The sequence below is a fragment of the Phasianus colchicus genome, chromosome 2, assembly GCF_987193195.1.
Source record: "Phasianus colchicus chromosome 2, bPhaCol1.hap1.1, whole genome shotgun sequence".
Classification (NCBI taxonomy): domain Eukaryota; kingdom Metazoa; phylum Chordata; class Aves; order Galliformes; family Phasianidae; genus Phasianus; species Phasianus colchicus.
In genome coordinates, this window is record NC_143437.1 from 110631956 (window position 1) to 110776134 (window position 144179).

The 144179-nt window shown below is 44.1% G+C and overlaps 1 protein-coding gene, 1 long non-coding RNA gene and 1 pseudogene across 6 annotated transcripts in view; all 3 read right to left on the reverse strand.

The window, feature by feature from the left end:
• Positions 1-4817: 4817 nt before the first annotated feature.
• LOC149919281 (uncharacterized) lies at positions 4818-8692 on the reverse strand (annotated as a pseudogene). The gene is made up of 2 exons (XR_016464598.1): positions 8413-8692; positions 4818-8257 (listed from the first exon to the last, which is right to left on the reverse strand). The product of XR_016464598.1 is annotated as an uncharacterized LOC149919281 (transcript).
• Positions 8693-46503: 37811 nt separating this feature from the next.
• On the reverse strand, positions 46504-112284 carry EVA1A (eva-1 homolog A, regulator of programmed cell death). 4 transcript variants are annotated; one of them, XM_090136672.1, is made up of 4 exons: positions 111757-112284; positions 61946-62110; positions 57927-58100; positions 46507-48928 (listed from the first exon to the last, which is right to left on the reverse strand). In XM_090136672.1, the coding sequence occupies exons 3-4, from the start codon at positions 57997-57999 to the stop codon at positions 48564-48566; spliced, it is 438 nt and encodes a 145-aa protein (XP_089992798.1). In that variant the 5' UTR covers positions 58000-58100; positions 61946-62110; positions 111757-112284; the 3' UTR covers positions 46507-48563. The 4 variants fall into 4 exon arrangements, with proteins under 4 accessions (XP_031460775.1, XP_089992798.1, XP_089992799.1 ...); XM_090136673.1 differs by having other exon boundaries at positions 57927-58097; positions 112007-112281; XM_031604916.2 differs by having other exon boundaries at positions 57927-58097; positions 111757-112281.
• A 31657-nt stretch (positions 112285-143941) lies between these two features.
• LOC116236322 (uncharacterized) overlaps positions 143942-144179 on the reverse strand; it is a 6361-nt gene continuing 6123 nt past the window's right edge. The window contains exon 3 of the long non-coding RNA XR_004168523.2: positions 143942-144179. This exon is cut by the window's right edge and continues 733 nt beyond it. This is a non-coding gene — a long non-coding RNA (uncharacterized LOC116236322).

A 144179-nucleotide genomic window follows, 5' to 3' on the forward strand; every position in this document is an offset into this window, starting at 1 on the left:
GACTCAGCCTGAAATAAACAAACATTGTAATAGCCTCTTCTCCTCTGAGTAGTCGCAATCCAAAGCTTGTCTGAATGAAAAGAACTCTTCATCTCTATTGTCTGTCTCAATTGGAGCTGGTGGCTTTTCTGCAGTGTTTGCGTCTAAGTTCCACAATGCTACTTCCGGAAGCAGGGGATGTTTCTAGGCTGATAGACATAGAAGAAATATCTCTATATAGCAATTATATATGGGTATACCTTTAGTATTTTACAGGTCTCCATGACTTCCATTACAAAGCATTAAAGCAACACATTGACTTAATATTAGCAGGGAGCACCCAGCTTCAGGATTGCCATAGGATTTTGGAACAGCCAAAGAATTCCTTCACTTCCCTGAAAGGTTATTACAAGATGCTTTTTACATAGGCTTCTGCAAGAAATGATGTTTAACGTGAAATACGTTGCACTTTTTTTTAACACTTATTTCACCTGTCTGCTTGTTCTGTGTTCATTCCAAGATATTATGCATATCAAACCTACTTTTAAAATAAACTCTTCTGTTTGTGATTACTGTGCACAGATTCTTGAAGGACGTTTTAAGTATATAGTAACTGGTGCCTCTGGGGTTGGTTTAGTACTTAATTTTTAAAGTGCTGTGTTATTGAGCCATAAATATTCCTGTAACAGAAACTATGAGTTCTGAAAGGTTTCCTGTGGGACGCTTGCAGGTTTTTCCCAATGAAGGTAATGAATAAGGTAAGTAATAGTCTAAATATGGTAAGTAATAATCAGGAGGAGAATGCGTTCAAGTGGAAGGAGTGCACTGACCGCTCCCCCAGTCACTGCAAAGCTCCATTAGATGTTACACTCACAGCTCCAGGTACAAATGTGACCCCTCCCAGCATGGCCATCTCCTTTTTGCTTTAGCATCTGACCAAAGACACCAAGATGGGCTTCAGAGAAACAAAATGAATGCCTTGGAAAGAAGGGGTGTCTGGATTCCTATGGCCAGCAAGGCTGATTTTTCTATGGCCAATATACCAGTGTCCTTGAGGGCCCTGCAAGTGAATAAGGACACAGCTGGTGACACCCAGTGCTGTAAAGGCCGTAAGAGAGCAGGTCCAATATTCTAAATCAGGCCTGCAACTGTTGCATCCAAAGGCACAACTGTCAGTGTGAATGCAGGATATTTCTGTTTAAAAGAAGTTGGCTGCTGCCACAGATTGGGAAACCCCCCCATGCTGTCACTCTGCCAGGTCCCCATTTTGTTCACATCCAATTCCCCGCACCATATGAAATACAAATGAAAGTTTTGCTGCAAATCAAACAAAAAGTTTTTAACAAATCTCATCCAATCTATGCAGTTTTTTTTTCAGTTTATTAAACTTTTCACATTAAAACTCCCACTAATTTCTTACAATTCCTGTGGTTTTGTCAGCAACAAACCCAAATACTGCAATTCCAATTTCCAGATCTGATTTGACCTCTACAGGAGGAGCAAAGTTCCAAAGAAAGAATTTATTGCTTGCAGCAAGTAATAATGGATCAGAACTGTAATATATCACAATATCTATTTTTAAATCTTTAAACCTTCAATTTGCCTTTTTTTTTTTTTTCTTTTTCTTTTTCCCCTTTCAAAAGGATTATTTAACTCACAGGATTGAGTACTTAGGAACACAGGTGTGCTATTGCTTCTAAGGCTGTTCAGTGTACTTCCTGGCCATTCAACTTGTGATGAGCAATCAAAAATAGAGGCTAGGAGCCAGGTAACAAGCCTGTTCACTGTGGAGAACAGCTGGAACTCCCCCATTTCAGTGCATGGGGTTGGCATTTTCCACTCACTTCATTTTAGATGTTTCTTCACAAGTCTTTCCACTTGCCTGTTTCTTGGCGTTTGCTGGCAGCTTTGCTGGAACATATCAGCAGAAGCAGGTGAGGTTTCTGAGGAAAGGTAAGAGACAAAATAACACTTGTATGAGCAATGACAACCTCTCATATTTGCTTGTTGAATGTATTTTTTAAGATGTTGAATGTATTTTTTAAGATGTTGGTGTATCTTCCTCAAACGGTGAGTTTCAAGAAAATTAGGTATAATAGGAATGAGATTTAGAATAGAGTGTTATTGCCATCAGTTGAAGTGAAAACCTTACAAAAGGCTGACTTGATAAATAGCATTAAGACACAAGCAGACGTGCTCTTCTACTTCCCAAGTCTGTTACACACTGTAGCATAGAATCACAGAATCACAAGGTTGGAAAGGACCTGCAAGATCATCCAGTCCAACTGTCCTCCTCTCACCATTACTACCCACTAAGCTACTAAACCGTATCTCAAAGAAACACGTTCCAAGTTATTTAAGCTCAATGAAATCTGTCCAGAAGTGTGGGTTTTGTCCTCATCCTCTGCATTAGAGAGGTGCTACAAGGCACGAGCAGAGGTAGTGTGCATGTACAGAGTATGAAACTGTCTGAACTTCAAAGAGCTGCAATGCATTAAGCAATGGCAAGCAAATGAGGGGATATAAACCTTGGTTGACTTTGACATCTCCATAGTGGTAATCTGTCCAAGTTAAAGCCTCTAATCCAGGCACATGAAATTCCCCTCTGGATGCTTCAAAGTTGTTGTCCCCTGTTTATAACAATATAAGAACACGTATGTGTTTGAGCGAGTTATTTCACAGCAAATCCTGCATATTCTTCCTCCCCAGCCACCTAAGCCCTTAATGAAGCCATAATTTATGTAAATTAATTTGATCTCAGTTCTAATGGGAATGGCAACCAGACAATAAAACTCATTTCTATTGAGTTGAAAAATAAAAGATTGTTTTGTTTATTAGAAAATTGTCTCCTTTTTAGCTTGTCAGACCTAAGGAGCTTCTTCTACAACAGAAATGTTTTGGTTCTGTTTAAGACTCATAGGCAAAATATAGTGGGGGAATCTTTTGCAATCACAGCCTTTAGTGCATCAGACCTTTCACTCAAACAGTAGACTGCTATCTTCATACCTTCAGTTTAGCCCTTGTGAGCAATATTAACTTCACTTCTGAATCAGCAAAGAAAAAGATAATCGAATTTATATGAAAATAAGAACTGTTGTTACCTTAGCTAATGTTGGCGCCTGCCGTGGACACAGAATTCCACTGAATTGTTAAATATAATTGATAGATATAAGATTAGAACAATTACCTTATACTGGATCTGTTAGGTCAGCAATGTCACTACTTACTGTCTTAATATCTTAATTTAAGTCTCAGCAGCACAGATTTCATACTTCTGGCTTCAGCATGGAGCACATTCGTTCTGTTCCAGAAATTCAAGGAAAGACATTTGGTTTCCTAGGTCAGCAGATAAGGTCAGCGAGTTGGGCTACGTACTTACTGGATTATCAATTCCACAAAATCATTTTAAGAAATGCCGAGACTTCTACTCTCTTATTTGGCTCAGTGCCTTATTATCCATAAAAACTGAATTCATGAGCCTTTCATTTAAAGGCTTTAACTTCCAGTCTAAATCTGAAGTCTGTTCTGAGAGCCACACACTTATTTCTAGCATCTCTTCTTGAACTTGCTTTAAAATCTTCAAAGTCAGTTCCATCTAGACAAGCAACCTCCTTCCATTTCAGTTTCTGAAAATAACAGATGCAGTGTCTAGAATGGGTTTCTCTTGCATGTGTATGGAAATCACTTCAGAGTTTGCTGAACTGTCCTATGCTAAGCAATGTCCCCATTCACCACAGATCTCTTACCTTTTAACATCATCATGTAGGATTTTTTTTATCAATCATGAGTCCATTCAGGATGATAACTGTTGTCAGATAGGACTTACACATGAGTCAGAACTGAACTTCAGGAGAGTGAAAAGGGTAAAGTTATGGTAGGTGACAAGGGCAAGTTAGGAGGGGGATTCAAAGAGAAGTTCTGGCTGACCAGGTCAACATGGAAAACACTTTCCAGAGATGCCCATCTCCCTCAGTCTTTAAAAAGCTTATATACCTTGTATACATTAGATGTCTGCTTTTGGACATCTAAATTCATCAGGAAATATCCCCACCCATAATGAAAGCTAATAACTTTTAATATCAAAGACTCAGAAATAAGAGAGATTGATCATGTGTTCAACCACATTTAGCAACAGACTGAAAAACTGCTTTAAATGTGATAAAAGTTGGCCAGGAAGAAGATAAATAAAATCTTAACACCTAGTATTTAGCACTTTTCATCAAGGACAGTATTTAAAGTTTGCGTGAGATAATTAGTATTGCTGGAAGTTGTAAAAGAGAAGAAAACAAGGCTTTCTTGATCAATCCATCAATTCCTCAACTAGTCAGATCAGTGAGTCTGGAGAAGATTGGAATTTATCCACTCTAATGCAACAATTTGGAATAGAAAAGATTACGATGCAGTTCCTCAGCTCTAGATCTGAGGTGTTAAGATGAATGTAAAGCACAGATGATTATAGCCAAACTTTCTTGCCTCAGAATTCACTCTGAGTGACTGTTTGAGTCAGGATATTGGCTTTGGACAAGCTGTGAACAATTCTCGTGGTCTGTGCTTCAAAACAATAATAGATGCTGAGCTGCACATCATCATTTTTTGACTTCAAAGTCTTTAAACAGCACAGTCTACATTTGTTCTACTTGCAGTCAGTAAAAAAGGTCTTGTGTTCTGTTGGAGAAGGATGGGGACCATTATTTGACCAAATTACTCTGGAAATTAAGCCAAATCTTTTCACTAGTTTTGAAGTAAATGCTACTGAGCCTCAGAGAACTTAAGGCTCTTATCAGACAAGACCATCGAGATTACTGTTGGGTTTTAGAAGGTAATTTGACCACTGGATGTAGGCACACCTGAAAAAGTTGGTAAAGTTTTTGCTGGAGGAAAAAGAAAGATGGACAAATTTTACCTTGAAATTGGACATCACTTCCCAGTACAGACAGTGATGAGACATTGGATCATATTGCCAGAGAAGGTCATGCCTTTACCAGTCTTTGTCTTACCCAGTGCAGACACTGAAATGAGAAACTTCAGAAGGAAACAGTTTTCTTCAGCACCATGTCAGTGGGGACATAGAAGTAGTTCCAGAGAGTAAACCACACTTGAATTAGGCTGAACCATATTCTAAAGTGCTTTTCCTCCTCACTGATCATATGTAGAGCCCATGTCTGAGGTCATGAAGCAGTGCTGAGTAAAGACAGCCACACCACTAATTGAGAGGTCTCACTTAAATTGCAGAGTTTGGGTGGGAAAAGTACAATGCATTGCATCATAGAGCACCAGCCCGGGTTTTCAGAGCATCTCCTCTTCAGAGTTGTTGTGGAGTCTCCCTTGTTTGAGATCTTTTAGCACTCTCTGGACCTGATCCTGAGCAACCAGCTCTGGGTAGCCACGACTGAGCAATGGCGTTGGATCAGATGGACACAGAAGTCATTTTCAACCTTAGTCATCATGTGATTCTCCTAATGACTCTGCAAGAGCCTTCAGTACAATGTTTCCTGCTTAGAGAAGGTTGTTCCCTTTAATTCCAATATACTTCAGCTTGTATTTGCTCTAGGGAGATTTTAGACAGGAGCAAGGGCTTGCAAGAGACAAGCAAGTTTCAACAGTTTACCTGCAGAGAAAGAAAGCTGTGCTCATCTCACATGAATCAAAGGTTAGCTAATTTGGGTGTTAGCTTTATCTTCAGAGTCCTGTTCACAGTCCTTAGCCTTGTGCACGTGGATGGGTAGTAATCTGTATTAATATGCAATAATAACATATGAGAGAAGACATATAATCATTTCTTCTGCATTGAAATAGTGATAACCTCCATCAAAGCAAATAGCAGCTCCAAAAGGGACCATTTATTAACATGTCAGGAGTGCACAGAAGAAAGATGGAATTAGTTCACATTCACAGCCTGTTTCTGCAAACTCAAGCTATATGCATGCAGATCGTAAAAACTCACTTATCCTGTTTGTAACCTCAGTTTGCTTTCCTTCTGATTGTTTGTCTCCTTCTGAACTCTCTGCCTCATATTTCCCATTTTATAGGACATTTCCCAGCATACTCTTCTGGCATGTAACCAGAGGTCAGTTATGAAATAGAATCATAGAATCATAGAATGTTTTGAGTTGGAACGGACCCTTAAAGGTCATCTAGATCAACTTCCCTACAGTCAACAGGGACATAATTGTTTTGAATGAGATTCCCATTTACTTTCACTGGACTCAAATACCTAACTTAAATACCTGAATAGTCTTAGCAAGTACCCTCTATTTGAGAAGCCAGTAACAAGAACTAGCTCATATCTTTACCTTCGACAACATTAATAACCCCTGTGCCAGTGCTTTCCTCTTTCTATCATCTAGATGGAAACAGCTGACTTTTAGATAGTTGAAGCTGAGTTAGATTAATCCAAATGTTTTGATACTTGAAGCTTTATAAAACTTTCTGTACAGCCTATACATGTGACAGTCTGCATCTTTTTGCAAGCAGAGTGAGATTAGTCAGCTTTGAACTCAGCATGGCCAATGAAGATGGCCAATGAAGTCCTTATGGTCCCACCAAACCTCTACCAAGAAAACTTGGCCACTAGGAGTGAATGCATATTTTATATTGACTTAAATGCAGCTAGACTTGTCTTCCTGCTGAACGTGAGGAGGACACTTCCTAAGCTTCTTCCTGAAATGGAAATGCTCTCCTTGTGTCCCCACGGACAGTATTCCCTCTGGAAAACGCTCAGGACACACAGGTGGTGAGCAGGTTGTGCAGTAAATCAAGGAGAAAAGGAAGTTAATTGCTCGGACTTTATCTGGACAATCCATGCAAAATATATAGATTCCAGCTGTGGAAATTGGAGAGATAGAAGCAGACGTCCAAATGCAATCTTTATGCTGTATATACAACGCAGATGGGGGAAACAGCATAGGATGGGACAAATACACATCACTTCAACATCTGCACTGCTATTCTTGTGTTGTATCGTGCTCCTAAGTGCTGTGATAACGAACAAATGCCAACACACACAAGCATAACCCTCCGTGAAGCAGCAGGGTAGGGCATCTGCACTGTGACTGCTAGGAGAAGCCCACGCGTGTTTCGTTGGTGCTGTCACGAGTGCCAGTTTAGGGCCGTGGAAACAAAGCAGCGGTTCTACAGCTGCCACGGGACCAGAAGGGGAGAAAGCGGCACGGGTAGGGCCGGCAGCGCCGGCAGCCTCGTCAAGAACGCGGAGCCTTTTCTTTTCGTTTGACGTGCTTTTATTGTCTCTCCCAGCAGCAGGCCGGGAGGCAGATGTCGGCCTCCAGCAGCGGAGGCTGCTCTGCTGGCAGCGGGTGCCGGCCTAGCGCCGCCGTCGGGGCCGCCTCTTGCGGGGCGGGGGCGAATCCTGGGGGCCGCTGAGGGTCTTCCTCTTCGGGGCGCGCCGGGGCCCCCACACGAGCGCTCTCCGCTCCGGGCGGAAGGGCCCGCTGCCGCCGCCCGCCCCGGCTCTTCCCGCGGCTCCTCCGCCGCGGCGGCGGCGCCGGGGTGCCCGGGTCCCCCGGCGGAGCTGCCGAGCGGCTCCTCGGCGCCGGAGGCGGGAGGGTCCCGGCGGGAGGCGCCGACGCTGGGGCCGGCTGCAGGGTCCCGCCGGTCCGGCTGGCGGCGGATCCGGGGGCCGTACAGGGCTGCGGCGACGCCGACGAGGCGCCGTACGAAGGGCGTCGCGTCGCCGTCGGTGATGGGCTGCAGCTCCCGCACCAAGGCCGCCCGGTCGAGCCCGTGCTGGCAGAGGAGGCTCACGGTGGCCCACAGCCCCGCCTGCACTTCCCACCAGTCGTCGCTCGACATTTCCCGGATCTCTTGCTGCAGCCAGTGCAGCAGGGGTGCGAGGTCCTCGGGATGCCGGTCGAAAAACGCGGCCCAGACCTCGGCTGGGAAGTCGTGCTCGGCTGCGATGAGCACCGGCTCTGCAGGCCCCTGCTCGTCCTGCGGGCCGCCGTCTGAGTGTCCCGCGGGCTGCGGGACGGAGCACTCGAGATAATCGTCGTCCGCCCGCACCGAGTAGCGGATGCCGATGATTTTGTGCCCGCACACGGCACAGCTCGGCTTCTTCTCGGCCCACCAGACGGCGCAGCCGTAGCAGAGCCGGTGTTGGCAGGGGGTCACGTAGGCCACGTCCTCCCGAGCTTGCCCGCAGACGGGGCAGGTCCAGTCGGATGGCACGTCCATGGCCCCGGGCTCTGCGGTGGGCTGGGGAGAGCTGAGGTCGGGAAGCTGCTCCCCTCACTGGTGCTGCGGCAGCAGAAGGTGTCCCAAACTGCAAAAGAGAAAGAGAGGCCACGGTCGCTTGCTGCCCCAGGGGCAGGCAGCAGTGATGCCCCGGTCCCTCGGCAAGAAACCCCCGGGCATAGGCCGACCTGTGGAGGGTTCCTCAAGAAGCACCCCCAGCTGGCAGCGGGAGGCATTGCCTACCTGCACTGCTGCACGCGGCTCTGCGGAATGTCCCGTCTGCCTGCTCCCAGCAGGGTCCGGGTAAAGCACAAGTGGCTCTGAGACGGCCGCTGAGAGCTGCGCTAGCAGCACCCAGAGCACGTGCCAGCTCCAAACTCGCCCTGTCCACACTCCAGTCCTCGCACACACGCTCGGTCGGAGGCCAGGCACGAACTGATCGGCTGGGCTGCCGCTCCCGCGTTAAAGCAGGCTGGGCTGGGCAGTCACAATTTATCACACAGACATGTCACAAATGAGGGCTTGGCCGTGGTGCCGGTCCTCACCTTCCCTCAGGGTCATCACCACGGTGATGCCGCCATCCACTGCTTGGTCATCACAATGAGCTGGCCTCGCCTGCTGCGCGTGTGCCAGCAGCACTCAAGCCCAGCACGCGTCTCTGGGCTTTCCCCAGCACCTCTGCTTGTTCCGTTCCTCCCCACATCTCACGTGCTTGGAACCAGTGTTTCACACCAACCACCGGCCCTGGGACATGTCTTCTCATGGGCCCCATCGGGTTGCTCAGGCCATGGCACGCAGCCCCAGGCATGTTCATCATGTGATGAAATAAAAGCCTAACGTGCTTAATTTGTAACTTCTGATCTTTTGCTGTTCAGCTGATATTGCCACGTCCCCACTAAGTGGACGAGGTGGTGAAGACTTTCAAGTATATCATCCCTTTTTCAATTAACGGGATAGAATGGGGAAAAGAAGAAAAAAAGATTGTTCCTCTTCAAAGCCACATGTGTTTTAAATTTTAAGACGTGCATTTTTAAGCAGGTTATATTTAAGTGTAAGTTTATTGTAATTTATTGTACTCTTGTGTGTTTTGTTTGTAAGGCATTGCTTTAATACGTTAATGCCTTGGTGTCTTAACAAGCTTAAAAAATTAGCAGGCTCCATGGCCTAGTTCCATTTACAGGATGTAATGCTGCAATTCTAAAGCAGGAATTGTCACAGAAGATTTCCCAGTTTTCAGTGAGCAAATAAGTATTCTAAGAGGAAGATCAGAGACGTACAGTATGAGATAGGTGATTGGTAGAAGTAACTGAAACCAAGGGGTGAAATCTGAAAGGCTCTTCAGAAGCACTGGCATGTTACTTCAAAGTTTCTAGTCCCCAAAGCGGATGAAGAGCTGGACAAAAACACACAAGTCCAGACTGACATTGCTAGACAGCTGCAGCAACTGAAACTGTGCTCTTGAACATCATGGGTGCTTTAAAACAAACCACTGCTTTGGCAGATCTTTCACTGAGGGATCCCTCCATGAATTCTCGAATAAAGATAAACTGATACGAAGATTTGGGCATGGACACATGGATTTGGACACATATTATTCCTTCTTACTGAAGTGTAGAGAGAATTTGAGCATTTGATGGCCAGCTAGAAATAAACAGAGCAAATCAGGAAGTCCTCTTGTTTCTAAGAGGATATTAGAAGAAAGCGGTTAAAATTCAAATACATGCATTACAGAGAGAGACAAATGTTGAACTGTCTGTGCTCATGGCTCTGAACAAGTCAGGGGCTCATTAAGAGGAAGGACAAGGCAATTAAGACTTGTGTATGACTGGGACTTGCACAGCTCATATTTTTTCTCCCAGTCTGGTTCTTCTTAAGGCAAGGAAGGAAGGCTTCTGTATGCGGATTTGGCATCACTGAAATTGCATATCCTAGAGAAAGCACCAGCTCAAAGAGTGCTTGAGACTTCCTTTATATTTTAGGGGAAGCTGAAACAAATCCTTCAGGCACCTTGGGTGAAGGGCAAATGGCCACACTCATTAGAAGTCGCTGGAGTTTCCTCAGGCCCGCAGTCTTTTGGATCCCCTTATCTTGATCGTACTTGGCAGCACCAGACACCTTCAGGTTTCTCAGAGAGCCTCCAGACATCCTGCAGTGATCCTGACCATGGTGCTCAGGCAATGGAGAAGCACACAAAATAGCTTTCTGTGCAGACTGCTGCCTCTGTGGGCTACCTCATTTCACATGCTCAGGAACCTCAAGAATGTTCATGCATTTTTTTCAGTACTATTAAACACAACAAAGAGCATGGAGCAAAACCTGGGATCCCATCATGATTTCGTCCCTCTGCAGCCATACATATTTTGGGGGTACTGGGGGGGGAGGAGTTCTCTTCCTGCATATGAAGGTGTTAAGAGCTTGTTTGGGCACATCTGTGGGGAAGATTTAACTGTGGGCAAATCAGCAAAGAGCGTATCAGACTCCTTGATAGACCCTATCACTGTAAAACCTTAGGAGTCTGACAGAGAACAAATGGTATCTATTTGCATCTAAGGGTAAACAGGAGGTTCTGTTTGTATGCATTGTTAACTTTATCACACTTAAGAAACCTTTCATCCTTTATCACTGTTGTTTGGGAGAAGCTAGGCCAATTAACTGATTAAAGGGACAGGAATTCCTGGCTTGTGAGTGAATGGGATATAAGATGTATGCTGAACACAATAAAGCAGAACTATTCAGAGAACTATTCTAATGCTACAAGAAACTGTGAGAGCTCTCTAACTCGACGGAGCGCCAACACACATCTGCTGCAAAAATGAGTTTTGTTGAGCCTGATGATCTTCAGGCAGAAAGAAGCTCACATACTCCATCAGTATATGTGTGTATGTGTATATATATATATATACACAGTAACCATGGTTCTTAATAAAAGGCTTTATTTTGACTATTCAAATAGAAAGAGAGAGTCAGCTGTCTGTACCCAAAAGTAGAATTCAGGTGTCCAAATCTAAATATTTTATAGATATCTAAATCTGAGAAAGAATGGGCATCTAAAAGTTGCTATTCTCTTCAATAGTGCCTGCTAAAAACCTCTTCTATCAATGTCCCAGCTGTTGTATACAGACTGAAGTGCATGTATGTTACTTTCCACTATACAGGGAATTGAAGTACGTAAATACAGTGGCAGTAGGCCTCCAAACTTAGTGATGCTCTTTCTTCATTTGGCTTTCACATTGCTATGAGCAAAACTCCCACATTCCCTTGATGGTCCAATGTGCATACTGTGTTACAGGGAAGGAAATACCTGGGCTTACTGAAGCATCTCAAAGAAAAATAAAGTGTTGTAACGGAAACAATAGCATGGGGGAGGGAAATGATAGTGAAAACACTTTTTCAATTATGATTGAAAGTATGTGATGGAAGACAGTATCTAATTGTATTATGTTTGGTGACATCAGGACTGTTCAGGACTCAAGCATAAAGTAGATACAGCATCCATTCTCTTCCCTAATACACTGATTACCCGACTCCGGGTGAGTTCACCAGGGGAAATATCCTCGAAATGCTTCATGCTTTTATTTGACCCTTCTAAGAATTTACTACATATCCCTGCAAGAGACAAGATATGCCTGTATCATGCTTGGATTAGCACAGGCCAGGGACTATTCCTGACCATGGCCACCGGGGAGTCAGAAGCATTAGCCATGTGAGTGCAATAGGAGGTCTCCAGATCACTCACAAGGTATGTCCGTAGCTATAGGTATTTGACTTGTCCCAGAATGGTCATTCTTATATTCTAAACTTGTACAAGTCCACAGAACCATGCAAAATAGGGGTGAAGTGGTTTCTTATGTGTTACCTACTTCATATTTGTTCTAAGGCAAGATCAGTAGCACCTTTACCACCCTACAGTTGAGCATCTAACCTGTCATTACTACTCAGTAGTACAATAGACAGTATTTCTGCTATTTGTCTATCTTAAGCTTGGTATGCAAGACGAATGGCACTTGAAAGGAATTCTGCAGTGGTGCTGAACTGCTTTTTTAATTGCTTCTTTCAATCTGCTCGCCTGTGGGCAATCTCATCCATGCTCTCATATGCATGTTTTTTTGTAGGTTTTTTTTCACATGAAGAAGTTTTGAAAGTACAAGGAATAGGGAGACAATGGCTTGCTGGACTTGGATTCAAGATCACAGTTGATGTAAAAGTAGAAAAGAATCCTACTAAACTGAGAAGTACTCCAGTTAAACCAATCTTGTAGCAATATACTTGGAAAAATAAGGCCCTTTCAAGTTACAACATCTGCTGCAGCTACCTTTACTTGCAGTAAGATGCAATGTATGGGCACAGTTTTGAAACCTGCCTTGTTTCATTCCAGTGCTGTTGTGTTAGACCAGCAGTGATTTGTTCTTGCAGACCTTGTAACATGTATCTACTTTCTAGCAAGCACTTTTCAAGACAGCTTCATTTTCAGGATGAAAATCGCCTTCAGATCTCCCTCTTCCCTCTGCTATCAACGAAAAAAAAGTAATCCCAATTTCTGCTCATTAATCCTTTAAAAATCGCTTTTTTCTTTTAATTCTAGTCTTCCTAGAAATGTAAACAGGTGCTATTGTTAAAATGTAGAACTTAACTACTAAATGTAGTCTATTTAGAAAACATTCGTTTTGAAATTAACCCCCAAAAGTGCAAAGGGCTCCATTCTGAGAATGCTGAGCTGGAACTGAGAACACGGGCTTCGATATGCTTGTATTTATTTATTGATTATAGAAAGGAATTCAATTGACGTGTTCCTATAGAAGATTTATGTTAATGGACCTGCATGTTGTCATTAAAAGGAAATGTCAGCAGTAGTCCTGAGCACACAGTTAAGTCCACCATCTCAAAATAAAGCAATATATAAGATTATTTGTAAATCATTTCCTCACCCAGACAGACGTCATAGATTAGCACTATTTTCAGCATTAAACTTTTACAATATCCTTTACCAACTTGTGCTTCGGCTTCGCTGTCTTCATTTAGCACATACAGTGCAGTGGGACCAAGCTAGCCAAGAATTCCTTGTGCTGTGTTGCAAAGTGCTGTGCAATACATATTCAGAAGACATTCATTTGCCTGTCTCAGCAGGATTATAGGAGAAGGAAACCAAAACAAATGAATATAGCAATAGGATTAATTTACTCATAATTCTCTCTCTACTATTTACCCTACCATTGACTAGCGCATGAAGAAAGATGTGACCATACACATCAGCTCAGCCATACTGCTGTGGTTTTCAGCAGTTTTCTCCAACCAGTCTGTCATCCACTGAAGTCTTTTTTAAAATGAGCTGCAGCCTCCCGTGTCTTTCTGAATTTCATCCTTGCTTTTCAAGCGAGAAATGCTAGAGCAGGGGAAGGTTCGGTCCAGCGCCAGTGCTGCACCACGCTGAGACCAACATCTGAAGAGAGAGCATGCCATCGTGTGGCGGTACGACCTCACCACAGCAGTGAGATTTTTCACCACTATATATGATGTAACCAGAATTGCACAGTGAGGGAAGAGCCTCCAGATCCCTCTAATTTCCCTCCTTCTGTAATCTGCTTAAGGACATCTCAAGCCAATTTATGTGTCTCTGGTATTACTTCATTTTAGCCAGAAATTTTGGAGTCCTCTACTGCAAAAAGAGCATATGAAATTAGAAGCTCTGGTGCTACCACACAGATGTGACTTTGCCTCCAGGGATGCAGAAAGGTCCCCCAGGATGACTGCCTCTGCATCATCACAACTATTCTCCAGCCTCCTCACCCTTCTATGATGGGGACAGTTTCTCCATTACACCAGCATGGCCGGCACTAGGGAGCACAAATCTATTCAGATGCAGAGCCTGGTGGCTTTCTTATCGCCTCTGCAACCACATAGTTGGGGTGGTGCAGAGCGATGGGGCAGGCACAGCACCCTGCCCCCCACACCAGCCCTTTGTGATGTCTCTCGGCCCTCACAGAAATGGCAAATGGCAACTTCACCAGCACAGTCTTACTGAGGAGCTCCTGGCAAAGTGAATTCTGCCACATGAAGGTCTGTTTTGGTCATGGGTGGGCTATAGCACCCTGAGCTTCCCCACACGTGACTCCATGCTACATGAGCTGTGCCTCTCCTGATGTCCGTGCTGAGCACTTTCTGAATGGCCATGGCAGAGCAGGGACATTCCTGCAGGGAAAGGGCTGCATGCAGATCCAACGTGGTGTGCTCAGCCATTCATAGCAGCGTAGGTGTGCAGCAACCAAACAGAGCAGGGCCATGAGGATGACTGATGTCACAGCCTGCTATCAGAAGGATAACTCAGTAACAATCTTTCTGCTGAGATGTACTAACTCTGAGAAGCAGCTAGCTTCAGAAGAACATTATTCATATGGAAACTAGACACAGCCAGAAGATATCAGCTGATGTAAATAATGTTATTGGCTTCCATACTCTAGAATTCCTAACACCATATTTCTTCTATAGTTGAGAGAATTCAATCAAACTTCTGAAGAGCTTTGGAGAAAGTGTAAACTTTTTTCCTAACCTCGAGAGAACATGTGACAGAAAAAGGGTCAAAGCAGGGTTTGGGAATCACAGGCGAGGGAGGCGGAAAGGGTTGCTGGAGGAGATCATTTGTCTTTCAGTCTTTGGGGATGGAAGAGCTAGTAAAAAAGAGAGACATTCCAAAGTTAACATGTCCTTATGGCATGGTTGTACAACACTTTGGCTTGCCTGGGCCACATTGAATGAACAGAAGTTGCCTTGGTTTGCATATAAAAGATATAATAAATTTGATGCATTTAAGTAACAAAGCTTATTTTTTAATGTATTTTTTTGTTAAAATGTAAAAAGCAGAGAGCAACATAAAACTAGTGGGGTGATTGTCCTTGTATTTCTGAAGCCAATGCATCACTCTTGTTCGATGGCAGTGGCTGCCATTCTTAGTGAGTTCTCAAGGTGTTTGTCAGAGATTTTTGATGAAATATTACTCCTCCTGTAAAACATCCTTGACAATAATTGTTCACAAATGTACATACTGCCAAAAAGTGGTGATGTGAATAAGGTGTGGCTGTGGACAGCGGGATATTTTTCTCTGGTAAGAGAGGGCTTATAAAAGTCTGGTAAAGAAACATGACCACATTTTTCTTTGAGTTGAGTCCCTCTATGCATTCCATGTGAAAATTTGCAAGCAATGTGTTTATGCTGACTGAAAATAGAGTCAAAAATACACAAAAATATTGATTAGTTTTATAAGGAATCTTGAAACCTATTCTCAAATTTATTTGTGAAAATGGAAAGTAGAGCTGCATATTTTTCACTGTTCACAGGGCCATGTTTAACCAATGTATCAAAATGCAGGAAATCATTTGCCATAACATGATCTTGCGATAGCTTAGGTTTCATTTTAAACACTGTTACTGTCAGAAACATAGCACAGATAGGGTGATTTTCACTTTGAAGACTCATGTTTGAATTGTCAAATCCATCAAAAATGCTAAATCTGAGAGTCATTTTTAATCTTCATATTCTGGCACATATTTTCCTTTTGATTCCAGAAAGGACTTGATGTCACTGCAAATCGTAGCCTTTTGGCATTTTACCTCAACTTATTCACTTTCCTTCAGAAAAGTGAACGATGACCCCATAATCAGCATCCGTACTTATAAGGAACTCCTAGAATTGGTGATGATTCAGACCCTTGGACCTTACGAAATTCACAGATTTTGTGATGATTTGCATGCTATTACCCATTTTTTAAGCTTTTGCACATAAATTTTATTGCTGTCTGATGTGGTGATATTTCTTCAAACTTGAGTTACCAGTGGTCACTGCATCATCTTCTATTCATTTTGGAAGTTTCTCTTTTTTTACCAACCATCGCCTGGGCACCATCAGTAGTTGTACTAGATATGTTGATGAAGGTTAAAGAAAATCACTTTAATGTAATTTTTAACGGCTTCATACAAATCAAGAGATTTAGTTGTGTCTTTCAATGGCACCAAAGAAGCCATTTCTTCAGTGACATTATATTCATTATCAATACCTCTAATGATAATGGCAAGTGGAGCCATATCTGTAGCATCAGTACTTTCATCTATTGCCAAAGGATAAAATTTGAAATTAGCAGCTTTACTCTCCAAATTCATTTCAACAGATGTTCCTGTTCCTTCAGTTCACCTGCCTAGTCTGGTGAGACAAACTAATTTTAGAAAAATCCATTTTTTTAAATCAGGAAACATTATATTGGCCGTGCTTTCCATACATTGCTTAACGAACTCACCATCAGGAAATGGTTTTGATTTTTTTGCATCAGTTTAGCAACCATGTAACTAGCTTTTATAACAGAGTCTGAGTTTTAACTTTTTAACAAATATTTTGTTGATGTGACAGACTTTTTTCAGTTCCACTGTTTTGTATTTACAAAGTATCAGGATCAGAGGAGCACCTCCTCTATGGGGACAGGTTGAGGGAGCTGGGGCTCTTCTGCCTGGAGAAGAGAAGGCTCTGGGGGGACCTTATGGTGTCAGTACCTGAAAGGGCCTACAGGAAAGCTGGGAAGGGACTGTTTATAAGGGCAGGTAGCTACAGGACAAGGGGATATGGCTTTAATCTGGAAGAAGGCAGATTTAGACTAGATATCAGGAAGAAGTTCTTCACTGTGAGGGTGGTGAGACCTGGCACAGGTTGCCCAGTGAGGCTGTGGAAGCACTCCAGGCCAGGCTGGATGGGGCTGTGAGCAGCCTGGGCTACAGGGAGGTGTCCCTGCCTACAGCAGGGGGTTGGAACGCGGTGACCTTCAAGGCTCCTTCCAACCCAAACTGTTCTATGACTCCTTGACATGCATCGAATTTGGTAGCATGTTTCTGCATACAATGTCTTTTCAAACTGTAATCTTTGAAAACTGATAGGATTTCCTTGCAAATTAAGCTCAGCACCACACTGTTTGTCAGCACTGCACTGTGCCCACCCTGTGCCGCAGGCCAGGCCTGGTGCTTGGCGGGGCATGGCTGCCACGGGCAGTGAGGGGTGCAGGCTGCAGTCAAGTGCTGGGCCGGGGGTGGATGTCTGCCTTAAAGGGTGACCTTCCTGAATACTTTCTTGCTTATTTCCATAATCTCCAGACAGATTATTTTAAATCTAATCCTTTAAATGCTAAGCATTTGATTGCAGGCAGCATCCAAGAAAGTAATTGGATCTATCTCATCCCTCAATCTTCTCTCCCCTAATTTTAACTCAACATGCACCTCTTCTGATTTTCCGCTTGTCCATTTCCACAACCATCCCATACCCACCTGTGATGGCACCCCTCATGGGAGAAGAAACCTGAAAGCTACACTATTTCCTTCCTCCCTCTAGATGGTGCCACGGGCTTTCCCTGGATGGACTGACCAAAAATCAAGGATCTGATGTGGAGGGATTCACACAGAGAGCAGAGCTCAGTGATTCCACCCAACAGAGGCTGCATTGACTGATGGCTGAAGGAGGATATGGATGACAGGGTGCCCTTTTCTTTGTAAGATCACTGATCTCCTTTTTTCATTGTGTTTTGATTTCTCACCATCATTTCTTTATTGTCCAAGGTAGCTCCTCTCGATGAAATATAAAACTATTTATGGGAGTGTGTTATACTGAACTTCGAGACCCAAGGAGCGGGGTTAATTCATTCATAACAGTATTTGACCCAATCAAGGAATTTTTACAGTCAGCAGAAGGAAACAGAAGTAGTTCATAGAATCATAGAATCAGTTGTAGTAGTTCAGTAGTTCCCTGAGGCCTAAAGTGGATTTCTGAAATTGGACAACAGAGAATCAAGGATGAGTTTTGCAATCAGTCCCACTAAGGGGTGCAACTTGCCACTGCATTTTTCTCTCACCCTTTCTTCTGTAGGTGCCATGGGACCATAAAAATTAATACATCTTTCCAAGACAGGATTTGAAAGTGTGGCATTTCAGTGACAACCTGCATTTGGTTCTGAGTGGGAGTCTTCCCTGCACTTTTCCTGGGAATTGCATGAACCAATATTGTCTGTCATTCTGAAGCAAAATCATTTGTAATGTTTCTCTGCTTGCTGTTTTTCAGGAAATGCATGAGTTATTGTTTCCTATATCTTTCTGAAGAACATTTGCAATGCTTTTATAAATGGGGGAGTTTGAGGAAATTGCTTCTCAACCAGTGGTGATATGACACTTTTATTTACATGGGAAAGCAATAAAATTGATTGTTTCTGAACTGAGCAAAAGTCGCTTGGCTGGAATTCAAGATAAAAAGCTACATGGGCTGCATTGCCCTCCAACCCACGTGGGAGGGGACTGCCAGGCACTAGTCTTCTCTCTGCCTCGAACAGGACATTTACTCAATGCATTTTATTTTATCCACATGAAATCAGGGGCTTAGTACTAATTGTTTTCATAGAAATCTTGTAACACTTAATTAGACATTCCTGTAAAACTCAAGAGTGCTCTGAATTATAGAGTGGAGATATCTTCACCTGACGGGCAAGTGCTGGAGTAGAGGCACCAGGAGACTGCAAAGACAGCCCTGCACACAGCCTGGCACAACTTGATATTAAAACCAGGCTGAAAAAGAAATAGCGGCAAGAACAGAATAGAGTCAGACATTCAAAGGCTAGGAAAAACACCTTCCACTGAGAAGCCCTTTAAATTATATTTTGTGTTTAGTGTTGGAGAACATCTGAGAGTGCAAATGCACTTATGAAAAAAGCAGGAATCACCAATAGGCTTTTGGAGTTCTTAAGAAATGCATAATAAGGACCAGCATATGGGAACTAAAGCTGAAAATTACAGATTAGCAGCTGGCATGCCTGCTGGCAATGAGCAGCCCTTGGGACCTGGTGCCTTGGCACAAGTCTTAGGCTTGCTCTGGGCTCACCACTGGCCTGACATGCTAAAATGTATAGGTTGGGAATAGCAGAGATCAGATTAACTGAGCTAAAGATCATTGCTAGCCTCTAAAACCCCCACTTCTGCATCTAGATTAGGCTAAGAAAGTGCAGTTTTAAAAGAAAGTAAGAGATGCTGAACTCTCCTTGAGAAGTACCTTCTGCTGTAAGAAGCAATGGGACAGAAACCCAGGTTATCCAGTGACTGTCCTCAGTGCAAGACAGCTCTCATTTAACTATTATCATGTAGAGGGGAAGCTGGTGGAAATCAGAAAGCCTGATCACACAATCCTGGCTCCAGCAATCCACCAAAAAGTTGGGAAATTGAGTGTAGCCATAGCAGGAATGTTCAGTGCTGTGATTTTTGAGTAAAGCAAGGCTTGTGGAGAGAGTTAATGTATTTTATTAGATCATTTGGTATAGCTGTAAAAAAGTAGCCAGGTGTTCAAGTAGAGAGTCACTCCTTCAGAGCTCAGCACGGAGTCTGTCTCTTTTTACCAGCCTTAGCACCCTGTCAGCTGAAAAATATTCTCTCTCCCCACAGTCTCTGTCCCTGTTGCATCGTTAGACCATGATGACTACAACAGCTCTAACCTTGGAGACCCTGAAGGCCATTTTCACTTCATTCTGTTTCTTTATCTTCCCAGATAGTCATTTATTTATTCAAATTCCTCAGAAATGACAATAATTTTTTTTCCCATTGATGTATGAAATCCTTAATACATTTTCTTGACTTAACCTTGACCCAGCAGATGCCACACCACTCCCATCAGCTGTATCCACCGTGTGCATCTCCAGAGTAGCCAGCTTCACTGCCCAAAAGAGACCCCTGGAGAACTGCTTTGCAGGCAGTCCCCATTTTGTGAAGTACCTCCCAAATAGTGTGGGGACTTAGGGATGGAAAGTGGCCGTGTGCAAATCCATGTTTCTCAGCATATTGCCAGTCACTAGGAAAGCAAGCTCAAGTACACAGACCCCACGTCAGCATCCCCTCTACCGAACCTGGTGGAAGACACCAGATTCTTTATGACTTTTGTCCTTTTTCCCTCTCCAGCTTGCCTAAAACTCTGCCTGAAAATGCGTCTTACTGCAGCTACATTCCCCTCTGTTTCCATCGGGAGAAAGATGCTCTGAGCACACCGCTTTATCACCAGAGCATTCACATCTGTCACTGGTTGTCTGACAAATAGACATACTAGTAAAATATACACCTGAATGCAGCTACTGTGTTTGCCGAGGGACTGTTTCTTTCTGCAGAACCCACAGAATGTGTACTGCAGCTGTAGCAGACCTCCTTAGAGATGAATGGCATCCAAAAATGTACCTCGATGCAACAGCACTGCCGGGAAAGCAAGTTCAAAGGCAACCAGCTCTCTCCGGAGGATACAGCTATGTCAGACCCTACCAGAGAGATGACTAGGTACCTGTTTTAGCACCAAAGTATTACAAAGAGCTTTTTCTGCCTCAAGGCAGTAATTTGCTGCAGCACACAAGGCACATTTCCCATTGGCAGGATGAAAAGAAAACTTTCACCCCATTTTTTTTTAAACACTACATTATGTCATCTCTGAAAAGAGCTCAGTTGTACATGTGGGCTGTGGCAAATACAGATGGGAGAGAAGTGAAATAACAGCTTGTAGTGCTTGTGTAAGCACACATTAACCCTGCATGTCCAGGGTTCTGCTGAGCCTCCTAGCTCACACCAGAAGCTGCCAGCTGCAGTCAGCAGCACTGAGCAGCCCACTTGCTGAGCTGTTAGCCTGCTGGAGTGCTTCATCCATTTCTGTCTGCTTCATAGCAAGACTGGGAGATGGGGAAAAAGTCTTTATTTTCATCTCCCAGATAGATGGAGCACCTCCCCCTATGAAGACAGGCTGAGTGAGCTGGGCTTGTTCACCCTGGAGAAAAGAAGGCTGTGGGGTGACCTCATTGCAGCCTTCAGTACCTAAAGGGAGCCTACAAACAGAGGAGAGTCAACTCTTTGAAAAGGTAGATAATAGCAGAACGAGGGGAAATGGTTTTAAGTTGAGGGAGTGCAGATTTCAGTTGGATGTCAGGGGGAAGTTGTTTGCTGTGAGAGTGGTGAGGTGCTGGAACAGCTGCCCAGAGAGGCTGTGGATGCCCCGTCCATCCCTGGAGGTGTTCAAGGCCAGGTTGGATGGGGCCCTGAGCAGCCTGGGCTGCTGTGAAATGTGGAGGTTGGTGGCCCTGCCTGTGCTGGGGGGTTGGAGCTTCACGATCCTTGAGGTCCCTTCCAACCCAGCCATTCTGTGATTCTGTGATTCTGTAATTCTGAGAAGATGTGCTGTGCCAGTTTCCCATTTGAATACACTGAGAAATATTTTAAATCTAGATTTCAACTTGGAAAAATACAGAGTAAAATGTAAATTAGATTTTATCCAGTCTAATTCTTCTCTCATTTCCTCCAGTTTTACACCAGTGACATTAACATAGTTAGCTTTCGATTTGTATTGTTACAAGGGAGAGAAAAATGGGCCCTTGAAGAGCTGGCTTTAATTCAAAACAGTTGAGCAAAAAAAAAGGTGAACTGGGAAAATCTTATTTTCCTGGGAAATGAGAGCTCACAGAGCTATTAGCTCTCCCTAAATTCCATTTGAATGCACTGCTCAAGGAATGTAGTTGGTAACTCCTGCTGAATCTACAATCCACTGTGAGTTACTGACTTAAGTTGGTGTTAGCAAGAAGCCCATGTCTAGCTGCAAGACTACAGTGCACATTTTTGTCCTTACCCACTTTTCAGTGCTCAGTTTAGATGATCAGACAGGGGATTTGTTTTAAGATACTGAGCTGTACAAACTCACAATTTAGCAATTAAAATCATGGAGATTATTCTACATTAGCTAGGAAAAGGTTTTTCACACATTCTGCCAAAGTTACAGCCTTTGCAATCTGCTAACTTGCTGAAAATTGCTGTTAGCTTCTAACAAGACCTGAGGGAACTGAATAATTTCTGTGTTGATGAACATGCATTAAGTAGAGGGGCAATAATTCTCTCATAACAGAAGCTGTGATTTAGCAGATAAGAGCACATCTAGGAGGTGTATGGGTCTATTTCAGTCTGCACATCAGTTTTATATCCTCATTTTTCATGATCACTTTGGATTCTCATTACCTTTTAGAGTCAGATCACATTTATTCTGATGCCTGCATATGTCTCTGTGCCTGCCTTTAAGCACTGGATTTTGATATTTTCTAATATTTTCTAATCTGCTTGTCATCACTTCAGTGCAGCAGTGGTTTCCACACTCTGAACCTCTGGGTGCCCAGCACGGTTTCTGGGGATGTTGCTGTGATGCACAGCATGGAGCAGCAGCTCTTTATTCCCCCAGGACTCCGGATAATCCAGGCTTTTCTCTGGAGCAGCTGCTATCGTGGGAGCTGGTCAGGAGCCATCTATTACATGCTCAGCCCAAATGACTTCCAGGGCTTTGCTAGCAGCAACAGGCAAAAAAAGAAGAGAATGAAGTGCTCCCTGAAGCCCTGATGTTTCCACTGCAATATCATAGAATCACAGAATCACAGAATGGTCTGGGTTGAGAATGACCACAGTGCTCATCTCATTCCAACCCTCATTCCAACCTCCAACCACCAGACCAGGCTGCCCAGAGCCACATCCAGCCTGCAATCTCCTATGCCACAGCTGTGAAGCCACTGGAAGATGGATGGCACTTCCTTGAGAGAGGCAGGAGAGTCTGGAGAAGCAGAACCCTGCGATCATTACAGAACATCAGTTTAGCAACCAGGGATCAGGCTCTGCCCAATGAATTTCCCATTGCACTTTGTTTCTTTGGCCATGAGCAAACAATGTGCCACAGGCTCGCTCCTGTGGAAGTAAGCAAGGTGAGCCCCAGTCACGAGTTCTATTAGCCAAAGAACTTTTAGTGAATTTGCAAAGCTGTGCTACCCACAACTTCTCCAGGGCTTGCACAACATATTGGACCTGCGTAGGTAGCTTTTCACACACTGATAGAGAATATTAATGGCCTTGCCCCAGCAACCAACAGGCTGCCAGAGGAGCCTGGTTAGATATGACTACTGCATGTGGCATGCATTAGCAAATGTGGTCTGGAATCAACTAGAACCCCTGTGGCTTTTTAATGTTGAATTTGCTGTAGTGAGACGAAAAGGCACAGATGGTTTTACTCATCACGCAGTCTGTGTTCTGCAGTAGACCTTTTAACAGCTCAGGCAGAAATGCTGGGACTTTCATGCACCTGTGGGGACTGTCAAATCCCAGCTCCAGCCCTTATCAGTCACCCTGCTCACTTCCTATGTGCTATAGCCCATTAACATCACTCCTCTCCAGCCCTCAGCACATTCAGCTCTGTAGTGGCAATGAACTACACAGCCAAGCCCAACACATTCTCTTACTGCACCATCATCTGTCAGATGCCTCACCTAGAAGATTACATAATTCAGCAGCCAAAAATAACTCATTCTGTTCTTTAAGGTTTTATGGTTGGCTGATCCTGAGCAAAGGCTGAAACTGAGGGATGGAGTGCAGATTAAACTGAATTTAGGCAACAATTTTTCTCTTCCCTACAGAAGAGCAATACAGAACTTAAATTTTCTCTGGTATTTTCTCACCTTTGTCTGATTTGCATTCTCCTTCCAAGGGAAAAAGGAAGGCATATCTGTGCCTTAGCAGAAGCAACTTGTTATTTTTTTCATTTAAATCACAACTCTTACAACCCTGGAGTGAATGAGCTGCTACAAGAGGGCTCAGAGATCCACAGAGCCATGTGTTTTTAGCTGCTTGGCCAAACGTCTTCTTGCTCTTCAAACATTTGCAATTATCCACAGAGTGAGAGAAAAGATTGTTGAATATACATATATGTATTTGCAAGGCATGAATCTCCAATTTGTAGTATCCACAGAACTCTTTAAAGCAGCTTTCAAACATTAAAGAGGCAGGAACAGCCTCCAAGGAAATACTTTATGAGGGATATTCTATAGAAAAACCCTCCTTCAGAAGTGAACTGAACTCTCAGAAGAATATAGCTTGATAAGACACCATTTTCCTTTAGCAAAATCTCAGTCAGTTTACTTTTTTTTTTTCCCCCCATCTCTTCTAAAGTGAAAATACAGTATTTTCAATTTGTGTAATTTCAAAATTACACAAGCTGCTTTCCTTTGAACAGCACTGAAGCTAGTATTCATACATTTTACACCAGTAACATAGTAGCATTTCACATGGGGTTCTGTTTTCTTTATTCCTCACTTCGCTGGCATCCAACCACCACTTTTTCGTTCAGGAAAATATGAAGAACTCTAGCAGGAAAATAGAACCAAAAACTCCAAATCAAACACACCAGGAATAATTCAAAATAAAGGCATAATGATAATAGTAATTAATAAATAAATAAACCTAGCTGGATTTAAGGCCATTCTTCCAAACATGATTGTATTATTTCTTTTTCATATTGGTAATCCTTCCTACAGTTTTGGGAAGATTTAATAGGAAATTACCTTCCCAAAGATTCGTATGACATGTAGAACAGTCCCTTGTATTAAATATCCGTCTGAGAACTTCCAGCACGTTTAGTTTATTTAAGGGCATCTGAATTCAACTATGTGAAAGATGTGTATCCAGTAGAATTGTATAAGGGATTTCGCCTCTGGTAGAATTTTGCTAAGATTTACTATGACTTTGCTCCATTTAGTTCCTTAGAAGCTGAAAATCATGCACGAGACACACAACACCACAGATGTCCTCAAACCCTGAAGGTAAGATAGACAACCTTCTGTGTAGCACATGGTTTTGCATTCCCCAAAACTGCCCATACATGGTTGCATGCATGTTAGTTGTCTGCTAACAAGAATTGTTAGCTAGAAACTAGAATAACAGCCACAAAAATACAGCATGAAAAAGCCTTCACTAGAATACATAAAGAAAAAGATCCACCAGCTTTGGAAAGCCAAAGCTTGCTGCCACTCTCATCATCACAGACAGGAGGTCTTGTGGCCTGCAATAAGGCTTAGAAGCCTCTGTGTGCTTCTGTTCAATCTGGTGGGGCCTGGTAGCTTTGTATGGCTGTTTCAGGTCTGCAGAGCCCTGAAGAACTGTGCTTGCATAGCAGTAGAGGACCATAGGACCCCAAACTCTGTCCATCTGCAGACTGTAGCCCTACTGCTTTATAATTGCACAGTGCAAATCAGCAGCTCCACGCTTGTATGTGACCTGGAGATAACCGGGAGCAACATGTCCTGAAGGGTAACAATACAAAAGATACACTTATGTTGTTACGTTGGGTTACTTCTTTACAAAAGAAGACTCGAGGCTGCCCTCAGTTCTTGACTCCTACGTTGCCCTCTCTGCCAATGGCATGGCTCAAGGTCAGGATCCAGCATGACATACACTGACTGTGCACAGAAACACAGCCATTGAAGGAAACTACTCTGAGCTTGAACCCAAACCCTCATCAGGGCCATGGCTTACATAGCCAGTATTACATCACCTGGGAAGCTGTCTGGAGTCTTCACATTGCACTTAGCACCTCTTTCTCTGCACCTAGCGTTATGCCCATGTTCTCTGAACAGTAAAAACAGCAACATTCAGCACAGGACACTTGGCACCCACTCAATAAACCCCTGTGATTATCCCATTTATAGTCTGAATTTATAGTCAGAATAACAAGTTAGGCCAAAATTTTTTCTGCCTCTTCACTCTCAAGCACCATTTTGAAAAGTCTACCAAGTTAATTCTACTAGTTGGAGGTTTTAAAAAGTAAGTGAAGTAAAATGGGGAGCTGAATTACTTCAGTAAGGAAGGACATCCCAAGTGCAACGCGCACATCCTCCTGTTTGCCTGAGACCATTTCTACTTTTATGTTTATTTCTTTTCTGAACACTTTGTCCTCATAGACAGCCAAGAGACCAGGTCTTCCCCAGGGCTTTCATCCACACCAGAGCCTGGCAGGTCTGCTCCTCCTCACCAGCAGCCTGACTCATGATGTCTTGAGAAACAGCTGCTCTTTCACAGAGTAGCTCGTGTCATGACCCTTCCCAAATACACTTGTGATCTTTACTAAAAATACCACACTCCATTCCAGCTTGCATGCCTTCCCAGAGGGAGAAGCACCAGCCCCAGTGCTATAGCAGAGGATACCACAGTTGCCAGGACCAAAAAGAACACAGAGCATGCTTCAGAGGCCAGCAGCTCAGGGATGATATAGGAGAAAGGCAGGTCTCCACTTTTTCCCATCACACTAGTGTGTTGTTTTTATCCTCTCCTCCCAGCCTTATTTGTAACCACAATATCATGACCTGGGAGTTTTTCTCCAGTATTTCTTACATTGCCAGTCCCCCTCCCTGAAGAGCACTAGAAGTTCACTGAATGACAATCCCTGCTCTTGCAGCTGGGCAGCTCTGTGTTTTCCATGCACATTTGCTAACTTCCAACAATAGAAGACTTTCAAACAAGCCTACAGCTGCCAAAAGGACAGGGTTGCTACCTCTTCTCTCCTCATTCAGCCTCTCTTCCTGTTGGGTCTGTGGCACCTTTCTGTTTCTGTAAGACCTAATATAGGTGATGAGGCTTCCAATATAAGGTCTGGAAAGGGTGAGAGCTTCAAAAGAATATCCAGTGAGTCTACAAGCTGGATGTGGATCAACAGGAATTAATCATAAGAGATGCTAAGCCTCTCCAGAGAGCTTCAACACCAGCCTGTGCTAGTGGGAAGAGAAGTATCATCTACCTGAAACTGATAGCTCTGTGTACAGGGGCTGGAAGCATTTCACCTCCCTGCTTCTCACTAAGGTCTCCTGCCACAGCAGATCACAGAATGTCTTCACCTGGATGACCTTAAGATCATCTAGTTTCAGATGCAGCTCTGCTGTCTGTTCCTTTGTTATGGCTGCATCTGTCATGGTCTTCCCTTCAAGAACTGTCCCAACAGACAGAAAAATAATTAATGGAGAAGGAAAGTATCCCATGAGCTGGATAACTTTACTAGAACAATCAGGGATATCTCCTTTGTTGCTCCTAGAGGTGGAGATAAGTTCGTGCTCTGGGTGTAATGTGTTTGGTTGATCAACAAGACTGTGAATTTATTTAGGTTTTAGGATGAAGGATGGGATTTTCTCAGGTTTCATTGTTGGGTATTGTTGTTTGGAAAGCAGTTGGCTACAGGAGCACTGACTCCCAGAGTGCTTCCCAAACATCTGCAAAAATAAGGAACATCAAAGATCATGTGTGGAGGTGGTGACGACACGTCCACCCCTTGGAAAAGGAAGTGCAGCCAAGATGACCTGGCCTCAGTAGCTTAAAGAGCAGATCGGCTGCTTACAGGAACAGAGAGAGTTAGGAAAGCTTCTGGGAGAGAAAAGCAATAAACTTCAGTGAAGCAGGCCAAGTTGGAGGCTTTTTAAAGAGTAGAGGTAAGACTCCATGCTACAAAGAAATCCTAAGCAGAGGTGCTGAGTGATTGCTTTATTGTTTCTTACAAACCTTGCTGTGAAATCCCTGTAAATATGTTTATGAGCTTGTTGGGTTGGCTTCCCCACTGCTGACTGTACTGTAAATAAACATGCATGTCTTTGATTCACGGAAATTCGTCTTCTGGACTGCATTATAGTTGCTGGCTCTGCTTCCAGCTCAGCCTTGGGGCCCCTCCTGCTCTAGCTCACGAGGAGCATGATTTTTCTGCTCTCCAGTGAATAAACTGGAAGAAGCAGTGCACATGTTTAGGTTTATACATCCCATATGGCAGCCCCACTTGCCTCCGCTTCTCTTCTGCTTCCTCCAAGAAGAGCTGTGTGAACCTCACCAGCTCTGAAAAAGCAGCTCATAGTGAGGCCACCAGATCTGGAGACAGATTGAATGCACTGTCCTCCTTCCCCCCAACAGCGTGGACATTTGGGCATGACCCCCTGAGTTTGGATCAGCAACAAGATCCTGCAAGCTCTGAGGGATACATCCATGGCAGATGTCTGCATACACATAATGCATATAGTGTTGAGGGTAGTCTCAAGAGATCATGTATTTTGACCTTCATTGTGCAGTTTCTCTTGGAACTATCCATGCCAAAGCTGTATGACCAAAGCGAGCTGACACAGCTGCTACCCCAAGCTGTCTGCCATGTCCCTCTGAACAGCCAAGCTGCCTTTGTATCATCACAGCCTTGCATTTAAAGCAAGATGGGTTTGGAGCTATTTTATACTAAAAGACGAGATTTTGTGTTGTCGAGAATGTTCTGGCATTGCCAAATGAGTGGCCAAGAATGACATGAGAGGGGGTCTTAACAGAGGCAGGGACAAATCCTTTCAAGCCATCCCAGTGCTCACAGAGAAGCATCACAACCCTGTCTACAGATAATTTATAGATACTTCTAAGTTTCAAGGTTTCAATGTAAATAAATGGTTCCAGCACACTGGATATACCCATGAACTACATTAAAATCCCAACTCAGAGATCCACCATTCTCTAATCAAACCAGCACCCAACCCAGGTAGCAAATGATGAGGGTGTTTGTCCCCATTGCTAAAGCTGGATTCCTAACCATAATATTGAAAAAAGGGGGAAGGAAGGGAAGGGGAGGGGAGAGAAATAGAAAAAAAAGAAAAAGAAAATCTGAATAAAGTATCTCAGAAATGCAACAGCAACAAAGTGAGATTTTATCAGCTTCTCTGCTTCCACCCACTCTCTCATTACTGAGTTCGAATGTGAGGTTGGTCCAGGAAGCAACATACATCAAAATAAAACCAGGATATTTGTCCATCAATATAAACCAAATGAGAGACATTCCAAACATCGCAAAGAATTCCAAAAGCAAGGAAATATCTTGTGCATGCAGAAGGAGAAAAGCTCCTATTTTGTGCAGTGCCCCACAACCCTACTGTGATCTGAAGTGTATGCACCGTAACTTAATAAATTGCCATAGCTATAAACAGGAGACCAGAGATATATTTCTTAGCTGACTTGTGAAATAAAACAGAATTGGTGCTGCAGGAAGGCAGCTCCAGAGGACCAAACACTGAACAAAAAGATTTTGAGACAGAAAAAAAACCACAGGAACTTCAGGATGCTTAGTAGTGTAAGAAGCCATGTGGTGTTGAAAGACTTAATCATAGAATCATGGAATTATTTGAGTTGGAAGGGACCCTTAAAGACCACCTGGTCTAAGTCCCCTGCAGTGAACAGGGACACCCACAGCTCAGTTGGGTGCTCAGAGGCCTTTTAGCCTGGCCATGAAATTCCCCATGGATGGGGCTTCCACCACCTCTCAGGGCAACCTGTGCCAGCGCCCCACCACCCTTCTTGGTCCGAGGCACCAAATCCCATCAATGCCAGTGGGGAATCAAGTATGTATTTTCAGTGGGGAATCTTTACCTCTCCAAATTATTTGAATCTATGTAATTTGGTTGTCAGTCTCCTTTTCCTATCTATAGGACAGTAATAATTGTCATGCAGTTCTCCTGCCTGCCTTGGCTACATAGATTTCAGATTTCATTGGCTAAAGATTGCTTTCTGCTGTAGGGTTTTGTTCAGACCATGTGGAATAGGAGATGCGCCGAGGGCCCAGGAGTATTGTGGTAACCATACCATAACTGGCAGATCCGTTTTTTACATAGGCAGGAAGAAAACTCATGAAGATACCAGTCTGGAACCAGCAGCAGATGGAGCCCGGATGCCATTTGTACCATCTACACATTGCAAGGATACAAGGAAAGAAGAAAACAACCAACATGTCCGTTTATTTGCTGTCTCTGGAAAGAGAAAAAGGCTATATTCTGCCTCCTGAATACTAAGTGTAATTAAGAAAGATCATTGATAGACAGGAGAGGTCTGGCTCTGGATACTTACTTGAATGGTTTGGCCCTGGGGTGTCAGACCACTAGCCACAACACAGAAGGTTCCCCTTACTTCCCAGTTGTCAGCAGTGATCTTCAGGAAAAAAGAGAACAGGAGAGGAAAACACATGGAAAATGGAAAACGGACAGAGCATTTCTAAGATATGTTTGCAGGAATATCCTGGGAAACCACCAGGGTTTGTCCAGTCTGGCCCTTTGCAGTGCTAATGAACATTTCTCCAAAGAATAAATCTGAATTCTGTTCCTGGTATGTTCTCTCTGGCTCAGCCTGCCTGCAAACATTCCCATTGTTTGTAGAGACTAAGGAACAACTCAGAACTCTCTGGCATGGCCCCATCTCTAATTTTAGCATCTAGTCATCTGGACTATACAAATGTAGGGAAAGAAAAATGAAGAGGATTTCCCTCTCCCTGCACATAGCTACCCATTGATTTCAGAAAAAAATCAGATTTACTGCTCCTATTTGATGGCTCTTGGGAAAGGGATTGGCTCCACAGCAGCAAGTCAGAGATGGGAAGCGGCAGTTCCCTGAGCGATGTGATCAATGGCCACAGAGAGAAAAATTTTCCTTGCTGTTCTGCAGGCCTGTTACTATTTCTTAAACTTTAAGCAGATGCATGGTGACTGACCTTTGGAAGCTCATCTGAAACCTTGCCTTTCAGGTTTTTTCTATTTCTTTTTCTATTTTCACACAAGCAAATATTTCTTTTTTTCCTTCCTCCCTTTGCTCTGGCTTAGCCAAGCCCTGAGGACACAAGACAGCAATTGTTCAGCATAATTCTACACCCTGCATTATGCTGGTAGTCAAGTGAATGATGTAATGATCCTTTCTGGCTTGAAAATCTCTTCAGGTGAAATCCATAATGGTAATGCTCATGTAGACATTTTGCAGATGCTCATTTCAGGATATGCATGCTTGCAGTTTACTTCACTTGGTCTAGGAATAATTAATTCAGTTCCCAAAACAGCACTGACAACCACATTCATTAATTTATTGTCAATCGCTTCATACTTATTTTGTTTTAATATAAATTACTTATTCAAGAAAAAAAAAAAAAAAAAAAAGCTTTCAACAAGCTGGCTGTATTACTTCCTTGCATGACTGAGCATTGGCTTATTCTTTTTTAAATAGGATGGTTAAAGTCAATTAGCTAGTAAGGAAATGTTCAGTCCACCTCTAGCCTACAGGATTCTATTGTCAAGAGAAGCCAAACCTGTACTTCTAACTGGTATGAAATTCACCTCAAAAAGCAGTAAATCTGATAGTTCTTTCAACTGTGGGATACACTTTGTCACGATATTACACTCTTGCAAGTTTTATATCTGCTGTAGAAAATGGTTATTCAGAATCAGACCTAAAAATCTGTTTTTCATGCCCATTTTCAGCTCTGATCATAAAAATGAAGCTTGAATTAGGTTATGAATTTATGTGATTCACAGCATTCTTGAGTGGAGGTGATAGATTCCCTCCTCTGTCAGAAACACCTTCACAGGGCCAGTGCCCAGGCCTTACACACAGCTGGACACCAAAGATACCCCAAAAAAGAGAGAGTGTGGAAAAGGGAGACCAGAGATAAATGTCAGGTTAATCCAAACACTGGTTTATCCCTCAATCCAGATGCTTAGGAGATTTAAGGGGGAGGAGAGCTACCATATAGCCAGTGTGTTTGTACTGCAGAATGGTTAATGTGCCCGAGAGTCTGATAATCTGAATAAAAATGGATTTGAGAAATTGATTTGGATTAACTCGATCTGTGTTTCAGCAAAAAGATTTGGAATCCTAAACAAGCAGCTTAGCCACCATTAACTTATTTAAATACTTTCACAGCTAAATGTACTACCAATGCCCCGAGCTGTTGGAGTTTTTCACTTCGGGGATTACACTGAAGGTTATCTGGGGTTCCTCCTGCCCTTCTCCACATCTGTCTGTCTGCAGACATCTCCTCGTCATATCCCCTATGTCCTTCCTTTCACTGCAAGCGACTGACAAAAGGAAGAGATGGGAAATTCTACCTATCCATTCCCACTGGGTGAATTCCTCCCCCACCATCTGGCCATCGAGGAGCCCAGCAGCAGAAACAGCCTTGCAGATGCGACTCAGGCAGATCTGGAAGGACTTCAAGGGGAGTGGGGGGATCCCACATCTCTGCTGGGACAATATCCAGTAATAATCACAGGGCTCGAAGGTACCCCTAGAGATCATCAATCCAACCCCCCTGCAAAGCAGGCTCCCTAGACCAGGTTGCACAGGTGGGCATTCAGGCGGGTCTTAAACCAGAGTCTCCATAGAAGGAGAGTCCACAACCTCCCTGTGCAGCTTGTTCCAGTGCTCTGTCATTCTTACCGTGAAGAAATCTGTGCAGAACTTCCTATGTTTCAGATTGTGGCCATTTCCCCTTGTCCTGTCACCATGCACCACTAAAAAGAGTCTGACCTTTTGCCTCCAGCACCTTAGATATTTATGCACATTGATCAGATCTCCTCTCAGTTTTCTTTTCTCAAGGCTGAACAGATCCAGGTCACCCAGCCTTTCCTCATACAGGAGATGCTCCAGGCCCTTTATCAACTTCATGGCTCTCCGCTGGACTCTCCCCAGGAGATCTCTGTCTTTTTTTTGTTGTGGGGAGCCTAGAACTGGCTGCTTCACTTCAGGTGAGACCTCACCAAGGCAGAGCAGAGGGGGAGGATCACCTCCCTCAACCTGCTGGCCACACTCATTTTAATGCACGCCGGGATCTCACTGGCCTTCTGTGCCAGCAAGGCACACTGCTGGCTCATGGCCAACCTGTTGGCAACCAGAACACCCAGGTCCTTCTCTGCAGAGCTCCTCTCCAGCAGGTCATCCCTGAACCCAGTTACTGATACATGCAATTATTCCTCCCCACGTGCAAAACTCTACACTTGCTCTTGTTAAACCTCATCAGGTTCCTCTCTGCCCAACTCTCCAGTCTGTCCAGGTCAAAGAATTAGTCTTTGAATTATTTGCGAGCAGCCTGAGCAGTTCTGCTGATGTGTTCTTGCCTCTGGACCTGGCAGAACTCATTGTCTATGCACACACCAGCAACCTAAACAACAGGAGGGCATGGGGACAAAACATGTCAAGTAATCCTCCGTGCTGTGTCATTATTTGCATCCCCCTTGGCTCTGTGCAGACCTAGGCCAACTTTAACTGCATGGGCACAGCTCACAGGTCAGCACAAGGCCCAGCTGGCAATTTGGGTGCAACCATCCTGGTCTGAGATTACAGAGATTAATATAAACATAAATTGCACAAAGCTTCAAAACCAAAGAAGACTCCACAGCCATTTTATTTGCTAATATGGATGGAGCTGCTAATAGCAAACCTGGAGTAAAAAAATGCCACTTTAGGAGTTCCTTGAGGCACAGAGATGCTGGGGAAGGCTCAGAGATGTTGCTGGAAGGTGGGAAAAGCTGCCGAATGCTCGTGTGAGGTGCTTCACCTCCCTGTTTACTATAAAGAGAGAATCTGTTGGGAAAGGAAAAAAAACACCTCATTTCACACCATAGGTTGCAATGCACGCTTATTGTGCTGGGATAAGGAAAAAGGCACTCACCAGTAGTTCTGAAGGAATTAACACTGAGAGCCAAGAAGTTCTCTGCCAAAACTGAAATATTTTCTGTCCATTAGATTAAAAGTGCTATAATTCCCAGTGCCAGAGCTCATCAGAAATAGCTGGTTTTCCTCCTAACGCTTTTTTTTAATGAAAGACTATCTTGTTTAATCTCTACAGGAATGTGCTGGGCTTTGTTTTGTCTTGTTTTGTTTCTTTTCCAAAGGAGAGGAAAGATCTGTTTTTTGGACTAAAAGCACCTGGAAATAACATGTATGATTTAAACAAGACCTTCCAGTACTGATGCTTTGACTCTCCTTTTCTAGAGGCCTGCTGGTGTCACCTGGCATGTTCAATGCAGCCATGGCCCATTACAAGGCAGTTATTAAGCCTTACGCTTCTCCTCAGTGCAGACACACGGTCTGTGCTTTTTCATTTGGACACTTGTGTTTTAATTATTTTCTTTTGCTTTATTGCTTTCATTTTTAGTGTTTTTTACCATTTTTTAATTTAAGAATATATCTTTTTTTTTTTTAATAAATCAAAATCAGAAAAGAAGCAAAGCAAAGTCTTGAGAAGAGAGCATAATCTGAACCTCTCCTGCAGGATCCAGCAAAGTCAAGCTCCAAAAGCTGTCACAAGATGAAGTATAGAGAAGACCAAATCTAATCAGAAATGTAGGTTCTTTTGCTCCAAATAAATTGTATGACTTATGCAGAAACTCCAGCTACTACACCAGCCACATGATTCAATTCAACAGTTATAAAGCTTTTTCCTCTTACTTTTTTACTAAAACATTAATATAAATGTCACATCTCCCAAAGGCGCAGGATTTACTCCTCTCTAGGGTAACAGCCTACAAAATATCATGTCAATGAGGTCTACAGCTGTAGCAAGAATGAAGGTCCTGACCGGAACATTGAACTCTGCTGCAGCCATCAGGATCCACCAGGGCTGTTACTGAACACCCACAGCTGCCCTAAACAAAACCACTGAGACACTGCACTGCCTTCCAGCAGCTGCATCAGGGGCAAAACAGACCTTGAATGCTTGGAAGTTCATGTGTCCAACAGAGACATTCCCTTGATGCTGCTGTGAAACATGGCAGACCACATTGCTCCAGATGTGAGCCCGTGAGATCCCACAGACCAAAGGGCTGAGGTACTGGGTTAAACGAGTGGGAAAAGGTATGAGCATCCTCTGACAACTGGTACTAATGTATCGGGCACACATATGCACATGGAGAAGTAACCGCAGCTGCTAACTTCAGGGCCTTGATAGTTGGTTCCCAGTCTGCCCGAACACAGGGCAGGTAATTATCCAGTCTTCAGGTGTGTTTTCATCAGGTGGAGTCCTGCAGCAAGCAGGAGATGAGGAGGCAGTGCTGCAGCTGGGTGTTGTATTAGAGGCCTGGTCTTCTACTCAGGACTGTGAATTTACCTACACTATACATTAGCTAAGATTTAGGCATTGCAATACCCAAAGCATTTCATGGGCACTTCTTCTAGATCTTCCACAAGAGGAGAGCTGGAAAAAGAATGAAAACTTTCCAATGCTCTGCTCCAAGCAGAAGCTTAATCGTGACATACGCTGTCCGGTTATGTAACATTCAGAACAAACTTGAAATTATTTTCCCTGCACTTACTCAATTTCAAGGTTATTATTCAGAGCACTTCATTTCTTTCAGCATAAACAAAAGCACTGATGTCTTTAATGGTGTCTATGTTTCCCTAGTTCTGTTTTTGCGCTTCTGCCTTTAATTTTTTTCCCCCAAAGTTCAAGATGATTATACATTGCCTGCTCCACACAAGGAAATGAGCACTAAGTTGTATGCATGGCTTCTCCTTTTGAAGGGCTGGAACAGAGTTCAGGAGAAAATTCCCAGGAAGCCAGCCTACGTAATGCTAGCCATGCCATGTTTTTCTGTCTATAATTATCACAGGAAAGCTGACATTTCTTAGCTCAAATGGTGTTTTCAGCATAGATCTGGGAAGGATCCAAAGCCTCTTTTTGTTGATTTGTCAGAGTGGATTAATTTTTCAGCAGCCCATTACTGGAATGTAGCCTGCTCAGCTTCAAGCTTCATTGTAAAAAGCCAGTGATACTGAGCTGACAACAGTCATAGGCAGACAGAGCGCAGATGTGGTACAGAGCAGCAGGAATGTAGTGATGACATCTGGAGATCAGCTTCCTCCTCCAGAGTAAGACTTGGAGGATGTATTTCACCCACTTCCACGACCCAGCAATCCCTTCCCAAACAAGTTGATCCACTTAGAATCACAACTGCTGAGTCTTGGATATCATCTATCCTCATCTGGTATCTTTAATGGTACACCACAAATGAGAGCATACAGCATAAATGCAGTTTCAAGCACTGTATACTAACCTGGGAATATTCCACTAAACAGTCTTGTTCATCACTGGCTCTGTCTCTTAACATCAGATCTGGTGAGGATTGTGTCCCAGGATCCAGAGTTGACCAAGGAGAAGCTTGAACTGAATCCAAGGTTTGTATTGTTGAGATAGAGAGGGGTAAAGTTTGTTAGGTTTACATGACAAGGTTTTGGTAGCATGAAGCTTCAGGGCTGGGTGCCCTCTGTGAGCAGAGCCCCACACTGCCCCATGTCAGATCACAGCCAGCTCCAGCTGCTCCTAAGCGACTGCCAATGGCCAGAGCTGAGCCCTGAGCAATGCTGGGTGTGCTCTGGGAGAGCAGACTGAGTAGAGGGAAAAGCTGCTGTGCAACAGCAGCTGGGAGAGAGGATGAGAAATGGGAGAGAAGCAGCCCTGCAACCCTCAAGGTCAGTGCAGAAGGAGGACAGAAGGGGCTCCAGGTGCAGAGCAGAAGTTCCCTGCAGCCCAGGAGCACCCCCTGCTCTTTCATTCCATGTTCTGAACCAGCCAGCTCTGTCCCAGAATGCAGAACTATATCACAACATCTAATTGCTGTCTCTACATGACTCTGCAGCTCACAGACAGCTAAGAACTGAACCAAAAGGCATGGTAAGCATGTCTTTGAGGCCTGGTGACATGCATTCTTGAGTCCTGAAGGAACTGACTGATGTAGCTGCCAAGCTACCCTCCATCATATTTGGAAAATCATAGCTGTCAGGAGAAGTCTGAGAGACTGGAAAAAGGGAAGCATCTCTCTTATTTTTAAGAAAAGGAGAAAGGAAAACCCACGGAGCTACAGGCTTGTGAGCCACATATCTGTGCCTGAGAAGATCATGGAGTAGATATTTCTGTAAGCTGTATTAAGGCACACACAAGAAGAGGATGTTATCCAAGACATCTAGCATCACTTCGCCAAGGGCAGATCAGGCCCAATCAATCTAGTGGCTTCTATGATAGAGCAATGCCATCAGTAGACAAAGGAAGAGTGATTGATGTAATATACTTCTGCAAGGCCTTTGATATGGTCCTACACCTACGTTCTTATACATAACTGGAGAGATATGGGTATAAGCGGATAAGAAATTGGTTGGAAGGTTACAGCCAGAGAACTGTGGTCAGTGCCTCTATGTCCAGGTGGAAGCAGTGACAAGTGATGCCTCACGGGGTCTGTTTTTGGACCAGTATTCTTAAACATCTTTACCAGTGACATAGATGATGGAATCAAGTGCACCCTCAGCAAGTTTGCAGATGACACCAAACTGAATGGTGCAGTTGACAGAACAGAAGGAAAGGATGCCATCAAGAGGGACTTCAAGAAGTGGGCCCATGTGAAACTAATGGGGTTCAATAAGGCCAATGCAAGGCAGTGCACAGGGGTTAGGGCAATCCCAGATACATGTGCAAACTTGGAAAAGAATTCAGTGAGAGCAACCCTGCTAAGAAGGACTTGGGGGTCCCAGTAGATGAAAAACTTAACATGAGCCATCAGTGTTTTCTTGCAGCCCAGAATGCCAACAGTATCCTAGAAGGATGTGGAGCTGTCGTAACAGATCCAGAGGAGGGCCACGAGGATGGTCAGAGGCTGGAGCACCTCTTCCGTGAAGAAAGAGTGAGGGAGTTGTGCTTCTTCAGTTTGGAGAAGAGAAGGCTGTGGGGAGACCTCACTGCAGCCTTCCGCTACCTGAAGAGAGCCTAAAACAGGAGGGGGAGAGACTTTTTACACAGTCTGATAATGATAGAACAACGGGGAATGGTTTAAAACGAAAAGATATTAGATATTAGGAAGATAGACGTTATTCAGAGGGTGTGAGGCCCTGGCACTTCTGCCCAGAGAACCATGGATGTTCCACCCCTAAAGGTTCTCAAGGCCAAGTTGGATGAGGCCCTAGGCAGCATGATCTCGTGGAGAACAACCAGCCTGCAGCAGGAGTTTGGATTGAATGGGCTCTAAGGTCCCTTCCAACCCAAGCCATTCTATGATTCTAATTGCCTTTCAAACAGTGCTGATGTATCTCCAGCTTCCCAAAGATCAGTGTAGTTGGAGACCACCATCCTCTTTCTGTACATTAGCAGAGTGTTAGTGAAGTCCCAGTTTTCTCCCTCTTGTCTGCAAAGCCACAGATATGTCTAATAGGCCCATAATTTTACTCATGAGACTTACATATACATGAGATATCTGTGAGAAGGCTGGGTCTGCTTCAGACATGAATGTGGGTTTCTATATAGCAGAACCAAGCTATACTTTTCAGTCCTGCAGATTCATTAATTGCAAGGAAGCTTTAGCTGATTTCATTGATGCATTTGTGAACTACCTTCTCTCCAGTACAACATCAATTAGCATGAAATATCAACCGCTAAAAATAATGTAACATAAAAAAGCAGTATAAAGTGCACCAGTGCATTAGTATGCTAGTCAGAAGGGTTAGGCATGAAATTTATGAGCAAACAGCAATTACAAATCAGTGATCAATGACAAAAGAGCAATTTAGAACACTGCAATGCTAAAAGTGATTAGATGGCTCACAGAGATCAACAGTCAAGCAGTTGGGATATTTTTTCTATAAACACAGAATCACATTCTCAAAATCTGAAGCTTTCTGTGGCCACTTACTGCTCCTCACAAACCTCATCAGTCCTTATGAGAGGAGAGGTGTTGTTCAAGCAGGATGGTGACACACAGTCCTGCCCAACAGAGTCTCCTCATTGGAAATAAATGGATGTCTTGAGCTTCCTTAACTTCGTACCTTTCCAACACTGAATACAAAATTCCTAAGTTTATATAAAAACACACAAAAAACCCACAGATTCTTTGAGGTGCATCTCACAAAGTAAAATTAAGATGTTATTTCAGTTAGATATACAATGGCCATTTTCCAAGGAAGGGCCTAAGAACGAAAACATAGGAGGTCTGTGTTCATTTATGTGTATCTTCATCTACTTCCATTTTTCTGGCTCAAGTTCTCCTTTCTATATGGGAAACCAAGCACTGTCTGGGACAAACCACAGGTGATCTTGAAAATGTTTTGCCATTTTGTGAATTAAAAACTCGAATAGCTACAGCAAGAGCTGAGGTGTGCTCTTCAGACCTCCACAACTCAATTTAATAGATCACCTTACACCTCATTCAGAAAAGGAAGGACTGTCAGGCTACGGGCTCTGAAAAAAGCCAGTCTGCATTTAAAGTTTTGAGGACTTCAGTGTAAGGAAGACTCAAGCAAAAAGATAGAAGGAGTAACTCCTAAGAGGTGATCAACCTGAGGACTTCAGAGATTCAAGGCAATGCAAACGTCCTGAACTCTCAGAGGGATCTTGCTAGCATAAGTCAGAAGATCACTTGTACTGTGCAAAATGGTAGATGCCCATTAGCTCAAGGCACAGTACTCAGTTGCAATCTACACTGTGTCATGTTTATAAGGCATGTCTGCCAGAGACCCAATGCCTGCTCAAAGCACACACCACCAGTAAGTCACTTTGCCTCTGCAGTCATAAGGCAAGAAAGGACGATGTGCCCTTTGAAAGAAAACGAATACGGGGATAGGTCAATAAGGAAATGTTTTATTGCTACTGCCATGCCATGAATAAACCAAAAGATAACATAGAATCACAGAATGGCCCGGGTTGAAAAGGACCATAATGATCATCTAGTTTCAAGCCCCCTGCTATGTGCACGGTCAGCAATCACTAGACATGACTTTATACTCAGAAGGTACATGGAACAGAAGCTGAAGGATGATAAATTTCACAACCAGGACAATCTCGTCTTCTGAAGTTTGCAGTTACAAATCCTGTTAAAAAGATGCCTCTCTCCAAAGAGATACTTGTTCTTGAGATTAATGACTTTAAAGGAATATTTAGTGCCCTGAGTTGAGCTAATCAATGCAAGTTCTTTCCCATACTATCAGTTCATCAATATTTCATGCATACAAATGGATGCTCCATTAGCATTTTAAGCTGTTTTGCCCTGAGTAGTTTTACTTCACATAGAAGTGCACCTTCACTTCTGTCTTCCCCAACAGATTCAGATCTCTGCACAGAAACCAAAAACATCACTCTTCCACACCACCAAAACCTCCAGGAAACAGCTCACACTTACTGTTAAGGCACTTCAGTTTTTCCTTGAAATTGCTCCAGATTTCTTCCTACCTGAGTTTATACAATCCTTTCCCACACAAATAAAACTTGAAGAAATACTTCCTTCATCTATCAGTGTCAGAGGGGCTTAACTTCAGGAGCTTTATCTCTGAAGCTGCATTCTCAGCAGTCAAGAACCAGTGCAGATTTCACACTTTTCATAAATATTTTTAGGCTTTTCTTGTCTGCTGGCTTTGGTTTTCCCCCAGCTCCTACATGTGCATTCTCACACACACATGCTGAATGTAATCTCTGCAAAGCAACCTGACCTTCCATGAACCTGCAAAGGTGACGAGGAGCCACTGCAGACCATGCTGGAGTTTCACAAGGATTTGGCACTCAAAGCCAATGAAAGGAGCAGTAGCTGCAAAGAAGTACCACAACCCATTCTACTTATGAAACTGGAGCACATAACCATGTTATTAATGATGACACTGTTCTCAGAAGAACCTAGTGGTGGCTGCTTTCATTCTGGCTTTTCCTTGAGGTTTGTGTGTCAGAACCCCTGCAGGGGTTTTGCAGAGGCTGAAAGTGGAGTATAGCCTGCAGGGGAGGTCTCAGTGTCATGGGGTATGTGGGTGGCAAGAGCCATTCTGACCATCTCACGTTACTTCTGTATCACATATGTTGATGCTTTCCCTGAATTTCCATCTAACTTGGAATTTAGAATGTCATTTAGAAGTCATCTATCCCAATTACAATTTTCCCCATCACAAAGAATCCACCACTTGCTAAGGTTTTCCAATCTCAAATTATTGCCCTTATTAAAAGAGTTCACTCTATGTCTACTTTTAGCTTCAGCCCCATTGGCTCTTGTGAGTAGAAGTGGCTGAGAGCTTTTCATCAAAACATTTGTTTATAAAAAAAGCAGACAGCAGAAAAGAGTTATTCGTAATAAGATTTCTCAACTCATCCTGCTTGGGCAATTTTTAGTTGAAATTTTCCAGGTCAGAAGACAAAAGATACGATTTGTCCTCCTGCTGTATATAAAACAGAAATAGTCCAAAGTAAAATGACACAGCTAGAAATTATTTACTCCTTCCTTCTTTCCCTAGAAGTCTGTGTGGGTTTATACCTGAGACATAAACATTGACTGCTGTCACTGCTGCTTCTGCTTTTGAATGGCACTTTACCATACAGAAGTAAACAGAATTATTTTACATTCCAATGGCAATTTTTCATCCTGAAAACAGTGTAGTTTATGGAAAGTGCACATGCAATGGAAAGCACAGCAATGAGAGCACAGTAGCAAAGTCCCAGGCTGCAGCAAGTGAGGAGAATATGCTTACAAGCAGCAGCTGTGGACACAGAAACAAAAGAAAGAAGCTGCTCACCCTTGAAAGGCCTCAGGGACATAGAAAACTCCAGTAAGGTCCCCTTATTTCCACTGCCAGCCCTTAAATGAGGGCTGGGAAGGGGTAGATCCTGGTTTCACCCCTTCCAGTCATTCAGGTACATTGCTTGCACTTGAGCTCCCCGGGGCTGGCCCTGCCTTCCCACCAGGTGCTGCATCACTGCTTCAACCCAGAACAGCTTTTCTGCTACGCCAGGAAGTGCAACCTTTGGAGGTTCTGCTCTGTGAGCACCAAAGCACACGAGTTCCTTGGACTTCAAGCAGTACCTTTAATGGATGTTTTTTTTCCTGTTTTTTTTTGTTGATCAGTTCTCAGAGGTTGATTTGGCCATTCCCAAATCCCAAATTGTGCACTGGGTTTAGATGCAAAGTTCCCCATTCTGACTCACTGTGGTTTACCTGAACCCTCTTGAACATTTTCTCTTAAATTGTCTTTTAGAAGATGCTATAAATGCACAGACTCCTTGTTAGTACCAAATTGTACTGAGCATTCAGATACCTTGAAGAACTTTTGGGCTGGAACAGCAGTATGCACAGCTACTGCTGGGCTGGGTGCTTTGAAGCAGGATAGTGTGATTTCCAGAAAAAAAAGAAATTCATCAAAGTACAGCTTAGAAAAAGTTTAGGATGCCTCTGAGCTATAGGTGGATGGTCTGAAGGCAGAATCACAGGAGATGGATGAAGGAAAATCATCTCTGTTATTTCTAAATAACTCCTTCATTTAAATAAATGTCCCACATAAAAAGCAGAATGAGGAGGAGGGTTTAAAGACCTTTGCAAAAAGGAGATGTACAAATCACTGCCTTTTTAAAAGCCAGAGGATGTTTTCCCAGCATGGCACTGCACCTACAGAGCAGTGCTGCAGGGATCTTACATTTTACACCCCATACAAAGTAACGTCAGACTCCAAACATTACCAGAAAATTAACAAGCTGAGTCACTGCTCCACCAGAAACTAAAAAAATGCTTTGTCATTCAGATATCCTGTGTAAGATGCTTTTTTTAATACCAGTTGATATCACATCATTTCTTCATATAGTTGTAACAGAAAGGGAAAGGTGTTTTCTGACAGCTCAGACACACAAACTGACTTTGCTCCTCTCTGCTATCACTGTTTGTGTTCAGAAAGTGTGTGCTCCAAGACAAAAGCTTATTACAAAGGAGAAAAGCTTGTAGCTCTCAGGAGGTGCCAAAGAGGCAATGATTGCACTTGGCAAGGGATGGAAGGCCTTGGCAGAAATAGTTCCCCCTTAGAACTGAGTGTACTCTGAGCTCAGCCATAGCCTGAGGTTTGGTTTGCTGTGCAGCCACTCAGCTTTGCTCAGAACAATGTACATCAACAGGAAAAAATATACAGAACTGGATCTTGATTTCTCTTTTCCACTCCACAGCTATTTGTTGTTCAGTAGGAAAATGGGAGAAGTAGTGAAAGCCAAAATCCTCTCCAGTGTCATGAACAATGTGACTTTTCCTCAGCAAAAAAGAAAGGGTAGCACAGATCCCCATCTCAAGCACTGTGTTCAGTTTTGGGACCCTCACTACAAGAAAGACATGGAAGCCCTGGAGTGTGTCCAGAGAAGGGTAACAAAGCTGTGAAGTGTCTGGAGCACAAGTCCTATAAGGAGCAGCTGATGGAGCTGAGATCATTTAGTCTGGAGAAGGGGAGGCTCAGGGGTGCAACATTTAAATGTCGTACTGAGGGAAATGGTTTGGTGGGAAATGTTGGTAGAAGGCGCACAGTTGGACTGGATGGTCTTGGAGGTCTTTTCCAACCTTGGTGATTCTGTGATTCTATATACATGGGCAACTTCCAGCCAGTATATCCCCACAGCTCAAACCAGTTTCTCCAGCACTAATAAGCTATATTGCCCCTTGGAGGCTTATCCAAGAAGAGCATACTTACAAATCTTGCCACATTTGACTGGTTGTATTAATAGTGATGGAGATCTGACCATGTCCACGGCCATGCTCTTCTACTGTCACAGCCTCTTGCCATCAGCATGTGGCTGTGCTCTCCAGCTTCTTGAGGAAGCTACAGCATCTGAATTGGTGAAGATAAACCTGGCAGCAGGCTTGTGTCCTCCAACACCTATCTGACAAGGACACCGCTCGGAGGTTCAGTGTGAAGCACATTAGTCCAGGATTCTCTCCATCTGGGGCTATTTCTGAGAAGCCCACTCATGTGCAGAGGGAAAAGAGAATCAGTGATGACATCCATCAGATCTGTCTCTGCTGTGGTGCTGGCCACATTTTCAGGCACTGGATTATGGAGTCTATCATGTATCTCCCCTCAGCCAGCAGACACTTCTCAAGGGAAACTGTGGGTCAGTTGCAAAATTCTAGCTTTGAGAAGGATAAAACTGTGTCTGCTTTCCTTTCTGTCCTTCAGTTTGCTTCTGAAGAGGACCACAAGGGAGCCGGTAGGCATCTATGGCACACACATCTCAGAACAACTTTCAGGTGGTCCTGTTTCTTCCAACACACAACTCACTGCAACGCTGTACCAGGGGTACTTTATGCAACAATCCAAATAGTGGCAATGGCACTGCCATTGCTGGCACACGTCCAGACAGTGATGGGCAATCCAAAATCCAAAAAGCAACTGACTGACTTAAATTCTGCCATGTCGATCCAGAGCAAGCTGTACTGATTTTAATGAGTGGACAAGGAAAGGCAATATTTTGACAAGTCAGCCACCTTCCCTAGGTAACAGCGACAGGACAAGAGATATAGGTTGCACCAGAGGAGGTTCAGGTTAGATATTAGGAAAAATATCATCTCAGAAACAGTGGTGAGGTGTTGGAACAGGCTGCCCAGGGATGTGGTGCAATCACTATCCCTCGAGGTTTACAAGAGGAGGGTAGATGTGGCACTGAGTGACATGGTTTAGCAATACAGTAGTAATAAGATGATGGTTGGACCAGATAATCTTAAAGGTCTTTTCCAACCTTAATGATTCTGTGATTCTGTGATACCAGAATCTCAAATCACCTTATTAAAACTTCACTACGATTGAGACCTCAGTAATGACTATGAGCAGAGAGATTTCTGGGCCAGCCTAAGATGATTAATTGCATGTGATGCCTCGAGAAACTTGGGAGAGTCCATGCAGCATGAGGAGAAATTTGTATTCTCCACTGCACCACGAGTGTATGCTGTCTTGGCAGCACAGCAGCTGAGACAATCTGCTTTATTTGTGCAGCCCTTGGGGTGCTGGCAACAGCAGCAGGCAAGGGGTTAAGTGCTGGTACCAAGCAATCTGGAAGGGAACACATGCCTTATTAACTGGTTGGAATGTCTGGAGGATGTGAGCAGCACCATGGACATGGGAAAGGCAATCAACACCACATTAGTGAGATTGTCAGGGAACAGTGAGCGCAGGTCTGCAGGAGAGGTCAATGGAGCAAGAGCTGAAAATGGCCCTAAGAAGCCAGAGGCCAATGCAGAGAGAGCTGCAGAGGCAGTGGTGATATAACTGGGACAACTGACCTTTTCAGACACTCGTGGGATGAAGAATATGGATTCAATTCCATTCTGCAGTGAATCCAGCTCCTCTGTGCACCAGCTGTGTGGTGTTGCTTCACAGGTTTATAGAGTTAAATGCAAGCCGCCAACTCCTGCCCTGTTAAGCTTGATTGTGTTTTTTCCCTAGAACTATTCAATAGTTTTGGATCAAATCCAAAAATAGCTAAAGAATGACTTAAAGTATTTTATTTAAGGCAGCTCAAAGGATTGTATTTTTCTTTTTCTTGAATCAAAGCCTCATTAGAAATGCATGGCCCTGAGACCAAAGGAGCTGTAAGTACACAGCAGTACTGCATGCACTGTGAAGATGGTGATCCCGCTGCTACACACTGATACCCATGGAAGGCTGAGCTGAAAGCGGTGTGCACAGCCTGCTGCTTTGCCTTGCAAGCTTCAGCTGGAAGATTTACGGCAGTGCTCACAGTGCCCAGGGTACATCCTTCGTCAGTTTCTATCATGGGCTTACTTGTGATTTACAGTTGAATCCCTTGGTTGTATCTGACATACACTCAGGGTTACTGCACTTGCTCTTTCCTCTGGACAAAAGAATTCATTTGGAAAAGTTTTATACATAAATCTATTCATTTATATCATTTTTAAAACCAGTTTTGCAATCTCTCTTTCAGGACACAGCACTCCAAATCCAAATCTTTGCCATTCCTTAATCACCAAAGTTGAAGGAATGTATTTGTTACAGCGGAAAAGACACAGCCAGCAAAACTGATCTCCCTGGCCTCATCCTGTCACTTTGCTCCTCTCAGCACAACACAACACATTGGAAATTCCAGCTAAATCACAGCACCTGGTGACTCACCCAGGGTTCAGGACTTGCCTCCTGCTTTATTTCTAAATATCAGCTGTAAAATTACATCCCATGTCAATACTGAATAATGCCATATGATACTGCACAGGCTCAGGAACAGGAATCACTCTGCAGAAGCCAGCCCCACTCCCCAGTCCTTAGTAATCCTGTGGACAGGTCCACTCACCTCCATCTCCCCACGAGGCTGTGGAAAAGCTCTGGGCGTTCAGAGCTTTTGGTCACTGCCACAATTCTGCATACTTAGGATACAAGTATGAGGAGCACATCCCAAAGCCACGTGGGCTAAAGCAGTCTTGTGCAGACCTGGAAAACACTAAGTCTTATTACTCATCCCATCACAGAATCACTGAATCACAGAATCACCAAGGCAGGAAAAGCCTACAAGATCACTCAGTCCAACCATCCACCCATCACCAACAGTTCTCACTAATCCATGTCCCTCAACACAACATCCAAACGTTCCTTGAACACCTCCGGGATCGGTGACTCCACCACCTCCCTGTGCAGCCCATTCCAGTGCCTGCCCACTCCTTCAGAGCAGTAGTATTTCCTAATGTCCAGCCTGAATCTCCCCTGGCGAAGCTTGAAACCATTCCCTCTAGTCCTATCACCAGTTATACGAGAGAAGAGGCTGACCCCCAGCTCACTACAACCTCCCTTCAGGTAGTTATAGAGAGCAATAAGGTCTCCCCTGAGCCTCCTCTTCTCCAGGCTGAACAATCCCAGCTCCCTCAGCCGCTCCTTGTAAGACCTGTGCTCCAGACCCCTCACCAGCTTTGTTGCCCTTCTCTGAACCACTCCAGGGCCTCAATGTCTTTCTCGCAGTGAGGGGCCCAAAACTGGACACAGGACTTGAGATGCGGCCTCACCAGAGCTGAGTACAGGGGGACAATCACTTCCCTGTTCCTGCTGGCAACACCGTTCCTGATGCAAGCCAGGATGCCATTGGCCTTCTTGGCCACCTGGGCACACTGCTGGCTCATGTTCAGCCGAGCATCAACCAACACCCCCAGGTCCATTTCCTCTACACAGTCTTCCAGCCACTCCACCCCAAGCCTGTAGCACTGCCTGGGGTTGTTGTGGCCAAAGTGCAGGACCCGGCATTTGGTTTTGTTGAATCTCATCCCATTGGCTTCAGCCCAGGGATCCAGCCTGTCCAGATCCCTCTGTAGGGCCTCACTATCCCCAGGCAGACCCACACTTCAAGCCAGTTTGGTGTCATCTGCAAACTTACTGAGGGTGCACTCAATGCCCTCATCCAGGTCATCAATAAAGATATTGAAGAGGACAGGCCCCAGCACCGACCCTGGGGAACTCCACTCATGACAGGTCACTGGCTGGATTTAGCTCCATTCACCAGCACTCTCTGGGCCCGGTGGAATGTGCCAGTAACCCACTGAAAACTCCAAGGACAACTGGAAGAGCACTTTCACCTTTTTTTTTTTTTCCCATTTATTATTTTGTTTCAGTAACATTTGCTTCTGGCTCAGGTACGATTTGGGACTGGTGTACAGGCTGAAAGCATCATGAAATTACTGGTACTCTTTCCCTTAGTGCAGGTAGACTTTGGGATGGCTGCTGGGAAGCAATGCATTGCTCAGCTGCTCCTGTTTGTGTGCACTGTAGAAGCAGGCTGATGGGTTGAGGCCAAATAAAAGTGCCTCTGGGCTCCTGCATGCAAGGCATGTCAGCCTGGATTGCCTGCAGAGGTGTGTTACTCTTCCAAACCATTTTCCTTGAGCAACGAAAGTATCAAAAGTGAGGATGCAAATTCAAATGTACTGAAGCAAACTAGAATTTATTTAGCGTTTATTACCCATTCTGTTGTTATACGTGGCTTCTTTTGTCTCAATTTTCTTCTAGTAAACATAGACCTTTTCCTTTTTCATTTTTATTAATAAAATATATAAAACATTGTGCATTGCTATCCATAGGAAAACCTCAGTTTAACAACAAAAAAAAAGAATAAGGCACACTCCTGTGCAGCATCTTCAAATATATATATATATATTTAAAACAAAACAAACAAAATGAAAAGCCTTTTCAACCTCTTTGAGGTTGTTAACATCTCACCAATCACTGACACATCTTCTATACTACCATAATTTCACTGTTGGAGGTGAGTTGGGTTGTATTTGACAGGGAACAGTGGGGAGAACAGACTCAAAAAAAAAAAAAAAAAAAAGGATTTTATCCCTGAGGTGTTGGTTAAAAAAACAATGTTCCCATTGAAAAGGAATATGAAAAGACAGCCATAAATAACTGAATACACTATGGCAAACATCCAAGCACCAAGATGATTTCATTATGGAAGAACACTCCCCCTACCCCCCAGTTCTTCACAAGTCATATTTGCCATTGGTTTTTAATTGGGTTTATCTCATGGCTTCTGAAGTCACAAGACGGTCAATCAGGATGTAGCCCCCTGCCCTCCCCAGTCATCTTTCCAGAGCTGTAGCTTTGTTCACAGTTCTCCCAGAGTCCACAGGAAAGGAAATCCCAACACTCCTAAATGAAGACCAAAACCTGGATGACTTCTCTCCCCAGCCAAGTGGGCAATACTCACACCATGGTGTGCCAAGCTCTGTGCCCCACACAGAGGACTCAAACTGTCAGCTCTGTGCCAGCCACTCAGAAATGAAGATGGCAGCCACCTCTGATGTGACCAGAAGGTGTCCATGAAGAGGGGTGATAGTCATACGTCAGGGAAAAGGAGACAGAGAAAGCTTTATTGCTGTCCATCGCACAGCACTCCTGGAAAGAAAAGAGGAGACACCCAGACGGCATTCCTCAGCACCTCCCTTCTGCCAGGCATGGCTGGAGGAGCCCCGTGGCGCAGCGGGACGGCCGGGCTCCCAGCACTCAGTAGTAGCGGTTGAGGCTCCTGGTGCCAGGGATGTCGGGCTGGCCGTTCATCCAGATCTCGCGGATGATGCGCTCCCGCTCCTCCAGCCGCTGCGCTCTCTCCAGCTCCTCTGCAGAAGTGAAGACATTCATGTTCAAAGTCCTCTCGAACCTGCGGTGCCTGCGGGCCGACACGTCCGACGTGCTGTCCGAATCCCCATCGCTGTCGCTGCTGTCACTGTCGCTCTCCCGGGGAGGTTTTTTGGTGGAGGAACGCTTGCAGTCTGTGCGGCAGGACACCCTCAGCACCAGGGCCAGCAGGGTCAGGACGAGTCCAATGCACACCCCGGAGACAAAATACAGAGCGGCCCGCTCGGGGTTTTCTGAAAGGGGAAAGGAAAGAGTGCTTGAGAATGATTCTTGAACAAACAAAACGCACGACTTGTTCCTCTGTGCAAACACCAGCAATCGTCTCCAGAGGGGCAGAGTTTCTAATGGTTTGCTTCCAAGCCCTCCTTCGCCTCCTCTCCCCAGGGAAACCAGGGAGGGGATTTTACGTGGTGGATCTGCTGCCAAGGCAGTGACCCACATGCTGAATGCAGGTTAGCTGCAGTTGTGCCTTGGAGTTATCTGGAAGAATAAATTGAATTGAAATTGAATTGAAAAATGAATTAAGTGCTAATTCCAGTTGCTACAGGAACGGCCTTGAAACCTGAGAACGGCGCAAGCAGAAGCAACTTTCTGTCATAGCCATTATCACTGTACAAAGAATAGAGTTTATTATAAAGCTTTACATTCTCTCGGTGCTGTAGCTCAGCTGAAATGGCAAGCCTTGCAGCATGGAAAAATGCATATTATTTATTCATAAGTTTCTTTCTGCTTATCCAAGGCAAGTGTGCTGGCTTACTGCCCAGACCACCAAAAAGAGTACCTGTGCTACAGAAGCACTGCTGAGGTTTGCATCCTGACACGATGAGTCCTGCAGAGCTGCATTTTGGGGTGATACAACAAGACTCCAAAGGATCCACAATGCCTTTTCAACCAGGTTACCTTGTTTATTTACTACAGGGTGGTGTTTTTTGGTTCACGAGACTGCTAAGAAGTGTAATTGTGATAAATGTTGTTATTGCACTTGCCCTGGGCTACATCACCTCTGCATATTTCACATTCATAGACACCCTGAGTGGGTGAAGATGAACCAAGCAGAAGTGTCACAGCCAGCTCTGCTCTGCTGTGTCTGTTGGAAGTCCTGAGTTCAAGAATGGAGTCAACTCCTCAGATGAGCCTAATCCCCTGAACTCAGAGATGAAGCTGTCCTAGATCCCCCCAGCTGAAAGACTATTATTTGGTCCCTGGAAAAACTACAAGACTCAGCTTTACCTTCACCCCACCACACTATGCTTTTAGATCACTCTCCAAGTCATTTCCTTCAAATAAACTTTTACAGAAGAAAAGGAAAACAGCAGGAGTGAGGAGATGGACCAGCTGACGTCTGGAGGCCCCACACAACCTAAATCATTCTGATTCTGCATCCAGAACCCAGACACCAACTCGTGCATGGTTCAAGGCAATGCATGTTCAATGCCCCAAGATGCTCTTGGAACAATTACATGAACAAGAAGCATTTGTGTTCTGTGCTTCTCTCCTACCAAATGGATTTCAAAAGTAAATGACAAGCCATGGAAGAGGAAGATGTCATGACAGTCTGAAATATGGCTAATAAAACATGAGACTTGCTAGAGTGGATAATGGGGAAGGCATGAGGAAAAAAGAGGCCAAAGACAGACTGCAAAAGAAGGAGGAGGAAAGAACTGCAAAAGATGCATTTAGCAATGCAGAAAAGGAAAAAAAATGCAGCAGTAATTGGAGAAAGAAGGGAGGCCAAAGCTAGAGACTTTAAACTAAGGTATTTTGACAAGAGTGACAACAAAAAAGCAGAAGGTAAAAGAGAAAAAAGGTATGAGAACAATCACGGAGAATGTGCTGATTGCTCTGCAGCAATCTGACTGACTGAAATCCTGGCCCCAGTGAAGTTAATGGAATCCTGAACTCAAGCGGCAGAACTTGAATAAAAACTGCAGCCTAGCTTATGCAATAGCAAAGCCATTGTCCATCTGCTACAGTGTGAACATTAAAGCAGTCTTAATTCCAGAGACATGACAACCCCAGGAAATCATCCCCTTTTACCTCCATCTGGACAACTCAGGACAGCAAGCAAGCTTCCTTTGCAAGTAGGCACAAGGAGGATTCCAAAGACATGCAGACTGAGAAGCACAAATGAGCAGGACTGATCCATTTGTCCTGGAAGCCAGTAAGTGCAGCCTGCCCCTGTCCTGGCTTTGGCTGACATGATGCCCAGCACTTTCCTGAGCACTACATTCCTACACACACATGGGCTTCATTTGGTTGCATTAGTTCCACTGTTCACTCTTTTTAAAGCAACTCATAAAAAAACATGGGTTTGAGCCTGAGACGGACACATGTGGTTTCTTTTCTCCCATTTTTGTCCATGTCCTGCTTTTCATTTCTCCTCCCTACTCCTTTTTCCATGCTACTGTATCCTGCTCATATGCAAGCAGCACCTCCATTGCTACTTAAGCAACCATTTTTCATCCCCTGCTCATCTTTTTGTGTATAGCTCTCCATGCAATGCAAAGGCTGTAATCGAATCTTTGGGCTTCGCTGGCATTTATGAGCTCCTCCAGCTAATCTGTCAACATCTGAGACACTGTCTGGACTTCCTCATGAGCTGTAACCCTCCATTCAACTGCAGCCTTGGCATTTATCATGCATACAATCCACTTGCGCAGCAACATCTCTCTTTCCACAGCAGAAAGAGCAACTTAAGCTAAAAACCAGGGCTCTGTTTTTTTCTCAGTTGAAGCAGCCAAGTCAGCAACCCCCTGGATATGGGGGGTTGATCAGTTAGCCTTCTCCTTTGCACGTACTCCTTGCAAAGAACAAAAAGCAGCATCCTCTTCAGAAGTGGGTGCTCAGAACCTTCTAAAACTCAAGGGAGGCTCGCATTCATCATGCCCACAGTAACACGTCTCAAAGTATTTCAAAAACTCTTGAAAAGCATATGGATATCAGTAACAGGAGTTAACAATAGTCTGATATGAATTCATGTGTATGTGTGCCCCACTACCCCTTTAGCACACAGATTTTGACCAGCGGAGCTCTTTCTTTCACTGCTGTGGATGACAGCTGAAGTCCTACACTTCTGGAAGGACCCAGCTGCTGCCAATCTCTTTAGATGGGGTTGCCTTTCCTCTCTGTGGTATTTCTCTTTCTGTACTAAATGCATTGATAAAAACGTCACTGATTCAAGCCTGAATTTAATCACTGCAGACAGAAGATATAAGCTCTCTGTAAACTCTCTACACAAAACTCTATCCAGTCAAACTGCCCAGAAATTAGAAACACATTTTATTTTGTTTTTCCAACCAAACCAGCAGCAATTATGGAGCCTGTTTCCTGAGGGCTAACAATCTGCTGGGAGCATCAGCCCAGACTGCCATTAATTCCCCAGGAAATGCCACAGGCCAAGGTCGTTACTGGTATTATAATAAATCGTTTCAATAAATACAAAGCAATCGAGGCATTAACGCTGCTGGCTTCCTGTGATGGCTTCATACACTCAGAAACCTCAGTGGGGAGAGATATTTCAGAGCTCCCAGTGAAAGGCTCAGCATTAAGCACAGTCACAAAAACAGTAGGAATAATATCTTCTTGGGAATTTACAGTCAGCCCTGGAGGCTGCCGAGATCCCCTGGCTGGACAGAGGAAGCTCTCCAGGAGCCCCTTATTAAGAAAGCTCAGGCCAAGCAGTCTAAAAGTTGGAATGATCCCCCCCAGATTGTTTTTTGGAAGCTCCTTGTTAATAGGTTGGCAGCAATGGTTTAGGGCTAATGGAAGAATAAAACAGGGATTTGTGGAGGTTTCCCTCCAACTCCTTTATCCTGAATACAAAACTAGAGTAAGTCCTCTATCTAAAGGAAGGCACTGGAAGTGATCTGGTACAATTTAGACATTTAATATTTATATAAATAGAAGGGACAGTTCTGGTCTTGCTGGAAGATTGTGAGTGCAGAGGCAGGTCCAGCTGTCACCAAGAAGAGTGAAGTCTTCCCAGATACTCAGACAGGTTTTGGATCAGGTCCATGACAAATAACAGGACTGAGATTTACACACAGGGGTTGCATCTAATTCTAATCCTAACTCTTTAACAAAAATTGGCTTTTAAATTAAGGGCACTCCTCAGCCTTCTGCAGGACCACACTCTGCATAAGACTCACTTGTCTGATCAGCTGATAAATCCACTTATCACAGGCACTGCTGACTCTTTCCTTCTGTTTCTGAAGAAATGCTTTTGAGGCTCTGGAAGCTGGGTAACACTTAACAGGCTGTGATACTCCTAAACATGGTGATAGCTGCAAACAGATTTGACAATGAAAACCAACTCTCCTGCAGAGAGGCTTTGCTTCCTGCTGTGCTGCGATTTTTCACCCCTTGGTTGTCAACAGGAACATTTCCAACATTTACATGGCAACTGCAACCAAAAAGATTGTAGAAATGAGCCCAGAGGCTTTTGCTAATATTGGTGCTCATCCACTCCGTTTTCAGTAAGACTCTGCACGTGCCAACTGTGCAAATAACAGAGCTTCCCAACCAATCCTGACATTTTGTGCAGAAGAATCAAACACCAGCATGGACATGGATTTTATTGCTTTCCTCAGGCTAAGAAACATTCCACTGCCAGGAGGCAGGAAAAGTAGCAGAGTGGAAGATCTTTCCAAGCGTGTGCTTTGATCCATGCAACACCAAGTGCCCCTAAGTTCCTTTTCCTGGAGGAGGTCTGAGGGTGTACACCATCCTCCCTCCCAAGCAAAAAAAAAAAGTGTATGTCACTTCCCTGTCTACTTACAACTTGCTTTTGCAAAGTATTGTTTTGAGCCAACTCATCAGCACAGGCAAGTCCTGATCAGCAGATTCATAGAATGGCACAGTTTCAGTTTCAATTTTCAGAGTGTACCTGAGGGACATTTTAGCGTCACGAAGCAGAGCACTTCTTGCATTATGTTTCCCTTTGGCACAGAGGCTGTGGCCAGGGGGTGGTGGAAGATGTATGAACCAAAACCTCCCTCGCCACCCTGCCTCTTAAGCCACTGTAGGGACTTCTCTATGGGCATCAACAGCTATAGTGGTGCAAGCCCTCTTCAAGGCTGCAAACTCAGACAAACATGAAAATTTCCAAGTGATCTGCTGCTCAAAGTCTGCAACAAGAAGAGAGGTTGCTTTACAGTGCCTTAGTTTTATTCCAGTTATATTTGTGCCCTGTCACACATCATGTCTTTGAACTCATAACATAAAGCCTCCTCCCCATACTAACATATAGTAAAATAAACCACGCCAAATCCATTCTCCTTGCTAAGAGCAAATGACAACATTACATGTAGCAAATAAAAAGAATTTACAGCATCTGCTGTTTCAATCCATAGGACAGTCATCAATTATTCTTGTGATAAATACCAACCTGAACCTATATACCGTTGAGATTAAAATTCATCCAGCATTCATGGTTAAGTGCACTGGAGAACATGAGCAAGAAGCTCAGGAACTCATCACTGGAAGCTAAAGTGGTGAGGTCTGAGTTATACCACTTATCTGGCATCTAGTGAATCTGAACATATCACAAGGTGACCACTTTATAAGAGGGTAAGCAAATAAGTCCCGCATCAACACGACAGTTAAGACTGTCAATTGAGGGATGCAATGAGGAAGGCTAAGGCCCTCTTGGAATTATACTTTACAAAGAAGGTAAAGGATAACAAGAAAGGGTTTTTTTAAGTATGCCAACAGTAAAAGGAAGACTAGAGAAAATGTGGGTCCCCTACTAAACAAAGTGGGTACGTTGGTAACAGAGGATACTGAGAAGGTGGAGATTCTGAAAGCCTTCTTTGCTTCAGTCTTTAGTGCTAAGACTGGCCCTCAAGAATCCCTGACCCTGGAGATGACAGAGAATCCGGGGAAAGGAAGATTTCCCATCACTTGAGGAGGATGGTCAGAGAATGTCTAGCCAAAATCAATGCACACAAAGCCATGGGCCCTGATGGGATGCACCCATGTGTGCCAGGAGAGCTGGCAGAGGTGACTGCTGAACTGCTCTCTACCATCTTTGAAAGGTCCTGGCAAACAAGAAGACTCGATGATATCTGGAGGTCCCTTCCAACCCCTACAATTCTGTGATTCTGTGATTCAATTCTGTGGAGGATAGCCAATGTCATTTCAGTCTTCAAAAAAGGCCAAGAAGGAGCATGCAAGAAACTACAAGTCAGTCAGCCTCACCTCCATCCCTAGAAAGGTGGAACAGCTTGTTCTGGATACCCTCTTCGATCAACTGGAAGAGAAGAAGGTTATCAGGAGTAGGCAACATGGATTCACCAAGGGGAAACTGTGCTCGACCAAACTGGTAGCCTTCTATGATGTCATCACTAGGAGAGTAGATAGGGGGAGAGCAGTGAGTGTTGTACCTTGACTTCACCAAGGCATTTGACGTCATCTCCCACAACATCCTTGTTATGAAACTCAGAAACTCAGGACAGATGAGTGCATGGTGAGGCAGATTGAGAACTGGCTGACTGGCTGAGCTCAGAGTGTGGTTATCAGCAGTGCAGAGTCTGGTTGGAGGCTGTAACTAGTGGTGTCCCCCAGGCGTCGGTGTTGGGTCAAGACTTATTCAACATCTTCATCAACAACCTGGATGAAGGGATAGAGTCCACCCTCAGCAAGTTGGGAGAAGTGGCTGACACACCTGTACGCTGTGCTACCATTCAGCAAGACCTGGGCAGGCTGAGAGTTGGACAGAACTGGATGAGGTTTAACAAGAGCAAGTGCACCTGGGGAGGAATAACTGCATGTATCAGTATGGGTTCAGGGATGACCTGCTGGAGAGGAGCTCTGCAAAGAAGGACCTGGGTGTTCTGGTTGCCAACAGGTTGGCCATGAGCCAGCAGTGTGCCTTGCTGGCCAAGAAGGCCAGTGAGATCCTGGGGTGCATTAAAAGGAGCGTGGCCAGCAGGTTGAGGGAGGTGATCCTCCTCCTCTGCTCTGCCCTGGTGAGGCCACATTTAGAATACTGTGTCCAGTTCTGGGATCCCCAGTTCAGAAAAGGCAGGGAACTCCTAGAAGGAGTCCAGCAGAGGGCCACAAAGATGATAAAGGGCTTGGAGCATCTCCTGTACGAGGAAAGGCTGGGTGACCTGGGTCTGTTCAGCCTGGGGAAAAGAAGACTGTGAGGAGATCTGATATATATTTATAAATATCTAAAGAGAGGTGGGAGACAAATGGATGAGGCCAGGCTCTTCTCAGTGGTGCACACCAATAGGACAAGGAGCAACGGCCGAAAACTTGAACATAGAAAGATCCATACAAACTTGCAGAACTTCTTCACAGTAAGGGTGAGGGAGCACTGGAACAGGCTGCTCAGAGAGGCTGTGGAGTTTCCTTCTAAGGAGATACTGAAGACCCGCTTGGTCAACTACTTCTGTGACCTACTGCAGGGAACCTGCTTTAGCAGGGTGGTTGGACTCGATGATCCCCTGAGTTCTCTTCCTGTCCCTGCAATTCTGTGATCCTGTGATTTACTATTTGTTCTGGAGTAAAAGGCTCCTGCCAAGATTGACACCTTGGCAAGGGGATGAATCGAGGCCTTGTGCCCCATAAAATGAGTGCAAGGTCAAAGAGTTGTGCTGTGGAAGCAAATGGAAGCAAAGTCAGCAGTCCTAAATCTTAGTACTACTGCCCCTACCATAAATCCTAAAACTTTCTGCTACCCGTTACTTTGCAGATGGGGAAAATAATGTTAACAGCATTTTATTTTCTATTAGCATTGAGAATACAGGCATTTTCTTTCACAGCAAAAATAGATGTAGGTAAGAGAAGGAAGAAGTATGATAGACAGAAGATACATTTAATGTTTCCTTTCCCTAATCTTTCCTTAGAAAGTCCAAGCAACAAAAATATATCCCACTCAGTCATCTTCTGTGAAGAACATCACTACTTGCATTTAGGCTGCCAGCTTCTTTAAAGTGTCACCAAGAGCCAATTTCAATGACACCATTCAATGTGTAGAAAAACAGAACTTTGCATTCAATATTCGTGTCCTCTTAGAAGGATCCTTCACTTAACATGCAGAAAAACTCTTATTAAGCTACTTAGTCATTCCACAATGAAAAGCCCAAGTTAGTTACTTCAAATCCAAATACTTGTCTGTAGCAGCATGGTGGTATCTCAGCAAGAGCAGGGCACCAAGAATGCATTACTATTTACTGAATCAGTAAGGCTGAATGTCACAAAGACGTGAAATAACTACTGCTCATGAACACAGTTTTAGTTATACAGATCCCAGCTTAACTGCATTAGGGTGGTGTGAGTAGATTGGCTATAGAACACAGAATCATTCACAGCATGTACTAAAAGAGCAGTACATTAGTATTACCAACAAGGTGCATACAAACATTTCATTAAAATGGAGAACATTCTGCAGTCTCATAAGAAAAACTGACTGTAAATGGCATGTCACAGAAGGCTAGTAAAAAAACCAGCACCCTCATTCTGCAGAAAGCACAAGAGATTGTCCTAAAATATGTAGAGCCAGTGCTATTTTCGTGGGGGGTGGATCCTCCAGTTCTGCAGTCAGTTCCTACTTTTGACAAGGCACCTCACAAGATGGAAAATATTTGCACTACGTTGTCTGCCTCTACTGGACTTTTTATTCTCAATGATACTGAGTCCAAGCATTGAACACAGCACACAGTCTCTATTTCAAGAGTAACTTCTTAATGCAAATCTTAAAAGGAAGACTATTCCTCTGCTACTTGAAAGATACATGTGGGTGAAGGATAAACTGTGATTCAAGGAAATTTTGCTCTAAACTACATTTAAATATATAATTAAGCAGACTCTCAAGCTACTTCATCTTCACATTCCCACTGAAGATAAGCCAAATTCTCTTAAGCAGGGTAATGATCTCTTATTTTCCAAATTATGGGACAACAAGCTTGCCTTCCTTATGTGCCAGGCTTTGATCTTCAGGAAAAACACAGCATTAGAAATAAGACCACATTTAAGATCACATTGTATTTAACTTCAGATGAGAGCAAATCCAGGGGAAAGCAGAGCACCATAAACCCTGTTGCGTGTTGTCTGCCAGAGCTGCCCTGGCCAGGCCTTTCAAGGCAGAATTCACTGAGAGACAAATGAAAAATACCAATAGTTCTAAGAAATGAATTTAGCTGTAAATGAGTGAGATGTAGGGCTCAGTGCAGAGTCTACAAGGAGCCCGTGGGAGCGCAGAGAGGTGGCAGCCACCAGACCTACCTGTGATGAAGGCGTACGCTGCTAGGATGTTGCTGAGCAATGCCATCTCTGTGCTGACACCCACAGGCTCCATGCTGCTGGTGAACGCCGGTGGCTGTGTCTCATCCACAGGAAGCAGGAAGGGGGTGTTGTCTAGAGGGTAGTAGGTGGCCAACCTCCCTTTGTTCTTCTCTGCTTCGAAACAGAAAGGGAGTGAGGAACCAGGCACGTGCACCAACCCTGTCCTGCCCTACCTATCCTCATCTGTGTTCAGAGATCTGGAGCTGCTCAGCACCAAGCCACCCACATTTGCTCCCCTTTTTGGGGCAACAAAACCTTTGCAGTTAACTTCAGTCGAGCCCATGCCCTGGCTGCATCCAAACAGCATCTTCTCTCCACTGTCTCCTGCTCTTTCATGTCACCGCCTAGACACACCCACCCACGTTACAGCAAATATAGGATCAGGTTTCTTTTATCTTATGTAAATCAACAGAACCTTTATCAGCTAAGCTTGTTATAAGTCTGCACATGGGCACGGAAAACACAGCCAAAGCTGGCAACCCTCTGCTGGAGTCGTGCTGCAGTGATCCATCCGCACCTGGCAAACAGACAACACTTTCTCCCCAGCCTTTGCAGAGAAGGGCAAATCTGAGTTTATGATTGCCTTCAGAAGCTCACTTGCATTGTGTTTCACCCAGACTTCATTTCCCTTTGGAGAGGTGAGCAAGCATGAGTTAATGATTTGATTTTATTTGTAGAAGACCAGAGCTGAGGAGGCACAGAATTCCAGGAGGCTCAAAGAGACCCTTTCAGACCTTATCAGCTCGCTGCCGAGTACTTCTTGCACGCTGATCTGCTGGCAGACACTCTCACTGGTCACAAAACACTAATTGTTTTAAATATACGAAAACCAGTGCACAGGATCCAGCTCCATGACCCATGAGATTGTTTAAAAGTAGCTGTTACAGCTTCTCAGGCTCCTTTTCTTGGGTGTGCAGCTCCAAGCAGCGCACTGTAGAATCACAGACATGCACCTGGCTTACACTTATCTGCAAATATTAAATTCAGGAAACTGTCGGCTCCACCTCCTACGATACCACCAGTGCCATGCAAACAAAGGACACAACCGGAGATCATCTGTGCTCACCCAGTCTGTGTCCATTCCCTGCTAACTCAGCAATGCAAGACAAGACATTCAACCTCCCGTCCTGCGTGCTGGGAAGTGGCACAGCCCAGAGGTGCAGTAACAGAATGAGGGCTGTCAAAGAGAACAGGAAATACTGGATGGAGAGGGACTGAGTGCATGAACGTGCGTGCAGCAATGCCAAGCCCTAATGTGCCTCGGAGGAGAAGCAGCAGAGATGGATGTGCAGGTGTTGCTCTGAGGGATCAGCCCCGAGGAACATGGGTACAGTTGTATCTGCCACTGGAAGACTGCATGGCCTTGAGAAAATCACACCTACCAAGCTACCAAGGTGTAAATGACTGCCCCAGAGAAAGGTTTTCAAACATGGGTTTCTGGGTGGCAGATACAAAAGAGAAAAACATCCCCACAAGCCCTTCCTTTGGGAGAATAGAGATTGATGCGACTACATGCACAGAGGCACAGAAGGGCAAAGGCACAGCCAGCAGGAAATTAACAGCAAACCTTTGGAAAATATTTTAATTCAAATGTAGGCCCTATGAAATGCTAACATGCCCTCTAATCTTTCTTTTTATTCTCCTTGCCCAGTAAATCCATGTCTGTACAAGTGGTTGAGTTTTTCTTTACCACACCACCACTCCCACCAAGAAATCCACAGGAAGCAGAGTACATTTTTTATTCCTTCAAACTGAACCCCTGCCCTCCTGAAGATGCCCTGGGTACTTCAAAGTACCTCATGTAGCAGTAGGTATCTAAACCATGGCAAGCAAATCCTGCTGTTAGCTGACAGATCTAAATGGAGTGATTCAGCTCTCCCCACATAACAGGAACTTAAAAGCTCAATGTATTTGTTCACATGGACATCTAAGCCATCTCAGGGTCAGCAGGACATCCACACAGATGGCAGATATGAGAAGGGATGTGGGGAAAATTCACACTCTTTTAGAATAGCTTCTGCCACTATAAATGACACACTTGTGTGAAAGCAAGAGAGTCCTGCCCTTGGATGTATGCACACAGAGGTCTGGTTCTAAAATAATTAATCTAAAATCTCTTTACAACTAACAAAAAGGAAGAGAACTGCCAGCATATAATCTCGTAAACATATTTCTCATCTTAAAAGGACCACTGAGTTAGGTGCTACAGGTTTCTGATAGGTCTGTAAGAGGTTTCTGTGATTGCAACCTGGCACCTCTGTATCACACTCTCACTTGTCCAGCTCTGAATTAGTGACAACATACCTACTGCCCCTCACTGCCAATGCAGTCACAACATCTCACTAGGAATGAGATTTAAACTATACTTTCCACGGGGGCTTCCCTGTTTGCATGTGCTACACCAGTCAGGAAAGGCTCAGATGAAAAACAGATTTGAACATCCCTTGGAAGACAAGCTGTGCAAAATGGTGTCTTTTAGGAGAGAGTAAGGCACAACTCCTCTTATGCAAGATGTAAAAAGAGTCTCATTTTTTTTCTTCCGACTTGTCCAAAGAACAGATGCAATCAAACAAGTTTTTCAATGAACATTCATCTGCATACACTGTACTCCAGCAAAGAGCATCACAAAACTACACAACTAGTTTTGTCATCTACAGGATTGTGCAAGAACAGACAGGAAAAACTGAAAATGGCTGGGGTTATGCAGGAGGGAAAAACAACCAAACATCATAAGGGTCACGTGTTGGTTTGCTATGCGGTTCCCTTGTCTGCCTTTTATTCCAGGATCACATTTCAATGCAACCCCTTTCTTCTTGCTAGTTCTGAAGACCTCATTTGCTTTCCTTGCGACTTTACACCAAATTAGAGCAAAAGTATTTCAGCTAGCAGAATGTTTGCCCAGTAACATAGGAGAAACTATTCAAGATACTGGGCTGACTTTAGCAAATAGTTTTAATAAAAGAAATAAAACAGGAAGGGAGATTACAGAAATGTCCAAATATTTCCTTTTGTGATTTCTGAAACAATATTTCAGCTGTTAATTTTAAACTGACATCCTTGTTTGAAAAGCACTGCATTTTTTTTTAAATGAATGAATAAACAATATGAAAACTAAATAAAAAGGTGTCATTTGTAGAAGTGAAATGTTTACAGGAATGAAAATGAGCTCTGTGTTTTTCTTCTCGTTTAAAAAAAATCACCAGGATGACAGATTTTATTTCAGACTAATCCAAAGTTCGTTTTCTTGACAATTTTTTTTTCAGTAAGGTCTCCACTGACCAATGTGACACTGCTGACATGTAACTGCCTGCAGATTGGTTATCCAGGCTGTGAGTTAACTTTGCCTACAGCACAGACAGACACAAGGCAGCTCTGTGCACAGCCACCCCCTCACTGCATTTCAGGGAGCGCAGGGTAGGAAATTCCAGCAGTCATGTCATCACCACCCCCAACGTGTTGGGAAACACAATGCAAAAACATTGCCTAACCCAGTAAGTGCTCACTTGCCATTTTCCTTTACTTATAATCAGTCTCTTCCTTCTACTCACCTACCCCTCGATAGCAAAGATCTGACTTCATTCATCTCTCTCCACTTTGCATTTTTATGAAAACGGCATCACATTTCAAAGCTCAGCTGAAAACTTCTCTGTCCTCAGTGAAGCAATCTCCTGCTGTGTTCGCCCTGCTTTGGATTTGGGACTGTATTAGATGGGTCTTCAAAGTACTTCTGTGACAAGTTTTGACATGCGTGGCCATGACTGCTATTTCAAGAAATTCAGTGTGAGTTTAACAGTTCACTTTAGTCAGCCAGTGTTAATGCCTCAGAACCTCTCATTCTGACCGTGACATGGATGGGTACAAAACAGAAACCTGGATAAAGTAGAAGTTTCCATAAGGGGAAGAGAAGAGTTACCAGACCACAGTAGGGTTTGAGCCAGTATTACAATAGTCATAGTTACCTGGGAGGGCACGTTCTACACCAGGAGGAGGGACATCAGAAAGAAACACGCCGTCTCCTATAACATTGGCATCAAACAGCCTTGGTCGCAGTGGAAAATGTGGCTTCTGAAATCCCTGGTAATTGATTGGTCTTGGCTGGGTTTCATGCAGAAGCTTCCTGGGAACTGAAAGAGAAGAGTAAGAAGAGCACAACTGTTAGAGTTACTTCAGCTGATCAGAATGAGAATTATCACATTATGCTGTGGGTTCAGCTGATACCTAATTACATCATGTGCAGAACAAACAGGCACTCATTTGCCACTGTGATGAATGCACTTCAAATGCCAGCACAGAGACACACAAGAAGAAAAGGCTAGAAACTACAAAGCACTCAAGATACTGTTTACTTATAATTAAGCTTTGAGACTAGACTGAGGGTCAGATTCAGACAGCTTGTTTAGACACCCATCTAAGGCAATTAAATGACTGATAAGTTGGTCTTTGGTTCCAGCCCTGAGCTTCAGAGATCTGCAGCTGGACAGCTGGTCCTATTGTAGTGGCAGGCACAACAGGAAGCCCCTAGCTAAGGGGTCTGTCAGTTATGCTTGAATCCCTGTCTCCCTTCAGGCATTATGTTGTTGACTTGAGACTGCATATCTATTTCTGGATACCCAAAACCTACCTCTGGAGGATGCTGTCCACAAAAAAAAAAAAAAAAAAAAAAAAAAAAGCTTAAATTATCCACCACAAAATAAGAAATCCTACCTGAAAGAAACCCTCTCCACCCTATGAGGTCTAAAATACTCCTTTCTTTGGACTTCAAGCTTCAGCCATGTTGAGAAAGACAGAAAGACCCCTTCTCTGTTCCTGAGAAAGAGGGTGAGGGCTTGGCTAGTACCTTGTTTCATCTTCAGTGTAAGTAACAGACAGGTGAGAAGGGTTAACATGCCTGCCAGAGCTGCGTCTGTGCATCACTGGTCCCTCTGGACCAATGTGTGCCTTAGGAAGAAAACTTCCTTCCCCTCCTTGATGTTGCAAGGCCAGCTCCCTTTGGTTGTACCTCTAAGCAAAGCAATCAAAGCCAGTGCAGCTCCTTTAGTGTACACCCACGGAAGGTGAATCCACACAGTAAATTCACTGATTTGCCCTGTAGGGACACAGCAGCATATCATTTATGGAGCTGAACCAGTTCTGTGCCTCAGCCATGGCCAACACCTGAGGCTATTTCACAGCAAAGTGCCTTTCTATACAAAGAGAAAACAAACAAACAAACAATGCTTATATATGCTGTTCAGCTCAGAAATTAGAGGAACAGTGTGCTGAAGGACCAAGTAAATAAAATGAAATTTTACAGGGGAGAAATATGTTTTCCCCTCTGGTGACCATACCCTAAAACATACATCAAAGCACCACTTTGTTCCTGCAGACAGCCAGCATTTTACTATGTTAAAGATACAGTGTACTGAGAACTGACAAGATCATTAGACCCACAGAAATCCCAGGGAAGAACTGCTGTAATGTTCGTCCCTCTCTCCTTTGTCACAGCTTCTACTGCCCCAAGTCGGCTGCCACCTCCCATGCCTCAGTTTCCTCACTGCTTCATTGCAGGCTGTGCTATCTCTCATCTTTGCTCTTTGCAGAGGCGTGATGAAGAGTAATTAAAAAACCAAAGCACTTTGAGATCCTTGGCACAAGCTTGAAGGAAGATTTTGAAAGTGTGCAGCCCTGGAAGAGAAAGGAAATTCCTGACTGCCCCTTGCAGCTAATCAGCTGCCAAGCTGTAGCGTGAGATTTAATCACACCCAGTAAATCCGCCTGCATAAGTACAAATATTCCTGGTGGGGAAAGCAATCCAACTGCCTTGTTTACATTGTGTTTTACTTGCTGTCTTTGCTGAGGCAAAGAGAATCGTTTCTATATTTGCAGACTGACCTCCTGTATCAGGCTACAAAGATATCAGTGTTGAAGTTCCCATATTATTAGAAGAGTCATGATAAGTCAGGAAACAGGCATGAAAACCTACAGCTTCTGAACAGCAAAAACCTGGCACAGCAATCTGTAGCGAAATCTGAATTAGCAACTGTCCTCTGATGGGAAGGCAGCAAAAGATGCACATCCTCTGTTAGGAGCTAAACAAACTGTTCCAGTGTCTCACTATACTTACTTTTTGGCCCTGCATGTGGTAGGGGGGTTGGAGATTCATGATCCTTGAGGTCCCTTCCAACCCTGGCAATTCTGTGATTCTGTGATAAACCTCCCCTCTTTGACCTTGAAGCCATTTCTCCTTGTCCTATCACCACAGACCCTGCTAAAGAGTCTGTCCCCTTCTGTCCTGTCACTCCCCTTTAGACATTGACAGGCCGCTCTCAGCTCACCTCACAGCCTTCCCTTCTCCATCTGCACAGCCCCAGCCCTCTCAGCCTGTCCCCACAGGAGAGGTGTTCCATCCCTGGGATCATTTTTGTGGCCCTCCTCTAGACGCATTCCAACAGCTCCATGTCTCTCCTGTACTGAGGACTCTATATCTGGCGCTCCAGGTGAGGCCTCACCAGCACAGAGCAGAGAGGAAGGATCACCTCCCTTGCCCTGCAGTCCACACTGCTTTGGATGCAGCCCAGGATACAGTTGGCTTTCTGGGCTGCAAGGGCACATTGCTGACTCATATCCAGCTTCCCATCCACCAGCACCCTCAGATGTTTTTTCAGCAGGGCTGCACTCAATCCTTTCATCCCCCAGCTTGTATTGGTAGTGGATGTTGCCTTGACCCAGGTGCAGACCTTGCATGTGGATTTGCTGAACCTCATGAGCTTCACCTGGGCCCACTGCTCAACCTGTGTAGGTCCCTCTGGATGGCATCCCATCCCTCTGGTGTGTCAACTGCACAAGGCTTAGTATCCTTCAGATACTGCTGCATCACAGGCTGAGGGCCTAAAAGGCATCTGGAGAACAAATCAGTATGGTCTTCAACACCTTTCATCCAAACTGCATCCCATAAAACCTGCTGATATGTGTCTGATGAAGAAAATGAAGCAAAAGGAACACAGAAACACAGTTTCAGTAGATTTGGGCTACTCTTTCATAATCCAGATTGGCTCTTCTTCACAAAGATCTCCTTTCACCTCCCAGTCTGCATGGTCAACTCTGGGGCAGAACATAGGCTGGGTGGAGCTGTATCTTTCTTTGAACAGATGATGCCACCCTTCAGCATTCAAAGAAATGGACAAAAAAGATCTTTTCCTAAGCAGACCTAGGGAACTGAGCTTTCCCTCCCACCTTGGCACCTGTGCTAATGCCATTGTGAATGCTATCTGCGGTACCAGGAGAGGAGTCGTGGTAAAACAAAGTATTGCTAAAGTATTGTACCACAGCAGCTGGTCAGCAGCATCCCAGGGAAGAATGGAGAAGGAGAAATAATCAGAGGAAAGTATTCACAAAGATTATTTATCATTAAGGCACCTTAGGGTGCTGTTATTCCTCTGGGATGGCTATAGAAAGACTGATGCCAAATAGGGTTTTGGTGCCTAAAGATAAAAGTGGCTGTGTAAAGAGACTTCCAAAGCAGGCAGGTATTTAACATTCGTGATTAGCTTTGGTACTTTTAAAAATCCTAACTAGTTCCTGTCTTCATTTCAGCAACTAAATTCTGGATGCAGTTTAGTGAAAAGAAGGAAGAACCTACAATTTTTTTGCTTGTAATGACCACTCTTCTTTGTGGACTCCATAAACATCTTGAGGACATTTCACCAGGACAGATCTATCTTTCCAAAGAGTAAACAGTGTGACGGCACATAGCAAGTCTTTTCTTATTCTAGAACATTTATTCAACACTAAACCCATAGATAGCTCAGATAGATTGATTTAGAAAGTAAAATGGAAAGGCTTTTTCAAGTGCAAAACACCTCACAATTTCCAGCTAGCTTCTGTGCAGCAGCCAACTCCACAAGAAAGATTAAACATCTGGTTCCTTTGAAATACCTTCCTTAAATCCTCCAGAGAGCAAAACATCTGACACAAAGCATGGCATGAACTGCAACAAGGTGTCAAAAAATATTTTCTATGATTAAACCCACCAGAAAAAAAAAAACAAACCTAGGATTTTAGTCTCCTCTCAGCGTTAAGCACAGAAATCCTGCAGGGAAGGGCTGGCACTTGGCCTGCTGCATGCAATCCAGCAGAGAACTTAACACAATTTGGTCAGCAGAACCAGCGATGTATATAGACGAGGGAAAGAAATAGGGTCATCAATCAAAATGCTAACAGGTCTGATAGTCAGGAGCCCTGCACCTTAAGAAGTAGATGGGAACTGAGTTGGGATGAGTTGAAAGAGAGGCAGTACTCGGAGAACCTCTGGGACTTTTAGTCTCTCAGGGGGTAGCAGTCAGCATTGAGACGTGGGCATTCAATCAAATGATTAAATTCTCAGTAACGTGGGCCAAGCAGCTGATAAGGGTTTCAAATCTTTATGTAATCTCTCTGCTCTAAAAGCAGAGCCAGCTCCTTGCTCGAACTTCTCTCACTGGAAGACTGCTCATCTCTCTGAATCAGCACCATGCTACCAATAATTTATAATTTCCCAATCCAAGACCTGTATTATTAATGTGCAGTGAATTAAAGGTACCAACCCCACAACACATCCACACCAACACTGCATGCCACCTTCCCCTTGCAAAAAAACGAGGCAAATGAAAATCAAAGCTTTCTGTGGCAGAGCACGCCTATCAGCCTTGAGTACAAGCAACTGGCAGGACAGTGTGAAGAGACACATGCTACTAACAGCATCCTTATTTGTAGGTGGTAGAGACTCCTTCTGCTGGGATTTTCCATACAAGCACTCCCTTGCGTGGCCAGAAGACAGACAGGTGACTAGAAGTTACTGCACCTACAAGCAGCAGAATTCCCAATGACTGTGCTAAGAGATGGAAAAGGCCAGCCAACACCTTGCCTCTGTGTTAATCAAGATCATTTGCTGCATCTTGTCTGCAATGTTGATCTTTCTAGTTTTAAATACTCCAGTTCTGCAGGTTCAGCTACCTGCCACATGAGATTGTTTTGCAGAGGATTATGGCTCTTTCTCAGGATCTCTATCCCAAAATGCTGTCGAGTGTTTCAATTTAAGTGCATGTATTATTCCACTAAACAAAACGTTTGACTGCTATAACCCCCAAATTTTACAGATGGGAACCTGGCTCAGGAACCGAGTTTTGAAAGTGTTTAAATATCAAAGTAATTTACCCAATCTCACAGAGGGAATCTCTGCCAAAGAAAGGAAAATTTGGTCTCCCTGTAGTTCAGCTTCACAAACCACTTCTTCTCTGCAAATTCCATCATTTGGTATTTCCTGATGCTTCCGCAGTCCTAAACATGTTTAAAGACTTCCACTCCCAGGACTCAATTACTGTCTAACTTCCATCATCACTGTACACACATATCAGTCAATTGGAGGAGAGATCCACGAAAGCTCATTCTTAAAAACATACAGATGGGTTTTGTCAATCTCTAGTCCTCTGCTGTATATTCACTTTTGCATTTGCAGCCCATAAGCTCAGTACAACTAAAGCAGATCAGCAAATCCTGCCATGAACGACTGAAGCAGTATGCATTTTGAATAACGCATGATTCCTTCACTGATGAAAATTACAACCAAGCCTTTTATCCCGGCAGGTTGGGGCCAGGAACTGTTAATGCTCAACATGTTTTTAATTAAAAATAATAAAAACACCCTACTGTGAGTAAGCACCCAATATAAACTACTGCATTTTTTTTAAAGGTGGCAGCTCTGAAGCACTGCTGTTTGAGACTTGAAAATGTACGGCATGCAGACATGGAATCATTCCTGTTTGTGAACTACCAAAAGAAAGCAATTTCTTAGCACATATGTAAGGTACACAGCTCCCAAAGAGTGCAGAACTGGAAGAGTTTTAAGTGCTGTGAAACATAAATTAAAACACTGGATTGTGACTGCATCAGACCACCAAACAGAACAAAAAGGAAAAATCACATATGTAAGAACACTCCGAATCTGGTGACAACAGCAATACCATTATTTAGTTAGAAATATGGGAGTGAAGAAACTAATTTGAACACTAGAGGTAAATAGAGGCACAACCCCTCTGGTTCCTCACCGAACATCTTAGGCATGGTCATAGAATCACAGAATGGGCTGGGTTGAAAAGGACCACAGTGATGAGAGGTGCTCCAGCCCTTTGACATCTCAGTGCCCTCCTCTGGCCCCGCTCCAAGAGCTCCACGTCCTTCCTGTGCTGGGGGCCCAGGCCTGGACGCAGCACTGCAGATGGGGCCTCACAAGAGCCAAGTAGAGGGGGACAATCACCTCCCTGTCCCTGCTGGCCACCCCTTTTTTAATGAAGCCCATTAAGAAGGGGTGGCCAGCAGGGAGAAGTCAAGAGTTTTCGTCTTTTCATGGTCTCCTCTGTCACACCAGATATCCTAAGCCTGCCTTCAAATCCTGCCCCATGTTAACCATTCCCCAGTCATCTGACAGGGGAGCTGCTGCTTTTTGGTCAAGTATAGCTGTAATCATTTGGTAAGAGACCATCAGATCCTACAGTTTTTATGTGTCACCATGAGAGACCAGATTGGACTGGGCACTCCCATATAAAAGCCTGAGGTCATCAGCTCCGTGCCTTAGCCGATAATCTGGATAATCTATATTGAATTTTAAGTATGGTATAGTTCACACACAAGTGTAAAGTGTCCCAGGAGACAGCAGGAGAAGGAATCTTGTGCAACTGAACCTAAGCCTGAAAGCTGGAATTTGACCAACACACTGCCCTTCAAAATCCACACTCTCAAGCAAATAAAAAGGAGCAGAGACTTAGCAAGACCTTTCCTTCTCCTTCATTCATTTTAAAAGGGGAGCTTCTTTTTCCAGAGTGCTGGTATGGTCTGTAATCCTGAAACTAAATGTAACATCCAAGAGAAAGGAGGAGTTACTCAGCCTACTGCAGGCATGTTCTGTGAGCGTGGTGCTTCCAAACCACCGATAAAGAGGAAGTGACTCACGCCAATTACAGTAAGTCCACTTCCAGACACCATGTGGAAATCAAGTGAGATTCTCTGGGAAAACAGCCTTGCCATAAGCAAAGCTACCTACGCACAAAGCCTGAACCAGGGCCCTCCTTCCCTTCCCCTCCCTGCAGACACTGCCCAAAGCAGAAATTCAACTCTTTTGCTAGTGATTTTTGGGCTGAAAATGGTGCAAGTTGCGACTCCTGGCACAATTCAGACCAACTTTCAGAGCGCTCTGCCAAAACCGCTGAGGCAGACCAGACATTTCTCCTTTTGCTGCATCTATTGAAACAGCTAACTACAGAAAGATTGTGCAATAAGTGTACAAACAGAAACAAATAACTTGTTTTCTTTCCAGAAGAGATGCTATCCTTATCTCACACAGCTGTAATCAGAAGTGACTTTAGAAGTCAAACATTTCTGGTCCAGAAACAAAGACCACACAACAAAAAATCACTCAGTCTCATTGTTTCTCCCAATGGACTCCTGCATGGGTCTGTGACATACAAGGTTTTAGGAGATGAAGGTATACCATGGGGCTCCTCTGACTGAGACTCTCCATAGGGCAAACAGTCACTGCTCCCTCCCAGCCTCTCCTTTCCCCTCTTGCACTGGACTGCAGGACAGCTTTCTCCTAATTCCAGAAATGTAATAACCTGATTAAAAGAGCTAGTTCACCTCACTTGGGCACTCAACACGTGTGCCCTGAAGAACTCATCCTTAAACAAACTAAATTCCTAAGCTCCCTGTACAGCCACAACTGTAAAAGGTGGGTGCCTTGAAATCCCCCAGGGGAGATTCTGTCTACTTAAATTTAGGAGCCTAATTAGGTATAGTTAATGAATCATAATGTTACCTGGGGATTTATTCTCCTGTGTATATGTGAGTTAAAATCTTACGAGCAGCTTCACATCTTTGGCTCAGATATTTTCTTCTATCCTGAACTTTTCAAATCAGGATTTGAAGCTACAAACACCTTAATTTCTAGCCAACGATGCATGTGCTTGATCTATCCACAGGCAGTTTTCCCTCTGCTTTCATAGTCATGAAAGTTAGTTGTTGTTCTTTCATCATCCTAAATGTAATAACAGAATCTAAAGCATCTATTTCCAGCAACTCACAAATCTCCTGCTTGATGTGGCTTTTTGTCTCTAAAGGGCACAGTGGAAAGCATCACATGCACCAGTCTGCTCCCTGCAAGCTCTATTTGGAGAGAAAAATGGATCAAAAGGAAGAAAGCCTCGTAAAAGATATCTGCAGATATGCAGAGTTATGTTCATCTGGTAGTTCTCTGCTTGGTGCTGAAGTCAGTAGAGTTCTGCATTTTCACTAGGTAACACATCTTCAGGAGGATGAGACTCACGCCAAACCTTGTCCAAATTTCACTATACTTGGCTACTCTCCTCATGGGATATTCTGTCAGTGTAGGACCTCTCTGATAGTCCGGCTGTGTCTAATCTCCACCAGTCCCACAGGAGACCATGACAGCAGCTTCATACACCTGAGCAGCTGCAGTACATTTTAGGGAACTGAGATGGGTATGGATCAAACCCTTCACCTTCAGCAGCTACTGTCAGAAGTATGGGTAGCTACAATCAGCACCGCAGGAACAAAGCCAGATTCAGAACTCACATACAGAGGTAACTCTGACAAATAAAGCAACCTCCCCCCTACTGAAATTCTGAGTACGATCAGAATCCAGCCATTCAGTTATGTAGCCTCAATTCCACAAATGGCAGCATTCTTCCAGCCTTCTCTGTTCCCTGTTTGGACTGCATCTTTCACACACTTTCACTGATGCTTTGCAAACCAGCCCACTCACATATGGATCTCTTTGGTGCTACAGAGAACTGTTGATCTCTTCGAGGAGAATTTTATTATGGACTGAAGTTCTGGGCAGTGCTGTACGTATATTCACTCCATTTCTGAACAGGCCCCAAAATGGAGCCCTGTGGAACCCCACTAGTGACTAGTTATCACTTTAGTTTTAATCAACAATTTCACACTGCAAGAAAGGCTTTGCTATTGTAAATGACTTTTGTCTTTGACTTATTTAGGCTATGGACCTTGGAAGAAAGTCTTCTGTGCAGCTTATCTATTTTTCAGGAAAATACATGGCACAAGATGTGACTCCCAGGAGAATGCTGACAGAACAGTAAGCACTGTGTATTCAAGTGTGGCTGAATCAGAACCAAGGCGCTGTTTGTGTGAAGAACTGTTTGCCAGTGATGGAGGAGAGTCTTTGTGCTCAGGAAGCCAACACATATGCAACGTGGCTGCAAGTTACCAGGCATCAAAGATAAAAGGATATCCAGTATGAAGTAAGGAGAATGTGATGGAGTGAAGGACCAGAGCTTCACGGAATCCATGTCAGCCTCCACTACGGACAGGATAAGGGATGGCAGGGAATGAGGATGTCCTTAAGGACAGGAAGTTACCAGTAAAGACATCCATAGCTACAAATACTTGAATAGGGGGTAAGAAGCCTCAAGCTTCAGCATCTGATCCAACTGCTTGCCTGGTACAACTCAACCCATTAAATTCCAATGGGTAGGAACATAATTCCTCCTCTGAGATTACTGAGCAAGATGGACATTTGCGGGATATTCTTTGACTATCTCTGAAGCAGTATCACCCACACTAAAGTCCACAGACCACTGATGACCTGTAAGGCATCAGAGAAGTGATCTAGAAAACAACTAATTAGGAATAAAAACAAACAAATCAAAGCAAAACAAAAGAGCAATCAACAGCATTTCCCCAGACATTCCCACTTAGTTTGTCTCAGTGCGATAGCATGCACATGTTTCTCATTTGTTTTCATCTAATTAAAAATGTTTGTAATTATAGCAGTAAATATTTAAAAGGGGATTATAAACAGGAGGGGAATCAACTTTTTACAAGGGTAGACAGTGACAGGACAAGGGGAAATGGTTTTAAATTGAAGGAGGGAAGATTGAGGTTGGATGACAGGGGAAGTTGTTTGCTATGAGAGTGGTGAGGTGCTGGAACAGCTGCCCAGAGAGGCTGTGGATGCCCCGTCCATCCCTGGAGGTGTTCAAGGCCAGGTTGGATGGGGCCCTGGGCAGCCTGGTCTAGTATGAAATGTGGAGGTTGGTGGCCCTGCCTGTGGCGGGTGGTTGGAGCTTCGTGATCCTTGAGGTCTCTTCCAACACAAGCCATTTGATTACAAGGACTGAGAAATGTCCAGAGAGTAGCTGGTATCCTCTGCCAATAAAGGAGGTTAATTTGTCACATGTGGCAATTCCCAGGATCTCACAAGATGCCCAAGCTGGAAACCTTGCAGAAGGAAAGCTTATCAACAGAACTGGAATAAAAATCAAAGGTGAAATAAATGATATAAGCTGTCTATAGTGCTAAATGCCCTTCAGTTATATACAGATGAATGCAAATTAATATTTACTGAACCACAATACAATCTAGTTGAAGATGCTATGCTTGATCCAGCTTCTGTTGTACAGACTTGGCTTATATGAGAAGCCAGGCTACACAAACAAACTTAAAATCCAAGGATCTGTGAGCAAAGTGGCACAAGTGTTTTTTAATATAAATCCTCTAATTTGTAGAGTTATGACTTGAGAGATCTCTTCCTTTGGGGATGAGATTTCCTAATCCTAGTGGAAATCTTGAGGATAATCTCTATAGATGTTTTAAAATTATGAGAGTATTAAACCTCAAATTTTTTTAAACAAGTACATTTAGGTAGTAGAACTCCCTCATGCACAGCACTGGCCTTAAGTTATCTGCTTTTTAGGCTGTGAAAACTTTCTGTGTTTTTTGTATTATCTTTTTTTCTGGTACAAAACCACATAGCATGCATCCTCTTGCATCCATGCATATCCTGAGGGAGCAGTAAGGACAGTGTGTTCAAGTGTTACTACAACCTCTACTGCAAGTAACTGCCAGCTTTCTGAACACTAAATTACATTCACTTTCTTGCCAACACATAAAAGCAGACACACACCATGGAAAACAATGCCAGAGTTTTGTTTTAGCATAGCAATGTTACTGAGCACTTACCCCATGCTCTTATACAACCTGCCCTGCAGTTACTTCCACCAAGAGTAATCCGTGAGCACAAAAAAACTGTGGGAATGTGCAGTGCTGCTTGTGGCAGCTTTCCAGTACTTAATAATGGTTTTTTAAAGCAAACACGAGGTTTCAAAACCTAAATGTTTGTTTCTATTAGGCTTCATGAGATGCTCGGTGAGGAAGACATTTGAGAGCTCTAGCCTGCTCCTTTTCACTTCCATATGCAAGCAATTTATATGGAAAGCCCTTTCTCAAACAATACCTGGATTCACACCACCCAGTTGAAGACACTTTACTGGAGTGAAATGGGTGGGTAATTAATCTTTCCATCAATTATGCAGGTGGGCTGACTGGTCTCCTAGTTTAACCGTTTCAGTTAAATGTTTGCATTGGTGTGACTGAGGCTTTGCAAGAGCTGCAAGTATACAAGTTATATGCATTCATATACATACAGGTGTAGGATGTAGCTGGAGAAAAGGCTTCTCTCATTTATTACAGTGTTAACAGAGCTAAGCAATGCTCAGTCGAGTTCTGCCCATCAATGAATGGAGAAAAAATCCCCTTACTAATTGGGACTCCTTTGAGACCTCTCAAAGAGATTAGCAAGTCTGACACATCCCAACTATCTGTAACACTTGAGTCACTGGAAAATCCTCATCGTGTTGCCATCCTAACCAAACCTCGGGGTGTTCATTCTGGGAAGGCCAGCAGCATTTCCTTTTTCATGGTCTTTGCCAAGCATAGTCCAGTTTAGGTCTGTTTGGGTAGAAAGGTCTGTTCATTCCATCTCTCCTACTTCACTTTTCAAAATGACTGAATAAAAAGAGTAAATAGAGATGCATCTTTGCACTCCCTAGGAAATACAGATAGCAAAGGAGCTATGAGGCCTCCAGCGTACTCATTCCATGATGTATCACCTCTATTTTTAGGTTTCCTTTAGGGGACTCTTAAAACAATTTTTCAGACTTTAACACATGCCTTTGTTGCCACTAACTTGAACTCAAAGCAGATCCTTTATCTGGCACACACTCAATTTAAGTTGCTGCTTCTTTCAAGTGGAAATTAATGCTCTGTATCACACAGTGTGTTTGTTCTCTCTACTGAATGTCCCACTAACTGATATTTTAGCATCAGATGAAAGCATTAGTCCAACAAAGAGCCAGTGAACATCTTTTGAACAAGTAAACCTTTAACAAGCACGTTTCTGAGAGGTCATACAGACAGGGATGGTTGACGAGATCCTATAGGCATTAAGGAAGCTCATACAGTCCCATCCAAGTATTTCTGTCTCTTGCTAGGGCGACCACAGTTTATACCAACACAGAGACTGCTCCTCTCTGCAATGACACATGCTGCAGGACCTTCTTGGCTCACAAATAAAAGTGGCAGGTCCTCCAAGAAAAAAATTAATCCTTATTACTTTAGCTACTTAGGATACAATCTACCTCACAACCTGCTCAGTCTATAGCAACAAGCTATAAACTGATATTAATAACTGTTATTAATTGCAGTTCCAATAACCATCATGTTACTTCAAATCTGAAGTAATCCATCTTAATTACCTTAATGCTGATAATTGCTTGTGATCGTAGCAGTCAGAGGAGAAAAATACCTGCTAACTTGTTGACAGATACAGATTGCTGATAGGAGATATATCTGATGTTAAACTACTAAAACTGACCTCAGCCTGGCAGAAGAGGACTGATTCATGCCCATGACTTCTAGGCACTGCAAGAGTGCAAACAAGTAATTGAACAGAGATCAAAGCATTAGCTATTTGACTGGAAGAAGGCAGAATACTCATCTCTGGCTCACTCTCATAGAAACCTCCTTTCCAATTTCCTCCCAGTTCAGCAAGAACTTCAGCAAGTCCAATACAGAAATCTGTTCCATTGCCACCTTGCTTACTCCTGTGCCACCCCACTAAAATTATTGCTGTGGTGGAGAGTGAGAATTAGCCTAGGATTCTGCTTAGTCAGTTTTGTATCTTTGAGTTGCTTCAAACTTTTCTCTGAAAAACAGAGACCCTATCTGAAACAATCTGTATTAAAAAAATCTTGCATGAAGGCTATTTTTTTCTTCATCCTTGAGCAAATAATTCACTTCAAAGGATGGCACACCGTGAAAGAGACACACTTTAATTAAAAACACAGTATGTAGAAGAAACACTGCCTTTGTGCTTGTATAACCATCAGTGCAAAGAACTGCCTGCACAATTTCCCAGGAACAACGTATGCTTTGAAGATACACGGGTACTGATTTGATGCCAGGCTTTAACGGAGCTGGAAATCAAAATCTATCATCAGTCTACTTTCGATATAATTGGCTGACAAAAGGGATGAAATACCTACAACATGATTTTTAAACTCAGGCATTAAATGAAACGTACGAGTGGTAGCTCTGAAATATTATTCACAAAATTCTTCTTACGAGGGAATCACGGCACATTGCAGTGCTGTGTCTTGCAGCAGTCCTTACAGTTACACAGCGTGGTACAGTTTGTACCAGGCTGGAGACAGCAGATCTACGTGGTGGTATGCTGTCACAGACTGCTACTTGCTGTGCACTGAGATGTGGACTACCCCCATATTTCTTCAGAAAGCAGAAAGGATTCTTTTCCCTCAACAAGGACCTGACATTACCTGAGGGTTTGCACTGTTTACTTTCCTCTGAAATATCAGACACTACAATAGCCACAGCTATCTGCAGGCTAAAACACCTGGCGAACAGAGAAAGAAGGAAGCCAGCATCTGGAGATGAATTCCTGCGTTGGAAGGATAAGCCTAGCCTTGCTGGCAGGCCCTGACCTTCATGCAGAGGTACCCAAAGTGATGAGGAAATGCAGGAAGGGAAATGCGTGTGGTCCTTCTGGCATTCCATTTAAACCTACAGCAACTTTCTGATAGATAAAATCAAGATTGGTTAATCTTTAGAACCACCAGAAAGACACAAAAGAGTATTAGCCTCCACTTCTATACATCCTGGGAAAAATAAGCTGTGGTTTCAGGAATACTAGGAAATTAAACATGTCATTAACCAGGAACAGTCTGACAATTTTTGTGCCATTCAGCTCTCTTAGCACTCTAAATAACGGATCCATCCAAAATGCCCACTGGATGTAGCATACGGACAAGTCCACCTCTAAGGTGTCAGGGATGGGCAATACCAAACACTGCACCTGCAGCTTCACAAGGCAGCGGGTCGATTCCAGTGGCAGGAATTCCTGGGCTTTGGCATTGTTTTTATCTTTTTCACCAGCACAGACATACCCAGTATGTCCAGAGCTCAAATGCAGAAAGCTAAGCAGCTGGGCTGGCTTGTGAGGTCAGGACTGTTCCTTGGGACTCAAAGCACCCGGGACATCACAGCTCCATAGCAATATAAAAGACATTATACTGATGACCTGAAGATGTGTGAGGCCATGAAAGATCTGCTCTCTGGCCCTAGTAAAAGAACCAAAGTCAGCTCTTTGAAAGGTCAGATAACAGCAGGACAAGGGGAAATGGTTTTAAATTGAAGGAGGGAAAATTGAGGTTGGATGTCAGGGGAAGTTGTTTGCTGTGAGAGTGGTGAGGTGCTGGAACAGCTGCCCAGAGAGGCTGTGGATGCCCCGTCCATCCCTGGAGGTGTTCAAGGCCAGGTTGGATGGGGCCCTGGGCAGCCTGGGCTGCTATGAAATGTGGAGGTTGGTGGCCCTGCCTGTGGCAGGGGGTTGGAGCTTCATGGTCCTTGAGGTCCCTTCCAACCAAGGCCATTCTGTGATAGCAATTGCAAAACCAGGCATAGCCCTGAAAGACAGCACACAGACCCAAGGCCATGACACATATTCAGCTACGCACCATTTGAATGGACAGCCCTTCAGAAATACTAAGTAACAAAATCTTCCATGGGTAAAGAAGACAGTTGAAAATATTTGAAAATATTTGCTTACCCTTCCCTGAGCTGTCCCTGCATACATGTTCTAGCCATGCTGGCAACACTAAAGCTCATTTATACAGAGGTTTATATATTTATACATTTATCACCATCCATGACGCACCATCTGCCCTCATGGAACAGTACATATCCCCTCAGGGCAACACGGACAGCAGCACTCAGCCTCCACCATAACAGAGAATGAGCTCAGCCAGCCCTAGCTAAACAGTCTTACCAAACTAACTTATTAGCACAGTATAAAGCCATTGCTGCCCAGAAACAGGAAGGAAATACAGTACTGTATTTCCTCTGTTGCCTTTAAACGCAAAGAACAAAAAGACTGTGTTAGAGAATCCAGCAGGGTATGTGACTGAGAAAGGATATCAAGTCAAAGCAAAGTCTTTGGCTTAATCTTTCCATATTTTAATTAAATGATGGAAGTGACAGAAAGCTAAAATAGATGAGGGATGTGCAACTAATCACCCCTGTGTTCTTGGATTTCTAAAACTTCTCTCTTAAATACCATTACAACCACTGTGTCAAATTGCAGCGGAAGTTAAGTCTCAAGCCACACTTGTATCAATCATTTGACTAATGAGCTATCCAACGACTGCTTTTCTCCACTTGTGGCTGTTCTATAACTAACTGCGTAGACACAAGACAGCTTTCTACTCTCATTCCCCATCCATGAACATCTAAGCAAATCTTTAGAGCCACACCTGTATGCAATTAATCACAACTATATTTTTGAAAAAATATGATGCTATAGTCCAATATTAAAACTCTTTTTACCTTCTCAACGTGACAAACTACAAAACAGAAATCCAGTTCCTGGTGGAACTCCCTAACACCAGTACCTGGCTGTTTAAAGGAGTACATCTCTTACGTGTTTTGCATTTATTTATTTTCTTGTTTCTTTGTCAGTATTTATCAAGATTTTTCTAACAAGAAAGACCCTGACTGCACTACCAGGAAAACCATCAGAAGAAACAGTCCAAGGGAAAGAAAGAACCCATCACCTGCAGAAGGGATGAGCTGTATCTCCCCATTTCCACTAAAGTCATCAACAGCCTGAAATTTATAAGTATATTCCAGCTCTCTTGAAAAAGAAACCTTCCACTCAATTTAAAATCAGCTATTTCCCTACCAGGGCTGTCCTCCCAGATCCAGATCCAGCTCCAACTCTGGAGAGTACAAATTCCTCACAGAAATAATTATTACTGGAACACTTGTCCCAGGACACCTTAATGTAGAGCTCAATAGGAGGTCTTCCACTGGTGTCTTCTAGTGCTGGCACATTCACACAGATGGACACAAGCCACCATGAAAGACAAACTGTAAGGAAAGAATATAAGTTGGCTGTGTGATTCATCCTGTACCCAGCCTTCTGTACCCTTTATTCTGTGCTTCATCCTTCACTCTAATTGCAGCAAAGAGCTGAAAAATGTTGCCAGTAAATATGGGGCTTCATCAAACAAAGCTCCCACATTGTTTGATTAAGAACCACTTTCTTCTTACAAACACAGAAAATTAAAAGCAGTTGTGTCATTCTGCATTCATAATGTGGAAGTAACCGCTGTGGAATCAGAATATAGCTAGTTGAGGTTCTGAGTGCCAGTCCAGCATAAGTCAGACCATGTCTTGGCTTCTTGGGAGGTACAGATGGACAGAGAAATTGCTCTTTTCCCTGGGCAGACACAAGCAGACTGCCGGCCATGTAGCAGGCATCGAGACACAGTCTGGTAATCAAGTACTACATGGATGTCAGTCAACCAGTATGAAGGAAAGGCAAAAAATGATGTCTGAAAGATGAGTCATGTAAAATGAATGTGCTAGCCTTAGAAAAGTCATAATTACAATGACACCAATGGGAAGACTTGCTGGCTGTCACATGATACCTCTATCCTGGGTCAGCATGACTCTCATACACAGAGGTGGTTCTCCAAAACAAGCTCATGACAGGCAGGTGACATACAGGAAGCTTACATGGCCTGGACTGCATCATTTCAGCAGGAAATCTACCTCAGGCTGCACAGCTGTCAGTTTCACCACCTCACTGGTAAAGGAAGGACCAGAGAAGCCACATCTGCCAAGTGCTGAAGGCAATATACACTTTAGAGACCATTCCTCTGGGTCTGCCTGCAGCTGACTTGAATAGTATAGCCAAGGATATAATCCACTGACATAAAAAAGAAGTAAATACGATTTTCATATTAGATTCAAATATGCCAGTACCATACAAGTATTATATCAAAACTGATTGAATGAAAGTAATCTTCTGTCAAGGAAAAAACATTTCCTTTTAAAGTCGTCAAACAATCTCATCCACTGCTGACAATTACCATCTGTTTCTCTTCAAAAATGAGCCAACAGAACATTTCCCAGGCATAACAGTACATTAAATAGATGGGCATGTTCAGCCCAGCCCTCAGGCCTTAGGGGGCACTACTGGGCTCAGCAAAAGTCCCACCAGCTCTCATCAGAGAACAAAACATGAGAGAGATGGGCTTACAGCTGGCACCTGGCCTGTCTCAGTGCTCCAAACTCAGTGAGCAGATCAGAGCATATGCAGATTTGTCATGAGTTTAGAAGGAGGTTTGAACACCTACAGTATTCCGGTGAAAGTCACTACTTACTGCAACAGCACAGGCCTCACCGTCCAGGATTTGACTCCAGAGCATCCTACAGAGCTGATCTACAAGGTCCTACAAGCACTGAGCTCCATGGCACTGGTGTTGTAGGTCCACAAGCTACATTTCTTTCTGTAAAGTATGGAGGCCCAGGGCATTGGTCCACATGATTACCTGTACTCCAGATGCTCACATCGTTCTCAGCAAAATTTTAGGCAATGCCAACTAGCACTCCCTGGACCACGGCTGGCTACAGCCTGGATCACTGCCCTCAGGCAGTTGGTATGCATGACTGACCTGTTTTGGAGAAAAAAACATTTGGCTATGCAAGCCCTGCTGCACTGCTTGCACGTTTTATTTCCCACTATAAGTGCAGCAGTGCTCAGAGCAGTGCTCTTTCATCACCTTTCCTTAACACCTAACTCAAGAATTTTGGTAAGAAATAGTCCCCAGTGCACATGGCTTTACCTTTCCATTTGCACAAGAGAGAGCAAGCCAAAGTCAGAGTTGATTTAAATCAGCCTGAGAAATCTGGCAGAGAGTCCTGTGCTGCAGATTGAAGCCAGCTGGATAGGAAGGCTTTCCACTCCACAGTCTGCATGCACAGCCAAAAATCACATGTGGGTAGCATCACCAAAAAACAAACACCTTCTCTTGTCCTGCCTCAAGTTTTGTGTGAAAACAAATGATGGTCTTCACAGTTGGAAAACTCATATTTCAAGGTAGACTTTCATGCTTCAGGAAAAAATAACCCAAAGTGAAAAGAGCAACATTAGTTTCTGGCAGTGCTGCAGAAAAGCCCAAGCAGGGGTTCATTGGCATATAGTCAGCAAAGAATGGCAAGTCCAGGCCTATGGTTTTAGGCAAGTCAGTAGATCAGCCTGAAACAACTGCAAAAAAAGCTGAGTGTCACAGAGCAATAGGGGTATAAACAACTCAGCAGCGTTGTCCAGTCTGTCCTTCTGGTCCTGCAGCACGATCCAAACCAGGCTGCTCTTAAAGACCCCTGATGATGAAGAGCCCACTATTTACCATTCAGTGTCTTCCCATAACTCTCTTTTCACCACTATAATATTCTTCTGATTGTATAACCCAAATTTCCTTTCTACAGTTTATGTTCTTAACTACCAACATGGAGGTTAAGAATAGCAGTTCTCCCCATCTCTGCCACAGCCTTCTCTATGTCCCTGAAAGCTACTCACCTACTCCCATCCAACTCTTCTTTTATTTAAGTTAAACAGCTTCAAATTGTTCCGAAGGCAGAAACCAGGATGAAGTCATACCTAAAACCACATTAATGCAGCCTATAAGTGCTCCTGCTCCAAAATGCTCATAACTGATAGGGAAAGGGAAAAAGAAAGTAAAAAGGTCAAAGAGAAAGATAATTCATATTTTAAAAGTCGAAACTTGATGTTATTCTACTATAACTTCAAAGGCATGGGCTTAATACCTAACAAAACTATTGCATATGAAAATGTGCCTATTTCTGCTTCCCCTGAGCTGCTAGATAAGTTATTCTAAAATACAACCAGTAGATGTGTGAGCGTTTGGGACAAAGCTGGGAAACACAAACCAGATCCCTCAAGTCTCCCTCCAGTCTCAAAACGAGTCTTCCTTGTAGAGAAAGCAGTGATGAATAATGATATTTCCAAAGTCCTCTCATATTTTTTGTACAGGAGCTTGAAATAAAATGATCATTACTTGCTTGAAAGAGTTTCATGCATCCCACCTTGCAGGGCAAACCTGGACAAAGAATACAAGCTGGAAAAAACTGACACATCAAATTTACTGTACATAAGACAGAGACATTAATAATTGCCAAAAATGGTCAAATTTAGAGATTTCTAAAAGTGTATTCTGAGTTAGTGTATGTATTACTGATCATCCGTAGACTTCAATGAACCATTTTAATTCATTCCTTTTGACATTACTACACACAAATTCCCTGCTTGTTGAAACTTTATGCCTTCACAGCACTTTTCGTGCACCACACAAACATAGTTTAATATTTAAAATAACACGTGCAGTAGAAGCAAGTTCCTGTTCCAACTTACTGGTCATGTTATGCCAGTTTGGAGGACTAAGATACTACACAGTTACAACACTGAATATACTGCAATAACTGCAAAGGTAATGCTGATGAAGCTAAAAAAAGTCACAGAAAACAGAATACATCTAAATAAAATGTAAACATTGCAGACTGATTTTGTGTCAAAGCAGGATGTGAGGATGGAGTTCAACAACAATTAAAAATTTTGGTCCTAAAACAACCCCGCAGAAAGCAATAAATCTTGGATTGTTCAGATATAAAACATATCCTCCAACTGGAAAATCTGTGTGGGGGCAGCTGTTATCCACTGATTGCTTCAGCATGCTCAGGTGGATGACCTCAGTCCATTCGTGCACACAGAACTGTGGCAGCTAACTATCAGCCAGCACAGTTAGCAGGGCAGGAATCAAGTCACACTGACTTTGCAGTAGGCAAAACTATAGCACAAGGAGGAGGAAGGGGCAGCTCTACATATCAGCCCAACTGGCTTGTTGAAACAGACCTTTGCAAAGGCAATTGCACCTGAAGGATGGAGGAGCTGTCATGTATTGGAAGCAGCAGTACTGGAAAGTGATGTAGAGGTGACAGTGGGTAAAAAAATATGCAGTGTGATGTTCTTACTGTGGAATATCACTGAGAGGTATAAAAGAGAGCAGTATTTCAGGGACAGGATGCGTTACCTCTCCTGTGTGGCACAGCTGAGACTGAAACTGGAACATCACGTATAATTCAAGCAGTCCATTTTTATTAACATGGAAAAAAGATGAAATAAGAAACAGAAGAGAAGCAGTGGAATGATACAGTCAAATAATGCTTTATGCTGAAAAATTGGAAGAGCTTGATGTTCAGTAAATCAACACAGTGACTGCGAAAGATGTCTTGACCTTATGTATGAAGAGAAAGAAACCACACGCTTCCACTGAATGGTTCAGTTTAGCAAAGGGAGTCATAACAAGAACTGCTGGCTGGAGAAATCCCAGATTAGAGAAACAGTGCAGGTCCTTAACAGTCCACGTGGCTGATATTCACTGTCACTGCCATGAGTGACTTGTCCTCCTTATGAGATCTGCAAATCAGGCCTGGACCTCCAGGTGGGATGTGTTTATTGTAATGACCTTAGTATAAAAGCAACTGGATAAGATGTCATAACATGTATTAGATCATGTTGGATGATCCAGTGGTCCCTTCAGGCTTTTAAACTTGGTGAGTGAACTCATAACCTTTATAAAACACTGGCTGCACTGGATATTTAAATGTACGTTTCCCATCATGCTAAAGCAGGCATCTTCAACTCTGTTTCTAAGACTGACTTCATGTTGTCATAAGCATCACCCATATGTTATATGATCAGATGCTGTATTATTGTTATTGAGTTTAATTTGCACACTAAAATAATATTTCTTTCAGTCTCAGTCCCATCACATTCCTTTTTTTTCCTGCCAAACCTCAAGCCCTTTGCAAGAAGCATGGATTCACTGTACCTTTGTAACTGATTTGGCTGTTGGTGTTCTCAATGCTGTAAATCTTACACTTGGGAGAAAAAAAACACATACCACCATAAATGAGATAAAAAGGCTATACTCACCTGATGATAAATTGTAATAAATATTAAGTGGGTAATGGAATATTTTATATATAATCCTGTTTCTAAGATTAGCTATTAAGACCCTTTAAATTGAATACAGGCATTTTGCAGATGTTTATTTCGTGATGATGCTCTTTTCTCCTAATCCCTGATTCCATTTGTCCCACAGAGACATCATACAAGTTAGCATGCCTTACCCTGCCGCATTTGAAAACCAGCACACAGACCTGCAGACGCCAAGCCCCTCTTTGTTTACTGCCTTGTTATTTTCATTCACTTTCACTTGCATTTGCAAGCAAATTGTTAATGGCAATCACATGTGCATAGGTTGTCACACCCAACACATGCCTCTCTGTAATGTATAAACCCTCCACTTCCTGGCACACAAGGCAGCCCAACATCTGGTTGTAAATAATGCCCCATTTTGGCTTGAGGTTCCTGCTCTCCCATGGTCTCTAAATGCACTGAGAACCAAAATTGACTCAGGAATCAAAGCAGTCATGCTGCACTGGAGCAAGGCTTGAGTCTCGCCATGAAAGAAAGCAGAGAACAACTTGCAGCAACATCCATGTACAAAATACACCCTGCTTAAATCCTGTTTATAGTGTTAAATGAATGTGTGCACACATCTATGCCCTGCTGACTTTCAAGATGAGGCTGGCAAGTCACTAAAAAATGTTTTTATTCAATGTAATTTTTTTGTTCCCTTCACCTTTTATACCTTGAGGAATTGAGCACACAGATGGAAAATAGAAACTTATGTGATGGAGAGTTAGATCAGTTTGCCCATTCTTATTGTAGATGGTCAGAGGGCTCAGTACCTCCCCTGTGAAGACAGACTGAGGGAACTGGGCCTTTCAGGCTCATTGCAGCCTTGCAGTATTTAAAAGGGGATTATAAACAGGAGGGGAATCAACTTTTTACAAGGGCAGACAGTGACAGGACAAGGGGAAATGGGTTTAAATTGAAGGAGGGCAGATTGAGGTTGTATGTCGGGGGAAGTTCTTTGCTATGAGAGTGGTGAGGTGCTGGAACAGCTGCCCAGAGATGCTGTGGATGCCCCGTCCATCCCTGGAGGTGTTCAAGGCCAGGTTGGACGGGGCCCTGGGCTGGTATGAAATGTGGAGGTTGGTGGCCCTGCCTGTGGTGGGGGGTTGGAGCTTCATGGTCCTTGAAGTCTCTTCCAACCCTGGACCTGGAAGTGGTCATTCTGTGATTCTGTGATATTAATATCTGGCCTTAAAAATAATCCTTGTGGATGCACTTTCTGTCACAAGAGGAAGGAGAACTTTCAAAATCATTGAAGCTGTACATCCAAGTATCTGCTCTCTTTCCTTACGTTTCTAAGGGTGCTGTGATTGCTGTGCCTGTGCTTATAAACAAAACTGGTCAGGGCTCTTTCTCTGACCTGCAGGGAAACATGCTAGCACAGCTTGTGACCATATGGCTGCATTTTCTCCCTCTCTTCCCTCCTCCACACAGCACAGCCCCATACATGCTGCTCACCAGGAAGAGCATACTCTCAAGCCTGGGCAAGGGCTAATTCACACATAGCAAAACCATGCCAAAGAGCACGGGAGCAATTCAACAGCTCCACTGATGGTTGGCAGAGCTTGAGTCCACAGTGTGGACCTTTATAGTTTGCTGGTAAGGATTCAGCCATAGAGAGCAGTTCTGAGATACAGACAAGAAGCCATTGGCTGTGTACAGAATATAAGCAGAGTTTGATCACAGGCAGGGTAACGTCACAATCTGGGCTGAAAACACCGCAGAATGATGAAATTGTGCCTTCCTCCCAGCTAATGCACTTGTACTATGAAAAGTACCACAACAGTATACTCTTACGTAGTGCCTATTTATATACAGTATCATATATTCTTCCCAACTGGATCTTGCTTATTACTGTTAAGTAATTGGGCTCCTAAATTTTAACCAATTCAAATGTCATTGTCAACCAGGACTTACTGATTGATTACCAGGACTTGCTGATTACCAGGACTTACTGATTCTGCAAATAAAGTCTGTTTTCAAGGCAAGAGTGGTTTCCCACTGTGCAGCCATTCAGAAAAGTGTTGGAACACCAACACACTTTGTACACAGTACTCCCCTGTCCTGGGAAAGGTGTTTTAGAGCAGGAAAGTTTCGACTGCCTCCAGCATGAAAGTTAAGATGAAACACTCATAGAGATGCACTGTTTGCTTTGCAGCATTAGTTAAATGCCTTGTGGTGCTGGAACAGAGCGGTGCTACTGCTCAGAAAATGCGGACAAGAAAATACACAGCAGCTTTCAGTGTGACCACTGTGAGCTCAGCATTTCATTGATGGCTTGCATTTACCTGAGGATTAATTTTCTCTTAATCTGCACATGAGCAACGTCTTCAAAATAATGTCTCTCAGCTTTCCCGTAATCAAACCACAGCAATGCAGTGCGCTATCAGGGCAGGAACTGAGCTGGGTGGAAAAGATTTAGAGTGCAGTTATCAATAATTGGTTTTCACAAAGGATACATTGAGTGGGGTTTTGCAGAGGTCAGTCCAAGCTCAAGTCCTTTTGAACATATTTTCATTTTCCTGGACAGAGAGTACCAAGTACCAAGATGCTAGAATATAAACGTTTACTACATTTGCAGATGATACCAAGTTAGGAAGAACTGAAATAAAGGGAGAGGGAGAGAATCCCATGTGCTCTTGACAGGTTGTAGTAGACAGACTAGTCCAAGATGCCAAAATAAACAAGGGACAATTCACTGGCCAAATACAGGATGAAGAACAGCTGTCCACTTAGCAGTCCTGCAGTTCACAAGGGTGAAAATCCGCCAATGATGTCAAGAAGCTGATGGATATCAGACCAGAGGATTTAAACCCCTTCCTTCTATTCATACTGGTAAGATCTCAGCTAAAGTACTGTGCCTGGTCTGGCATCTCATTACCATGTGAAACAGGGACCTTCCAGAAATAATCCAGAAGAGGTAAAGAATGACTTAGGCGATGCTGATACTCTCACTATAAATAGCGTAAGTCCAAGAAGGAATGTGTGCTCTAAAACCATAAAGACTGATAGCAGAAAAAAATAGTGTTTTATATGCTTACTTGGACAAATGAGAAACAATGGGCTAAGAGAAAATGCAGCAGGTTAGTCACAAAGGCAAACACTTCCAATGGAAAGAAAAGTATGTCAGCACATGGTAAGATGAGTCTCCTGACAGAGAATACTTCAGTGTCCATCCTGTTTGCTGACATGACAGTAGACTTCTGAAAGGAGCTTAAGGTTGTATGACTCAGAGTGCAGAGGTATCTCTCCATTTGTACGAGACAATCCTGACAAAGCCAGCCTGTGCTGGCAAACTTACGTTGTCTGCTTGCCATAGGCACATTACTGTAATGCATCATTCTCAGCTTCCCAGTCACCTTCTCCACGTCTCCAGAGTCTTCTGGACTCAATCCAGCCTCATCCGCTCCCAAATGTCTGTTCAGCCATCAGATTCCCTTGTCTAAATATGATGACCCAACTCTGATCACCTCTGTTCTCCCATTTGGCAGCAACAGACCTACACTAATCCACCAAGGCATGATGCTTCCAGCTGAACACAGCTCATACTCAAACACTTTTTAACCTTTTAAGAATGGCAGAAAAATATGTAAATTACGGAGGCAGGTGGAAATCTCAAGTCTGCAGAGGTAGCTAATTAAAAAGATGATGAACTTCTAGATAATCTATGCAGGTCAGCTGCACTAACCAAAATTTCAGTGAGCAAAAGACAGGAAGAGGGCATTTGAGTTTTTAAGGCCCTACAGCCATGGCAGATGTGCACACAAAACTCAGACCAAATCGATCTCTTTTGTACTTCCCCATGCAGCACAGCAATCCCATCAGAGAGAATGTTTCAAAACAACAGCTGGCCAAATAATAAAAATAGGACCAGAAGCACTTTCCAAGTGGTACAAATGGGAACTCTGGGGCTGCACATGTTCAAAGGGCTGTGGGAAATGCATTTCTGTGTGTCAAACACACATCAGCAGGTCAGGCCTCCCATCTCTACACACGAGGAACACAAAGCAGCCAAGAATGGTCTCAGTCTTCTCACAAGTCCTGTCCCAACCTCCTCCCTCCCATAAGTGAACAAGGACTCTGATCTGGAACTGATCCCTTTTAATCAGCATCCCTCACTTGTGAAACAGTTAAATTGTTTGCTTACTACTTTCAAACAACATAAGAGCACCAAGGAGGAGGCTGACAGGTTTCATCAGTGAAGGGAGAAGGCATTTCTATTCACCTTTTGCATTTCTGCCTTGGAACAATGAAATGTTATTTCTCAGTAACAGGATTAAATGATCCCAATACCCACCTCCACACCTTCATCCTGTGCCTTAGGAGCCACCCATATAAATAACTTACCAAGCTGTCTTTCCTTTCTTTTTCTCTTGTTTTTTTTTTTTTTTTTTTTTTTTTTTAGAGAAGCACATCTATGCCTTTACTCACTGAGGGATGCATCCTGCCCTGTCTCACTCCCATCCAAATCCCATCCAGTGTGGTTTATAATGCAGAGTGTGATTTGGACAGGAGTTTCCACAATGCAATGTTTGGAAATAATCATCAAATGCTTCAGAGTGCCAACACCTAAAATAAGCAAGCATTCAGCAAGTGCCAGCAGTGACCAGGTTCTGGCAGTCAGCAGTGATGCTGTTGCAGCAGATGTTGCTTGACACATAACTCAAATAAATGCATCATCCCAGCAAAGCAAAGAGAAACAAAAGGTGCAGACAAATCGGCCTCTCTTACTATCGGTGCAACAGGGCGAAGAGAACTTGGTGACCACTGGGATGAAGGATGCTGCTGGTGTTACCACAGAAAGGAAAACCTTGATGTAGCAGCTTGTTCCCTGCTTGCTTTGCTTCTTTTTCTTTTTTGCACTATGATTATTGCTCACCCTGGGTATGCCAGTTAAGGGAGGATTTACAACACAGCAATCAGGCACACAGATTTCACTTCAGAGAGAAGGTAAATGCTTAACACTAACAAAATGAGGCACAAAAACAATCTACCAATTTCCTGCCCAGGCGTCTCGCCAAACATAAACTTTTTCCTTTGGCATACATGGTTGGCATCTATTGCACATGCCCAGAAATGCCACCAGGTTGGCAAAGCATCCCTGAAGGCCTTTCCTTTGCAGCCTCCTGCCATGCTGATGGCACCAAGCTCAGCACTCAGATGCTTTCCCATCCAATATGAACATGCAAGGTCCACCTTCTGCAGCCCCATCAGTGGAGCTCAGGAAACAAGAGATTCAGTTCTAAACCCCAGCTCAGCTGCGCTGAGCTCACAGAATTCCTGCAGCCTTCAAGCTGGGAATGCAAGAAGTCCTGGTTCAGATGGGACGCTGCTGATCTCTGTTTTAAGGCACTGAGTGCCAAATTCACATGCACATCACAAAGCAGCGAACCCAGATCTCCTCTCACCCATCTCTCTCCCCTGAGGATGAACCCAGGCCAACATTCACAAGGTGTGGGGGGGCAGCCAGAGAAATATGGGCACATGGAAATGCTATTGCAGATCATGCCTTACATCCCTCTTTGCCTCAGCCCTCCATAAAGGCAAGAAAAAGGCATTTCCTGCGCCTGTGAAGCACTCAAGGCTAACACAAAGATTGAGTTACAGTGAGCAGGACCTGGAAGTGGCTCTCATGAACAGGTATGGCTTTTCCCATCACAATGGGCATGGCAGGAAAAAATGAGTAAAACCACATCTATGTGCCCTTGGACTTCAGAAAGAACCAAACCTTGATCCAACTTCTGTCAAAGTTACACGGAGCAGGGATCTCCATAGCACAAGTCAGACTGCAGTAAGCACTGCCATGCTCTCAGGACAGCGTCACTCCTCTAGCCCTTAATGCAAAGCTTTTATGGTATTCTTGCTTTTCCATCTTCCCTCTTTCATGGTCCCCCAGAGTTTCAATCAAAATTAATTTCCCTGCTTCTCATTCCCGTTTTGCATTCCAGGAAGTAAAACAAGGCCAGGCTGAGCTGGCTGGCCATAAAAAGCCCTTCTCACAGCAAAAGCAATGCTTTCCAATAAAACTGAAGCACTCTGGCTGTGCTGCCCGGGCTCCACTTCCCTGCTTTAGGGCACATCTGTGGAGATACAGCAGTCGCAAAGGAGGGAGATAAATAATAAGGAATCACCCTTAATCATCGAGCAACTTTCAGCCATACCATAGCAGCCAGTACACCCACTGATGCTGCTGCACACTTCAGACGTGCTGATCTCAGGAGCCCCTTCCCCACACAGCTGCTAACAGAACCGCCCCAGGTTTGGTTTTTCTCTTAGTTGACTTGTTTATTGCCACTTGTTTAAAGCTCTTTTCAGACATGATTTATGAAGTGCCTCTAAGGAAGCACACACATATACGCATAAAAACACACACAGCTGTGGTTCCAGTTGTACGGGAAAAGCAGCAGTAAGAATTCTCACTGCATAATAAACAGTACCTGAGCAAAGCCTTTTCTCTGTCTACAGAGCCCTGTGGCCAGATCTTCAGGGAGAGGCACAACTGCATTGCTTTGGTGGCCTTATTTGAGCTGTGAGGTGATGCTTTTTACGTTCCATGTTGAAAAAGTTCTCTTAAACATACACACCACACACATGCACACACACAAAAGGCAACTATCAACCCTCGGTTAGTTCAAACTGCTACCCCTGCCATCCCTACATGTCCCAAGAGTACCAGCTTTAAGCCTTTACAAGTAGCTTTTCCCCAGCATCAAAGCTGAAGGCTGTTTAATTTTCATTTTACAGGACTGAAGTATATTACTCTACTGTCTATCTTTAGTTAACAAGGGTGTTGCATCCTCTGTCCCAAAGCAGTACTCATCACCCAAGATGCTCTCCCAGCTATTTGCGGAGCAGAGGCTCTTACATCACTTTCATAAACTTGATGTGCAAGTCTCTGGGAAGCAAAGCAGGGCATCTGCCAAAGAACATAGGTTGTTTGTTGCAGCCTGCATGCTACAACTTGTAAGTAAAGCATTTCAAGCCCCAAGTAATGTTCCAGGTAAAGCCCAACAGAGGTGCTGTGCTCAGGGTTACGGGGATCAGCAGCCCCTGCTTGGCTGAGCACAGCTTAGGATCTCTGCAGATCCATGCTCTCAGCTTTATCCTGGCTCCTGCTCTCCTTCCCAGGCATGTGGATGTTCAGATATTTTTAGCTGCTTGCCATGAGTGAAGGAATGTCTTTTCCTGTTACCTCATTCACAGGGGCAGCTCTGCCAAGACAAACAGGTCCAAAGCATGATACGACTCCAGCCAGGGGAAACAGCTCCCATCACATTACTGCCTGTGCTCAAATCACAAGCACCTGGAATTATTAGCATCTGTGGTGCATGAAATGACGTTCCCGACTTCCTCACCTCGCCACACAGACAGGAGGGGGGGGAATTTCAGCTTCTTTCTGCCCTTACACATCTGAAGAGCTCTGAATATGAGTGAGGGTTCCTGAAAGCAGCCCTGACAAATCCAGGACGAGCACGGGGTCATCAGGAGGGGCTCCCCAAACTGCACCCTCTGCAGGAATACGTGCCAAAAGGAAAGTCAGTGGCCAACAGCTGCTCAGTTTCTTGCCTGGGGAAATCTGCTCTGCCCCAGTCTGTGTTAATCACACACTCACCTCTGTGTTCCTTCACTCTGCGGAACCTTCCACAAGTGACAAAACTCAACCATGAGAGTCAATTGATGCATTCAAGGTCAACAAGGCAAATCACAGTCAGAGTTAAACTAAAAGCAGCAAATACACTTCCTTGCCTTGTCCCACAGCTGCCTGTATGATTCCAGGCCCACAGGATGAGTGCACTGAGGGGCTTCTCTGCTTCCCAGGCCTTCTTGAAGGACAAATCTATTCAAGGTGCCCTGACCCAACCTACCTGCAGATACCATGTAAGCACTGGCAGTAACCATTCAGAGGTATGGGCTTAAATATTTCAGCCATGGCAGGCAGGAAAATGTTTTATGAGTACCAATGCTACCTAAAAACCTTTACCTACTGAAAATTCTGTCTATCAGAAAGACTTTACATACTTCCAGAAGCATAACAAAAGCTAGTTCAGTGAACAGATGGAACTTTATTCACGTTATTCACCACTAGCAAACACATATTCAATGTAAGTGCCTGATCCATAGGGAAACAGTACGTCAACCAGCTCAAAAAGGGAAAATACACATCCCAGTGAATCCATTTTGAACATATACTCAGAATGATCAAGCAACCTCACAGCTACTCCACTCTACATGGGCTGTTGCACCATGAGCACATCCTTGCTTTATATTGAAGGGAATTGTAAGGCAGGTGACAATGCACACAGAGACAAGGACATCCCCTTCAGGAGATGTATGCTTATTGTGGTGCATCTCCTGAACAGCATTTATCATTCTCTCAGCAGCAACAAGCTCAATATCAACAACAACAACAAAAGGGCTCAATCGCCTTCCAGGGAGCTCCTGTCTGCCAAATCCTCTTTATAAAAGACATGTGTGAACTTGACAGCTTCAGCCAGACACAGAAAGCCCAGGTAAATGCAGGAGTGAGAGTTCTCTTACACAGAGCTGGCAGATCCAAACAATGAAAGAAGTAAATAATTTCAATATGACAGGCTGGATTTTAGAAAGATTTCAGACCACGGTCATAGAAATCAAAGATCATCATCTCTGGAAATCCCAAAGGAAAATAAAACCTTGCTTTTCTCTAGAAAGTGAAGTTATAAGCCAAAGTGAAGTGAGGAAGGGAACAGTCCCTATTCAGAGAGGCACACTGCAATAATCAAGTGCTGTAGATGTAATTTAAAGCAGAGATCAAATTCTACAAAGCAAGATAAAAGCAGAAGTAATAGCAAAGGAATGCTATGAGCAGCAGGAAAGCCCAGGCAGTGACAGGGCTCACTGAGCACTGCACAGCCCAAACAGAACTGCCTGCACCTGAGAGGGGCTTCCACACTGCATAGACCCACTGTCAGACTGTATGCATGATTTCTCTTTGCTTTTAATTATGAGAGATCCAAATCCAGCATCTAACAAAAGCTCAAAGTATCTCTAGCAGGGAAAAGAAAGTGTCAGGCTAATTTCCTAGGCTGAGAAGAAACAAGGAGAAGGTCAGGAGGTCAGAGATTTCAGCCTTTCCCCACTCAAGATCTGGGGTAAGGAAAGCATTTGATTCTTGTCAGAGTACAAATCATACACACTGTAGGCACAAACAGGGCTATTTGCCCCTTCAGCACTAGCAGGCAGCCCAGTAGCTTTGCAAAGAGGATGTGGCAGGGGGCTGCAAGGAGCAACAGACGCGGACAGAGCAGAGCATCTTCATTCCCAGTGAAAGAAAACAGCAAAGGCAGCTTTTAGGCTTTGGAGGTTTGTGTTGAGGAGCCAATGCAGTCCCCTCCCTTTACACCCCACTGCCGTCCACTCAGTGCCCACCTTCACATCATTTCCAGCCTCATCCTCAAAACTACATGTACAAGTGGTGTCAAGCCTGAAAAATGAACCAGCAAAGAGAAGTCAGGCTGTTAGCATTCATTGGCAGCCAGATTTTTTAGGGAGACATCCTTAAGTACTCCCCTTTGAACCCAAAGCAATGCTCTCCTTCATCTGCCAGATGTCACAGCCCTCCTCCCCTGCTCAGAAGTACACGATTCTGGACATACTGACTCACAAACTTCATTTTATCTTTTTCTCACCAATTCAAAGTTATATCTCAGTTCTGCCGTCAAACAACCCATTACTGCAATTATTTCCTGTAAGCTTCTTTCATTCTATATTAAAATGCCCAAGGAGGCTGTGGATGCCCCATCCCTGCAGGCATTCAACGCCAAGCTGGATGTGGCTCTGGGCAGCCTGGTCTGCTGGTTGGCGACGTGCACACAGCAGGGGGTTGGAACTGATGGTCACTGTGGTCCTTTTCAGCCCAGGCCATGCTATGATTCTCTGATGAATCTATGAAAATGTTCCCAAAATTCCTTTCCTATCAAAATAATAGCCAATATCTTAGGAATTAGCTTCATTTTTAGATGAGTTAGGGCCATATACCCCCTTCTCTGTCAATATAAACGCTCTGCAAACCAACCAGAATTGTCTCTTATCATAATTTATATATAAAAGAAAACCACACTGTCCACTGTTATTCACAAACTCAAAGCAGTTTTTGGGCAGTGTAGCATACAAATGTTTTGGCCTTACAGCTGCCTTTCTCCCCACAAAGATGTCATGGAATCATAGAATGGCCTGGGTTGAAACAGAAGAGGCTCAAGGTATAGTTTAAAGGTGCCTCTTTCCAGCTGTTTAACAACAGGATCTGTCCTGTTCTTCAGCCCAAGGGAGTGCCATACACATCTGCAGGCTGCCAGTGGCTCAGGAGAAAAATGGAGCACATTCACATTTCCTGCTGCAGTAATTGTTATCTATTATCCATCTCCACTATTAATCATCGAGAAATCAAGCTACATACATGAAAAAATATATAAACTGTCTGATATTTGAAAATCTATGTACAGATCTTGTCTTCTCGTTACCTCCTCATTGTTTGCAGCTCTGATTTCACTGAAATGACACTTCAGAATATTGATTTCAAGCAAACAGCAAATAAATACAGTGAACTGTCTTGAAGAAAATCAGATATATGTATTTCATAGTCAACAGTTAGGAAATCTCTCTGAGTTGCCCTTGAATCAAGAAAAATGTGGCCCTGTTTAAGAGGGCTGTGTAATTGTATAACACAGGAGACTGAAGGCAAAGTTCCTCCCCCCACACTGGGGGTTCACATCTTGTTCTCAGTCCAGCATCATAAGACCCATTTAAGACTTGAAGGGACCTACAGGAAAGCTGGGGAGGGACTTTTTATAAGGGCAGGTGGTGACAGGATGAGGGGAAATGGCTTTAAACTGGAAGAGGGTAAATTTAGACTAGATATTAGGAAGAAATTCCTTACTGTGAGGGTGGTGATGCACTGGCACAGGTTGCCCAGTGAGGCTGTGGATGCCCCCTGCCTGGAAGCACTCCAGGCCAGGCTGGATGTGAGCAATATGGGAGGTGTCCCTGCCTACAGCAGGGGGTTGGAACTGGGTGATCTTAAAGATCCTTTCCAACCCAAACCTTTCTGTGGTTTGATGATTTAGCTAGTCCTATGTTTCCATATTTCCCAGTTTTGATGCTGAAAAGCTCTGCAGTAAAACTTATAATTTAATTCTTTTCTCTGCTGCATCTATCACCATGCCACCAGCTTTACTGCCCACCCCATTATACTCAAGGTAAAAGGCAAGGGAGCAGAGCTGGACCTTCTCCAGTGGATGGAGAATGTAAGTGACACTGGCTCATTCTGTACACAAATATTTTACAAAAAACACCACGTCAGTGAGAAGGGTGGAAAATCACACGAGTGTATCTGACATGGCTACACAAACAAGCATCACATGCAGGGGTCAGGAACACTTTCATGTTACAGCTTCTCTTCCCAAGCAGGAAAGTAAAGCTAAATCAGCAAAAAACTTTCTGGCAGAGACTAATGATGTCTTTACTGGACCATTTATGAGTAGAGCTTGGCTGACCTAAAATCACAGAATCATAGAACCAGTAAGGTTGGAGGAGACCTCTAAGATCCCCCGGTCCAACCCCAGCCCACTGTGCCCACTAACCACATCCCTCAGTGCCACATCTCTGCAGTTCTTGAATACCTCCAGGAACGGTGATGCCATCACTTCCCTGGGCAGCTGTGCCAACACCTTGTCACTCTGAGAACTTTTTCCTAACACCCAGTCCCTGTTCTTCTAGGGAACATGGTCCAAGTGTCTTCTCACTCGGCCCAGGGGATTATTGTGAGTGCCAACCCCTGTGTATCACCCATTGCTATACCACCAGGGGAAAGTGTCAGCGCTCTCAAAGAAAAGGGCTTTGCAATGCAATCCCCTGCAGACAGAAATCCCAGCTACAAATCTTCACACCAGAAAAAGGATTGGAGGCATGCTGAACCCAGATGTACAAACAATAATTTCCAGTGAAGCAAAAGTGTAGTGAGGTGGGAACTGCCCTGCAGAACTTCTGCCGAAAGAGATAATTATCAGCTGCTGGGCTGCCTCTGATAAGAACTGCTTCTGCAGTGCTCCGTGCTCACTGGTTATCACTGCTCATCAGTCAGCCAGAAGAGAGAGAGACTGGGGCTTCCCCTGGGGGGGGAAATCACTGGTAATTCAGTTACAGTAGATGGAACACAGAGTGGGAGTATGCTGACCCACAAAGCACTGGAAGTACCTGCAGATGGGTCAGAAAAAACACTCCTCTCACACGGATGACAACATTGCCCTCCCTATTCAAGTATTTCCAAGACTGCTTTAATTAAACAAAGCAAACAGATTGTCTTACAGACCTTTAAAGCTGCAAACATGCCACTCACACATCGTGACCACCATTTGTTCAGTTGCAAAACACACGTGTTACAAGGCTATGCTGCACATTAGCCTAAAAAAACAAGTGCAGATTCAAAGCCCTCATCCACTGCCCATGCATGTTGGTAGTCACCCAGCTCTGATACGAGCAGGACCTTCTACAGAGGGCCAGTCAGGACAAGCAGCTGTTTGAAGCAACCTGTAGCACAGGAGGAGGTTTTTCATATTGGACAAATCTCTTCTTTCATAGAATCACAGAATTGCTCAGGTTGGAAAAGACCTTCAAGATCATCAAGTCCAACCACATCCCAACCATCCCACCCTAACTCTAACAGTCCCCGCTAAATCACGGCCCTGAGCACCACATCCAAACGGTTTGTAAACACATCCAGGGATGGTGACTCAACCACCTCCCTGGGCAGCCCATGGCAGTGCTTAATGACCTCTTCTGTAAAGAAGTTTTTCAGCAGGAACACACAAGATAACTATAGCACTGGTGGCTGTGCTCTTTACTGCGTCTTGGTGCAGGACAAGAAAGATTCCTCACAGATGTGAAAATTTTCTCTTTTGGAGTATCTGCTAGAGGAGCTTAGCATGAAACCCAACAGATGTGAGTTGGGAGGATGTACCCAATGCAGTACCATCCACTGCAGTGCCCAAACAAATCAGAGTCTCCAAAACTCTTCACAACTCACGTTGCTACCCTGTTTGGTGTCACAGAACCTGCCTGACTGAGGCGCCCACCCATGCTGCCAGTCTGTGCAGCCCAGGGACCTGGACATGTGTCACCAACAGGGCAGACACTGCTCAGAAGGTAAAGCTGAGCATTCCCATGCAGACATTGGCCTAGGAAAAAAATACCCACCACACACACACAAAGAAAAGAAAAAAAAAGAAGAAAAGAAAACCAACACAGAACTGCTGCACAAAGAAACCACCTTTGGAAACCTCAGAGTTTCAGACTTCTATATCTGAGAGAATGGGACAAATGGAAATGGAGAAGTAATCCAAAGTTTCCATTCAGTGGTCTCTGCAGCTTGCTGCAAAACTGATGGACATTTCTATCTCCTTATGATATTCCTGTATTTAACTCCACAAATCATATGAACGGCTTTATTCAGCAAAGACCCAAAAGAATGGCCACATTATGTGGCAAGTTCCCCAAGGTGTCAAGACTGACATAGGGCCTAGAGAGCCCAGAAAAGGCACAGTGTCTGGGCTGAAGAAAAAGCAGAGTTTCTTTAAGTCTCACACATAAATCCCTATATAACCCTACTGAATCACTGTGGTTTAAACCAGCAAGCTCAGCACAACACACCCATTTCTTCTCTCCCCCCTCTCACTGGGATGAGGAAGAAAAGATGTGGGATCCCTTCGGCCAGTTTAGGTCAGCTGTCCTGCTTCTGTTCCCTCCCAGCTCCTTGTGCACCCCTAGCCCCTTATTGACAGAACAGTATGAGAAGCTGAAATATACTCTGCAGAGAGGGACCTGGGTGTCCTGGTGGACAACAGGTCGGCCATGAGCCAGCAGTGTGCCCTTGTGGCCAGGAGGGCCAACGGCATTCTGGGGTGCATTAAAAAGAGCGTGGCCAGCAGGTCGAGGGAGGTGATCCTCCCCCTCTACTCTGCCCTGGTAAGGCCTCATCTGGAGTACTGTGTCCAGTTCTGGGCTCTCCAGTACAAAAAAGACAGGCATCTCTTGGAAAGAGTCCAGCGGAGGGCCACAAAGATGGTGAAGGGCCTGGAGCATCTCCCCTGTGAAGAGGGGCTGAGTGAACTGAGTCTGTTTAGCCTTGAGAAAAGAAGACGGAGAGGGGACCTGATCCAGGTCTACAGATATCTAAGGTGTGGGGGGCAGAGTGGCGAGGCCAGACAGTCTTCAGCAGTGTGTGGAGACAGGACAAGGGGAAAGAGCCAGAAACTGCAGCATGGGAAGTTCCGCACAACTGTGCGCAAGAACTTCTTTAGGTGAGGTGACGGAGCACTGGAACAGGCTGCCCAGGGAGGTTGTGGAGTCTCCTTCTCTGGAGATATTCAAGACCCGCCTGGACACCTACTTGTGTGACCTGGTGTAGGGATCCTGCTTTGGCAGGGGGTTGGACTCGATGATCTCTGGAGGTCCCTTCCAACCCCTACGATTCTGTGATTCTGTGGCTCTTGCCTCTGTGCAGCACTGCTAAGCAACAACTAACATCAGTGTGTTATCAACATTATTCTAAGACCAAATCACAGCACCGTAGCAGCTACTAGGAAGAAAATTAACTCTATCCCAGCTGAAACCAGGTCAGCCATCAAGGCAGACAGCATTTGGTGCTTACAACACAAGTAAGGAAGCTTCCAGGTAGAAAGGACAACCAGATGCAAAACCTGGTGATAAGGAGTGATGGCCTGCTGTTTGGAGAACACATAACATTACCCAATGGGACAAACACCAAGAGGAGAAGAATTCTGAACTTTTGGACAAAGCTCTTAATGTCAGTATTGAACTTGCCAGCAGTTATCACAGTCATTGTCCTCTTAAATTTACTATAGGAAGCAATATCTATTGGCCAAAGCTGGTTTTGAAGTGACAGCTCAAGTATAGACAAGTCTTGATCTATACACAATAAAGGAGCCAGGAAACAGGTAGCACATACAGTAGATCACAGAATCGTAGAATCATCAAGGTTGGAAAAGACCTCCAAGATCATCCAGTCCAACCATCTATCTGCCACCAATATTTCCCACTAAACCAGGTCCATGTCAAGAAACTTCTAAATGTTTCTTGGACACCTCCAGGGACAGTAACTCACAACTTCCCCGTGCAGCCCATTCCAGCACCTGACCATTCTTTTGGGAGAATTATTTCTTAATATCCAGTCTAAACCTCCTTTGGCACAACTTGAGGCCATTCCCTCTCATCCTATCAGTGGTGACACGGGAGAAGAGGCCGACCCCCACCTACCACAGCCTCCCTTCGGGTAGTTATAGAGAGCTGTAACATCTCTCAGAGCCTTCTCTTCTCCACACTGAACAATCCCAGCTCCCTCAGCCACTCCTCGTAAGGCCTGTGCTCCAGACCCCTCACAGCTTCGTTACCCTTCTCTGGATACCTGCCTATAAAATGCTGTCATTGTTCCTATTTGCTTCTCATCCATCTGCAGGAAACCTTCAAATAATAAAAGCTACTCATTCCAGAAACAATAAATTAACTACAAGGAAAAGGAGAAGAGACAGCTTCTTTAATCTCCTAATAAAGAAGCAGAGGAAATTGCATCATGCCCAGATGGGAGACTGATGTTGGCTTGGCAGACAGATAGACAGATCAGAGTGTTGGCATTGATGGCATCGCTTTCACAAAGGCAGACAGACGGAGCAGCCAAAACAAATGCCCACATGCAACTCCCTCTTGGTCATCCCAGAATCTTGACTCAGTTTTTATATCTCGTTACTATTTCTCACAAAAAGTGAATCAAACCCTTGGCTTCATCATTCTCACAGATGGAGAGGAGTGAACTTCTCTACCCAGACACATGTCTAATGTGGTTTTCAAACACAATGAGAAAGCAAAAAATCCTTTTTCCCCAGGCATCAAACTCACCAACTCCACTACAGACCAAGCTGGAAAACTATGCTTGTCTTCATTTTAAGGGCAATGTAAAAAAGGAAATAAGGAACAGCTTTTTGCCAGAGTTTTCTTTACTTTCTTAGTGCTGCCATCTATCTTCATAAATGTTTGGGGCTGGTATTTTTCTTTGGTGATCCATTATCTCAGTAGTTATTTTCTGGCCCCCTTCCACAAGCTATCTGGGTCAGACAGAGGTATTTGTTTTCACGTAACAAATATGGCTGTTAGTCTAAGGCGGGCAGATGTTCATCACAAGAATATTCCCTACACAATCTCAAATCCCTTTTCACCAAGGTTACTCCTGTCTGAATAAGTGCCTTTAAAAACTTGTCTAAAATAAGCTCTCCAGAGACCAACAGATAGCCATTATGTAGGGAAGAACAATCTCCTCATTCCCTCTTGTTATGCCCCTTAAAATTTACACTTTGCCAAAGTGGAATAAGTGCTGCCAAATCAGAACAGCACCTTTTAGACTTGGCCTCCATGGTGTAGCCAGGGAGCAGGTAAGGTAAATGGGCCCCAGATGCTTAGGAAATAATTCCCTGGATTAAGTTATCATCTGGTGCAGGGTTTTCCTATGCACCAGCACTCCCAAGGATTTGAAGTATGGACCCCCAGTATGCCATAAGCTTAAACCAGCTGCAGTAACTCTCCAAAAAAAAAAAAAAAAAAAAAAAGAACAGGAAGCTGCTTTCACAGCTCACTGAATGAAGGCAGATGATCTGCCAGTGCCTAAGACCAAACTCACATCCAGTTTACAGCAAAGCAACTGAGAAGCACCATTGCTCATCTGAGCCCAAACGCTGATAAACCATCTGCTTTTGCTCCATCACACACTTACAAGGGAGAACCCCACTGCACAGATGGCAGGAGTGCTGCTACTGCTCATTCTGTTGATAGATCTATGGTTAAAGAGAGCAGTTCCTCACCTTGCCTAAATCGGCCATTCCTAAGGACTGCTGGAAGGATGGATGTGAAATCACATCCACATGTAGATCTAACTCTGGAGAAGCAGAAAGGTCATTAGCAGCAATGACATAGGACTCCAAACTTCTGCAAGGCCCTCAACACCAAATATCAGCCTGAGTGACTTGCCAAGACTGAGGTTAACACAAAGGGACACAGCAGGGAGAAAACCATTTTAAATTAGAGGCAGGAATATTTATTAGCCAAGAGAAAAACCTCCCTCTCCATTGAGATCCATGACGGTAAACACAGAAGACACAAATCACCTGAAGTGCCTGGACAGCCCCTCGCCCTGCATCCACTGAGCAGAGCCAGATCCCTCTGCTCTCTCCAGCAGGAGACTCTGCAGCTTTCCTGCTCTGAAGTGTGCTTACATTACTTGCTCCCTTTGCTGACATTGGCAGCTTGCTCAAGCCTTAGCAAAACTATTTTCTCTTGGATATACTTAATCTATCTTATTTTTATCCCATCTGTGAGAAACAGCGGCCGCAGCACAAACAGATCTGCTTAGCAATGCTGCCAGCCGTGCAGATCCCATCACCTCCTAGCTGGGCTGCTGCAATGTCTGCTGTTTATCTGGTGCTGCTCTCGTGCACTCACATGTCCCACCAGCAGCACAGCATCTATTTCTCTTAAAGGCTGCTTCAAGGTGAATTAACCAAGTTCCATGCATTGCTGAGCATGGACTTCCAGTCCTTACTTTTTCCATATAAAGCTTTAAATGGGTTTAGACTGAAAATCTTACTGAGGGCTCCCACGCATTCTCCGCAAATGAAGGCAGAGTCCCACACAGAGAGCACTAACAGCAAGCACAGCTTCACAAGGAGACAGGGCCAAGCAGAGAGACTGTGGCTGTACCCACATCAGCCACCCCTCCAGGTGTAAGTATGGCTGCTGCTGGCACGTCCCACGCTCCACCCCCTGCATGGAGTGCTGAGCAAAGGCTCATCCAGGCAGGGCTGTGTTGGCTTACAAGTGCTGGAAGGTTCTCCAGGACAGAAGGGACAAGGCTCTTCCTCTCCTTCTGCCACCCCAGACAGCACTGTGTTGGGATTAAGCCTGTTGTGTTTGGAGACAGAAATTATGTGTTATCACAAGGAGACCTGCAAAGCCACTGCAAGGAACTGCCTGTAAACTACTGCGCGTCTGCAGGTCCAAACATTTGGAAATTTATTCCCATCAACTGGAAATACATGAGTCAGTGACCAGGATAAACATAAAACCACAGTATTTACAGGAAGACAGAAAGATACCATCTTTCTTTTTTAAATCAATATTTTTAACCAAAACTTCCTGAAGTAAGTCATCAAAGCAAAGATTTTTTTTTTAAGTAGTTGCTTAGGTACTTGATAGTTCCTTCCACTCTCCCCATTCCAAACTGAAGGAGCAAGACATGAGATGCTCCTCCTGGAAGTCTGAACCTACAGGACAAGCAATACCCTTGTACCACTGCATCTTCTTGTAAAGCCCATGGCCCAGCTTTTGGAACATTAGAAAATTACTTTCATTTACGCATATATTAAAGAATGGCTAAACTTTGAGTGCTTTGCACCTTACTTTATATTCTGTTTCTTTGCTGCTTACTGGTCAGCTTGGGAATACACCATGGGGGTTGTCTTTGCAGGTCACCTCCTCATGCATTCAGGTCCACAGACAAAGGAACCTGCCCCACAAGGTGCTACAGGGGGTGACCTCCTGTAAGTTTGAATTTTATCCAGATATCATGAATCTGGTGCTTCCCCTACCTCTGCAGATGCTCAAATCCCTGCTGGCAGCACAACGCCATCCTTAATGCTGAATTCATGCTACAGAAACAGAGTACACAGAGTACTTTGGGAGGGAGAGAATAACTGCATTTTTAATTCTCCTAGAAAAACGTAAAAGTGTTTCTTTGGGGGTTTTTTGGAGTTAATGTCTTTTCCTGCTGCTCAGTCTGTCTGGAGAGATCCTCTTGTATTTCCTGCCCAGCATTCGTCTGTTCCTTTCTGAAATGCATGAGATAAAGGAGACTCATCACGTGAAGAAGATGCGGTCCAGAAGTAAAGCACATTACATGAAAGATTTGGAATGCTCGTTTTCCTAAGGATTTCACTTAACCAAATTACCACCAAACTATAGGTCATTTCTAACCACTAATTGCTCACCGCCTGGAAACTATTTTGAACAACTGTAAATGTGTACAAAATCTGGTTGATGAAAGCCTTGAAATGTAGAATCTGGGAAGTTTCTGAACTCTAACAACCGAGGGGAAACAAAACCACATTTCTTTCTGTAACTTTGATCCTGCTCTAGGAGGAACATCCAGGCACACCTAACAGGTATTTTGATCCTCACTGTTCTCGTGCCAAGGATGCCATTTAAACTCTTTGGAAAGTGCTCTACAGCTCCTCCATGCTGTCTGTGCTCCAACATTTAACAGACATCATTTAAATAAATGCATGCTAGAATTTTTCTACAAGCCTTCCCAGCATAAGCAGCTGTCATGAGCCTACATGCAGAAACGCAGGATCCAAAAAAGCTAAAGCAAAATCCAATAGAAGAATTTGGTATTGACCTACAGTATGAAAAATTAAACAGTCACAAGAAGGAATGAAAGACTAGAGGCCTTTCTCACAAAACAGAGAAATAAATAAAATTTAAGAAGACAACAATCTGCTTTAGCACTGACTTCTCTGTGCCCTCTGAACCTTACAGGAAAAACCTGTCTGTATGCAGTGCACCATGGCAGCACAACAGCAGAACCACCTGCCCACCATTGGATGGGGTTGGAAAGGCTCCCACAGATACCCTCAGGCAGTGCACAACTCTTCTGGACATTTCTGGTCCAGTTTACTTCATTATTGTCAAAGTCACAGTCATGTGGTTCAATGGAAACAAGGTAGAATTCCCTTAGAAGCCACAGAGATTTTAGGTTAAGCTTTCCCATACAGTGTGTTTTTAATCTGTACATCCTTATGACCCAAAGAGATTTCTCAGATTGAAATATCAGATAGTTTTCTGTGGACCAAAGTTAACATTCTCAGTACAGTCCCTATCACAAAAATTCATAGAATCATAGAATCCCAGAATGGCCTGGGTTGCAAAGGCCCACAATGCTCATCCAGTTCCAACCCCCTGCTATGTGCAGGGTCGCAGCCACCAGACCAGGCTGGAGCATCCCAAGCTCAGAGATGCAGTGGAAGAAGGACAGAGATTATGTGGTCCTTCAGCTGCCCACCTTGCAGCTCCTGAAACTGTAATTACCCAGAAATAAAATGTATGCAAATGCAGAAGATAAACAGGACTAAACCACAACACAGAAAACCTGCATCAATTCATCAATATAGAAGGAAGAAATATTGATGAAATCAGAGGTTTTTTTCTGAGCCCCAGTTTGAAATCTGCTTTTTCTTCCAGGGTCAACAATACCTCTGGTTTCAATTTCTTTAGATACAATTTGAGAATTTACATGCTGGGAGGTCTCACTCTGGATACAGTGCCTTTTTTCAAGCAATGTGTGGAGTTTGGGGGATTCTTTCCAACCTTCCCTCATTAATTACTCACAACAATCTCATAGTTTTTTGTTTTTTGAGAATGTTGCGAACAAGAATGAATTAAACCTCTGACAGATGGGTTTAAGACAGCACTCTCATTTTGCCATTGGATAAGATGAAATTCCTACCATCATGACTGGGATGGTTCAGTCCGGAGAAGAGCAGGCTCAGGGGAGACCAGATTGCTCTCTACAACTCCCTGAAAGAAGGCTGTGGTGAGGTACAGGCAGCCTCTTCTCCTGGGTAATGAGAGGTGATGGCCTCAAATCGTGCCAGTGAAGGTCCAGGTTGGGTACTAGGAAAAAATTCTTCTCAAGAAGAGTGATGAGGCGCTGGCACAGCTGCCCAGGGTGTGGTGGAGTCACCATCCCTGGAGGGATTCAAGAACCATGGAGATGTGGCACTGAGGGACGTGATCAGTGGGCACGGTGGGGATGGGCTGGGGCTGGTCTATACGATCTTAACGGTCTCTTCCAACCTTACCGACCCTACGATTCTATGACTGGTGGAGTACATAAGTGCCTTATCCCCCCCAGCTGCAGTTATTCTCCACCTTGGATCCATGGCAGTGCTGGAGGGAATCTTAGGGGCACATTATGAACTGTATAAGAGCCACTGCAACAGGGCTACAATTTAAGGTGCCATCTTCAGGTTGTGAAATAACTCTAGGCTGTCCAGGAGGCATAGAAAGGTGAGACACAAAGTTTTAAGTCCACTTCTCAAGTTTGCCTGTCTGAAGCAGGTGGTTTTCTTCGTATCTTTGTTTGAATTCCTGTTTCCCAGAAAATCCCTCTACTCCTCTCTAGCCCAGGACACAAGTGTAGCTACTGGAACCTGACCCTCTATGCTATTGCACAGCTATCTCACTTTTACCCCAAGCCAAAGAATACTCACCCAAATAACTCTCAGAAAAGACTCAAAACCCAGCATGTACCGAATACATGGGAAATACTAACAACTGGAGCACTCCATTTCCACAGATATGGTATCTCAACCTTCCTAATAGCTCTCCCGTCATCCATTGTGGAGATAGGAAACAACTCACTGCTTGGAATCCATCTCCCAACAAACATTTGTAAAATATACTTGCTTCTGAGTAGGGAATTTGTCTGATTCTATGTAGAGTCCATTTGCATTACTCTGACTACACCATTCACTTTTACTTTAAGGATAATTTATACAGTCAGGAGAGGGTAAATGCAGAAGAGTACCTGAGAATTGATCCCACCTTTCCTTTGCAACTGCTATTATCTCACAGAACAGAGGCAGCAAGTGGTTCACAGTAAAAACTACACCAGTTCAGGGCAAACGGGTGCACAGTCTTTACCATTGTTGCAATGCCAGGGAAATGAACAAATTCGCCCTGTGGGCTGAAGCTAAGGGAATGAAATTCTTGAGCCCTGCCTAAAATCACATGGGTATGCTTGGTTGTCTGATGTTGTTCCATGGTGATTCACAAACTCTTCTTTGCCTTGTTCTCTGTTTTGCTATGTGATGCTGGGCAGTGAGCTGCACAGTAAAAGCTGTGCAGGGAACAAACTGGGCCCTGGATGGATACTTTCTTCTTCTTTTTTTGCAGGCAATCTCCTGCCTCACAGCAGCAACTCGTGAAAACAGAACAGGAAATATCTGGACTGAATCAGTGACTATTTAGTGCTGCTAGAAAATAAAGTGACACTACATGGCATGATAGCCATGTGATCCCCTTCCTAATTTGCAGAATTTCTCTTAGTAGCAACAACAGACGGTGCCTTGCATACCTTTTTTAGCAAATACTGATTAAAACCAATAAGGCTCCTACCTGCACAGCCTCTCTTTTGCACTGGCAAAAACAAGCTACGGAAAGTTAGCTTCAGTTCAGCTACAACAAATAACACTGTGAACCTGCAGGCATCCTGCCCAGCACCACGACCCAGAGCCCCTATCTGAAACGTTCAGGGATCTAATGTGGTCAAAAGGAGAGCACCGAATTTCTCAGGCATGACTCAGAACCTGTAAGCGGGTATACATGGACTGTACTGGGAGACAAGGTGTCTGTGCAGCGCAATTAGGTGTTCCACATGCCAGGTGAGAAGGTGCTGAGAGGCAGCCAGCTGGCGGGGATATCTGTCAATAGGCCTCCCAGCTGGGCCCTCTACAAACGAGTTGGCACAGCAGAGAAGCCTGCTCCAGGTTTCAACTGGAAGCTCTCACGGTGCCATGAGATCACAGAATCACAGACCAAGGTTGGAAAAGACCTTCAAGATCATCCAGTACAACCATCCACCTATCACCAGTAGTTCTCACTAAACCACGTCCCTCAACACAAAATCCAACCATTCCTTGAACAGGATGTTGGCTGCCTGCTTCCAGGTGAAGGAGGAGCGATGCAGAAAGGTGCAGTCAGAGGTGGAGGTTGGTCTGACTGCTGCACGGTGTGCTCTGTGTCCTCCAGGGAGGGTTTCTGCTGCTGTTCTGTCACTGCATGCAATCCAGTTTTACAGCTGCTGCTCAGAAAGTCAGCAAGCCTGGCAGGTTTGCCCTGCTGGGGTTTCATCAAGGGAGCAAACAAAGAGGAGGGAATTCCCAATGCAGCATTTGCTTCTTTTAAAACAATAAAATTGAATAGTGAAAGCTAGTTAGACCCAAATATCATACCCAGAGCTTCCATTCAGGTCATCTGTTGCAGGTTTTGGACAGAGAAGGGAGGTGACAACCATTTGGATGCAAAACTGGAGAGGACAGGGAACCTTCCTGGCATTGCCATTCGAGCCTCCTTATCTGGCTGAAGAGCACTCTTCTCACCTCTGGACTGCAGCAGAGAAAACATCTCCAGACTTCCTTAAGAATGGGGGGAAAAAGGCAGCAAGTAGGACTGGAATGACTTCCTGCTTCCAGCTCGTGCTTGTAGAAGAGAGAGAAGGGAGTTTCTCTGCTTCTAGTCACATCTTCATTCTTTCCTTATTGCATATCTGGTGCCCAGCACAACACACACTATCGCATTCATTCCATCACTGCTCTCAAAGCTTTTTGTACTTACTCTACAAAGCACTGAACTCCAAACCTGCTAAATATATGAACCTAATTGTAACCATTGCACCAAGGGAAAGAAAAAAAATAAGAAATGTAAGCTTACAGTCTGCCAACAATTCCAAAACTGGAGCACTGTGTATAGTAAATAGCAAGGAACAACAGAACAGGAGTTGGAGGAATTTGAGTCTTTCATGGGCACTGATGTAGTAAATCAGCTCTGCAGTTTAACGCAGCCAAATGCAGTGTAAAGTAATATGTCTGAGGGAAAGGACTGAACTCAAAAGCACATATTCAAATGTGACATTCATGCACTATGCTAGCCAGGAAAAGGAGGTTGATTTCATTAAAGAAGAATAAATCTCTGCAGACCATACAGTCCATGCATGCATTCTAAAGAAGAAAAAAAGTAACTGGAATCCTAGCATAATTTTCATCATTTTAGGCTATCTCAAAGGGGAATCAGAGTGGCTATTAAAATAAAAGGAGCACAAGGTGTATGTTATTAATCTAGAACAGTATCTTGCAGATAGTGTGAGAGGCTCTGAGGAGGAGCTATGGCTTCACACAGCGCTCTCATTCTGACTGATAACCACGAAGAAGACTCAGACTTACATAGCACGTTCTCTGTGTACATTTCAGCTACAGCAGTTCCAAAATATTTAAATTACATCCATTTCAAATGTTCTCAGCTTTCGATTGCTCCAATCCCTGCAGAAATAACTACCACTTCAAAGAGGGTCAAGAAGAGAGCAGATAGTGGTCTGTCTCTTCATTGCCAATGGTCAGGAGAAATTTTAAATAATGTGGTCTCATGGGAAATCAGTGGCAGTGCCATAATGCTTCTTTTTCTTATTTTTTAGGAGCACAGAACGCTTTCTGAACTGCTTGATGCAGTGACAGCCAGCTGCTGCTGGTGCAGGAGATGAACTGCACTGTGCACCTCAGAACGAGAGCAAACAGACTCTGGTCAAAAGTCCTCATTTCCAGCACTGCTGCAGTACAGCACTGCTGCAGTCAGCCCACAGTGCATTCAGAGTGATCTGACCCCAGCAAATTGCTGGAAACTTCCATGAGGAAGGTGATGTCTGAGTAGCTTGAGCTGGGACTCCCACCATGGCTCTGTGGAGATCACAGATCTCAGAGCAAACACCTCAATGCTGACCTTCTGCAGGGTCAAGTTTGTTCTCAGTGGGGAAAGAAAACCTTTCACAGTTACCAGATTAAGCCGAACAAGAGCTAACAAGAACTGGAGAAGCAACAGGAGTGGCTTCTTCATTCTGCCTCGAGAGAACAATCTGGCACTTATTACAAAATTCCAGCCTCAAGCTTCCTCCCACAGGACTGAGCATGGAGGCCTAGACTTGTACGAATTAACCAAAAATAACACTTCCAGGGAGGGAAAGATGGCTGAGGGATTGCTGATGGGACACAGCAGCCTCTCACCTCGTGCTCAGCAGCTCAGCTCCAGAAGAAATCAGCAGTAAGGAGAAGCTCATGTCAAAGCATTTGGTACCCCCAGCTGGTTCCCTGCGGGGCAAGTGACTGCCAGAGCCACCAGCACCTGGGGCAGCCATGTCAGGAGCAGTTCTTTCAGCCACCCTCCCACCTTCAGCATCAAACCATTTTAAACAACTGAGAGCTGCACAGTGTCAAAGCTCAGACTCATAGTAATCTTCAGTCCCTGGTAGCAAACATTTAAAAATGGTCAACGCAAACAAGACCCTGTTTGGGGAGGGGTAGAGAGGGAAGGAGGCACACAACTTTCTGGCTCCTGACCGTCCCAGCTACACATCCTCATTGCTCTGGCAATATCCCATAAACAGAGCAGCCATCAACAGCTCCCTGCAGAACAAGGCAAGAGCTGTCCTCAGGTAGCAACACTGCCTTAGAATGAAAACAAGATCTGTGCAGGCGAGTTGAAGACTCAGTAGAGCATGTAGATGTTACCTTAATTCATGTATCAGCACTTAAATATCACAAGAACTGGAGCTCCAACCCCAGCAGAAACTGAAGCAGGCAGCAGGAAATATGAAGCACCAGAGCATCCTTGAAGCAACTTCAGGAAGGACGGGGAGCAGCACACTGAGCTGAAGCACTGAACTACAGAGAGCTGCTGACAGGGCCACCAAAGCCACCTGCAGCCACCAGCAATGGGAAATTTCTGCTAGACACTTCAGCTGCCACCACAGTCTGCAAAGCACAGAACCACAGAATCACAAAGGCTGAAAAGACCACCAAGATTCCCTTGTTCAGCTCCAACCCATCCCCACCATGCACTGATGTGTGCCTCAGTGCCACACCTCCATGGCTGCTGAGTGCCTCCAGGGACAGACCAATACCAACCTGAACCTGCCCCAGTGCAACTTGAGGCCATTACCTCTCATCCTACCGTTGAAGAGGGAAGAGGCCCATCCCCACCTTGCTACAACCTTCTTTCAGGGAGTTCCAGCTCCTTTCGGCAGTTCCAAGAGGTCTAACTCAGGAACCAGAAGTACAGAGCTAAGGTGATACAAAGCAAAGCTTGTTCATCCTGCATTTGTGGAATATGTAGAAAGGGGGAATGGAAACACATGTTCATCCCACCTTTTACTGCAGTCTGCACAACCTGAGGCCTCTTACAGTACTCCTTTCCCTCCTGCAGTGAGCTGGTGCAGAAGAGAGGTTTTACTTAAGGTAATACTTCGGTGATGTAATTTAAGACAATAGGATTAAACTGAAACAGACAATTTATGTTGTGCAACAGGAAATATTTCCAGACAGTATGGTCTGTTGGGCTCCAGAGCACTTTCCCAGGGCAAGCAGCAGAACTGGAATTGCCATCCCTTGACTCATCTGTCAGAGCTACATCAGCACTGAAAGCGTGGTGTGGAGAACATGCTCACATAGGAAAGAGATGGGACAGGGACTTGCTCTCAACATCTGGTTTTACACAGTGCAAGGTTTCATGAGATGTAGACTACGTGAGAAAGACAGAAAAGCCAGAAGGGTCTTGGTGAGACTCAGAACCCTCCAGTTCCCAAATACATGGACTCTTATTCACTCTCAACTGCTGTAAATCAGGAATAACTTTACTGAAATCAGTGATATCAGCTTAAAATGAAGTGGGTTCAAAATTAGACACAAAATTTAAGGACGAAATTGCATTGTTCTTACCTAAGGTAAGATCCCACTGTAGCATCCATGGGTTAAGTTGTAGGACAGTTTAGAATCAGCCCACCCAAAATTGTATTGAAACAGCCATTTCTCTCAACATCTAAATACAGAGATGGATTTCAAATGAACTTTAGGTCCTAACCACCCTCTTAGCAGCACCTGAAGTATGGTTACACCTCCCAGACTCCTTGCACATGCAGTGACTCAGTTAAAGAGCTAATTTGTTGGAGTCCTGCAAAAACGTCAGTCTGTTATTCAGGTTCCTTCCCCATCTAGAAATACAAAACATAGTTCCAGGTAAGTGCTATTTCTTCAGCTTCTTAGATGTGCTGGTAGTAATTCCTGCTGCGGTTTCTCTCCTCCCTCTCTTATACAAGCTCATCAGCCTCTTGACTGTGTCTCTGCTAGTAAACCAAATGGTGCCAGAGCCCATTCTTTGACCCCGAAGCTAACTGGCATAGCTGCCAACATATTATTAAACTTTCCTACGCACTGAAACAAGGTGATCACATCCAAATTGCCTTTCTGGTGTGCCCCAGCCCATCCTAGCTTCCAGCAGCACACAGAAGCCATGTGGAGGGTTGTGGAGGGTTGTGTGCCAGGACAGACCATCAAGACCAGAGGCCAACTGTGGAGAATACTGAAAGTAAAGAACATTTTTTGACAAATCAGTGAGGAGCAGCAAGGTGCTCAGAAAGAGTCTGGGAGATGGGAAGACCAAAAAAGCATTACCTACAGAACTCCATTAAAAAACAAAAACAAACAAACAAACAAACAAAAAAAAAAAAAAAAACAAAAAAAAAAACAAACAAAAAAACCACCTTTCTTCTAGGAGCCATAAAATAAACCTTGAGCTTTTGCCAAGAAATCAAATCCAAACAAAACTGTCAGCAGTGTCTCCTGGGTCCATCACTGCCTATGGCAGCAAGACAAGGAATGCCAAGGCTGGGCAGGGAGCTCGAATGTTCCCAGGCCATGGGAGGCAATGTGCCTGAGCCGGAGGCTGCAGCAAGAGACCGGTGTGCTGAAGGTGTGCTGAGGGTATCCCCATCTGTACCTTCTTCCACTGTGTTGCCATCCACAGATCAGTGCAGAACAAACATCAAACAAGGGTGACCTGAGATAGTAACACGAGTTTAGCAATGACTTGGAGCTAAACACATTGCACACAAGGCATTAAGATCATTGTTTCCAAGGCTAGATCTGAGATGTTCTTCCCCACTTCTAATTAACTGGTGCATATTATACGTGCAGTTGGCCCTTCCAAATGCTGCTGCATAGCTGGAGGTGCTGGCACTGATTCTGCCCACAAGGACCCTGGGGTTGTGCACCACTGTCTGTTTGATGGTATATAATGCTCTGCAAGCTCTTCTCTCCCTCTCTTCTGACATGCTGAAATTTACTGTCCTGTGTCAGAGAGTTCAAAAAAGGTTTTAACCCTGAGAGCTCCGGGAATGGGCTCCAGCACATGGCCTGGGACAGAGCTGTCACTTCGTTATGCCCTGCTTGTCTGAGAAACAGTCGAGAGGAGATGGACAGAAATAGCAGATGAAGTCACAGTCACCCCACTTTGAAGCACAAACATTTGTGAGATTTTCTCACCAAATCAATAAATAGATCTGCTTTCGGCCAGCAATAAGGAAATGTCAGAGGAAAGAGATGGCAGGCAGGTTTGTACAGATGGCAGCCGATCCGTGCCCACACTGACTGAGTGCAATACAGATTCCAGCAGGCATCAGTTCTTTCAGCCAGCGGCCACCGTGACCATATGCACGGACCAACACCAGCCTCAGGAAAACCCCTCACCGAGGTAAACGCTGGGCTGAAGCCGAAAGGCAAACACGTACCGGAGAACGCCACGCACCCCTTCTCTTTCCCTCCCTACCTTCCGCACGGCCGGGACGATTCCTCCTCCGGTTTCCCGTTTGCAGAGCAGCCCGAGCCCCGCATTTGCTGACCTGCCCGGCAGCCCGCACCGCTCAGCTCTGCATCCCAGCGCTCGGCTCCCACCGCGGCCACCGGCAAGGAAGTTCTCGAGCAAGAAGAGCGCTGTGGCTCTGCCTTAGACACCCAGCTGCCTGGGATCAAAATAAAAGCGCTGCTGAGCTGCCGGGAAAAGAAGAAAGTTGTGTTACCGTTCGGCTTTGCCCGAGAGCTGAGCCTGCGGGGTCGGGGGAGCAGCGCACAGCCGGGACGGGAGAGACGAGCGGCTGCGGCTGCTCACAGCCCAGAACAGCGGGCAGCAATGAGAGCGGCTGTGTGAGTGTGTGTGTGTGTGTATGACCGTGTGTGTGTGTATGTGTGATTGTGCGTGTGTTTGGGAACGGTGTCGGGGCGGGCAGCAACAGGAAATGACACAGAAACTTCACCGGGCTCCAATCCAAACCTGGCCCTTGACATGAAAGAAGGGGGAGGCAATTGGGGGGTGGAGGGGAGAATTTTTCCCCGTCATTAACTAGCCTGAAAATCTGCTGACGGGAGAGGAAAAAAAAATAATAATAAAAAAAAAATCCACCAAAACAGAACTGTGAGAAGTTGAGTTAAAGCAGAGAATGAAGTGGAAGGGAGCTCTCATCTGAGTTCTGTTCTTTGAGCAGGAGCTGTGTGATGCTGTTAGAGCAGAGAGGTGCCCCATCCTTGGAGGAGCCCAAGGCCAGGCTGGATGAGGCCTTGGGCAGCCTGACCTGGTTGGGGGCAACCAGCCCATGGTAGAGGGGCTGAGACTGGGCTTTAAGATCCCTTCCAACCCAACTCATTCCATGGTTGTATGAATTTCAAGCATCCTTTAGACCTAAACACCTTGTATGTGTTGTTCCAGCATCTGTTAGATGCAGCAGGCAGTGCCGTGAACCCTTTGGAAGGATCCCACAGCACTTCCTAAGGAGTCCTTTTGCCTTCCTGGCTCGGGACCCACACTGCTGCTGTAGGGTGGTTGGGATGGATGCCAGTCTCACCCCCACTATTGGCCACAACAGTCTGAGGCTCAGGTCAGGTGGAAACTCTGCTGGGAATTAGGAGAATTACCCCTCATCCTGCTCAGAGGTATCTCAGCAGACAGAAAGTTATGGAGACAGCTGGAACTCAGGTCTAAGCCCCTTCTTCCTGAAAAGAAAATATAAACTTATTCATTCTGGCCACAAACAGAACTGTAGTAGGAGTTTTGGGTTGTTTTTTTTCTTTTCCCTTATTGAACTTTCTCAGATTGAAGATGGCTTCACTGACACTTCTCCACTCCCTGATCAGTTAAGGGAGGATATGATATTCCTATTAAAATAAGAATTGCAAATATTCCTACTTAATATAACTATCTTAAGGCCAGGTGAGAACACTTCTCCGATCACTACGACTACTTGGTCTGATTTCCAGCATTGCTGGAGCCACAGAGCACCATTATGAATTAACACCACTATGAATTACAGCACATCTTTCATTCCATATCACAGACTTTCATTGAAGGTTGACCCATCCAGATAAGATATTTCTGTGCTTACCACCCTGTCAAGAACAAAAGCTTCCTTTTCAATGTATATTGCTCTGGCTTCATTCCTTGCTTTCAGCTCTGGCCATCACCCTTCAATCTGCTTCGTAAGAATCACAGAATCATTAAGGTTGAAAAAAACCACTAAGATCCCTAAGTCCAACCCCTACCCACCCCACCATGCCCCCAACCACATCCCTCAGTGCCACGTCTCCAACGGTTCTGCAACACCTCCAGGGATGCCTCCTAGGGCAGCTGTACCACTGCATCACCACTCCTTCTGAGAATAACTTTTTCCTAATAAGCCAAAGAATCACAGAATCATAGAATGGCCTGCGTTGCAAAGGCCCGCAGTGCTCATCCAGTTCCAACCCCCTGCTGTGTGCAGGTTGCCAACCAGCAGCCCAGGCTGCCCAGAGCCACATCCAGCCTGGCCTTGAATGCCTGAGGGATGGGGCATCCACAGCCTCCTTGGGCAACCTGTTCCAGTGCCTCACCACCCTCTGGCTGAAAAACTTCCTCCTAATATCCAACCTAAACCTCCCCTGTCTCAGTTTAAAACCATTCTCCCTTGTCCTATCACCATCCACCCTCACAAACAGCCATTCCCCCTCCTGTTTATGTGCTCCCTTCAAGTACTGGAAGACAACAATAAGGTCTACCTGGAGCATTCTCTTCTCCAAGCTAAAACAGAACAGGCATGGACAAAGAGGGGCTCCAGCCCACCAAGGCACAGCCCAGTCCCAGTTCACCCTCAGCACAGCTGGCACATTTTAAGTCCATAAGCTCACATTTTGGTGAAAGCACCCAGGCCATGCAGCTCCACGTGGAAACCAGAGCCTGCTTTTCCCTCACCACATAGGCTTGACCTTACAAAACCACAGACAAGTTATCTCATAACCTTGTCCTAAATACATAAAGGTAGCTCAGCTTTTTCAGTCTCTCACAGTGAAGTAGATTTTACAGACAGACCACAAACTGTGCCTGTCGCTCTTTGGAGAGCCATTTCCATTGCATTAAAGGCTTTATTTTAAATGTGCCTACCAGAACTGGATACGGTATTACAGCAATGACCTCACCTACACAGTCCATTTTTAAGACACTGGCAACCATCAGTGGTTGTCCCCCCACAACCATCAGTCCATCAGAAGTATCTCTCTTTGCTGTGCTTCCATGAATTTGGGAGCTTGTTAACAAGCTGAATTAGAGATTTATTGGTGTAGTATTATTTTACTCCAAACTTCAAACTTACGTACAAAACACTTTAATATTTGGCATTTATACAGTGTTCAACACATGCTTTGATCCAAACAAAGGCTTGGACCTACCTAACCTTTGGTGCATTTTTTCTCTCTTGTGAAAAACTTGAACACAATTTAAGGTATCAGCTGTCACTTCCCTTAACAAGAGGTTATTTTCAATTAATCAAAGGAATATAAACAGAGCCTTGTATTGAGTTGAAATAAGCTTGGAGCAGTTATGCCCTTGAAACAGACGTCTCAGGCTGTGTCACGTTTCAGATCAGAGCTGGTGGACTGTCAAGAAGAGGCCCTGCAGATCTGTTTGTTCAGCCAGCTCAGAGCACTGCTGTCAGCTCCACATCCCAATATGTTCCTGCATGGACCGTGGCAGTCAGCGCAAGGAATAGTCCACGATGCAGATCAGGGCATTCAGGCCAGAATCAGATTCCTAAAGTTATGATAGATTCAAGAGAATAGTGGACGAGGAATTAGGCAGCGCCATCCTATTTCCAAAGCCCTGCATGCTATACCTGTTCCCCCAAAGCTCTGATCTTGACAGGGATAATAAAATGAACACAATTGAAACAATAAAAAATATGTTTTGGTAGGATAACAAAAATAATAAAATCAGAAGATGAAGAGACTGTAATAGTGTGTGAACCCCGTGATATCTCATCCCATGGGGACTGCATTACATTCCTTGCATTAGGCACATCTGTATGAACGAACTCAGCAGGGTCTGGTCTTTGGCCACGGGGTCAGCAGTCACAGCCCAGGCACACAGCCCATGCACTTTGGAAGTTCAATGCCTGAACCTTCAGAAGAGAACAACCACGTCCAAAGTTCCTGTTGGAATGAGCTCTGGACAATGCCAGAGAGCTGTCACTGAGCTGGGATAGCCAATGTGCCAGGGGCCGTGATGTCATACAAGATACAGACAACAGATTTCCAGTGGCTGGTACTATTTAATTAACTAAAGCAATTAACTAAAATATAGCAGCACCTAACTCATCTCAGAACAAGTAACCCAAAAGCCCCACAGAACTCTTCCTTCATCCCAAGGCCTTACAAAAATGCAAGCCCACCCCAGTGAGTATCAGAGTTTTCTGCACAGCTGTTATTTCTTGCAGTTTGGAGGCTCTGATTTTTGTCTGTGCAATGAAGCAACAGTACATCACCCCTTGGACCTCGGCCCTTGCAGTTCAAAGCCCAAGTGCAGCTCCTCCAACCCAAGAGACAGGCTGCATCTCTGCTCCTCTCAGTCATCTTGCAGTCATATCTGAGCTGAACTCCTGCGCTGCCTCTCGGTAGTTAACAGAGACTGGGAGGGATAATGGCCTTATCCAAACACAGCTTAAGACAGGTGAGATGAATCACCTCCAGAGCTGCCCCTCCTAATCCAGGGGCCACGGAGGGCAAACCTCAGGAATTGTGTCCATCTCAGCACCTCATTATTCAGTGTCTAACATGGGAGCCAAACACAAGATATTTTTGCCTGGCATAACAACGCACAAATTCTTTATCATATGTAAAATAACTGTGATAATAGCATCCTGATGCCTTCTGATGCTGGAAACATGGCAGACTGTGATGAGACCATTTGTTTCAGCAGTCACTGCTGAAGCCCAATAAGCTGCGTGGCACTGAAGCCTATCTCCACAGCAGGACATCCCCTTCTGCAAGATGTCAAGAGAGGAAGAAGCCGCTCTGCCTCTTATTAGCTCCTAATTCTGAGTGTAATAATTTGGCTTTCAGGAAGAATTAATCTGAGGCAGCTTCCTGTAATGTGCTGTATATTTATATACAATGCATTTCCTTATTAGGTGGCATTTGCTCACTCCAAAAATACCTTCTCAAAATAATCCATCAGCTTTCAAAGTCCTGATAAACTGAGCTCACTCACAAACAGCACCTGCAGCAACACCTGGAAAAGGTGTGGGCAGCGTATTTGAGAGCACTCACTTTGCAGTTAGCTTCCCTGACAACGAAGACAGCATTATTTCCATTTTTACCTAAAAATGAGAATAGTGGCAGGGAAAAGGTGTGTCCCAGATAGGTTTTGCCTGTTTATCTGTGACGATGTGCAGTGCACCAAACCCCTCCTATCAGTCATTTACCTGTGAGGTTTTCAGTTCTCCTAAGTTCACAAGACGAAGGTGTTGGAACTTCATGACCCTTGAGGTCCCTCCCAACCCAAACTGTTCTGTGTTTCTGTGGTATGATTCTATGACTACTTATCCTCAGCCATACATGGAGGCAGAAGGAAGGTCTTGTGAATCCAAACAGAAGGAACAAGCAACTTTACATACAATTTTTTAGTCCAGTATCTTTAATTTCACGATAATGTTTCTGAATCCCACAAAGAAACCCATAATGCCACAAGGATGAAACTTTTTCTGGCTTTTGCAATGTCACAGCAATCTCTGCAGTTTTCACACATTATTATTAGATGACCTGCTATTTTATAAAACATCCTTGCTCATTTCTAGGCATGCCTGTTTCTTCCCGCTTTACTTTTGGTATTTATGTAACCAGCTACACAGACTTCACAGGCAAGTGACCTTTAAAAATGAATAAAGATCTGTAACATTTAAATCCTGCTTACTTTCAGCAGAAGAAAAGCTGATTTCAACTTCCATTCTCTCCCTGCACCCCCAAAACAAATAAGAATTGTTTCTTTCAAGTCCTTCTCTCTCCTGAAAATCTGACCTACAAATGGCTTTCTCATAACCCAGCAGACTAGTTTAGTCCTCAGATGGATTTATCATTAACCACATAAGCACATGTTGTCCATTCTGTTCAACCTAATGAGCATGCTATAAATAAAACATCCCTAAAAGCAGGTTTCAACTCACTTCACCAAGCTGTTGCTGCAAGCCCTTCTTACTCCCCAACTCACTTATGTTAGAAACATTAATCACTTGATTATAATTCAAAACATCAGCTCTCTACAGCTGGAACTCCCAGCACTTGACTTTGGCTACACCTCTAACCTCCACTTACCACTTTCAGGCTCACTCCATATTTTCCTCTCCAATCTGCCGCTAATGTAACAAAAGACATAGGAAGTCACCCGTGGAAGGTATTTTTAACCTAGGAGCATCTCATTAATAGTGGAACTTGGTACAGAAACTCTCAAACAAAACCCTCTTCATTTTCCTTGGTGCAATAACCTGAAAATACCAGAGGTGCATTTCACCACAATCTACATCATTTAGAACCCAAGCAGTGTAAACAAAAAGGAAATTGATCTTTCAAAGACACTGAGTGTCAATTCCTATCCCACAGATGTTTTATAGAATCATAGATTGTCTGTAGAGCTTATATTCTCTATCTTGAATGAAAGAATCTGAATCAGGGCACCTTTTAATTCTGCCTGCTCATTCGCTGAGTGCAGGCAACGACAAGTCAGGCTGTGTTTTCTGTTTGCATCAGCTGTCGACATAGAGAACATCAGTAATCTGAACTGAGCTTTTAAAAAGCCAAGAGAAACAAGAGATTAATTGTAGGAAATCATTTTTAAACATTATACATCTTAGTCTAGAAATAGAAAGATGTAAATAAAACTTCCGAAAGGAAAGCTACAGCCAATGAAAGCCTAAGAGGAAATAATAGCACTTACTCTGCTCATCTGATGGATGTTCTACAAATCAAACGTTTCTGATGTCGATAAATCACTGAAGCATGGTAACAGATGAAGGTGAAAGATCACAATAAAAGAGGAAAAGGAGAGGGAGCTAAATACAGCTTTATAAACTGCATCCTCAGCTTGTGAGGACTTGCAGCTAATAAATGTCATTCCTTTTCTACATTATCTAGGAGATTAAGAATGTTTCTCAGTGTGTAACTTCTGGGAAGCCTCTGTATCACCTTCTCCAGGAGGTTCACATTACATCAGTTTCTTTATTTTTCCAGCAATTATGATTTTGTTTACAAAGAGGAACTTAAACTTTCCTCTTCTAACTGTTCTCAGAGGACACGGGCTGCAGCAGCAAGGAGAACCCAGGCAGAATAGCTTTGAACTTACGAAGGTTTGTCAGATTCTGTTCTGAGGTTCCAGCAAGTTTTCTTGTATGACCTTACCCTGCATGAAGAACCTAATGTCACAGAGGTACCAGCAAGGTCTCTGTGCCTCTAATTAGCCCACGTAGAGAGCTGTTGGTTTCTATACTCAGCAGAACTGCCCAGCTGCTCATCTCCAAGTATCAGAGTTTGTGGTTTTTAAGGGAAACGTTCCCAGAGCTCTGCAGAGCTAAAGAAATGGATCTGAGATACTATTTCTGATGAATCAGTTCCCTTCCAGTCTTTGTCCTTTGCTAGTAGATTTAATCATATGGAAAACAGCGCTGGTTGTCCAAAGCAAATTGAAGCTACTGCAAATTCAGAATCAGAGGTAATTAAAACCAGGAAGATTGCCAATAAGGAAAATCTCCTTTGAGTAACAAAAGCCAAAGGCTCATCAGACACCTGAGAGAGAAAGGACAGAAGCACGCTGGAAGCCTTTGAGAATCATTTCAACAGAAATATGAGTTTTTGCAGCTTCCCATGTATTTTTTATGACTTCTGCCACACTACACAGTCATCTCCAAGCTGAGAACAGCCTTGAGGAGAAGGACTTGGGGGTGCTTGTTAATGAAAAGCTGATCATGTGTGCTTGCATCCCTGAAAGCCAACCACATCCTGCGTTGTGTCAGAATAATAATGGCCAGCAGGTCAGGAATGAGGTTGTCCTGCTCTGCTCTGACCTCATGAGGTCCCATCTGGAGCACAGCCTGGGGCTCCCACCACAGTAAAGACATGGAGATGTTGGAGCAGGTCCAGAGGAGGAGCACAAAGATTATCAGAGTGATGGAGCAACTCTCCTACAAATAAACGTTGAGGATGCTGGGTTTGTTCACAATGGAGAAAAGAGGGCTCTAGGGAGATGTTACTGAGGCCTTCCAGTACCCAAAGGGGGCTGTAGAATAGCTGAAGAGGGACTTTTTGTAATGGCATGTAGTCATAGGACAATAGATAATGACATTAAGGGAGAGGTGGTTTACATTAGATGTGTAAGCTCAGATGCATGGCGGATACTGCCTTTATTCCAGTAGAGCCAGACACATCCCTACTGTAATATTCTCTGCAATAATTTTAACTTGGAGTTACAGCTGAGTTTCACTACAGACCTCAGAGCTCTCTTGCTGTGGTTTCTCTGGCATTATCTACTCAGAACATTCCGATTTGAGTTTGCAGCAGCTAACAGGGAGATCAGCAGCTGAGTCAAGGGGGGAGCCTTGGAAGTCACTCACTTGGAAGTGAGATGTTCCCACAGCAAATAAAGATTATTTGTCCTTTAATGACCGCCTTGTACTGCATGGAATGGTAGAGCTGACATTTCTGTTGCTTCTTTTCCTGACAAGGTTTCTATATGTAGCTATAGGTCCTGGAACAGGCTGCCCAGGGATGCTGTGGATGCCCCGTCCTTGGAGGTGTTCAAGACCAGGTTGGACGAGGCTCTGGGCAACCTGATCTAGTAAAGGTGTATGTTTGGTGGCCCTGCTAGGCAGGGGGGTTGGAACTACATGATCCTTGAGGTCCCCTCCAACCCAGGTCATTCTGTGATTCTGTGATTCTGTGATTCAGTTACAGCATTTTCCTCCAGGCTAACTCATCACAAGCAGGAACAGGAGACAAGTACATGCTAACAGAAAATCTAAGCTAAGATGTGAAATTTTACCCATATAGAAACTGAAAGAGTAGGAAACAGTGCAAACAAAGAATAAAAGACAACAGGTAAAAAATAAGTCCTACAAACGAGCTCCAGCATCTGAGATAAAGCAGTACTGTTTGAGTTCTGCTGTGAATAGTTGCAAGAATCATTGGCATGGAAATGAGTCAGAATTATTGTTCCAGGGAACACACTCCACTGGAGCAGTCTGACTTAGCTTAAGAGGGCATGCAAGTCTTACAGTTGTGATTCTTGACAGATGTCTGGTCACTGATCACTGTTTTTACAATGTCTACGTTTCAGCTAAGAATCAGTTGCTTCGACCAGTTAATTCTTAAAATGAAAAGAATGGAGTGCTCATGATCAGACTAGGAATGATCTTGAGTTAGATCTTTATGCTACAAAGCCTCTCCTCTTCAAATATGGAGGCAAATCCAAGAGAAAAAAAAAAAAAGGGGGCATCCAGACCCTCCAGCCAGTGCTTTTGAATGCAATGTGGTATAGATTTCTGGCTCTGAATTCTGGCCTGGAAGCTCATCTGGGAGTATCTAACCTTGCATACATTAGATTTGTGCTACAGTCAAAAAATCATAAGTTCCACAAATGACATAGATAATTGAGAAGATCCTTGGCCTAAAACTATGCATTATGTTTTATTATATTACACTGAGACTAACTCCTTAAAGGCTACTGATATCACAGTCATGAAGCATCATCTGCAAAGTTTTGGCCAGCTATAGCAACATTCCTCTAAAGCCAACTGTATGAAAACTCACCCTTGTGTTAGCACACCAAAATCTTCCCAAACAACAGAGTTGTTCTGCATTTGGTACCACAGCAAAAAAATTACATGTATCCACCAAGTTTCGCCATACTGCAGTACTCGGCTACTGTCCTTTGCCTGCAGGGGGGAAGGAATTGCATCAGGAGAAAAAGGGGTCTTTGGCAACGCACTACGGTATGAAAGAACAAAGACAGCCCTCTCAGCAAGCTCACCTGGCACAGCAGCTGCAGTGTTTTATGTGATAAAACACCACCTTGCAGTGCCAGCACTGTGTTGATGTGTTGTGTTCCTGAATAAACCCCCTCCTTCCCAGCATGGCTTTTGTTGAATTTCTTTGCAGGGAAGACATTTAGAAGCAGAGGTAGAGCTACCTCTGATCATAGGAACAGCCACATCCCTGCAGCAGCTCTGCTTCAATGAAGCGTTACATAAATGAGTTCATTTTGGGTCACAGTCAGAAGGCAGAGGCAGAAACACTCAAGCAGGCATTGTTTTTCCACAGCTATTTTTTAAACACAGTAGAACACCTCTGTGGATGCGGACACCACAGTACTAACAGTGGAATGGCTTCACAGTCAGTTTGTATCATTGCCTCCAACACTACCTTCGCTGCACTAAGTTGGTGAAAGCAACATAAATTTACAATGAACAGTCACTTAAATTAAGGCACACAATTCCCCTGGAGATCCTCTGGGTAGATCTTGAGGCCATCAATCCATTCCAAATCCAAATCCTCTAAGCAACTCCAAATCCACAAGCACGTTTCATGTGTTAGAAAAGAAAACAGGACCAAGAATTTGTTCTTAAAAATCAAAAGTAATCATAAATAAAAGGAGACATGAATGTCTTCGTCAGATTTGTGTAGCACCATTGATGCTGTCCCCTTCTAATAGTGATTAAAGAAAAAACAGAAAGTCCAATGAAACTGCATACTTTGTGACTCAAAGGGCTCAGAAGAGAGTGTCTGCTATGTCAGGACAACACAGGACAGAAGCAAGAATCCCCAGATTGTGCTGCATCCCAAACCAGGAACTGGAAATGCTGATGGTCCTGGATGCATGCAGGGAAATTGAGCCTCAGTCCCTAAAAGGGCTTCACAAATCAGTGCTGTGGTTTCGTTGATTCTATCACAAGCAACAAGGCTTCTCCCATCTCCCTTTTTTCCCCTCCTCCAAGGGGTATGAATTACTAAGGATGCAGCCTAGATAAGGAGGGATAATCTATTTACTACAAATGATAGAAGAATGTGGGACAATATATTATGAACAGGAGCTATAGGTAATAAATCAAATGGGTGAGAGAGGAGTTCCAACCATGCTGCACATTACACTACTGCAAATGGAAGGGAGCCTTCTCCCCCAGTGCTGTGCTCTCTCTTTCACCCCAAATTGCAAATCATGTGGAGAGTATAGGAGACTTGTGGGAACTGAAGTCTGTCTTGTCTCAGTCTTCAAGAGGAAGATGCTGGATCTCATGTAAGAATAGCTGACACTGCCGAGACCCAGGAAGTATAAATAGCCAAGGAGCTGATGCAGGAAAAATGCAGTACTCCAGCATTGTTCCAGCACTAAACAGCTTGTTGCATGATGTTACAATATGGAATACTGATAAAACCAGGACAATCAGGAACTTTGGGAGCTACTGCACTTATGGTTTTTAGTTAACTGTAATAAGTTAACTGTAACTTGTACTTGATGTCTCAGAATGGCATTTCTTTCCTCAGGAAGATGAGTTTGATCAAGAGGCTTAACATTAGGAACGTCAGCGTTAACGTCAGGCTGGACGTTAGGAAATACTACTTCTCTGAAAGAATGGTAGGCAGAGGAATGGGCTGCTCAGGGAGGTGGTGGAGTCACCAACCCTGGAGGTGTTGAAGGAACGTTTGGATGTTGTGTTGAGGGACATGGTTTAGTGAGAACTGTTGGTGATGAGTGGATGGTTGGACTGGGTGATCTTGTAGGTCTTTTCCAACTTTGGTGATTCTGTGATCCTTTGAACGTATAAAGAAGTTGAAGGAAGAGAGGAAAAGTAGGGGGGAAAGGAAAACCAAAACCAGGACTCACTGTACCTCTTTGACCTCACTGGCACTTACAAATTCTGCTCCAACTTCTCTGACCCTCAAACCATCAGTAAGTGCATTGCACATCAAAACTGGTAATTGCAAAGAAACATGGTCACGCTCTGTGAATAACATCATATCTCTTTGTCTCTCTCCTAATAGCACTGTTCATTTGGTTTTTAATCTGTTAAACATTAGCCCATCTGCATTCCCAAGAGTCAGTCTTGCTGACATGTTCTGAACATCCTAAAGCAACTGTGAATTAAGATTCATGAATCAAATATCCCTTCTTCCTGACTTGTGCCATGGTAACATTCAACCCGAAATCCCTAGTGCCTCAGAGAAGAAATCTTTCTTTTCCATGTGTAGTTGTACAGAATATAACAAATGCTGATGCTGAACTCTCATATACTGTTATTTTTAAACAATGTCTTGTAGGTTGGGCTGGCTAAATCAACAGAACTGTGGGACATATACGCCCAGAAGGCTTTCAAGACCAGGTTGGATAGGCCCAGGGCAACCTGATCTGGTGCCTGACCTAGTAGTTGGCAACTCTGCCCAGGGCAGGGAGGTTGAAGGATCTTTCAGGGCCCTTCCAGCGCAAGCCGTTCTATGATTCCATGGTTCTGTGACATACTGGCATGAGGATTTCATAATACAGGAAAGATTGCCAGCTAAGAACATCACTGCAGGTCACACCTTTCCTCCACCATTCATTGTAGGCCATGCCTCTTCTCCACCATTTAGTTTAGCTCCCTGAAGAATTCTGGAATATTTGTCATCTAGATCTCCAAGATTTGTAAAAGGTCCAGAAATACACAGTGGTTAGCAGATACGATCCTCTGGCTTCATGGGAAGAGTAATAAGACTCTCATCAAAACAGAAGAATGAATTCCTTTGGGAACCTCACCCTACTTCAAATCCCACCTCCTTTCGCTACAATTAGTGGGTGCAATTCTTTGGTTTTGCTACGTGAAATAAAATACGTAAGTGAATACACAGCTCATAAAAACCACACCACCTTAAAATCCTATCAAAATTACATGCTGTGCTTCATACAATCCTCCCTAGAGGGGGGGCTGCAAAAACAACAGTTGAAACATGTATAATCAATGTGCTTAATGCACTACTAGAAGATGCTCAACAATTCATCTGATGAGTGCTGGAAAACAATAGGAAAAAAAAAAGTTCATTTCAGGCCAGGTGGTTTTCTGAAGAGCCACAAAACCCAGGAGATTCTGTAAGCAAACATCTGTCCAGAAGGGAGTATGATATAATGATAAAAAACAACAGTCCCCGTTATAATAATATTAAAAACCCTTCAGTGAAATCTAGTAGCTGCTTGCATGTACAGCCCTAGCTCACTGCTACACAATGAACCCCCTGCCAAAGCAGGTTCCCTACACCAGGTCACACAAGTAGGTGTCCAGGCAGGTCTTGAGTATCTCCAGAGAAGGAGACTCCACCAGTGCTCCGTCACCTCACCTAAAGAAGTTCTTGCGCACAGTTGTGCGGAACTTCCTGTGCTGCAGTTTCTGGCTGTTTCCCCTTGTCCTGTCTCCACACACTGCTGAAGACTGTCTGGCCTCGCCACTCTGCCCCCCGCACCTTAGATATTTGTAGACCTGGATCAGGTCCCCTCTCCGTCTTCTTTTCTCAAGGCTAAACAGACTCAGTTCACTCAGCCCCTCTTCACAGGGGAGATGCTCCAGACCCTTCACCATCTTTGTGGCGCTCCGCTGGACTCTTTCCAAGAGATCCCTGTCTTTTTTGTACTGGGGAGCCCAGAACTGGACACAGTACTCCAGATGAGGCCTTACCAGGGCAGAGTAGAGGGGGGGGATCACCTCCCTCGACCTGCTGGCCACGCTCTTTTTAATGCACCCCAGAATGCCGTTGGCCCTCCTGGCCACAAGGGCACACTGCTGGCTCATGGCCGACCTGTCGTCCACCAGGACACCCAGGTCCCTCTCTGCAGAGCTCCTCTCCAGCAGCTCATCCCCCAACCTGTACCGGTGCATGCAATTATTCCTCCCCAGATGCAAGACTGTACACTTGCTTTTGTTAAACCTCATCTGGTTTCTTTCTGCCCAGCTCTCCAGCCTGTCCAGCTCTCGCTGAATGGCAGCACAGCCTTCGGGTGTGTCAGCCAATCCTCCCAACTCCGTATCATCAGCAAACTTGCTGAGGGTGGCCACTATCCCCTCATCAAGGTCATTGATGAAGATGTTGAACAGGACCGGACCCAGCACCGACTCCTGGGGAACACCGCTGGTTACAGGCCTCCAACCAGACTCTGCACCAACAACAACCCTCTGCGCTCTGCCAGTCAGCCAGTTCTCAACCCACCTCACTGTCCACTCATCTATCCCACACTTCCTCAGTTTTGTTATAAGGATGTTGTGGGAGACAGTATCAATTGCCTTGCTGAAATCAAGGTAGACTACATCCACTGCTCTCCCCCCATCCACCCAGCCAGTGATAACGTCATAGAAGGCTACCAGGTTGGTCAAGCATGACCTCCAACACTCCACTCACTATATATATTAACAAGGTATAAATAGGTCGGTCAAACAATTCTATGATTCTAATTTCAGTATATACATACGCAAAGTCCTGGATATAAGATTAAACAATGGAGAGCTTAATTCTCAGACATGAGACAGGAGGTCAGAAACATCAAGCTGGAAAAAGCCCAGCAAGTTATGGAGTCTGTTTTGTTTACAAGGGATGACGAGTCCAATATCTTCAGCAGTAACACATGTACTAGAAATTGTACAAGAAGCAATGTAATTATGCATCATCCCCAACTGGCATTTGTGCAACTGCTACTGATATACAGAGCCTATTCCAGAGGCTGCAGACACTAAAAAAAATGGGAAAGATTTCAGTGTAAAGGTACAAGAATGAATGAAGAATTGGAAAACTTCATCCTGGAGAAAGACATGAGGTGCTCTAACTCTAATTTCACAAAGAGCAGGCAAAGAGATTGTAAGTATTTAAAGACAGAATAAAAATTTGCCTCAAGGGTAAAAGCCCTAGTAATGAACAAGAGGTAGAAGTGGAAAGTAGACATTCAGAATAGAAATAAATTCCATTTCTTATACAATTTTGCTGGCATGTGGGATAGTTTCAGTCACTGGAATGCTTCAAATCAACTTTTTAAATGCTTTGCTCTGGTTCAAATAGCAACTCACTGAGGGAACTCTTAGGGCTTGGTCTCAGTAACTTACCAATTAATTGACAGGGCTCGGAATGCTTCATGGAAGGCTATTTAACAACCTAATAAATGTCAGCTCTTGGGAAAGGCTTCATGGGATTCGTTTTTTTACTTTAGCACACTGCTAATAGACCACACAGAGTACCAAATCCCCTTGTTTTATGTTCTCATCAAAGAACAATTTACAATAGCGATCTTTCAGCAATAACTGATAGAAATGCATTTGCTAATACTTGGAGAGAATAAGTAGAGAATGAATCAAACTTAGCTTTTTTTTAGCACACATTCACTTAAATACAGGAGTACGTGGTAAGGATTTCCTTTAGCCAAGCACTGGAGTAGGAACAAAAGGAATTTTGTTATTTGTGATGCACAAACTGTTATGTTTTGTGGTATCTCTGCCCAAAATAGAAGATCAGAGAAAACTGAGATTTTTACAGGGGCTGAGATAAATGTGCTCCTGTGGCTATCACTCACACTCTCTCTCCAACCTCACCTACTTTTCAGCTCCTGCTTGTTCCTTTTGTCATTCATGTTTTAATTTGCCTCCTAATTTCAGTTCTGCTATTCAGTTTTTAAGCATGCATGTTTCCTTAAAACCACAAAGAAACAACTCCATTTTGTCAGTGAAACCCATTAAGGCATTCCCTGCTCCAGGGAGTTCACATGGTGGAATATAAACCAGCCTTGTCTGACTAGTGGCCTGCAAACTGAGCCCAGCACAGACAATTTCACCATAATAATTCTTGATCCTTGGAGGAGACATTCATGACCACTTAGCAGCTATTGGGGTACCATCAGAGAATGCCTAGTGATGGGCCTTATAACATGGTTGAGCGATACCAACAAATCTGCTGCTAATTGACAGCAAAATTACTCTGCATTTCCTGACTCCACTGTATTTCTTCCCTCTTCTTTCTTCCAGATAAGGGATGGTGTTACTAGGTCCATCTCATGGCACCCATCCCTTTGGCAGTGCCATGCCTATCGCACCCCAGGATTGCTTAATATACACAGCCAAAATCAGGAGGTGAGAGATTACCCAATCTGAATCTCTAAACACAAAGCAATTATGACAGCTTTCACTGAATACATCTCTGAGGGAGAGGTTCCAGGCCCCTGGAAACAGGTTGGAGGACAGCAAATTTAATAGGAAAACAGAGGCCCTACATCTCTTTCATAGAGTTGCTGAGGTTGAAAAAGACCTTCAGGACCATCAAGTCCAACCACCTCTTTACTGCTTCACCAGCTCTATCAGAAAAGTTTAGTAGTACCAAGTTATGTGCTTGGTACAAGAATCATAGACTTGTTGAGCTACCAGAACCAGGATGCTGATGGGGTCAGCCAGAAGACTCTGGTACAGAGAATACAGTGTGCACGAAGTTGGGCAAACAGTAGGTAAGTAAGTGGGAGAGGCTGAACCACCTTGTTCCCAAAGTAGAAACCAAGAAAAATTGCTTGTTCTAAGTAGTAGCCTTCAGACCTAGACTTTGGAGCATCTACACACACACAGGTGCAATTAGGACCTTCGTCACAACCCCCAGACTGAAGTTTTTGGCACCATTTTCTCTGATCCTTATTTATCCAATAGTTGCCAGATCAAAACTTGTTAGTATTAGTGCTTTGGGAAGTATGATCCCTCCCAGGATGGGTACTGTACAGGCAAAGACCTTACCTCATAGCCAACCCTCTTTCCAAACTGTTAAGGATTTTAAGCAAACACATTAACACTGAATCCACCCCACCAAGTGTTGGCATGTACCCATCACTATGTGCTTTGGGTCCTTCCAGACTATTTTATAATTTTCATCTCCAGTCAATCTAAATTAATTTTTCAGCTCAGTATTCATTAATTGCCTTAATACATGAACACACATCTTATTTATGCAGATTAAATGCCCAACTTCTTTTCATCTATCCGGTTTGCAGATGGATAAACTAGGCAAGTAAGTCTGGCAGGGTTTGTTTTGTACAAATCTATGCGCATGCTGTATTCCTTAATTTTTGAAGGTTGAAGTTAACTGATATGGAGGGTCTTCATACTTCCTATATGCTACTAAAGGAATTGAATTAATAACCAAAATGTGTTCTGAGTTGTACAGAAAGCTCAATAAACTCTTCAACAAGAATGAGGTTTACTTTAACTGCTTATAGAAATATTTTGTTTAGTATTTTCTCCACTGTTCTATCACAACAGAATTTACTCCTTTTCTTACCATTTACACTCTGCTTTGGTAACTGTCTTGAGGGTTAGCTAAGATACACATGGCTCCAAGTGCATGCATGGCACAGTAAATTCTCCTTTCCTTACTTAGACCACTCTACTGGAGATGGAAGCCAGATTTATGGAATAGTTACTAGCTCTTTTACTGACTGCTGGTTATTCTTACACATCAGTACAACATCAGCTATGGATTGTTGATTTTTCTTAAAGATCAATGCAATCAATTCTTAAAGATCTTAAGGATATTTTTTCTCAGTCCTCTGATAAGACTGATAACAGAAAACTGTCTGCAGGCCAGACACCTTTCCTGGTAACTGCAATAAGGCAGCAGACACATTTTTCTAAGTTTTATTTCTAAGACTTTCCTGTTTCCTACATCCCTGAAATTTGCCTCACAGAAGCAACATTCCGACCCACTCACAAAGTATTCAGCTAATGTTAGCATCAGGAAATAGCACAGTGCTTTGGTAAATCCAGCAGCACTGACTTGAAGTTCTCATTCCGTGGGGTTCCCTAATGCTGTTAGACAGTTTGAGGTCTAAAACAGGATGAAAGGAGACAAGGCGAGGTAAATATGTCACTTCCATTCAAAGCTCTGCTTATGGATGTTTCCTAACTTGGTGAAAGTCAACTAACTCACAGAAAGAGTAGTAAGGTAGCTTGGCATATGAAAAAGTTACTGCCTAGAGCAACTCATTGCAGAGATCTCTGTAATGCTTGTAATGCAAGCCATTGTAAGAACAGGATTCTGAACCAGTTTAACATTTGAACCATCAACATTTTGTAATTAGAGGAGGGATTCAGGGTCATGAAGAAAGAGCTCTTCAATGCTTTGTATCGTTCCCTTAGCAAACATAAATGTGAATTTCCATCAGCAGAAATTAAAAAGCTGTTTCAACAAAGTTCCTCAAGTTTAGAGAGACAACAGCAATCAAAATAAGTCAAAACTCAGAGGAGAAAAAGTGTCCTTTTCAAGGAGGCCTACATTTTTAAAGTAGACAGACTTGTCCAAAGGTCCATAGTGCCAGCTGCCCTATGACTCAGACTGGCATAAATGTAATGATTACTTGAGCAGTTTTGCAACAGCATAGGAGTGGGAGAAATAAAAGTCAAGTTCTGCCTTGGTTCAGAAAATGTGTGGGCCAAGGGAAGTTTTCAAGAAATTGAACACTGAGCTATTGGATTCTTGCTTCTTACCTTGTCCCACTAGTCAACATATCTGCTACACACATAAGGTATAGAATCATGGACTCATCAAGGTTGGAGAAGACCTCCAAGATCATCCAGTCCAACTGTGCACCTTCCAACAATATTTCCCACTAAATCATCTCTCTCAATACAACATCTAAATGTTTCTTGAACACATACAGGTTAGGTGACTTCACCATCTCCCTGGGCAGCCCATTCCAGCACCTGACTACTATTTCAGATAAATATTTTCTAACACCCATCCTGAATCTCCCTTGGTGCAGCTTGAGGCCATTCCTTCTAGTCCTATTGCTAGTTACATAAGAGAAGCAACCAGCCCCACCTCACTACAACCTCCCTTCAGATAGTTGTAGAGAGAAATAAGGCATAGAAGAATGACGAAAGCATGCACAATCATGAGCCTAATAGTCACAACTGTATCTGAAATACTTATATCTGAAAGCTTCATCATTTAGTTGAATTCTGAAAAGAGAACAGTGCCATCTTAAGACAGGCTGCTAGGGCTAAGATCCTCAAAGCTGCCATTTCTTTACCTTCAGTCTATGGTTATGGATGCTAAGACATCTCAAAACAACCACCTGTGACTAATGATATGAGAAAAGCAAGACAATAAAGATCAAAATGGGCTAGCTCTTAATATTAGCTTCTGAGATTCTTTTGCTATGACCTTCTGTGACTCTTCTCTGTCAACAGTGGAACACTGAATTATTTGCCTCTGTTGTCTAAACTAAGACTTACTGAAATGAGAAGCAGCACATCTCAGACAATTTGTTAAAATCCCTTTGAGTTTCTGAGTGATTATAATGATCATTGACTGAGGGTAGAGTGCAGCAAGCTCAATGGCATGATGACTGGCAGATGCCAACCACACATATGTCATGGACTCTCACACCACCTCATTGCTTTCTACTCTCATTTCTCACAGAATCAGAGTTGTAGGGGTTGGAAGGGACTTCCAGTAGGTTCCCTATAGGAGGGCACATATCTCCTTCCTAGACAATGTTCTTTTTTTCCTTTTTTAATAGAGACGTGAAGCACAGAGGGAATAAATGACTTGCCTAAGGTCACACAGGTCTGCTCAGTTCTCCACCAGTGTTGCAGGCAGAGACATCCATCACTTATACTTTTGGAGCTGCAGTCAAATCTTATGGCTGGTTGGTCCTTCAGGATGTGCTCAGGGCTCTGCTGCTCACTCTCCTCATGAAACCCTCACGTTCACCAGACATTGCAAAATCTGTCATGAGGAGGCAAAACAGTTATGGACATAAGTATCAGTGTCAGATAGAAGAATCATATCACAGATTAGCTTGGGTTGAAAGGAACCTCAAAGGTCTTCTCGTTCCAACCTCCTTCCATGGGCAGGGTTGCCTACCACTAGATCAGACTGCCCAGGAACTCATCTTGTGTAGATTTGATTTACATGCTCTAGGAGGTGCCAAACTCGAGTACACTCAGGATTATCTCAGAAGTATTCACAGAGACAGCCCATCTCCGCACATCTATCAACAACACTCAAATGTCAGCACTTCCAAGCAAGGATCTTAAGATGTTCTCACCTGCCGTAAGGTTGCTAATGGTCCTTATCCCTGTTTCAAAAATGGGGAAAGTCAGGCACACAACAATAAAAACAAATTTCTTCTGCAGTTGCCCACAGATCAGAGCAGGAATTAAGAACAAACAAACAAAACTGTATAGGAATATTGGCTTAAATATTGTGTATTATCTACAAAATTACTGAATCATTTGTTCTCTCAGTTTTCCATTCCCTTTCCACCAGTCCCACTTTCTTCTGATTGCCATCATCTGTCTCTTTGCTCTTGTCAATTCCATTCCTATAGTCTTTCCCAGTACCTCTCTCCCAGCAATGATCCCTTTCTCCCAGCTTCACCTCGAGTTTTTCCCTATATTTCTTTACAGCTGTGCCTCTGCCAGCCACCTCCTGTAAACCAAGAGGATAAGCACCTTTCCAAGGCTCCTACTTACTCAAGCCAGAGGATGAAAGCATAGCATTTCAGTTCCCTTCTAACAAAGGCTGTCAAGTGGAGCAGAGGGGGCGCAGAAGCAGGATAGCTAGCTCCCTTGTGCCTTCATGAGGAAGGAACCAGGATGAGGAGAAGGTTTATTTATGGCACTGCTGCTCTGATCTGAGCATACAAGAGTTTGATAATGTGCAGTTTTCATGTTAATGTATTTTTAAACTCAGAAGATCTAAGGGCTGGGCTTTCTACTTCTGAGCAAATCACTGGCTTGCTCCTTGGATTTATCAATCTCTGACATCTTTCTCCAGTGTCTCTCTCCCAGGACATACTTCATCAGCTAAACCTAACTATACACAAGTTGCTCTCAGGATGTAGAAGGGTCAAATAATGGGAATAGTATGGAATGCAACAGATGGAAAATGAGTCTGCGTGGAAGACAGGTATTCTCCAAGCCTGCCTTCCTAAGCATCATGTCACCAAGTAGTGAAACACAATGCTATCAAATACCATGGCAGAAAGCACAAATAAATAAAACATAAAGGTGCCTCTTAAAAATAAATGTTGCTCCACAGTCTTTTTCCCAGGAGAATGAAGTTTCCAGTGCACTTTCTCTGCGTGTTGTATCAGATACTGCATGGTCTGTTCCCTATAAACTCTCAACATACGCTACAAATCTTCCTCACCAGTACATGTACTCTAAATCAGATGCTTATGCCTTCTCCTGATCTTTTGCAGTCACACATACATATATATATATATATATATCAGATTTTGCCACAGGCTATCAACCATTTCTCCTTTTCAGCATCTGAAATGCATGACCCACAATTTAGTTTTATGTATGTTTTATTACAGTTTCTACATAATCACACAAGAAACTTAAATTCTCACCTTGTGAGGCCAAGCACAAACACATAGCACCAGACATTGGCTGCAAACTTTTAATCCTCATCTTTCAGAAGCGTCAAGACAGTACCTCTGATCAGTGTCAAAATGCATTTCTCACGACTGGTGGAAAAATACCTGAATTGCAAATTCCATTGCAAGCAAAGCCTTATTCTTCATATTCAACTCCATACATATGCCATTTTATACTTCTGATCCCAGAGCAGTACCTAAAGTCAGTCCCTCCACCTATGAGCGCTCTTCATTCCACCCGTGGGCTAAACACAGTGACGGTGCATGAAGCAGGCATTTTCCATTGCTGTAGTAGATAGAGCAAAGGCACACATCAGTCTCACAGCACATTGCCAGCCTGTGCTCCTCTCAGCCAAGGTTAAGTGGGGACTCAGGCAGTAAATCCATCCCCTCTGTACGGGCAGAGCAAGTCCGAGACCACCTCGTGAGACTGAATGCATGCAAGTCTATGGTGTCAGAAGGCAAGCACCTCAGGGTTCTGAAGGACCTGGCTGAGGTGGTTGCCAGGCCACTCTCCATCATATTTGAAAAGTCGTGGCTGCCAGATGAGGTCCCAGATGACTGGAGGAAGGGTCACATCACTCCCATTTATAAGGGAGCAAGAAGGACCTTGGGAACTAAAGGCTGATGAGACTCACCTCTGTGCCTGGGAAGATCATGGAACAGATCCTCCTGGACAACATGCTTGATCACATGAGGAATGAGATCTGAGACAGCCAGCATGGCTTCACCAGGGGAAGGTCACGCTTGACCAATCTGGTAGCCTTCTATGATGGAGTGACAGCATCGGTGGACAAGGGTAAGGCGACCGATGTCATTTACCTGGACTTGAGCAAGGCCTTTGACATAGTCCCCCACCACATCCTTATCTCCAAATCGGAGGGATGTGGATTTGATGGGTGGACCACTTGATGGATAAGAAATTGGTTGAAAGACTGCAGACAGAGGGTGGTCATCAATGGTTCCATGTCCAGGTGGAGGCCGGTAACAAGCGGCATCCCCCAGGGGTCTGTCTTGGGACCGGTGCTCTTTAACATCTTTATCAATGACGGAATCGAGTGCACCCTAAGCAAGTTTGCTGATGACACCAAGCTGAGTGGTGCAGTTGACACGGCTGAAGGAAGGGATGCCATCCAGAGGGACCTCAAGAGGCTAGAAAAATGGGCCTGGGTGAACCTGATGAGGTTCAACACGGCAAAGTGCAGAGTTTTGCACTTGGGCCAGAGGAATCCCAGGCATCCATACAGAATGGAAGGAGAGGTCCTTGAGAGCAGCCCTGTGGAGAAGGACCTGGGGGTCTTGGAGGGTGAAAAACTGAACATGAGCTAGCAGCGTGCTCTTGCAACTCGGAAAGCAAATGATATCCTGGACTCTGTCAGCAGAGGGGTCTCCAGTAGGGACTGGAATGCGATCGTCTCTCTCTGCTCTTGTGAGGCCCCATCTACAGTACTGTGTCCAGGTCTGGGGGCCCCAGTAGAAGAAAGACAGGGAGCTGTTGGAGAGGGTCCAGAGGAGGGCCACAAAGATGATCAGAGGGCTGCAGCAGCTCCACTACAAAGATAGGCTGAGGGAGCTGGGCTTGTTCAGCCTGGAGAAAAGAAGGCTGTGGGGTTATCTCATTGCAGACTTCAGTACCTGAAGGGAGCCTGCAAACAGGAGTGGAGTCAACTCTTGGAAAGGGGAGATAACAGCAGGACAAGGGGAAATGGTTTTCATTTGAAGGAGGGAAGACTGAGGTTGGATGTCAGGGGGAAGTTGTTTGCTGTGAGAGTGGTGAGGTGCTGGAACAGCTGCCCAGAGAGGCTGTGGATGCCCCGTCCATCCCTGGAGGTGTTCAAGGCCAGGTTGGATGGGGCCCTGAGCAGCCTGGGCTGGTATGAAACGTGGAGGTTGATGGCCCTGCCTGTGGTGGGGGGGTTGGAGTTTCATGATCCTTGGGTCCCCTTCCCACCCAAGCCATTTTATGATTCTATGAATAAGCAGCTTCTCCGCATATAATATTGCAAGTGAAAATCCCAACTTCTAGGGAGACCACAAAGTAAGTATACGCTTTGCAGGCCAAAAAAAAAAAAAAAATTAAAAATCAAAAGGAAGCAACCCCATCCTCTGCAGATCCATCATATCTCAAGTGTGAGAGTTGCCCTTCTCATTCCCTTCTGTTTGTTTCCCACTCTGCATAGCCCTTTCCCATGCCAAACCACAAGTAGCAGGCATAGCTGGTCAGCATCATCCACCTCCCAACTGCCTCTCTTTCAGGTCACAAAAAGAGGCCAAAGGTCAGCCCAGCCCCTGCTTTATAGCATAGCATCCACTTCCCAGCTGTACAAACCCATGCCTCAAGGCCTGACTTGATTTTGCACAGCACCCACCAGAACAGTCCTACCTGTACACAGGGAATACAGCTCTTCCAGGACAGCATATCCCAGGCAAAGGGAGCTCTGGAATGGGGATATGCCCTCACTGGTTGGGTGTAAGACAGAGGATAGTTTAGTTCCCTGAGAAGTGACTATCTGGGAAGTGATAACAGAAAAATGGTGTTGTAAAATTTGCAAGGAGCAGATGGCACAGAGGCATTGGAGAAGTTCCTGCAAACAACCAAACTCTAGCCATAAGCTGATTCAGCTACCTTGAATACAGCCTCCATCATCACCAGACAGGGCTGGAAACCATCAGGCTGAGAATTTGCATGTCCTGAGTTATTGTGAAGAGTAAGATTGGTTCTGGAGGGATCCATGTGGGCCCTAGATCAGGACAGAAGTAGCTTATCCATGCAAGAGGGAAGTCAGGGACACTGCCTCCCCTCTAAACTATTCCTTGGCTCTTTACATTAATTATTAGCCCTTGGGAATATATTTTCCTCTCTACTTTTCTGCAGTTTGCATTATAATTTGCTAAATATTAGCACGTGCTATCTATCACGAGGGCCACAGCTCTCACTGACTCAAGGAAGTTTGAGACTAAATCAGAGCAATACATTTTCTGATTATTTATGGGTTGTATAAAACTAAGAGGCACAAAGCTGAAATTATTATCTTGGAACCTTCAGACCGTAATCTCACTGCAAAACCTTAGTCACCAAAGGATGCAAATGAAGGTAGGTTGTTCACACTTACACTAGATTCAGATTCAGACTCCAAATGTGTTTGCTTACTAGCAATGATTACTTTGGCTCCACTGCTTTTGATGATGTTTAAAGGCTCAAGAAACCACATTATGTACAGCTCCCTTTCAATAGTACATTTTGTTCATAAAAACTGCTAGGCAAACTAAGGAAACAGGGTGAGTTTGTGGACTAAGAATCAGTCATAATTGCATCACAGTAATCAAAATAGACACCTTGGTCTGTAATACTGCTGTTTCTCTGTGTTTGTTGCAGAACAGAATCATCTAAGACTGACTTCAAACCTCCTGGCTCCACTGAAAGATTCTGCAGCAAATCCTACACACTGATCAGACATTATCCTTTAATGACCTGTTCACCCTGCACAAGTGGGGAGTTTGGCCTTTCTATCTGCAAGAGCTCTTGTCTAAAAAGAGATTCAAACCTTGACTAGAAAGGCAATTCTATCACCTTCTTCATTTCTGAGCTCCAAATTTCTTTTCAGACACATCCTTGGTTAATGACTAAAAACATTCCAGATCCTTCTGGCTTTCTGGATCTAATCCCAGGCACCTCCAATGCAAATTGGAGCATAGACTGAACAGGGAATGTTTAATAAAAAGTGTTAGATTTTTAAAAAATTGTTACTGAAGAAATAAATGTTGATTGAATGGCCAAAAAAACCACTGGTCTGAGAAGTCTGTATTTTTAAAGTTTTCAAAGTAGCCTAGCTTGGTGTCCATCCAAAATAATGGTGGAGGTTCTCCAACAACTTTTTCCATCCAAACATGGGCAAAGTCATTAGTATCAGACAAAAGACATCCTCCTGCCCTCAGTGTACCAGAGAGCAGTACACAGTGCAGCTGCTGTCTGAGAAGGGGAGCCCAGGAAAAGGATGCACTGAGCTGCTGGGTGACTGTGTTCTACCCTCCTGGATCCCTTGCTCTCACAGTACCATGGGACCCAAAGCAGGAAAATACTCCCCAACATAGGGCTTGCTGGTCATGCCCTGGCTGGTGCAAAACTCATCATACAAGGGCTGAACTGTCTCAACAGGCTGAAAGAGCTGGGGCTGCCCAGCCTGGAGAAGAGAAGGCTGTGAGGTTACCTAAGAGTGTCTTGTCAGTATCTAAAGGGGAGCTACAGGAAAGAAGGGGACAGACTCTTCAGTAGATTCTATGGTGATAGAAAAAGAAGAAATGGTTTCAAGCTTAAAGATGGGAGATTTAGGTTGGATATAAGGAAAATGTCTTTTACAGTGAAGGTAGTGAGGCACTGGAACAGGTTGCCCAGAGGTGCAGTAGAAGCCCTGCCCTGGAGACTTTCAAGGTGAGGCTGGATCAGGCCCTGGGCGACCTTATCTAGCTGTGCATCTCCCTGTTCACTGCAAGAATGCTGGACTAGATGATCATTAAAGGTTCCTTCCAACTCTAAGGATTCTACAATTCTATGATGTCCTCTGTAAAAGATTCTTTTGTAGCTCCATCACCCTTTCTGGCTGGAAAGGGGTGCTGATCTGGAGTAGGCATCTTTACTGCACATGCCAGGCTGCTGACTGCAGTAGCCTGTTAACCAGACATACTGAAGAACACACAAAGAGAGGCCAGAAGAATAATAGCCAGTAAACCTCACTGATCTGGAGATCTAACACAATGCATATCTACATCAATATACTAGAGAGCTCAGACATTGGCTTCCAATTGGACACATGGTGTAACAAACACACTTTTCAGAAATATTTCAGCCAGTACCCACCCAAACAGCAACCTGGATGGTTCTGGGAGCAGCAGGGATAGAGGACTACTCAGTGCAGACAGTTTAAGTATGGAAAGTTGCCCTTAAAGATGAAGAACATTTTTGCTGCACAAGTATCGCTCAGACTCCTTCCTAAACACAACTGAATCACAGAACCTTAAAATAGCTCAGGTAGGAAAAGACCTTAAAGATCACCGAGTCCAACCACAACCCAGCCATCCTACCCTAACTCTAACAGCCCTCCTCTAAATCACGGCCCTGAGCACCACATCCAAATGTTTGTAAACACATCCAGGGATGGTGACTCAACACCTCCCTGGGCAGCCCATGGCAGTGCTGAACAGCCCTTTCTGTAAAAAAGTGTTTCCTGAGATCCAACCTAAACCTCCCCTGGCACAACTTGAGGCCATTTCCCCTCGTCCTGGCACCTGTCACCAGTGAGAAGAGACCAACCCCACTCTGCTGCAATCACCTTTCAGATTCTGGAAGAGAGCAATAAGGTCTGCCCTCAGCCCCCTCTTCCCCAGCCTAAACAGCCCCAGTTCCTTCAGTCTCTCCTCATAGGCTATATTCTCCAAGCCCTTCCCCAGCCTTGTTGCCCTTCTTTGGACCTGCTCCAGCACTTCCATGTCCTTTCTGTACTGAGGTGCCCAAAACTGAACACAGCACTCAAGGTGAGGCCTCACCAGTGCCAAGTACAGGGCAGGATGACTTCCAGTCCTGCTCACCATTCCTGATCCAAGCCAGAATGCCATTGGCCTTCTTGGCCACCCAGGCACTCTGCTGGCTCATATTCAGCTGACTGTCCATCAGTACACCAAGGTCCCTTTCCATCAGGCAGCTTTCTAGCCACTCCTCCCCAAGCCTGTAGGGTTGCCTGGGTTGTTGTGACCAAAATATAGGACCTAATACTTGGCCCTATTGAAATACCCATATGGACACAGAGCTGTGGTGTATGAGGGATATCTGTCACCGGTCATCTCTGCCTTCTCTATGTGTTCAGCCTCATCCCTTACTCTTGCTGCTGCATGAGAGACACAAAAGCAGCAGAAGATGCTGAAGGATTCAAATTTGGGGAATTTCCCCTCAACACAGGGATTTCACATTGGTTAGGACCAAACCAACCCCACTGATTCCAGGTCCCCTCCCTGGAGCAGGGGGGCACATCTGGACATAGACAATGGACAAGTGGCAGCTCATCTGCTGGCAGATGTGCACAAAGGCCTCAGAGCCAGCTGCAGAAGGGGCTCTGACTAGGCTGTTCTGTCTTCCACCAAGATCAGGGCTGTGCAGTCCCCCAAGAACCTCTCAGGATGCTGCACCTTGCTGGAAGCTGCATGCTCTATGTACTGCACTTTGCTGGAGAGATTTTCCCTGTGTTGACTGGGACATTCGCTCCTCCTGCCTAGACCTTTCTCCAGGCAGCCCAAGATGTCCAAGCAGATTTCTTCTTGTATATTTGGCTGGAGTATGACCAGAACATTGTGTTACTACATAAATTTACTGTAAAATACCTCAAGGAGCTTTTGACTGTAGGACAAATTCCTATTCTTGAACTGGTTCAGAGTAGTTCTTGTTGGAAATAATTGTTTTCAATGTTAGGACTACAGCCGTAACACCAAACCCTCACTTTTGAGTTTAGTAGTTTTCCACTGAAATAAAAAGAATGGGAATGTTTTTCTTTTATCACTGACTGGAAAAAGGAAATGCTCTTCAGAAGGACATGGGTTCTTTTGATATCTTAAAACAGAGACTGATCCCCTTGCTTTTCCGTGCCATAGGCAGGATAACACCACCACGTCCATTTTTGGGATTTGTTGTTTTCAAAGATGGGTAAAAACAAGTATGAAATAGCAATGGAAACAGCCTTTCTTACATTCCCACTATTTTCCACTGGGATGGCTGCCAGAGAAATGACACTATATTAGGACCGACGTATCCCTTAGAAAAATATAAACCCTTTCCCCAGGGTTTCCTCCTCAGAGTGACAAGAATTTGGGGAGCCAGCTCTGAATTCAGACAAACATTTGTGGCTGCAATGTGAACATTCACATAGGCATTAGGTATATGAACTCCTGACTGCAAACTCCTGAAGGGGACCTGTTTTAGTGGGGGCAGAGGTGGATTAGATGATTCTTAGAGATCCCTTCCAACCCCTACAATTCTGTGATTATATGATTCTGTAAATGTCAGCACTGATCAGATCTTGACCATCTGAGAGCAATTCAACCCTGCAAATACCCACAATCCTGTTAAACTTAAGTGCAGAATACTTTTGAAAGGCCTGGGCTCCAACAAAGACAAGGTCTGCAAATAATAGGTAAACTCTATGAGAAAAACATTGTCTAAAATATCTCTATGCACATATATATATAGGGAAACAAACCCTTATACCTAGTTGGTATAAAAACAAAGTTTCTTAGGCTCACTGTCTATAATAGGAGCTTTGATATTTCATCTGCCTCCAGGCAGCTACAATTGGTAGCAGAATGAGAAACTGAATCCCATCCTACAAAACTGGGTACAACAACAGTAAATACATGCCCTTCAGAAGAGACTTACTTCCCTAAAGTAGATGTTACTGAACTACATCTCACTTTAGGGTTTTCTGGTGATACAACTACTTTTTAACAGCTTGTTGTAAGTTAAAAAAAACACTGAAGCAAATTAGTAAACTTACAACACAATAGAATTGCATTTAAATATTGTGAGGCTTGAGGACTCTAAGAAAAATGGCAAACAGTTCACAAAATATATAACTTTGTAGAATTCAAGCTAAGATTTATTAGACCTAAATATAGATGTTAATAACACATCTGATCTGGTCAACACAGTTCCCCTTCATCAATGAAAGAAAAATAAGCACTTGTACAGTGCCTGAGACATTTTAAAAATGAAGTGAGCTGCAACCCAGAACTGTGTATTTCTTTTCATATACTGACTACAAAGGGAAGCCAGGTTATCTAGTCCATATGTGACTGATTATAACATAGATAGTTACATCTGGTCAGCATCAGAGCGTGTTTAATAACACACCTAACTGCAACTGCAATACTATTCAGATCAGTATGTCTATGCATTCTGCTTACACTCAGGACTGCATTTACTCCATTTCTCTAGTCCAACCCTTTAGCCTTCAACTTCAAAAGGATCTGTGGCTTGCACTAGGCTACAATGAGATCTACAACTTGCTCCACCAGGAAATATAAGTCACCAAGCCAGGATAAGACACCTGAGATGCAATGAGAAGCCTGCAGAGGAGCTCTTCCAGGGAAACAGAAAAATCACCACCAACGTCTTCACTTAGAAAAATATTTTTTCCCTAAAAAAAACCAACAACAACAACCAGCAGTGCTAATAATTAAATACATTTTCTTGAACTAAATGTATCTGCTCGAGATTTTGGGAAACACATCTACAAAGAGCCATCATGCCAAAAATTAAAGCAGTTCATAAGATCCTGAACTTAAAAGCAAGCCAGTCTCACATAATGTAGAGAACTGTTGAACCTTCATGCAGTCTGGACAGGTAAATCATGCCTTGCTAAAATTCAAACAGTCTGGCTCAGCCATGAGTGCGTTGGCATCCCAAGGTATGGGGCAGAGTTTCCCGGCAATCTGCAAAAGGCAGGTCAGTCAGTCATCCAGATCTATAAAGCAGCAAACTGCACTGTTATTAGAAGCCTGCCTCCCCATCTGGAAATTAAACACAAACATATGCATGTGCTGAAGTGTGGCTTGGGAGAAAAATCACTGCCCTGACAACACTGAATGGGAACAGGAAGGAAAGAAAAAACAAAAATTCAAACATATCTGTGCCTTCACTGTTTCATTTTCTGTGAGAGGCAACCTCATTCTTAATTAAGGATAACTTAAGGGACAAAGAGTTACAAGGTGATGAAGGAGAGTGAATTCACATATTTGTTAATACAGTAACAGGCTAATATCTGATAGAAAAATTTGCATTACTCATTCCTACTGCACTTTACTAAGAAATTCTCAAGTCACAACACAGTACCAGCACGCTGTACTTCATTCTTTGCTGATACCCAACACATCTGCAGAAGGTTTTGATAGCTGTAATAGCATCAGGTACAGCTTTCACACAGCAGGATTTGGACCCTTTGATCAATATAGGGCACATCAAAGAATGCGTATTAGTGTGTAATCCTGGGATAAACCCTGAAGGGTTTGGGGTTCTCACTGAAAAAAAAAAACAAAACACATGAGACAAGAATTTAATATCTGTTATTTTTCATTCTGTGAATTATAAGAACAATGCAGAAGAATGAAAAAAATAAAGGAGAAATGCAGAACACCCATTACATTCATGACTGATTTAATTATCGTGACCACAATGGAGATGTTGGGCAGGAGCTTAACACCTTACTTCCCAAAGCTTCACATCACTGAAGTTCAACAGGAACTGCAGACACTGAAAGAGACTCACCACATCTGCATGATCACTTCTGCACTACATGCATAAGCTGAAAGGCCAAGGGAGGTGGTGAAGCTGCTATTTCTCTGGTGGTTACTCAGCATTTGGCTGCCCTAGGCCCTGCAGTGGCTGCCCAGTGCGAAAGAGTTTGTGACAAACTGCCAGGGCTAAGAATCATAGAATTATTTTAGATGGAAGGCTCCCCTACAATGAACAGGAACACCTATAGCTCTATCAGGTGCTTAGAGCCCTGTCAGCCTGACCCTGAGTGATTTCAGGGATGGGGTTTCCACCATCTCTCTGGGCAAGGAGAAAGTCAAAGGCCAGCATCCATGAGCCATGCCAAATACCAAACTGTCCCCTCCCCCCCCAAAAAGACAAATATTGTCAACATAGAGAAGAGTTAATAATGTGCTGGGATATTTTTTGCCCTTGTATGAGACAATTCATTTTCCTTGTAAGTTTTCATGTACCCTGCAAAAAGAAAAAAAAGGAATTTTATTTATGTTTTCTTTTTAGAAAAGAAATACTAGAACCATTTTGTCAGAGCTTGCTTGAAGCAAATATACGTAATCTAGGAACTAGCTAGAGTAAGTTCCATCTACCACCTGGTGCCTGATACACACTCCCTAGAACACTGCAGCCTCAGTCAGGATGCTCACTTTCTAGATAGATAGAGAACAGATCTGTCAGACTCCAGATGGAGCTGCATACCAGGTATATTCCTCTCCCTGATGCTTTGGCTTGAACCACAATAGAGTGAAACCTTTCCAGCAAATGAAATCTTCAACTCTTCATCCTCCCCTCTCTCACTCCTTCCCTGGAGGCACCAAGGGTACATCTGGTTGGATTAACCAGCCTCCAGAGTTCTTGCACCCACCTGTAAGATGACTTTTAAAGATAAGACACAGCCCAGCCTGGCCTCACGGGTTAGGAATTTAGTTAAATATATTCTAAAGGGATTTAGTAGGATTTGCTTTGCTATTTATACTATGCAGTATCAGTCATCCTTAAGTCTCAATGTCTTTATATTAGCAGAGCCAGGAAAACTACCAGCCAGAAGGGATGCTGTGACATCAGCCCCCAGGATCCTGCTTCCCAGCAGAAATACTCTGGCTTTCAGAAGTTGCTACTTTCCTTGCTCACCAAAATGAGGGTAAATAAGTGAAATATCAGGATATCTGAGTGAACCTCCAGAAAGAGATTCAGCCATGGCTCTTGGGTAGCAGCGCTGGACTGAGCAGTTCTGAAACAGCATCCACCATTAACATATGGCAAAAAAAATAAAATCACAAGCTTCTGCTGACCCCCAGGGTAAAAAGGCCAGCAGCCTACTCAGTGCATGTTATAAGAGGTAACTGTGGAAAAGAGCAACAGAATGACAACAGAGACTGGGAAGCTTGATTTATGAGGAAAGGTGAAAGGAACTGAATAAGAGCAGCTTGGCCAAACAATGACTAAATCAAGACATGAAAAGTAGCCACTGCCAACAGTATCTGAAGTGTCTGTCTGGAGGGGCATTAACTGTTTGGGTGGGTCCATATTGAATAAACTGAGGTCCTGAAATAGAAACAGGAAAAGTGGAAACTGGACCTTTTCTGAAGATGGAGTATGCTGGGGAGTGGGTGTCCTGAAAGTTCACCTGCACTGAACATCTGCACCTGAACATCACCTTTAGGGGGCTTCCAGTGGATCTTCCCCATTGCTGAGCATGAGCTCAGGGATACCAAGAATGTTAAAGGCTGTTCTAAAGTCTCCATACAGCCAGAAGATAAAATACCACTGCTTCAGAGTGCCAGCAGAAACACAAGAAGATATACGAAGAGGAAGAGGAGAGTGGCTCTCCAGACCCTCAGCATGTCACTGACTGTTGAAAAAGCACTTCCCATGGGTACTGGGAAGACATGGAAACATCAGCCTCTGTGCCCGACCAACACTTCACAGAAGAGAGCAGACTGGAACAAGAGAAATGTTCTTTAGTGGCCACACATCCATCAGTGAGCCATTATAAATCAGAACAGTCATACAAGCCACATAATTCATAAGGCACAGCATCAACCCCCTTGACTAACTCATGTAGATCAGCTGTTAATGTCTGCCTGCTGCTCTGGAGCTCCTCCCCAAGTTCTTTTGGCCAGAGAGGTCCTCAGCTCTGGTGACTAACACGTAATGACAAAGAAATAATCTTGCCTGA

Bases quoted from the DNA above. Each gene is read 5' to 3' on its own strand.
- EVA1A (XM_031604915.2), bottom strand. From the start codon at position 55,119: ATGTTGTGGGAGATGACGTCAAATGCCTTGGTGAAGTCAAGGTACAAC. The intron at 48,929-54,893 runs GTGAGGCTGACT...TTCCCCTTTCAG, and splicing joins CCACCTTTCTAGGGATGGAG to AAAACCCCGAGCGGGCCGCT.